This window comes from Miniopterus schreibersii (genome assembly GCF_964146895.1).
Source record: "Miniopterus schreibersii genome assembly, chromosome: Y".
In the NCBI taxonomy this organism is placed as follows: domain Eukaryota; kingdom Metazoa; phylum Chordata; class Mammalia; order Chiroptera; family Miniopteridae; genus Miniopterus; species Miniopterus schreibersii.
The window spans coordinates 2,517,076-2,659,667 of record NC_138120.1 but is presented as its reverse complement, the minus strand read 5'-3'; the positions used below and the strand labels follow the sequence as shown (position 1 = coordinate 2,659,667).

Sequence of the window (142,592 nt, the reverse complement as noted above, 5' to 3'; positions counted from 1 at the left end):
ATATTCTTTTGGTGTGTCTGGGTTAAGATCCAAAGGCAATTATCTCATCTGGTAGAAAAAGGCTCTACCAGAAAATTGTGCACTAAAATGTCCCCCCAAAGCATGTATATAAACACTTAGATACCACACACACACACTCCCACACACACTCCCTCCGTTTCTCTCTCCCGCGCTGTCTCACACTCAGTGAGCCAGAATCCGTGTCATAGCTCAGAAATTTTTATTGATTTTGGTTCATCAGACATGACTTTGGAATATGAAATTTAATAAGTCAACCACCAGTTTCACTATCCCAGAGAAGACAATCATCGATGGACCCTCAGAAGACTTTCCTTGCTACATACATTGCAACAGTTGTTTCTCTTTTGCTAACTTTGACCTGTGTGTTTGGCAGACATGGGTAGAGGTTGTAGAATTCAGCTGAGCTTATATATTCCTTAGAAAGTCCAAGTAAAACAAACCTTGGCCAGCTTATGCTAACAGTTGATATTTCAAATTCCAGGTGCAGAAGGCTTGACTCTGAGTTAGAAATGATTTTTGGAAACTCTTGCTAAAATGAGTATGTATATTATATATTACATTTTATGCCAGGAACATAATCAATGTGTTTGTGCAAAAAAAGAAAGGAAAAAAAGAGCTCCTGTGCCAGTTTTAAGATTCTGTTACAGGCTGTGATTTAGAGAGCTCAAAAGGCCATCCTTCTCAATAAACCTGAAATCCTTTAGCACGTGTTAGCTCGGTTTCAGGTCACAAGCATTCTTCCGGCGTGTAAGGAATTTGCTGTGGAATGAGCTGAGCAGTAATAGACCTTGCTGGGCCCTGAACGGTACCGACCATGCACATAGAGGGAAGCCAGTAAAATCGCCTTCTCCGTTATGCCTGCGTTTCAGAGAAGGGGTGTTTCTGCGGAACAGCGCGGGGGTGGGTGCAGAAACACGCTTTAAGGGGACCAGGGACGACAGCTCGTGGTTTCCTGTAGACTTGGATACTCCTGTATATGACCCATAGATACTGTTTCCTCAACTCAAAGATAAGGAAATATTTTTACTTTATTGTTTTCCCTGTCTGCATTTTTTTTTTTTTTTTCTGTTTCAAAAACCAGGACACATCTGTTTGATGTCATGGGATTTCTTCTCACTCTCCCATTTTTGCTGTAATTGACAGCTGGTGGCGTCTCAGGACGAAGGAACGTTGTGAACAACACTGAGAATTCTCTACGAGAGGCCTGTTGTTGCCGTAAAAACTGCTCACAAACTTAGCTGTTTAAAGATTTTATTTTTAAAATAAGTTTTTATTGATTTTAGAGAGAGAGGACGGGAGAGGGATAGAGAGACAGAAGCATCGATTAGAGAAACATCTATAGCCTGCCTCCTGCACGCCCCCTACTGGGGACTGAGCCCTCAACCCAGGCATGTGCCCTGACCAGGAGTCCAACCGGCGACCTCTGGGTTCAAGGGTCGACACTCAACCAGCTGAGCCACACCGGCCAGGGCTAAAGCAGGCCTCTTAATCTGGGCTCCGGAAGGGTCTTTGGGGGCCTGTGTCCCTCTCACCTGGCACTGTGTTCAGAATATACTAGAATTCAACCATGGTGTTGTTAAATTGTGGATGAAATTTGTAAAGCTGGGAATTATAAAAATAGGGTCCAAGTTCATAACTGAAAAGAGGATTATCTCATTAATTGAAAAAGAGATTTAGCACCAGATGAGGTCATTAGGGACTGTAGAATATGCAGGGAACCCAATAAAAACTAAAGCAAAAGGGCATTTTTAATAATGACGTTCTGCAAGTTTACCGCTTGGTGAATTTTCACTCCCATGAACTGGCGTTTGTGACCGCCAGTCAGGAAAGCCAGAGGATGACCCCACCCACTCAGACCCGCCCTCCTGCTCGCCCTGGTCCCTAACTGCTCCCTCCCCACCGCTGACCTTGAAATTGGCCTCTGATTCTCTCACAGGCTTTCGTCTGCTCTCAGCTTTACATGTACGGTGTCACCCACTCTCTGTGCCTGTCTTTCACTCCCTGCAGTTTGCAAGATCATATGGTGCTTGCCTTTCTCTGTCCGGCTTATTTCACAAAGCTAAATGTGCAACTTGAAAGTGGTTCACAAAGGGCAAGGACACATTGGTGCTGAGTGTCTAGAAGCTTCTCACTGATCTCAGTGGAAATTAGGTCATGAGACTTCTCCTGTGGGTCAGGTCTCGGGAAACTGTGAGGAGGAGAGTTTAAAGTAAAAAGAGACGGGATTCAGAGGGAAGGAAACTAGAAGCATAATGTGGTTAGGCGACTACAAGGCTAGATGCAAAGGACATAAAGTAGCCACTTGACAAGTTAATGAGCTAGAGTCAGGAAGAATAGTAACAATGTAAAGACAAAGGCATGCAGGTAACTTTTACTCACAGAGTGTGCACAGCATTCTTGGCAGTCATTTATGGGATATGTATGAATAAATCATGGTCCTTTCTCAAATGCATGTATAATTTTTATGACATCTACAAATGGCTACAAATAGTCACCTACCTATGACCAGTCATGTATACAAGTATATTAGGCTCAGGTAAAGTAACATGGATTGTTATTCAAAGGAAAAAAAAAACACTTTTAATTAGCCAAAATTTGCTGATATTTTATGCTAGCTTGGCAATTTTATTGAAAAAATTTTCCTGCCTTTTCCTATTCCCTCTGTCACTATTAGTATAAGTAATCTACGTTTGTACAGATGCTGCTTTGGTAAGCAAGAAAAAAATCATTGTGTGCCGCTTTTCAAATGAACTCTATGGGGACAGTGAGTCACGCATCTAAAGCATGGAGAGAACTTCCAGATGTAAACATCTGTACCTGCTGCAGATGCTGATTGTAAAGTCCCTGCTCCCGCTGCAGTGGTGTAGAAACGCCTGCCCTCCCTGCCAGCCTGAGTGGGAAGCAGAGGAGGGAAATGCTGCCACCTGGTGGTGCGTTCACTCAGCTGCCCTCGAGAAAAGGGGAGACAAACCTTCAGGTTTCCAGCCCTTGGGTGTCACTAACCAGGGAAACCTCTTAGTCTCAGACAAATGCCTTCCCTTCTTCAAAGGACGGGGGTTCTAAGTATATTTTAAATTCATGCAATGAATATTTAAATTAAACGTCCACAGAGCATCCGCGTGATCATTTCTCTTCACGCAGCTTTTTTTTTGCTGCTTCTCACTGTATTAGAATATTAGTTACCCCCACACTTAGGAAGTATTATTTAAAAGCTTTGAAGGTCATGAGCCACTCGTATATTCGGATTTGGAGAGCTGCTGTTCAAAACGGTTTGGGGCAGTAAGAGTGGAAAAGGCATGAGGACTTTGGATGAGAGGAGATTTCTCCCCACCGTCGGTCTGCAGTCCCCTGGGGTTTTAGGGAAGGGGATGGGCCTGAAGAACCACGGTCTTCAAACACTTTTCCACAAACACTCCCTTAAAGGAATCTGCCAGCCTGTGTCACATCTAGCTCACTTTCGTTACATTTAAATTTTGCACCATTGCCCTGGCCGGGTGCTTGGTTGGTTTGGAGCGTCCCCCTGTGCACCAGAAGGTTGCAGATTCAGTTTCCGATCAGGGCACATACCTAGGTTGTGGGTTCAATCCTGGTCCAAGCACATACAGGAGGCAATGATCAGTGTTTCTCTCTCACATTGATGCTTTTCTCGCTCTCTCCTTCCCCTCTCTCTAAAATTAATAAAAACATATCCTCGGGTGTGGATTAAAACATAAATAAAAATTTACATCATCATTTTACTAGATGAAAGGATGAAATCTCTGTCATAAATATAGACATGTAAACACAAAACTGTAACATCATTCTTTCAAACACATCCAATGTAATCTCATTAGCACGGCAGCCCTTATCTGTTATAATCCATTTAAAATCCTGAAGAAGCTCTTCTTTAGTAGAAGGACATTTTATATCACTTTTTTCCCTTCCTTGAATTTTGGTTTCCATTTCACTTTCTTTAGAGAATTTTATCTTAAAGTAATATTATCCGATGCTTGAACTCTCTGATTGGTTACTTATTTTACATACTGCTATGGTCTGAATGTTTGGGTTCCCCCCAAATTCATATGTTGAAACCTAACCCCTATGGGATGGTATTTGGAGGAGGGTCCTTTGGGACATGATGAGGTCGTGACCGTGGGGCCCTCAGAATGGGATTAGTGCCCTTTGGTGAGAGACCCCAGAGACTCCTTGTCCCTTCTGCCCTGTGAGGACAGCGAGAGGTTGGCTGCCGATGAATTGTGAAGGGGGCTCTCACCTGGCTATCCTGGTGCCTTGGTCTTGGGCTTCCAGCCTCCAGGACTGTGAAAAATAAATTTCTGTTGTTCATAAGCCACCCAGTTTTTGGCATTTTGTTATGGCAGCCCGAACAGGCTAAGACACTTGTCTAAAACGAAACTGTATATTACTCTAAACATCACTTTCAAAATATGCCCTTGTAACTGTACAACTCTAAGAATTTAAAAATTCCCTCAAGCTTGTGTTATTATTACATTGATTATTTTTACATAAAAATCAAAACAACACAAGCAGACCTTGTTTTATTAAAGCAGAATATTGAAAAGCGTTAAATAAGACTTATTTTTTAAAATCTCTTAATGATATAAGTGGACTTTTCCTCTTTAAAATGGATTATATGTTCATATATAAAGTTTCTCAGCTTCGACACTATTGGGATTTGGGGCTGGAAAATTCATAGGGGGTGGGGTGGGGAAAGGAGCTGTCCTGGGCCTTGTGGGGTTTTAGCTGCATCTCTGGCCTCTCCCACCAGGTGTCAGTAGTGTACCCCCAAATGTGACTTCCAAAAATGCCTCCAGATAGGGCCAGCTTCCCGGTGGGGAGGAAATTCCACCCCATCCCCCAAGACCCCCTGCTGAGTGTTGAATTAGCTCCCTCCACGCCTGTGAGAATAAATACTAGGAAATACTGATTTTCAGGAGGATTTATTACCTGCCACTATAGTCATTTATTTTCTCAAATTCTCATAATTACAGCAAAAATATTTATAACAGGACTTATAAAATGATTAATTTTACTTGTTATTTTTTTCCCTTAGAGGCATTGTTTTAACCCCATAAACACAAAGTTGAGAACACCCTATGTATTGTTAAATTACAATAAACCTTTCCCAATACCACATTTAAAAAAATTAATGTGCCTTACATATGTCCTTATCAAAACCTCGGACCTGTGTATAAGGCCACACGTGTAACGTACTGAGCAAATCAGTCCTCTCTTCAGAGTAATGAACCATATCAAACGCCCTTTCTTGTCAAGAGTCTGACAAAAACAGTCCACCTCAAATAAGTGCGTTACTGTGTGTTTCAAAGAACATCGCAAGACCTGCTGAGGAATCAGTTCCGGTAGGTGTTTGTAAGACTGACGACCAAAGCCAGTGAAGAGCTAATGTTATCGATTCACTCTTATTATAGGTTCTCTAAACGAGAATGCCGCTAGATTCCGATATTCATTATTTCATTTCTGCTAACGCACTGTGATGTGTTGTTAGTAATTGCAGGTTTTTATTAAGCAAGGGATATGATAAACGACATAAAATCGTTTCAGTAGATGTGCCTGCTGGTGTTCCGCTTTCAGGAATAATTAATTAAGAGCTGTCTGTAAAAATTCAGATGTAACTTTAATTCTGTTAGACGTCGCTACCTGACGTGTGCTCTTTACTTATTGAACAAGAAAGGACACAAAATGAAAAATGAGCCATCTCAGCAGCCTGTATGTGTTATGTCTTATTAATGGAAGTGGAATCTTGGGCATTTTAGAACATGGGAGAAGGTGGGATAGACTGTTATTTAAGTAAGTAAAGTATTATTTTGGTCAAGGAAGTTTCCATTGTTGTTGGTTAACATCACATTAGAAAGAAATCACATCAAATTCTTTTTCCGCAAGTTTTAATCCAAAGTGATGTGGAAAGTTGGTAGAGCCAGATGCCTGTCAATTGCATTTAGTAAAATCAGGATTTAGTAATTGATTCAGCTGCCTGAAGACTTTTTTTTTCTGGTAATCCTCACCCAAGGATATTTTTTCCATTGATTTTTAGAGAGAGTGGAATGAAGGGAGGTGGGGAAGGAAAAGAGAGAGAGAAACATCGATGTGAGGGAGACACACGATTGGTTGCCTCCCGCACGCTCCTCAATCAGGGCTGGGGATGGAACCTGCAACCCAGGTACATGCCCTTGACCGGGAATCGAACCCGAGACCTTTTGGTACACAGAGCGACCCCTAACCACTGGGCCACACTGGCCAGGGCTCATTCCACATCTTTAAACGATGCTCCTGACCCCCTGAAGGCCAGCTGAGGATGTGGAAAAGCAGGGATGGGAGATGGTCGGGGGACTGGCCCTCCGGGCTCCCTACGGCTCATGCCAGTTCCCAGCGCCTCAGGCAGCCCGGAGTCCTCACCTCCAGCCTCGCCTCTCTCTGGGAACCGGGCAGAGTGTACAAACAGCCCAGACTGTAATGTCACTTGCTTTTCTAATCCACGGACATTTTACACTCTCTTCCCAGTTTCCAGACGTGTTGAAGTCTGCTCAGCTTGGTCTGTCCTCATGGCTTAATACGTTGATGCCTAAGCTGTTATTGTGAGTTTTGGAAAAATGAGAGGTGATGCGTGAGGTTTATCCACGTGGCTACACAGAACTCTTCATCCTTCCGGCCCTCAAAAGCTAGATCTTATTTACAAGCTAGTTGATTTTATTAATAAGATAAAGAACTGTGCCCAGGCGCTGTTCCTCGGTGGTTGAGCGTCGGCCCATGAACCAGGAGGTCACAGTTCGATTCTCAGTCCGGGCACATGCCCGGGTTGTGGGCTCGATCCCCAGTGGGGGTGTGCAGGAGGCAGTCGATCGATATTTCTTTCATCGATGTTTCTATCTCTCTATCCCTCTCTCTCTAAAAAATTTTTTTTTTAAAGCATTAAATATTATCATCCCATTTGCAAAAATCAAAGGTCTCCATATTGGGGTGATCACTTTGTAAGTTATAAAAAAAGGGGAAAAAAAGATAATGAACTCCTCTTAACTGCATCTATAATATGGGGTTTGAGTTTCTAGAATATCACTCACCAAGCTAAGCCCTTTAATTTCCTGTGTAGAATACATCAACATCATTCAATACTTCGTGCAATTGCCTTTTCTTTCTCTGAGTAAAGAGCTTATTGAAGTTGGAAGGAGCTACCAACAAACCCCTTTCGCTTTAGGTCAGGAGCTGGTGCAGGAGAGCAGGCAGCTCAAATCCAGACAGCTTCCTGTTTTTGTAAATAAAGTTTTATTGGCACATAGTCACTCCCATTCCTTTATATCCAGGGCTGCCTCCGAGCTGTCCTGGCAGAGATGGGAAGTTGAGATTGCAAAGATAAAACTGTTGACTCTCTACCTCTTCACAGAAACCTTTGCATGCCACTGTGTGCAAATAGGATCCTGCTTGCTGGCCTTGACTTGGGCTGTGCCAAGCTGGGTAATTATTTATAGGTGATTTCAGATGCTACAGTTATGGCTTCAGAGGATCTTTCAGACTTGAATCTACTTATGGTGCTTTATTCTAGTCACACACATTGACACATGTGTGGCACACTTGAGCCAGTCCTTCATTTTGCAGCCCGTCAAAGATTGACTGATCAATGAGATTTTCCACCAATAGCATTGTTGACTTGTAACCTATTTGTGTCTTGCTATTTATATTATTCATGAATGGAAACAAATCTTTCCCCTCAAATGCATGCATTTTTATGGACAAGTACAGTGTTAATCTGTGGTTGGCCCTGCCAGATCCAGCCAATAAAAATATAGGATGGCCAGTTAAAGCTGAATTTCAGATAAATACCAGATTCCTGTTTAGTAGAAGTATGTCCTGTAAAAGTAGATTTAAAATTTAATAGGGTGCCTTGGGCTTTATCTGCCAACCCTATTTATGGTTTAATTTATGGTATGTATGTTATTTATAGTAGGACTTGAATTTTATAATTTTCTAGGGTTGTAGTGTTCACGGGACATACCCCAAAGATGATGAATAAACTTGATATAAAAAATTGAAAACCCCACTTTTATGAACTCATGCCATGGTATTGATTAATGTCAGTCATCAAAGAAATAGGCAGATAATAGTCAATTCCTTATTGAGAGGAATCGTACTGTAATATAGAATGATGAAATATCAAACATACTAAGGTAGACAAGGAAAGAACCCACACTCAGAGGCAGAAAATCAACAGAGTCCAGCAGAGATGCACTATAAGTATTTGTTGAATGGCGTCTGCAGGGTAGATGCCCATGAAAGTAAAACTGAGATTGAGTTGAGCGCAGAAATTTCCATAGCCTAAGAAACACTGCTGGGTCACAGCTACGATCATTTCACTCTACGATAATTTCATGCACAATTTTGGTGGCATAGTTTGGTTCTGTGTCTCGCTGAATTTTATGTATCCCCTTTCTGACTCTGAGTGTTCAACAGAGTTTCTTAGCAGGTCACTCTCCAAGAAATACTACTGGAAAAGACTCTCAGATTTTACCATGAAAGTATTTAAGAGGGACAACGGGTGAGTGAATGAATGAGTCAGTGAACGAATGAGTGAGTGAGTGAATGAGTGAGTGAATGAGTGAGTGAGTGAGTGAGAAAGCGAGTGAGTGAATGAGTGAGCGAGCGAGTGAATGAGCGAATGAGAGTGAATGAGTGAGTGAGCGAGTGAATGAGCGAATGAGAGTGAATGAGTGAGGGAGTGAATGAGCGAGCGAGTGAATGACTGAGTGAGTGAATGACTGAGTGAGTGAATGACTGAGTGAGTGAATGACTGAGTGAGTGAATAAATGAATGAGGCAGTGACATGCTGTGCATATTCTTCGTGGTCTCAGGTCAAGGAGGATTCCTGTTTTCAGAACAGCGTCTGGACTACTGTTCTTACCAGGTCTCACCTGACTCAGGAATTTGATGTACTGAGAACTTGGATTTCAACTTGAAGCTAGCAAAAGTGTTTTAAAATATATTTTATTTTTCATTCATTAACAGTACCATCTGTAATATCTCACTCATAAAAATTATCCTCTATTCTATGACTCCTACTCTGAAACATTTTGCACAGGGCTCTGCTTAGCGACTGGACTTGGCATTTACCTCTAAGGATGATCATGTGGTAAACACCTAATTCACCTTGCAAGTGCAAAGGACATAAGAGGGTTCTTCGCCTCCTAAGACATAGGTGGTCCCTGTTTTAATTTTTATTTATTTTTTGAAAATACGTTTTTTTTTATTTCAGAGAGAGGAAGGGAGAGATAGAAACCTCAATGATGAGAGAGTCATTGATTGGCTGCCTCCCGCCATCCCCCTACTGGGGATCGAGCCCGCAACCCGGGCCTGTGCCCTGACCCGGAATCGAACCCCGACCTCCTGGTTCATGGACCATGCTCAACCACTGAGCTACGCTGGCCGGGCAGAGGTGCCCTTGTTTTTAATCCTAATTCTGTTACTTTCACAAATTGTAAGTCGTGGTTCTATTATGTTGTGCTTAGAGGCAAAGTGGGTGATGGCGGGTATTTATAATTGCAGTTCATGGAGTTGGCTCGGTAATGGACACTGAGCTGGTTTCCCTGAGGCTCTGTTTTGTTTATGTTGGAATAATTTCACGCACACAGTAATATATCAGTCGGATGCTCTGGAGGGTCATTTTAGGCAAGCTGGACCAAAACCTCTCCCAAGGGTTGGCATGCAGCTCTAATAATATCCAGCCAAACAGAATCAGATGTTTCTCATATATTTTCAAGGTCCCCATATGGTTAGAAACTCCTGCCAGACTTCTCTGTTTTGATAAACAGAATGACATTTATTTAAACAGTTCTCAAAAATATCTTTTCTCTACTTTATACTCAAGACAGTGAGGCAACTAAATGCCCTAATGCCTGGACCTATCCTGTCGATGGTTCTGATTTTACCCCTCAGATGTCATACCAGAGAGACCCCCATGTCTCTCGCCTTCAAAGATTTATGAGTTTTAAAACGGGTGGATGATAGCAAGTGTCTCGCCTTAGGGACCTGGTCAGCATTGATTTTTTTAAAAGTGATTTATTATTCATTGCCCATGAAACTTGGCATTCTCTAAGTAGGTTGCTTGGCCCGGCTTGGGTTGAGCATCAGCCTAGGATCCGGTCCGGGCACAGGCCCGGGTTGTGGGCTCGATCCCCAGTTGGGGGCGTGCAGGAGGCAGCCGATCAGTGACTCTCATCACTGATGTTTCTCTCTCTCTCTCCCTCTCTCTGAAATCAATAAAAACATATTTAAAGAGGTTCATTTTCACGCATGATGTTCATGGTATGTATCATAAATTCCAGTTGATAGGAATTCAAACAGAACGGCTGAAACAAATTGAGCAAGAGAGTGACTAAAGCCTCTTGACATTATCACATGACATCCATGTCTTTCCCACCCTGGCCTTATGGGCCATTGTCTACACCCATTGTCTCCGTAGCAAGGAACTGTAATTGAACCCAAAGTCCCTGTCCTTGAAAGTGGGCTGTTTTTGTTTTGTTTCGCTTTTTCCCCATCAACCTTCCCCATCTCTCAAGTTTGCTTCGACAGCCCTGAAGTTTGGGTTGTACACAGCAATATACACAGAGGAAGGAAGTTATCAGGTTGTGTGATGGGTTTTGTCCTGAGAAGCACAGCTTTAAGCCATTCCTATTGCTTCCCTGCCCTTCCCTGCTCTCGGACAGCTGACAGGCCCGAGGGGCACCTGCTGGGCGCACAGCTCTGCTCCTTCCATGCCCCCACGGTAGGAACGGGCGTGTTCAGAGTAAGGACACCTGGCCAAAGTTACCGCTTCCCAGTGCTGTGCGTGCATCAGAAACGGGCTGCCATCCAGAGCCTGGGCAGCGAGAAGCATTGTGATTTTAAAAATACGTGTTTTTAATGATTTCAGAGAGAGGAAGGGAGAGGGAGAGAGAGAGAGAAACATCAGTGATGAGAGAGAGTCATCGATCAGTGGCCTCCTGCACGCCCCCGACTGGGGATCGAGCCTGCAACCTGGGCATGTGCCCTGACCGGGAATCGAACTGTGACCTCCAGCGTCATGGGTCGACACTCAGCTGCTGAGTGACACCGGCCGCGCCCTCTCTGATTGTGAAGGAAGTCTCCGCTTCTGCTTATTCCCCAAGAAACTGGGAAAGAAGTATCATGGTATCGGAACACCCAGGATTTGGGAAATGTGGGCTCATCCTGCTGAGAGGAGGGACAGTCTGGAGAGCTGGCTCAGGTGGGCGCTGCACCAGGTGTGTTTGCAGCCGGGCCTGCTCTGCTGGGCGCGCCCAAGCTTCTCAAATTCTGTCCTCTGTTCTCTTCGCGGCTTTACGTTTGTGAAACTGGGTTCCGGCGGCGTACTTCCAGGATTTGGCTTCCACATTTGCATTATCGTTGCCTGGATCATTTCTTTGGGTGATAGAATTTAAACAATGCTGCTGAGTTTTATAAGAAACTTCATTATCCTGTCAGTCCTTTATCAAGTAGGCTTATCCCAGCCCATCCCTCACCACCCTTTCTTGTAATTCTCAAAGAAGCAGCGGTGCTTTATTTTTCAATACTCAAAATACCTTTTCAGAAACGTTGAGGTGTGTTTGATACAAAGAGCCTTCGCTGGGAAGCTTTCGGTCATCACTAAAGTTAACACCCATCCCATCGGGACGATTCCCGCATTCGTACGATGAACCGCGGTTTGAAACTAGGCCAACAGTTATTTTCAGATAACCTCAGACAACTCCATCTAAGGATGAAGATTGAAAATTTCTATTTTTAAACTGCAGAAGAAATGCCTTTTCTTGTTTGAGATCATCTGGGGTGTTAAAAGGAGAGGGAAAAAAGTGTCGATGTTACTTGCATTGGAGGAACTGCGGATGTTGAGGTTAGAAGTCTGTGATGGGAAGATGTAATCTCTGACCCAACTGCCCCGCCAGCTGAGCCTCCGAGGTGCACATCTGGGGCCCGGCGGGAGGCGCTGAGTTTCCTGGAATGGACTCAATGAAGGCCTTTCAGGGGCCATCTCTTCGTCAGCCCTGCATGGGATGCGGCTTGCAACCCCATCTGCTGCTGAAAACTGTACTGCTCTTGGGGAGAAAGGAATAATTTAGCTTAAATATAAAGTAAGAATGTTGATTGTCTAGATGATAAAGAATTGAAAAACATTTTAGAGTAATTTCATAACAAGGGAAAACCAAATCTATCAAAAAGGGAGCCTTATGACCAAAACACAACTCAGAGCCCAGCCGGTCTGTGTCAGTGGTTGAGCATCAACCGATGAACCAAGAGGCCACCCGTTCGATTCCCATCAGGGCACAGGCCTGGGCTGTGGGCTGGATCCCCAGCAGGGGGCGTGCAAGAGGCAGCCCATGGGTGTTGATGTCTCTCTCTTACTGATGTTTCTCTCTCTCTCTCCCTCTCCCTTCCTCTCTCACTAAAAATCAGTAGAAACATATTAAAAAACACACACAACTTAGAAATAAATGAAAAAACACACCTGTGAAATAAATGTTAAAGAAAATGTAGGGAATGATTCAGATAATCTCCACATCGGAACACATTTTTTTAATAATAAAACATAGGACCACCTTCCTGAATTCAGAATATCAGAATATCCCACACAGAAAAATGTTTTGCAAGTCAAGAAAATGAGTAGCCCAATAGAATTTCCCACTTACAGTGATTTTTTTTTTTTTTTACTTATCTTTGCCAAGAATTTTTGTTTGGTAACACAAATAACACACTCATTGCTTTTCTTGTCAAAGGTAATCGACTTCTTTAAAATCTTCCCAGTACTGACTGGAAGTTACACGGACTTTGATGATTCTCCATCAAAAACTGGTTTTGCTTTGTGCCTGAAAATAATGAAATATAGCTCCAGCAGACACAATATGAAAGACACATGCCTAATGTTCCTTGTACATTCCAACAACTCCTTCTACACTAAAAATAAAATTATGAGCAGAATTGCACTTTAAAATGAGCAAGCACAAAGCAGAAATCAACAAAAATGCATGGGCATTTAATTACCTCTCCAAATAGCTTTCATTGTAAAGACCATCACTCCTGGTGAAGGGACCCCCTTGGCCCTGAAATAACCATGAGCTGAGTGCATCACCTTGCCACAAACAAGCCAACCTGAAGCCAACAAGAAAGAAGCCCCGGGTCTCCCATGGGACTCCAGTGGCCAGCTTGAGTGGAAGGACATCAAGGGAGCCAGTTGACTTCTTTTGAGAAGAAATGGCAGAGGTCTCCCAATTGGTACCTATCTGTCTTCCTTGCTTGGAAACAGCTCCCGATCATACACTTGTGTGTAGGAAAATAAATCTAGTGTGTGCTTTTAAATAACATTTTCATTGATTTCAGAGAGGGGGAGAGAGAGAGAGATAGAAACATTGATGAGAGAAACATGGATCGGCTGCCTCCTGCCCGCCCCCTACTGGAGATCGAGGGTATGTGCCCTGACCAGGACTCAGACCATCAAACCGGGGACCTCTTGGTTCACAGGTCGGTGCTCTGCCACTGAGCCGCAACGGCCCGGCCGCCCAGCCATTATTACTGATGAATACTAGCGTTGAGGTCTGAAGACACATTGGACTTCCTCGTAGTTAAAATAAGCATGCTATTCCAACTCACGGACTCCTTCTGCCTGTGAGATTCTCCTGTAACAGCCCCTTGAAGAGCAGGAACTTGAGAAAAACAGGAATCTAGTTTCTTTGCAGCTAAAAGGATTTTAATGGTATTTCTGGCCATTTTGTTGTCTCCCCAGCGGACCACGTCACGGAATGCAATGCGCCCGGGGACGTTTATTTGTCATAGCATCTCTGACGAGTGAAATTCCCACATGATACGATAAATAAAAACAGCTGTGCGATCTCGGACACGTTCCATAAACCGAGGACGGGTCGAATTCAAAAATGAAACAGTTACTGTGGGACTAAACTCCTCCAGCTTTTAAGTATCATTACGGACAAGTTAATGATGTGTTTTAGACTAACTGGGGCTTTTCAAAATTAGAGCCGGCGGCTTCCAACTTTAATCTAGAAAATTGTTTTCATTGTGGATCCTTTCCTATTATTGTTATGAAACAAAAGACAAAACCAAAAAGGAGAGATAAAAATTATCCTTCTACTAATGACAGTATTAAATAACAGAGTTGATTAGAGGTATTTTAAAGTAAGATTAGACATCAAATGAGATTGGAAATACTTTACTGAAAAGCCAAGTTTGAAACTGTCACGCACTCTATCCGCATTTGACAATGAGCTATTTATCATTCGAGCTCTTTAGAAGACACTGTAAATATTTTATAAGTGATGCAGCCTAACTCAGTCTCCTGGGAGCTCAGCAGCGCTCTCTTAAAAACACGAGTGAATTAAGTGCCACTCATTCCCATACAAAACAGAAATAAGAGATAATGCGTGAGATCAGCTCTGAAAATCATATGTGGTGGAGGAAGGAACAGGCTACAATCCTGGAACATATATACAGTTCCCGAATGCAGACTACAGGACTACAGTCCATGACCTCATAGCTCTGTGGGATGTTTAATGAAACTAGCCCATCTGGGCACTAGTCCGCCCATGGAGTAGAAACTCCAGGGCCTTCACTGTCTTTCTCAGGCTTTCGGAGCTGGTTAGCTGCAGACTCAGGGCTAGGCTCTCCCTTTGGTCCGTACCTGGTGGATTTTACTGTAATGTCAGAGTATATACATTTTAATCCAAACGTTTCCAGAGACTTCAGTTGATTTAGTTGAATTCCTGAAGATTGGAATGTTCTCTGGTTTTCATTCTAGGTATAATTTGTTTTGTTTTTTGTTTTGTCAACCCCCACCCAAGGATATTTTTTCCATTGATTTTTTTAGTGACTGGAAGGGAGAGAGGGTGGGGAGAGAGAGAGGGAGAGAAACATCGATGAGAGAGAGACACTGATTCGTTGTCTCCTGCACCAACCCTGACAGGGCCAGGGATCGAACCCCCAACCCAGGGACATGCCCTTGACCGGGAATTGAGCCTGAAACCCTTCAGTTCATGGGCCAGTGCCCCAACCACTGAGCCACACCAGCCATGGCTAGGTATATTTTGTTTGTCTAACTCGCCCCTTGTGCTGAGTCCTCACAGGTACTGTGGGGAATGGGGAGTAGGATGCTGGACATTCTGATAGGGAGGAGGTTACAGGAACTTGAGAGCAGGGACAGAACATGGGGCTCTCTCATTTCCCCCCAAGAGGCAGGTCCTGGTGCCGTCCATGCAAATACAGACCTTTGCTGTCAGAGGTGTCCTGAGGCAGCTGGTGGCGAGGCTGTGCCGAGTCCTTTTGTTCTCTGTCATTGACTTTGCAGGTCATAAAAGTAGATCTCAGTCCCCTGTGTGTTTACCCACCAGCAGTCCCTGTACCAGCCTCCCCCTGACTCAGCCGATTGATTGAACCCCACCCGCATCTCTACCTGAACGCCCTTCTATGAGAAGATTGACAGAGTGGCCCAAACCCACGCCTCACCTGGACCAGAGGCCCATTGTTGACTCAGATAATCAGCTATTCCCGAATTACAACTGTCTGCAGATTTGTACGCACAAAATTAAAAATAAATCCAGCCACGAAATTACACACATACTTTGACAAATTAAGCAAAAATGTTTTTTCCTTTTATTTCCATATAAAGGCTAAAGTCTAGAGGTAATTCTACTTATGGCACAAAGTAGAAACATTTAAGCCTGTGGATGTTTGAGACAGAGATTATACCAAAGGCAAGGATTAAGTACTCAAGCATTATTTCTCTTTGTAATTGTCTCATCAAGTATTACAGAAACAATTAGCAGCTTCTTTATTAGCAGGATTGATTTAAACCAAAGCCTCAGGTAGATCAAAGAGATGTCACTGTTTATTTCTTTCTTTAACATCATTTTTACTGAGGGCTGTGGTGGGCACTGAGGACATTCAGAGATGAAAGTCTTGCCCCTGTTTACTGAAACCCATTAAAATGTGGGATTTGATGTCTCGAAACCATCAAAAGGTAACAGTGTCAAGAACAACAAATAAAAGGTGACAAACACTCCCTTTGAATCCTCGTTTGATGTCCTGAGAGCTAACGGGATTGGCCTCTGCCAGTGAACTAGACAAAGCACTGGGTTTGGACAGAAGACTCACCAGGCATAATCAACCAGCACAGGCCCCACAAGGTAACGGGGATCATTAATAGGGTCTCAGGGACAGTGATGCTAGCTTTACCTAAAGCTCTGGATACTGGGTCTAGTGGAGAAAGCCTTCTTTTAAAAAAAATATATTTTTATTGACTTCAGAGAGAGGAAAGGAGAGGGGGTGAGAGATGGAAACATCAATGACAGAGAAATAGCAACATTATCAACATCGATCAGCTGCCCCTCGCACCCCCCTGCTGGGGATGGAGCCCGCAACCCGGGCATGTGCCCTGACCAGGAATTGAACTGCCATCTCCTGGATCCTAGGTCGACGCTCAACCTCTGAGCCACGCCAGCTGGGTAAGAACACCTTCTTTAGAGAGAAAATCTGCTCGGAAGGCAACACAGCACTCTCAGAGGGAGAAGAGAGTAGCAGGACCGCTCTAGCAACCGCCAGCCATGAAATCATCTTACGGGTCTCGGTTCAGACCAACTAGACTGCGGTGCCAGGACTGAGAAGAGATTGTGTTGAGAAGGAGATGTCAAGGATAACCATTCTCCTCTCTTTGTCTCCTCCTCTCTTACCCCAGGCTTTCCAGCAGCCATCGTGAGTAGAGAGACCTCACTTTGACCCAGCAGTGAGTTGGGGGTTCCAGCTTCAGCAGCAGGTAAGTACGAGTGGGACATGATCGGTCTCTGAAACACTTTAGGCCCAGTTGTTTCTCTCGTGTTGATATTGCCTCTTCCTCGAGCTGTGGGAACTGTGTTACCGATATGCCTTCGGGGCACCAGCCCTCAGCCTCCCAATGGGATGTATAACAAATGTTCAGAAAGCATTCTTTTGGCAACGGAGGGAATTTTGCCAGAGATTAAACCATACAAACGGTAGCTAGGTCACTCGCCTCGTCTGATTTCTTCCCATTTCCCAGTCCACCTTCCTTTCCCTGCCCAGTAACAATCAATACTGCTTGGGGATCAAGGTGTCCTTGCAGAATCTGGTGAGAGCTGTGGACCTTTGCAATATAAAATGTCCAGTGCACACAGAACTTGGCACATATCCTCAGAGTGCTCCTGACCCATTCCTGCCAGTGTGTAGGTCCCACCCACCACCCCCTGCTTCCCAGCCCAGCATGTGTTGGTGTGGCCTGAGGTACATGGGGCTCTCTTCTCTGGCTCACCACACCCCCGAGTTCTTAGGTCCAGTCAGTTTCACTGTTGTTGAATGCCATGGTCCCTTCTCACAGAGTTGTACTTCACATTATTATATTAAGGTTTATCTGAAATCAGATGGGGGAAAACTGTTAAATTTTGTTTCACTCGACATTTCTTCAATTAATAGACCCACCCAAGTCTGTTTTGAGTAATGTTTGCTAATATACAGATACGATGGCAGCATGTGGCCAAGGCCTCTTGGGGGAGGGAGCCACTTCCAGAATGTCTGGGTAGGAAGCTTAACAAATCCACCCCCCAAAAAGCCTTGGTAAAACGGAAAGGTTATCAAAAATAAGCACTTCAAGTCTCTGAAACCTGACCAAAGGACTTATAAGACAAGCCTTTTCTCACAATTTCCTTGCCAAAAATTCAAGATCTTGCATTGTCTTCCTGTTCTGCCCATTTTACCAAGCTGACCCTAGATCATGTCAGTTATCGGCTCTTTCTGATCCAGCATCTGACAATCATTGCCTGCTGAGAAAAAGAAACAACCAACCCACCAACCTGCCAAACCACCAACCTACTAACCAACCAACCCACCAAACAACCAGCCAACTTACCAAGCAAGCAAGCAAGCAACCAATCAACTAAACAAGCAACCCACCAAACTACTAACCAACCAACCCACCAAACAACCAGCCAACTTACCAAGCAAGCAAGCAAGCAATGATACAATCAACCAAAAAAAACCAAACAATCAACCCAGCAACCAAGCAAGTAACCAACCAACCAACCAACCAAACAACCCACCAATCTACCAACCTACTAACCAGCCAACGAAACAACCTGCCAACTTACCAAGCAAGCAAGCAACCAACCAATGAACCAACCAATGAACCAACTAGCCAAACACCCCAGCAACCCACCAACTTACCAGCTAAGCAACTTACCAAGCAACTAACGTACCAACCTGCCTACCAACCCGCCCCAAGACTGTGCTGTTGGGACAAAGCTGTAGATTCCAGGTTCACTTGGCCCATGGTAGCTCTTGCAGATGTCTTCACTTTCCCCTCCCAGCTCCCCCTGACATTACCAAGATGGTTATGCCACATTTTTACCCCTCACTTAAGCCTCCTTTCCCCTTCTTGCTTCCCTAGATTCTCAGGTAATGTTTCCTCTTTATCCTAGCGGGAAGAATGGCCAAGTCAGAGCTAACTTAAAAGTCCTTGCTTACTTAGCCAGTGATCCTGTCGCTTTTCCCTCTGCTCTTCTTACCTGTCAGATCAGCTCTCCACCAAAGCTCAGAGCCCTCCCCCCAGCACCTTCTCAGCTCTTTCTCCCCCATGTCCTCCACCTTCAGCTGTCTTCTCTACTGGTTCCTTTGCTTCCACTCTTGAAAACTTATAAAAATGCAGTTACCTCCTCTCCAGAAAAATGAAGGTCTTCCTGTCCCCACATCTCTCTGCCTATCTTATCCTTTCCTTTCATAGCCATATTTTGGTATATGGCAAAGTGCCTAAAACTCACCATCATAACCATTTGAAAATGGCACTTAACCATTTTAAAGTGCTCGACTCAGTGGCACTTAGTCTGTTCATAGTGTTTGGCGGCCGTGAGCACTGTCAACATTCCATTCTCAACAGTCCAAAAGGAAACCCTGTAACCACTAATCCCACAGCCCAGCCCCTGGCAACCACTAATCTGCTTTCTGTGTCTATGGATATTTTTATCCTGAGTATTTCATATGACTTCATAGGCATACTTCTTGCAGACTGTAAAAACCAACAGCGTCCACAGTCTTCACTTTCCATGCTCTTCTCAACCTGAGTTACACGAGAGGACTCTCCTACGCTCGTCTCCGCACCTAAACAGCTCTCTGTAGGCCCTCAAGTGGCAGCCTGGTTTGCTGTCCAGTGGGTGTCCTACCCCTCCTCCACACACTTCTGAAACCTCTGGAATGGATTAGTAGGGTTTCCTTGGGGCCTTTGCCATGGTCGGTGTTTCCTGCTCTCACCAGGAATAAGAGAATCAGCACCACTGTGAGCATCACTCGGTGTCCCGTCCAGTGCAGGAACCTGAAACGTAGTACAGCGCCTGCGCCAGGATTCACCTGATGTCTCACTCTGGCGCTCTTCGGGCGGCACACTGGAACAGGCCGTCCTGGGCTCCTTGGCATTTTCAGCTTTTATTGTGAATGTGGGTTTCCTGTGCTCGGCCAAAGTGGATTCTTCACATTCTGTCATCATTTCCTGGGTTTATCCTTTCCAGACACGTCAGTGGGGTTTGAAGCGTCCAGTGCTGATGTTGGGTTGGCCTAGACATTCAGTTTTTATCAAGGGTTGTGAGGTCTCGCCCTGGCCGGTGTGGCTCAGTAGTTAGAGCATCAGCCTGCGCACCAGAGGGTCTCGGGTTTGATTCCTGGTCAAGGGCACATACCTGGATTGCAGGTTCATCCCCAGCCCCAGTTGGGATGCATGTGGGAGGCAACCGATTGATGGGTCTCTCTCACATCGATGTTTCTTTCTCTTTCTCTCCCTCTCCCTCTCTCCCCTCCCCCTCCTCCTGCCCCTTCTCCTCCCCCTTCTCTTCTACTTTCTCTAAAAATCAGTGGAAAAAATACCCTCACTGCTCACTCCTCAGGTGAGGATAAAGAGGGGGAGAGAGAGGGAGGGAGGGAGGAAGAGAGGTTGCCGCTGCTGGTCTGAGGCTACGGCCGGGAGTCACCCACAGGCATCGGGGACTCCTTGGTTCCTGCTACAGGTTAACATTTCCAGACTCACAGAAGGTCATCTCTTCCCTGAGGCCAGAAGACAACACAGCATTAATTTTCCTGCTTAATGAAATCAACTCCAGAGGAACAAGTGATCTAGGACTGTTGCTTAAAAATGATGACCCTGTTTGGAAGAGAAATGGAGTAAACAAGAGAACATTAATTTTCATGTCAGCAAAGTAATAAGATTGTGATTTTGGCTCCCACAGGAAGTCATTACCTAACAACACACCGAGTCCCGGGTTTCCAGCATTGAGGTAAACAGCAAATACTAAAATCCATCGGCTAGACTAAAAACATTCCTTTTTTTAAAAAAAATATGTTTTTGTTGATTTCAGAAGGAGGAAGGGAGAGGGAGAGAGAGAGAGAAACATCAACGATGAGAGAGTCATTGATCAGCTACCTCCTGCTCGCCCCCTACTGGGGATCAAGCCCACAACCCGGGCATGGGCCTTGAATGGGAATCGAACCCGCGACCTCCTGGTTCATGGGTTGATGCTCAGTCACTGAACCACACGGGCAGGGCAGACTAGACTAAAAACATTTCTTAATGTTAATATGCCAGCTGCTGAAGTTGCAACTTTATTACAGCATTTTGGAAACGTACTTTATATGTGAAATGAAATTTACATGAAAACAAGCCTGTAGGCTGTATGGAATAAAGATTTGATTGTTTACGGGTTTTGAATTGTATCATTTTAAAACAATCAAGTGGAACAGGTGAAGACAGTGCAGCTAGTTTGTGCCTCTTCAGCTCCTATGTCAGGGACCGAGGTCTCCTAGCCGTTTGCCTACCTGTCCCAGGACGCTCACACCTGCATTGGTGTCTGCAATGCCCACTAAATCCCATCTCCTTCCCCTGCCTGCAAGTGAGCCTCTCCCAACAAGTCATTGTCATCTTCCACCCGGTCAAGATAAGATATGTGGCAGACAAGGCTGTCTTAGAGACGTCCCGGAGACGGACCAGTTCCACATAAACAAGTAAATTACCAGAGCAAGTGTGCTGCCTTTGAGAAGGAGAAGATTGGTTGTAGGTATTGAGGGAGAAAATCGATTCTGGTTGGGCTGAATAATGTCCTTCCTGCACAGTTCATGTCGCATTAGAGCACAGGTTGCTGTTTTTCTCGGTCTGTCTGCTACTTGTTTCCTGCAGGAGCTGCTGGGCTTTCTAAATCACACCCACTGCTCACTCTCCTAACGCTGGGCTGCTGGGCACACGTGGAATCAATCATCCCACGAGAAACAACACCTCGCATCGTCCCAGCCACGTGGTTCAGTGCAGCTGCAAATCCTAACGTGCCATAACGAAACGTCTGACAGTCCACTGACATGGCTACAGGCACCTCACACAGGACAGTGGGAGCTAAACTTCTCAATGTTAGCTCCACTTAGGAAAGTTCACGTTACAGGGAAAATTCCCAAAGCAAGGCCTGAAATTGTAATTGATGGTGACCGCTACTTACACACACAACTGGGTCGCCCCTCATATTCTGGAAACTGGCCCAGTGTTTTCAGAGTGGAAGGGAACCCGGCCGGTGTTGCTCAGTGGTTGAGCTTTGACCTATGAACCAGGAGGTCAGGGTTCGATTCCTGGTCAGGGCACATGCCTGGGTTATGGGCTCCATCCCCAGTAGGGGGCGTGCAGGATGCCTCTCTCTCATCATTGATGTTTCTCTCTCTCTCTCCCTCTCCCTCTCCCTTCCTCTCTCCCTAAAAATCAATGAAGACATGTTTAAATAAATTTAGAGTGGAAGGGAGAAGTCCCCAACAATAGAAGGGAAGGAATATCCAGGAAACACACCCACTCCTCCTATGCACCTGTTGCCCCGCCCTTGAGGGGGGCTCCTGGGTGGGAGCTGCCCAAACATACACTGCTGTGTGTAGAACTTGTCGGGGCTGCTTGTTTTGCGGACGCCGTGTCCTCAGGCCCAGCCCAATAGAAGGATATTAAACATTCATGAATGAAAGTATCTTCTTGCTGGTTCATCCTCTGCACGTCTGTCCTCTTGTCCCGTAACTGTCCTCAATACCCCTGCAGGGACTGTGCACACCGTTGCAGACAAAGGCTTCCTTCCAGGGTGCACTGTCTGAGCCTCCCTGGCAGCGTCCACAGGGAAATGCCTTTGCCTTGTCTTTGTTCTGCAACGTGCCCGTTGGAAACCCTGATGGACAGGCTGGGTGCCCGGCTTTGCAGTGTCTCCCGGCCTGTGTCTCCCATGCCCTGCTTGTTTGCATTCCCAGGGGCTGGCATGTAGCTTTGTTCTGTAAGGACAGAGTGACTAAGTGGGCAAATGACGGAATAAAGATACCATGTCCTTTATGCCGTTTCTTACGGATGTATGTCCTGTTCTATGCCTGCTCCACGAACAACAGGTGCAGTGAGCATAGGGTGCCAGATTTAGCAGAACGGAACAGTCTTACCATAGGACCCAGAAGTTGTGCTCCTTGGTCCTCACCTAAATGCACTGAAGCTGTAGCCACACAAAAACCTGGGTACAAATGTCTAAGGACCTTTCCTCGTCATTGCCAATACGGGGAAGCAACATATCCTTCTGTCCACGGGTAAGTGGACAACACTGAACCGCATGGCCGATGACATAGGCCACCAGCCGTGGGTGCTGAACCCAGGGAGACCGAGGACGAGTGACTGGCGGGGCTGGGGCAGGGCGCCCCAGCAGCTCCTCTCGGAGCTCATCACCCCCAGCTCCAGAAGGAGCCACAGGGCACTCCACCAGGACGTGGCCAGAAGCAGTCCAGCTGTGCCTGTGCGGCCCTGGGGGACACGCAAGGAACCAGGACGCCAGGGCGGACAGCTTTTCCGACAGACGATTGCTCAGTCAGAGGAGCGCATCTGTGCGTCCACAGCCCCCGCGTGACTCTAAGAGCTGACCATCTGCACAGGGAACTTCTGCAGCCCGCTCGGGGAGGCGCTCAGCGCCCACGCAGGTGTGCAGACGAGGCAGGAACCGCGCTCGCCCACTCTGTGCTCTCGGCTCCTCGGGGAGCCTGCGGACAGCACCCTGACAGTGGGCTGAAACAGTTCTTGTCTCCTGTCTCCCTCTATCCTGCTCTGCCCTTCTTCATCTCTGCCAGGGCTTGTCCATGAGACACCGGTGCCCTCAGCATGCCTGGACCTCAGGATGACCTCCGCATAGAGCGCTGAGTCACCCGACTTCTCTCTCTCAGCGCCAGCCAATCTCATGGCCTTCTCTCTCCCTCTGAGCGCCAGCTGATCGCGGTGCCCGTCTCTCTCCCTCCGAGCGCCAGCCGATCGCGGTGCCCGTCTCTCTCCCTCCGAGCGCCAGCCGATCGCGGTGCCCGTCTCTCTCCCTCCGAGCGCCAGCCGATCGCGGTGCCCGTCTCTCTCCCTCCGAGCGCCAGCCGATCGCGGTGCCCTTCTCTCTCCCTCCGAGCGCCAGCCGATCGCGGTGCCCGTCTCTCTCCCTCCGAGCGCCAGCCGATCGCGGTGCCCGTCTCTCTCCCTCCGAGCGCCAGCCGATCGCGGTGCCCTTCTCTCTCCCTCCGAGCGCCAGCCGATCGCGGTGCCCGTCTCTCTCCCTCTGAGCGCCAGCCGATCGCGGTGCCCGTCTCTCTCCCTCTGAGCGCCAGCCGATTGCGTGGCCTTCTCTCTCTCCTGAGCAGCCAGTCGCCCCGGCCTGTTCCAAGATACCCAAAGACGGTGAGGAAGACAAGACCAGAGCGGTGGTCGACCAGATGCCCCGGGATCCCCCTAGCAGGCCCCTCCTGTGGTGAGTCACACGGGTCCCCACAACACATCCGTCCTTAGCCTTTGTTGTTGCAAATTAGGGGCATTTTCTTCGTCCCTGAGTTCAGGATCCTTGCTGTGTCTTACACTGCGGGGTGGGGTGCAGAGAGCGGGTGCTTTTTAATATTTTCAGCTCGCTCATTTCATCCTGCACGAGCATCTGCCAAGCAGCTGTTCCATTCCAGGTGCTGAACAGTACGAGGAGGGCACAGATGAATTTAATGTGCCTCTTCATGTACTTAAAGCCTCGTGATGAATGGCTTTGCTGCACAGGCGCGCGTCCCTACCGTTCCCAGGCTTACAGCATTTGTCGCCCGTGGGTGATTTACGGTGCATCTCATGATGATGAAGGAAACCTACGAAACCAAAGCGCATCTGCTGAGCTGCCGAGCTGCTGCGGTATTTGGTTTAATTATGTGGTAGGTCATGAGCGCGTCTGTGTCCACCACCCTTCTTACTTTCTCGGGCCTGACATCTGAGACTTTTTTTTTTGCATGAAACTAGAAGAAATAGAATCGTATGTTGCAAGACCTACCAGAAAAACAGGAACTACTTTGAGGTTTATAACAGAGGAAATTTAATTTAGGAAGGTGTGGAAGGTGATGGAAAAACTAGGCAACATGGAAAGGCAGGACAAAGCATCAAGCAACCTCCAGAGGCCGCTCCTCCCACCACCAGGTGGGAACTGGAGGGAGGAGGCAGGGATTTCCACACCCAGGGACTTGGCCACCTGGAAGCTGGAATGCAGCCAGCATGTCCAGAGGTGCTGTAATCTTATAAAACACACAGCAACCTGGACGCACCTGCCAGTACCTGCCATTGGCCAGTTGTAGCAGGAACCCTGCTCATAGGACAGCCTGGGACCGCCTTGTGGGAATCAGCGCAGCAGCAGAGAGAGAGGGCAGGGCCATGGACTCAATGTTGGTGTCTTCCTCAAATTCATTTGTTGAAACCTAACCCCCAATGGGATGGTATTTGGAGGAGGAGCCTGTGGGCGGGCATGAGGTCAGGAGGGTGGAGCCCTGGGGAAGGGGATCAGGGCCCTTATAACAGAGACCCCATGGAGCTCCCTGATGTTTTCACAGGGAGAAGGTGCTACCAGTGAGCCAGGAATCAGGGCCCTGATCTTGGACTCCCAGCCTCCACCGTGAGACGTAAGTGTCTGTTGTTTAAGCTGCCCAGTGTGTGATACGTTTGCTGCAGCTCCAACAGAACAAGACAGGCAGGTCCCAGCAATGGAGCAAATGGAGAGAGGTTTGCCAGCCTGGAAAATTCACTCTATATTCTCCCAGTACTTGTGGACTTCTTGTTAGGCATCCGCCGTGGCAAATCTGACAGATAAAGCCTGCTCGCATGGAGATTATTTTTCATTGGAGAAATACAGGACAAACAAGCAAGTAAATAATTAGACACACGGATATAGAATACGGTTTCTGGCAGCGGGAAGTTGAGCGGAGAGACGTGAAGCAGCTAACAGGTGACAGTCACAAAAATCAGAATGTTTTAAGCCTTCTCCTGGCACCTCACAATAGACTTGAAGACAGATCTCACCCTGTGCAGCTATAATCACGCGCATTATACTAATCTCATAAACAGCACCGTGCGTTTTAATTTACACGCTCCTCGTGGGCCGTTAAAACCCAGCCGATAATGATCTACCAACATTTTTATGTCCCCGGTTTCATTATTTTGAACCAGCAATTTACTTTTCAGTTAAATTTCACATTTGCTAGACTAGCCATTTAGCATGAAAAATAAAAATCTATAGAGTCAGTCAATGTAATTGTAAAGCCTGGGATGATGGTCCTAAAATTGTTTTCAAAATACCTTCTAGAAATCATGTGAGATCGAAGAGAACTAATGGCCACACACATTTAGGATGTAGAGAGAAAAGTCAGTGGCTGTCACAGCAGGAGGCGGTCTCAGTCATTCTGAGTACAAAGTAGGGTGGAGGAGTCTTTGAGCACCGGATTAGAAATCACAGCCAAGAGAATGACTCTCTTAACACTGTTTTCTAGCTTTTGCTTTATTTTATAGGGTGAGTCATTCCATCTTCATCCTGACCAGGATTTTAACATCACAGGACAAATTCATCCCCTAGTCTCCAGTTTAATATTTTGTCAGTAGTGTGTATCCTGAAAACATTTCTCTCCCACTCTGTGATGAGTCTCTTTTTTTTTAAAAAAATATTTTTATTGATTTTTAGAGAGAGAAGGGAGCGGGAGAGAGAGAGGGAAACATCAATGATGAGAGTCACTGAGAGCCTCCTGCACGCCGCCCACTGGGGATCAAGCCCGACTAGGAATTGAACTGGCAACCTTTGGTGCACGGGGCTGCACCCAACCAATTCAGCCATACTGGCCAGGGCAACAAGTCTCTTCTTTTTTAAACTTTTTTTTTTTTTTTGACAAACAGTATGTCTTAATTTTAATATAGGAGTATATTATTTTATTTTTTAGTAAATGCATTCTGTGTTTGATGTAAGAAATGTTCCTCTAGTCCTGGATGCATCTGAGGTCTCACTCCTGATATGTTCTTGCATGTGAGATAATGCTTTGAGGACTTCCTCACTTCCTGGGGCCTCATTCAGGTTCTGTTGGACAGTTAATCATGTTGGCTTCTGAAGCTTTGAGCTGGGAACTATTTTACCTGGGACTGAGCTGTCAGGCCCCAGTTCCAGCTGTCTGACTCTGGAGGCAAATGTTGGTGCTGCCCCCAGCACTTTGCTGCCCCCTGCAGTCCACTGTAACCAGGGTTGCTGCTTTAAAGCAGCCAAATTGCATTCTGGGAAGCAGAGACAAGGCCTTGGATTAATTTCCATTCGTTTCAGGCCTCAATCATTTCAGTAACTCTTATGGTATCAGTAAACCCCACATCCTACTGTCCAGAACCTTGCAAGTGAGCTCCTGTTCTTGGCATCCATTCTCTGGAACTCAAAGTCAACATTTAGTGTGAAACAGAGTGTGAGTGTATGAATAAGGGCTGGGTATTAGGAGGTCCAGAAGCAATTGGATGGAAGAGAGAAGGGAAAGGAATGACCTTTGATCTTTAACTCTTTCAAACACCCAACATGGAATCAGAGAGCCAAATATTCTCCAGCCAGTTCCAGTTAGCTGCTACAGAAAATCCTGGAGGCCAACCAAAATTTTGGGTTTTGCTGTTGTCCTGTTTTGATCCTTGGACATGCTGTTTTATTTATTTATTTATTTTAATTTATTTAAAAATATATATATTTATTGATTTCAGAGAGAGGAAAGGCAAGGGAGAGAAAGAGATAGAAACATCAATGATGAGAGAGTCATTGATCGAGCCCGCAACCAGGGCATGTGCCCTGACTGGGAACTGAACCCCGATCGCCTGGATCCTAGGTCGACGCTCAACCGCTGAGCCACGCCCGGCTGGGCGGACATGCTTTTTTAAAAGCTCCTATTGGAGCCCAGCTGGAGTGGCTGAGGATCAACCCATGGATCAAGAGGTCACCCGTTCAATTCCTGGTCAGGGCACATGCCCGGGTTGCGGCTCGATTTCCAGTCGGGGGTGTGCAAAGGGCAGTGGATCAATGTTTCTCTTTTATCGACGTTTCTCTCTCTTTCCCTCTCCCCCTTCCCTCTCTCTAAAAAGCAATAACATTTTTTAAAAGTTCCTCGTCTGAGTGGCCAGTGAGGGTTGAAAGGCAATTTCTGGGTCTTTCTGTTCACTAACACAGTAGATAGAGCCCGTCAACTTTCTTTGCGTTGGTTTCCCCTGGTGTTCAATTTTTTTCATATACTCTCATGTCTTATGAAAACTTAAGAAGCAGGCAATGTGTGAGCTGAACAGAAGGTGTTCTGAATTATAATTCACACACAGATGCCTTTGTCATTTAATTCCATAGTGAACAGTTTGAGAAGCATTTAGAAGCTAGGAAAAATTCATTTGACAACTACAATGCTCATTTCTCTAATTTAGTTCAGAGTGACTGTATTGACACAGGAAAGCCTTAATCCAGTTGGCAGGAGTTGAGAATATCACATGATTATCTCACTCAAATCCATGCTGTAGAGTCGACAGTTTAGCCCTAAAAATAGGTTATCACAGATGGAGAACTGTTTCCTTCTCACTTTTATCTAAATGGCCAGTGTGTGGTGCTGTTTCCTGAAAAAAGCTGCCTTTTTTATTTTCAGCAGCTTCTCTCCAAATCTATGGCATTTACAGGGCTCCGTGTAAACGTCAGTGGGCTTGGAAACATCAAAGCAAACCCCACTTTACTTCTTTTAACAGAACCGAGCTTTAATAATCCTGAAGAGCACCTGTAGGTTTCTTTTCATGTTTAGGAATGAAAATCAGAGCGAAGGCACGACTGTTTACTTCAGATTCCTTTCAAAAAAACCTTTACAAGTTTCATTTTACAAAACATTAAATATACACCCTTAAGATATTGTTTGGTGCACAAAAAGTAACAAACATATTTCCCATGCTCCTTAGTAAAATCTTGGTAAGTGTGGAGGTGATTCATAAAAATACCTCTGAACCTGCGTACACTGCAGCTGAGTTTTTATAATCTTGCTAAAGAGGGAAGTCTGTTGTATGCTAAAGTTATCCCCAAATAGGATGACTATGTTGCAAGATAAAAGCAGATGATTGAAATGGATGTGAATGTTCTTTTCTGAAAAGTAGAGTATATTCAGTGCTCCTATGCAAAAAGCTAAATTTTTCATTTGTGAAGTGATCCAACTGGCCACCACGGACCAGCTCAGTACAGCACCATAGAGGTTGGCCCGTTCCTGCCTGAAATCATGTTACAGAAGATGGGGATCTGACATTCATCCGTTCGGTTAACTGCACCCCTCATTCCCATCTCTTTGTCTCTCTCGACAGCTCTCCCTGTGTTCCCTGGGTGGTGGGATCCAGAGCCGGGTGAGGCCTTGGAGTCTGGAGGGGGAGGAAAGCCAGGTTAGAGGGAAACCTGGAGCTGGCTGCCCAGCCCTGAGGCTGCCCAGTGAACCACGCGGAGGTGAGCCCGGGCGGGGCCTAGCAGGTCATACGTCTGCATTTTCTCACATTCTCTTTTCTGGAGGTTAGTTGTAGTTTCTGGGAGAAAGCTCAGCAATCGATTGTATCATCAAGTGAAGGCAAAGTGAGGAACCTGGACCTCCTCTGGGAGTGCCCTCCCCTCCTGCACTGTGCCCTGTAACCTAGGTCCAGTGATCCAGGACCACACTCGGTGAAAGATGCATAAACGCCGGAAGTGAAAGTATTGTTCCTCTGGTTTGAGAGTGAGTTCTCAGTTTGCTTTTCCAAGAGGGGCTTGTCACAGAGAGCTGAGGCTTGCTTCCTTCATATTAGATCCTTACCAAGTGTGGCTGGAAAGCCTTTCAAAGGACAAGCCATTAGCCTGAAAAAAAAATGAGTCCAGGCCTGTCTCAGGGAAATGTATTGGAAAAAAAGAGTCAGTGTGATTATTATTATTATTTTAAATTTATCTTTATTGTTGAAAGTATTATAGATGTCCCTGTTTTTTCACCATTGATCCCCTCCACCCCATATCCGCCCCACCCCCAGGCCTTCCCCACACTATTGTCTGTGTCCCTGGGTTGTGCATTTATGCGTCTGAGTTCTTTGACTAATCTTGCGCCACCCACTTCCCCATCCTCGCCTTCCCTCTGAGATTCCTTTCTGTCAATTCGATTATTAAGAAATAGATTGGGCCCTGGCCGGGTGGCTTAGTTGGTTGGACCACTGTCCTATACACAGGGAGGTTGTGGGTTCAATCCCCCGTCGGGGAGGGTGGGGGAGGCCGCCCATTGGTGTATCTCTCTCACATCAATGTTTCTCTCTCTCAAAAAAAAAGAAAAAAAAAAAAGATTGGTATGTCCAATCCATATCAACACACATACATAAAAAAGCACTTTCAACAAAACAAAGTCATAGATTCTATTGAAATCAAAGTTTCTGCTCCGTGTTTACTGGGGTAAGTGCTCTCTAATTCAGTCATTTCCCAAACCAGTCCCTGGTTCACTTGCTATTGAATCAGTCCCCTGGGGAGTGATTTAAAAGTTGAGATCCCAGGGTCCTACCCCAGACACACTGACCCAAGATCCGCAGATGGGCCGGTCCTGGAGTATGCCTTCAGCCAGCCTCCCAGGGGGCCTTATTCTCTGCAAAAAATGAAGATAAATGAACAGGAAAAAGAAGCTAACAGCCTAAGTTAATTTCAGGGAAGGACAGAGCTAACTTTCAGGAAACAGTGAACAAGAGCATTGTTTTGTGTTTCTTTTGTACCGTCACCAAGAAGCACCACCCATCGTGGTCTCTGTTTGATCATGTAGCTGGAAGTAAGAGCTTCTGCTCTCCCTGACTGCTGTGCGCTTTGTCTGTTTAAGTCAAACGGAAGTCCACGGAAGGTATGGGCCTCGAGGGGCCTTGGGGAGCAGCTCGCTCAGCTCTCTCTCCCTGACATACCTGGAGGAGCCTGTGCATTAATCCGTCATCCCCTCAACACACACTGGGGGCCCCCTGCCCACACCCTTGGTCTTGGGGAACTCAGGGTGTGGCGCTCTGCCCTGTCAAAGATACAGAGTGTCCACGTGCCGCTCGCAGGGCAAACTACGTCAGACATCCAGCATGTCTCAGCAGAATAAAAAACAATGTATCCACTGTTATTCTGACTTTACCAAAATGTTTTTTCAAAAGTTACTTTAAACTGCAATTAAAATAAATCCCTTGAAGAGGGCTGGCATAACCACAGAGGATGGCGGTGATAACTCTAAAAGAAACAATATTACCGCGGGTATTATTTTAACATGTGCATAATCAGGTGACCCTATATGCTTAATCCCAAGCTTTCTGTCCAACCCACTGGACGATTGCTTTTGTGTCTGTATGTGTGGTTGATTATAAAATGTATTTATTCATGGAAATCAATATGCTACGGAACTTATATAAGTAGCACACACATTGCTTTTTAAAAAAAACACAGGGATCCCTTTGAACATTGAAAAGCTGTCTTAACAGCTCAGCGCGTTGGTCCTTACGAGTTCGCTCTCCAGGATATAAACTTCATGCTGTGACATGCAGGTTATGAATCAAAAACGCCGTAAGAAGATGCCGGCATCGTAATACCCTTCCCGCACTGAGAGCAGGGAGTTGCTTAATGTGCATATTCAAACAAATGCCATGGGAGGATCTGCTGCAGATTCGGGGAATGTTTTTATTAATTCCCAGACCAAAGTGATAACATGAAAGTCCCTATATTCAGGCATCAGGCCTCCATTCATCGACAGGTGGCTTTATGTACCTTCCACATGGGGTCACTGTCTTTACTCTGTCAATATTAAGCATGCTTCATGTACATTTTTTAAAATTACTCACCCGAGGATATCTTTTTATTGATTTTAGAGAGAGAAGGGGGGAGAGAGAGAGGAAAAAAAACACGTCGATGTGGGAGAGAAACATCGGTCACCTCTTGTATGCACCCAGACCGGGCATCAAACCCGAAACCTAGGTTTGTGCCTTGACCAGGGATGTTTTGGTGTGCGGGACGCCACTCCAACCAACGTGCCCACTCGGCCAGGGCGGTTAATGTAGTTTTAAAAGATTTCCATTAGCAATTCTGAGCATCTCTGTAAACATACTATTGAGCTCAGGTGTGCTCCCGCCTGAATTTTTTATGTTTCTAACCTTTGTCAAAATGAAAGCTGTGATGGTGACTGAAGATCCGTGAACCAAGCGCGGGTCCTTCTCCGACGGGCTCTGTGTGATTGTGCAGCTCACACACTCCCTGCCTAGGGACCCTGGTGGACAAAACAACTCCGATTTTTAAATTCACTGAGGAGCACACTGAGTAGTTACTTCTAAGGCCTTGCTGCCTTGACCATGTGGAGGTGTCCACAGAAGGTGATGTGCTTGGAAAAGACACGGGTGTAACAGGATGACCGCAGGTGGTTCTCATTGCAGTTTAATAGGACAATCTCCAAATCCCACAGTGGAAAGTGTGGGGAACAGGAGGGAAAGGGGGTGGAGACTGCAAAACGCCACGACTGTGCAAAGAGGCCTGAGCTCGGTGGGGCATCCCTGAGCTGGCTGAGTGCAGGGGGACCCTGGGTGTGCCCCAGAGGGTGCTCAGGGAGACACTGGGCTTGGAAGGTGGAAGGCCGTCTGGATAAGAGTGTACAGACCTCAGCCAGTTGTTCCACCTCCCAGTATGGTGGGTGTGAGTCTTGTTGGGTGGATTGTGCTGTGTACACATCCCCACGCCCAAGCACAGCCCTCAGGGTCCCATCCCTGCTCCCTCTGGGCCTCCTGCCTGGCCTGCCAGGGGTGGAGCAGTGTCCCTGCCCAGGGAGCTCGGGGCAGGGTGAACTGTGTAACAGGCGGTGTTATACGTGCCCCAGCCCCCATCCTTGGCACCGCCTGGTCTGGGCAGGGAGAGCACGCGGGGAACAAGCTTTGGACAGGATCACAACAGGTGACGGGCAGCAGCTTCACTGCCAAAAAGGCAGGATCCAGAGGCCTGGGGCAGACCCAAGAGGGAGAGGGAGCTTAGCGGAGATGTCTGTGTGGAACAACTCACTCACCCTGGGAGTGCAGGGCTTGCTGGAAATGACAGCGAGGGAAACGGGTGCGGGTCTGTGTAACATGTGTCCCCGGCTATGTCCCCAGGCCATTTTCCAGGTCCCCAGAGGAAGGGAAGGAAGGGGGGGAAGGAGGGAGGAAAAGCGGGGTCGGGGGAGGGAAGAAAACGTCTGTCCGCACCTGCCCGCCCCCCGCCCCCCCCCCCAGCCCTGTCTCGGCCCCTTCCCCCTGCTCGGGAAAGGGAAACGGAGCTCGCGCGTGCCGAGTGCGAGCGCAGCGCGGCCTGGAGGGTCGAGGAAGAAGCCCCTCCTCCCTGAGGCAGCTCCGGACCCGGGGGGGGGCATTGTGTGTGTGCCCTAGGCCCTCCTTCCGAGGCAGCGCCTCACGCCCCGGCCCGGGGTGTCCTCCTGGCGGTGCCCTGGGCGCTGGGGCAGGAAGGAGCGAGTGCGGAAGGCGGGCGCCTGCGTGGGAGACCGGCCCCGACCCGAGCGCGGTGGGGCCGGGTCCCCGTCGCCCTCCTCTCGGCCCCTTGGACCTGTGGGCGGCCCTGCCCCGCCCCCCGTCACTCACTTTCCTCCCGGCCAATGGCGCGGCCGCCTGTCACCGTCGCCCCACCCCCCGAGGCAGGCCGGGAGGAGGTCCGCGGGGAGCGCGGGGCCGGAGTTGAATGATTGAACTTTCGGGCGGAGTTGCAGCGGCCGCGAGGTCCCCGGCAGTGCGGCCCCGGCTCGGAGCTGGGAGCCTCGGCCAGCGCCCGGCGCCCGCGCCCCGACCCGCAGCCATGGTGCCCGGGGCGCCCGGCGCGGCCCTGACCCTCTGCCTCTGGCTGGCGGCCTCCGGGGGCTGCCTGGCGGCCGGCGCGGCGGCGCGGCGGCTGGACGAGTCGCTGTCGGCCGGGAGCGTCCAGCGCGCCCGCTGCGCCTCCAGGTGCCTCAGCCTGCAGATCACGCGCATCTCCGCCTTCTTCCAGCACTTCCAGGTACGGGGACCGCGCGCCCGGCCTCCCCGAGCGGCGCGCGCCGGGGCGCGCCTCCAGCCTCGGCGCCCAAACTTCTCGCCCAGCGCGGCCGGCGGTCCGCTGCCCCTCGGCCGGACTTGGCAGTCCGTGCGCTCGTAACCTCCTTTCCAGCCTCCTCCGCGCTCCCGAAAGGAAAACGAAGGCAGCGGCCGTCTCCCCAGCGCCTTCTCCCGGCGGCACACTAAGGGGGATACTTTTCGGGAGGGAGCGCAGTTGCGTGGATTCCAGGGGTGGGTGTGTGGCCTCGTTGCTTTCCCGGGAACCCCCGGCGCTCGGGGCCCTCCGAGGCGGGGAGGCGCGCGCCGTGCGCAGCCCCGCAGGTGCCCGCGGGCGCATACTTGGAGCTGTCACACTCCGCCGGCTCCGAGTTGGCGGCCACCCTCCGAGCCCCAGGCGGGGCACCCGGGCTAAGTGGGGTGTTCCAGGGGGCGTGTTGGCGGCTTGCGCGCCCCAGTTCAGAGCCCCACGGCTTCAAGGTCTTACCAATACATAGTGTGGAAAGAGGAGATGGAGGGTACGGGACCAGAGGGGTGGTGGTTGGGTGCTCCCAGAAGAGCCCTGGGGCCAATACCAGCCCACCCCTCATAGTTCGGGGAGGGCAGCTTGGGCGAGGGTGTGCGTGGGCCAGGGCGTGTGTGGGAGGCTTAGGGAAAAGCCCGCTTGGCGCCTGTGGAGGGGGTGCACAGTGGCGGGGATCCCCGCGGGACCTGAGTAGGGACCTGGGTGCGGGGCGCGGGGCCCACTCCTGGCCTAGGCAGAGGCGCCTCGAGCAGCTGCGTTCCCCGGGGATCCCAGCGCGCACTCTGAGGTCCTTCTAGCCGACGCCTGATTTCTCTCCTCTGCCAGGTTCTCTCCCTGCGCTTCTCGCCTCCGCCCTCAGTGTTCACCTGTTGTAAGGTCCCAGCTTCTCACCGCAGGGACCACTGCGGAGGCCAGAAGGAAACGGGGTTTGGTGGGAGGGCCTCCTTGGGGGTTTCTAAGATGAGCCCTCTCTGTGCCCTTAAGAAATAAGCTGGACAGGGGAGAGGGACCTCCCCAGGGACCTGGGAATTAAGCATCAGAGGAGGCCCTTGTAGTGATCGTGGAGTTTGGGATGAATCTCCGGGGGGATGCTGCACATCCCGGGATTTTATGAGATTGAAGCTGCGAAGTTTGCGTGAGTGTGCGGTTCTGGTTCTGTTTCCTCTCAAAGTGTAGCGGTTTGAGGGACCTTGGCAGCTCCCGGGCCCTCCTGGGTGTTGGGGAAGGGAGAACCCAGGGCTCCTCTCCGCCTGACATTCCGCCGCCGCCCTGGAGGGGGCCCCTCCGCAGCCACCTGGCTCCAGCGCCCGCCTGCCCTCTGCCCCCCAGTCTCCCTCCTGAGAAGAGGCTACAATGTTGTTTCAACAACAGAAAGCGCAACAAAACAGCACAGCGGGTTCCCGGGGAGAAAGAGTATCTTTTTCTTTCTCGCTGTTTCTTTTTCTGGATCTGTCAGTTGGTGTAATTTATTTGTTTTACGGTTTGGGCGGCTAAAGGAGCAGTTTAAACCCAGCCAGCTCCCGTGAAAGGCTTTCCTTGTGGGCTGTTGGCACCGATTTCCCCTCGGAAGAAAAACTGCTGACAGAACACACATCGCCAGAGAATCCTGATTACATTTTAATTAGCTGGGGCGCAGTAAGCTGCAAATTACCCAGTTAGGACTTCATAACCTCCTTTCTCCAATCATCGGCAGAGCCACTGGGGAGGTTTAACCCTCACCTGTGAGGCCCATCTGCTTTATCTACATTGCAGGGATTAAGGCTCTGAGATTTGAAAAGGCAGCAGCACACTCTTCTTACAAATCCTTTCGCTTTCCTGTCCCCACCCCCCCTTTTAAATAATCATGAGGACGTGGAGGAATCTGGCTGCAGCAGACTCGTCCCACTGCACTGGCGTTTTTTCCTGGGCTACAGGATGCTTTTGGAAGATCCCCTTCTACCAGGGCCACCCACCCCACCCACTTGTGCAAAGAAGTCCCGTCAGAGGCTGTTCCTGGAGCAGCTGACCGGTGTAGACTCCCCTGGCACAGTTCTGGGCGTCTCTTTAAGGAGAAGGGTGTGTGTGCTCAGGTGTGAAAGCTGCGGGCCACGGCTAGTGAGAACCCAGCCTGTGCACTTGGTATAGACAGAGAGTCAGCCCCAGGGCCAGCGGCCTGGAGTAGCAGCCTGCACGGGAGGCGGGACTGGCTCTACCCCCTTGGGTGCAGTTTGCAAGGCCTGCCTCAGTGTCCAGGGCCTGCCTCGCAGCCCTGCCGCAGCTAGAGGCCCGTAGGTAGGTGGGCGCACCTGGTGCCTTCACATCTCTAAGGCTGGGTTGGCTGCACCTGTCAACCAGGTGGCTGTCAACCAGGCCCACAAGCTCAAGGGAGTCAGTACTGGTGCTCGCTGGTGGGAACCGTGACAGGAGAGTCCTGAGTTATTTGGTCCAGCCCAGCCCCTGGACCTGGAGGAGCTCAGAATTTCACACCCAGAGGGAGCCGGCCTCTGAGTGGCACCATTTCACTGCGGCCCGCTGCCCCGCATGTGTGACGAGAAACGTACACATTAGCACCTTATGGTTATTGGCATCCAGCCCCGTGACGCCGAGTCCAGGCGTTGGGCTGGCAGCCACATCAAGGTCTCACACATCGTGTGTGCCTGTGGTTAAAATCCTGCTCACAGGGAGGTGGGACTGGCACCCCTGCATTGGGAATTGGGGTGAGGGCTGCGCTGTGGGCTCGGAGCGGGGACATGGCTTTGGAGCCAGGCAGGTCTGCTCTGCACCAGACTCTGCTGCTTCCCAGATGGGGGCCTGGGCAGCCCGGACCCTCCAGGCTCTCCTGGGTCCAGTGAGAGGCCAGCAGCTGCCGGGACTCACAGTGGGGACATGGGTGTGGTGGTAGTAAAGGCGCTGACAGGGTTCTGCAGGGCCAGCCTCTGTTCTGGGGGTCACGAATCCCCTCTCATTCTCCAACAACTGTGCGAGGAAGGTCTCTGTGTTCCCCTGTCACTGATACAGAAAGGAGATGCTGAGAAGGCAGGCTGGCCATCAGCTAACAGGCAGTGCAGCAGGTTCCCAGCGAGGGCAGCTTCCGCTATCGGGGTGTTTGCTTTGATTTTTAGGATTTTATTGCTCAGTTGGTTAATTGACTGGCTGCTTGATTTGGGGGACCTGAAGCAAAATGAAAATGTCTGGTGCATTCCTCAAAGAGCCAGAAAAAAGTGCTAAAGGAACTGAAACATGCAGAAAGCCCCATCTCTTTTTAAGAGACTCTCGTTTCTCTAGAGAGTGGCTCCCTGCCTTGTGCTGGCTGGGACAGTCACATGGTGAAGCCCATGCAGGGGTGGCAGCAATGGCCCGAGCCTGGGAGCCTGTGGAGAGGGCCACTCCACTCAGATTAGCCCACCTGCAGATTGTCCTTTGAGACTCAAGAGCCTGGGGCTGGAGGGAAGGTAGCAAAGGAGGGAGACTGTGTCGGGTTCTCTGCCAGGATGGGGCCTGCAGCGGGTGGGATCTTGTGGGAAGATAAGCGGCTGGTTGCTGGCAGCCTCAGTTGGCCCTGGGGTCCTAGAATTTTATTAGTGTTAAGAGATTCTTGCTTCCTGGGGCATTAGTCACCCTATAAGGTCCTGCTGACGGGCTCCCTAGGTAGCTGCTCAGAGATCAGAGGCTGCTCCTGAGCAGTAATTGGAATCTGTTTGTTTTGGCAGAAGAGAGCTAAGCTGGTGATTAGCTCCTTCCACTTAGAGGAGCAGCCGGTCCTCCAGGAAAAAGTAAACAAACAATTAAGACTTCAGAAACCTTAGCAGCCACAACCAGCCCGGGGCTCCCAGGTTGGGAGGAGAGGGTTGTGGTGCAGGGATGCAGCCGGGGTGTGGCATTGAGTGTGCAGTTACCTGCCAGGGCGGGGCGGCCAGGTGTTGGGGAGCCACCTGGAAAAAGGCCATCTTCAGGCTGGGACTTTACAGCCCCTGGGTCCCTGAGTCCCTGGCCGGGCGGGGTCACTGCGCCTCAGCCTGTGTGTGTAAGAATTCCTGAATTTGACCCAAACTAAACACCCGGTGGCTCATGGCCAATTTCCGTGTTGTTAATACAGTGTTTCTCCGTGAACATGACTTAAAAGTCAGTTTTACTGTGACTGGTGTGGAACATTTTAAATGGATTAGAAAACACGTGCTGAGTTGTTGATTTCTTTCTTAGCCCCATATCATTAGAGGAGAAATACTGTATGTATATTTATATTTATATATTTTACATTGTAGATGTTTACATAGGGTGGCCCCAAAAATGTGCCCACACACTGAATAATTATAGAGGCAGTGCTTATTAACAAACAGTTCATTTTCAAAATGGAGCTATCAGCTGTTAAAGTGTGTAGACTTTTTTGGGGGACACCTGTGTATGAACATATATACACATTGACGTGTGTGTTTGGAGGCCTAAATTTAAAAGTTGATGTTGGTGCGAGTGCTCACACTTCAGAACACTGAATCATAAGTGAGGAGGGGATTCGTATTTCTTTGACGGGCTCACTCCACTTCGCCGCGTAACCCCCCGTGTGCGTTTCCGTGGGCGACTGTGGGCTGCAGGTTTGGGTGGAGAAACTACGAGCGTGTTAATGGGCGCCGCGGGAATTAACTCGGGAGCGGCGACGTTTCCGTGTGTACCTTGGCTTCGCTTCCCCGAAATCTGACTCTCACACGGTTTTGGGGGCGGGGGGCTTGGGACAGCAATCAGCGGAGCACGTCGCTGTTATCAAATGACTTTTTATAGATGAAAATGGGGGGGGAGTGGCACATGCCCCCCCGCCCTGCCTCGTGCAGTGACTGCCTGGCTCAGACTGTGGTGCTGAGGCCACAGCCCTTCAGGATTCTCCGAGTTCCTGGCTCCTGTCCTTGACCCGTAGTTTGAAAGCGTGATCTCTGCCACCATATGGCACTTGTTAAGAATGCCCTGGTTTTCTTCTTGACATCAGCCAGAGATGCCCATGTGTCTCCCGAGCCCAGCTCAGCCTGCGGCCGCCCGCCTCGCCACCATGGACCAGTCACGCTAACATTGTGCCAGTTCTGTTCCTCCGCACTGTCGTCTTAGGAAAACTGCAATTTCTTTCCGACTCTCTGAAATACTGAACATTGGTCCTGGCCACCAGTTCCTCCCCAGTGGATGCTTTTGGTGACCCTGTGTCCTCACCCGCCAGCCCCTGCTCCCTGTCAGTGGCTAATGGCTTACAGCTGCTCCCCCTGGAGGCGGATGAACCTTGGCCCTGGTGCCATCCTGCAGCCGAGCAAAGCATCTCTGCGATGAGGGCAGGTCAGGGGCAAGGGCTCCCTGCTGAGGAGGCGGATAGGCTGGCCCCCGCTGGGTCACCTCTGTGGGGCCATTGATGCCCCGGACCGCTGCTGGGGACCAGGCTCAGGCAGGTCTGCAGCTGAGGCCACAGCCCTGCCCAGCTCCCCTCTCCTCCCCCCCCCCCCCCCGAGCGAGTGTCACCCAATACATCACATACCCCGATGCCCTCTGCTGCTAGGAACCCATCCCAGCCGCCTCCTTCAGGGACACCTGCTCGATTCACACTTGTGTTTCAGATCAGACAGCTCGCTCTGTAGAGATGACTATTCCAAGCACATACTGGGAATAGGTGGGAGGAAAAGTGGACCCAGCTTCCACACCCCTCAGCTCAGACATTTCTCACCTACCCTTAAAAAAAGGCTTTGAGAGTGTTTACAAACTTTAAAAACTCCTAAGTGGACAAACAGAATGTTTTCTCTCATTTGTTGCTGTTTCTGCTCTCTACCTCCAAGCTGTGAATGGAATTTAGTTGCTACCTCCTGATGATTTCAGTAAAAAGATTTCAAACCTTGAGTCCGGTACATCAGCCTGTCATGCTCCGTCAGTGTCTGGAACTCAGTGAGCCCTGAGAAGTGGACACTCTTAGAGCAGGTTTGAGATGGTCGTAGGGAGGTGGCCGTAGATGGGGTGAGGGGACACCTGGCAGCCCTAGGAAGATGGCAAGGAAGTACCAGAGGGCTCAGGTAGTCCCTAACTTTGTATCTGCTCCTCAGGCAGTCGGAGCGCCATATGCCCCTGGAACTAGAGCCCCCCCCCCCCGTATCCTAAAATCATCTCACACTCGGTGGTTTCCCTGACGATGAAGGAGGTCCCATAAAACAGCATCCTTCTTAGCCAGTGAGTAAGACCGGGATGCCGGAGCCCTGTCTGCAGCTCATTTCCACGTAAATCACACACTGTGGACCGGGACCTCAGAAGCTGGGCGTGTCAAGCGTGGACCCACCGACCGGAGTAAAGGCAGAGTCTCCTACCAGTTCGCTGAGCCTGTAGGTGACTCCCCGTGGCTCCTGTTAGACACGATCCAGTAGCAGCCCCTCTGCCAGCACCAGGCTTGGGGACTCCCTGGTGGGAGCTGTCGCAGGGCTCAAGTCCCTTGTCCTGCAGGACAGGTTACTATGCAACCAGGTAGTCACATGTGCGGCTGTGTGGGCGGTTACCTTCTAGTTCCAGCTGATGGGGCTCACCTCGGGCTACATTCCCAGGAGCTCTGACGCTTTCTACGTGGAGCCCAGAGGAGCACATGCAGGTGACAAAGTGAGGCCGCCGCCTCAGCTGCCCCCGATGCTCCTCCTGCAGGGGCCCCGCCGTCTGAGTTAGTGGGGGTGGGCGACAGTGGGACCCTCCCTGAGCTCCTGAGGCGCAGCATTCAGCCCCTCGCGTCCTAAGGTCTTCTTGCCGATGGAAACGGCCTACTGACCTTCACAGCGACTCGGCGAGGTCAGGAGTTCCACTTTCCTTGAACCGATCGAGAACCGAAGGTCTGGAATGGAGGTAACGGAGGCGTCCTGGCGGAACCTCCAGCCCTAATTGTCCCAGTCCCACACTTTTAGGCCAGGCGGCCTTCCCTCTGGGATGCCGACAGGGAGAGCACAGAGTGCAGGTGCGGACTGAGGGGTAATGATCGCAGCCTGCTCTCAGGGCGGGGAGACACAGATGCTTGAGCAAGAGATTGCGGAGAGTTGTGAAGATAGAAGCTGTTAGAGCCGCGAGTCATCTTTTCACGCTTTGTATGTAATCAGTTCACATGTCCTCATATGTTTTCCGTGGACGTTTTGGAGACGGGTGGAGGTGGGGGAGGGGGAGAGAAACGGAGACAGAAACAGACAGAGACAGAGAGAGGGAGACATCTCTGTGAGAGAGACATCAACTGGATGCCCCCGACTCCCCCGACTGGGGCTGGGGATCTGACCCGCCAGCAGGTGCGCGCCCTGGGCCCGAATCCAACCCGAGACCCGTGCGGGCCGACGCTCTGACCACCGAGCACCCCACCAGGGCCCGTTATCATAAGGTCTTTTAAAAATTTTATCTTTTCCCTTTTAAAATTTATCTTTATTGTTGAAAGTATTACAGATGCCCCCCTTTTCCCCACTGACCCCCCCCCTCGCACCAGCACCCCCCTCATAAGTTCTTTATGAACACTTTTTTTCTTTTTCGCCTTATGAATCGATTTTGTTCGGGTCGCCGACGTTTCCCCGTGTCTAACAGCAGGGGCGAGTTCTGTTTTCCTGTGACCCTCGCAGGAACGTCCGGGAACGTCCTGGATGTCAGGGAGGATGAGTTTGTCGTCTGGGGATAAAAGCACTTCAACCGTGACCTTCATCCTTGGCCCCCGTGGCCGCTAACAGTGGTGCGCACGCCTGCGCCCTGCGTGCACCCTGCCCTTTCCGTCGGGGTTGGGAGTGTTCGTGTGTTTCCAGGTCACGATCCTTTCCAGCGTCCTGTGCGACATAAACGCGGGGCAGGGAGGAGTCCTGGGAAGAGGAGAGCTGAGGGAATTCTCAGGGCTGCGCGTGAAAGGAAAATGGTGTTGAATTGGGATCTTTAATCCGTAAAGCACTAGAGTCTATCCTCAGGGGCATCGGAGAAGCAATAGCCCAGCAAGAGCGGGAAAGGAAATCAAACTAAAACTCTTAATTCAAATTCTCTTTACCTTTTGTTTTCAATGGCAGCTTTTGCCATTTCATAAGCTTTTTTGCTCTTTGAGTTATTAATATCCTGCCAACTCGAGAAAATAACACTCCGTTAGAGCGACTGAAACACGCATAATTTATGTTTCATCTCACCTTTTTTTCTTTGAAATCGGAGGTGGTCACATTGTCACCACTGAAAAAGTGATACAGTGGGTGGTGGTCAGAAACTTTACATCAGGGACCGTGCCTTTTCCGAACCGGGGTGCCCGGGATCGAGGACAGTGGGGGCCAGGCAGGGGCTGGAGGCAGCGGGGGGAACTCTCTGTAAAGCTCATGATCTTCTAACACATTTGCTGCACATCTGAGGCTAATACAGAAGAATATTGACTGTAAACAATAATTGAAAAATTAAAAAAAAATACAAGTTTCTCCTCCTGGTCGTACCCAGTGACCGCTGATACCATTTTAAATTTCAGGGCTAATTTCCAAAGGAGTGACAACTTAGTAAGTCCAGAAATGAAAATACAGAACAGAGAGGGCGTTTAATCAGATGAGAAATGTTAATTTTGCACAGTAATTCATCAACGTCCCAAAGTGTCATTAGTCATCCCAGTTCCCCGGGACAAGAGAAATGTGGGGATTAATTTCCTTATGCAACTTAGACATGTTGCTCCAAGTTTTTTTTCTTCCAGTTTACACCCCCCCTTTTTTCTATTCCACTATCATATTCTAACGCGTTCATACTTTGTGTTTGGAACACACCCCACTATCTTGGCGTCTCTCCCGCTCTCCACCGCAAATGTTGCGCATATCTAAAGAGAAACAAGGCAGGCTGCGGGCTTAGTTGGATGGTAATGGACAACTTTTCTAAAGGAAAGGCTGAGAGTTGAGAAATCAAGCATCATTCAGATCAAGGTGGTGTCACCTCTCTGTGTGTCCCCACGGGGTTGACATGAACGGTTCTTCTGATGTAAGTCTATCAAGTCCTGTTTAGTTCAGTAACAACAGGTAACTGAGAGGGACACGGCCCCTCCTAGACTTAGGTACACGTCTCAGTTCCCTCCTGTCTTTATTTTTTAAAATATATCTTTATTGATTTCAGAGAGAGGAAAGGAGAGGGAGAGAGGGAGATAGAAACATCAATGATGAGAGAGTCATTGATCGGCTGCAGCCCACAACCCGGGCATGTGCCCTGACCGGGAATCGAACCCCGATCGCCTAGGATCCTAGGTCGATGCTCAACCGCTGAGCCACACCCGGCCGGGCTCCCTCCTTTCTTTAAAAAACCTATGACAGGGGAAGTCACAGTGCACTTTTCATACTATTGGTCATGCTTTGTGGCCTGGAGAGAAAATTAAGCAAGACTCGCAATCCTGAAATAGCGGGAGAGATGTTGAAGAGGGTCTGCACCTTAGGGAGACGTGCTCCCCCCGCCCCCTGGACAGGGCTCCAAGTGCTGTTGTAATAATCAGATGTGCGAGGGAGCCCTGCGTCTCAGGGCCATGAGCTTCCTCCCGACCGATGAGCGGAGCAATAGCAATAAGGTGATAGCTGTCATCACTGTCATCATCACCGCCATGTCCACATTTGGAAATGTGCAGATGTTTCCGGAGAAATCTCTGCAAACAGCTTCTGTTGAGCTCCCCAGGTGGCCGCGCCTCCCTTCGTGGCAAGGTGCTGATTTTGCCCTGCTTACCGATGTCTGGCCTGTCTCGCCGGATGGTCGGATCCCCCAGTGACCAGGGCTCTGTGCACTGCAGCTGAGGGACTTGCTCTGAAACAAGGAGCAGGGGGCCACCCGGCCGTGTGGACAGCACATGGTGTCCAGGCATCTGGGCGACCGGTTCCTGGTCGCGAGCCCTGCCCTACGGACGATTCGCACAGACACAGAACGACAGACTGCGTCCGAGCGTGAACTTGGGGCTTGCCTTCTGGAGGTGAAGTGACGCCTGTGACAGACAGCAAGGCCAAATTCACGCGGACGGTACTGGCTACCTTGAGAAACGTGCGCGGGAAGGAGGAGGCGGTTGCCTTGGCAATGCCATGGTGACAGGGACTCTTCAGTCTCTCCAGCGGCCAGGGAGAGCTGACTTCCCACCACTGAAAACCATCATTGTCTGAAGGTGGTCGTTTCCCGCTTTCTCTTCTGCACGTTGGGCTCTTACAACCCTTAAGAACTGGGCCTTTACCTCTACCCCAGGGTTTCTTGCTGCTTTAGACGTGGCACAGCCTCAGCAGATGTTCGGAGGACGGCCCCACACATCCACAGGGGGAAGGCGCTCTCTGTCCCCTTGTCTCACCCCTGCCTCCCCTCCCTCCCTCCCTCTTTTGACATTTGGCTGCCCCGTTTCGAGGGCACCGCAGCCAAACTCGCCGGCTGACTCTCCCCGAAACGGCCCACATCTGGGAACTGATTTTCCCTCGGGGCCACAGTCTAAACGAAGGAAGGGAACATCGTTTCGTTGTTGTTTCCACATTTTTGTATCCAGAATTAGGAGAGGATGTCCTCACAGCTGCAAGAGAATAAAAAAGAAAGCTGGACAGAATGTAGTCGCTGGTCAAGTGTCACTTTCCCGCAGAAGCGTGCAGTGAGAGGCGGGAGTGCCTTGGAGCAGACGCCTGCTTGTATTTCCTGTGCCTGTCGCTCAGGAGGCGTGGCCTCGGGCAGCACACAGCGCCCCCGAATGGGCACGCCCCGGAACAGCCGACGGCCCGGCGTTGGCACGGAATGCAGTTCCACCAACACTGCCTTCATCGTTATTCACAGCGCCTGTACACATTTTTGGGGGGACTCCCTATATTTAACGTATCTTGAGTGAGGCAAGATTTACATACTTCAGTACCATTTAAAAAACGTACCCTTTGAGGTTTCTTTAAACGTGCTTCATTCTGGAGGTAGAGAGTGAAATTCACCTGTCATCTGCTTTTGTCACTCAAAGACGTCTATTCCCATGTGACGCCTAGAAGTAGATGAAGTTGAATTTCTAATTGACATTTGAAATCCTGACTATTAGCCCGGTTGGCGTGGCTCAGTGGTTGAGCGTCAAGCAGGAGATGGTGGTTTTGATTCCTGGTCAGCGGGGCACATGGCTGGCTTGTGGGCTCAATCAATTAAAAAAAAAATAAAAATAAATATATAAAAGAAATCCTGGAGAGATTCTGTGTAGGGAGGGAAGTCCATCAGATTCTCAGTCATCTGTTCTGTCGTGAAACACACCTGACTCCCCGCGTGCTGGATGCTTATAATTCTGCAGGCGACACATTTTCCTTAGAATGGATTTTATTATTTTTTTGCACGGTCTTTTCCTGGGGTTGTTGCCCCTTTGCTGCCATAACCTTTGATTCATCACGCCTTCTGAGGCGACCCCTCGTTAGAACACGCTCTCTTCTGAAGTTCATATTAAAATAGCCGGGAATCGTGAATGGGCTGGACTAGCATCTGAGCTGGGGCGTGATGGACCCCCAGTCGCCCTCTTTCACTTTGATTAATTGTCCTGTGCTCTCTGACGAATCACACATAAATCAGCACAGTGAGAAAGTATGTGCCACCAGAAAACAATTTCCCCAAAATCCGGTGCCTCGTCAAGCCCATTAAAAGGGGAAAAACAGCAACCAGTTGATGCATCTATCTCTCATCGATGTCTCTCTCTGTCTCCGAAAAGCAGTGGAAAAAAAAATACCCTCGGGTGAAGATTTAAAAAAAAAAAAGGGAAAAACATTTCTAGTTATTGTTTTATCTGCTTAGATCCCCCCCCCCCCCCCCCCCCCCCGCAACACAAATAAAACTACTCAACTGGACTAAATCTTGACTCTCTGGCCTATCTGGGTCCATCAAGGTGGCGGATTTTGCTCCCACATAACATGGGATTTATTGAGTATATTTCAAAATGCTTTACTAAAAGATTCTGTAGAAATGCAATGGACTGGCTTATTTCAAGCACCGTAATGCTCTCCAGGTCCCTCCATGCTGCCTCGAAGGGTACGAGACCCTGCTTTTTCACAGCTGTGTAGTATTCCACGGTGTAAATGCACCACAGCTTCTTATCCACGCCTCTGCTGATGGGCACGTGGGCTGCTTCCAGGTCTGCAAGAGACTGACAGAGGGAACGGGGAGTGGGTGGCGAGAGATTAACAACCAGCTTACATGCATATCTGCGTAGCCATAGACACAGACCATAGCGTGGAGTGGAGGGGGCAATGGGGGAGAAAAGGAACATCTGTAATACTTTGAACAATAAAGATTAAAAAAACAAATGAAAAAAATGTTCTACACTAAAAACCAAAAAAAGAAATGCAATTGAAAATAATAGTTTTCATTTACTGGGCGTCGTATGTTTTTCAGGTACGAGGTTTTTAAATGATTGACAGTTGTAACAGCAGCAGAGTTCAGCTCTTGTTATCTGGAATCCCACTTTTTCCAGGCCCTGCCACTGCCTGTGAGCAATTAGCTTGGTAATTTAACGTTCGTCTGTAGCCCCTCTGGCCGGCGTGTCAGGGTGCGGGCCTCGGCGCGTCCTGGGGGAGCCGCTCATTATGAAGAACAGATCGCACCTGTCAGGGTCGGCAGCTCCCAGGCGTCGACGAAGTCACGGGGGATCTGAGGGCCTTTCAACTCCACGCTGCTTTTTTCCTCGCTGTCACCTGGAACAATAAATAACATCTCCCTCCAGTTGTTTTAAAATATGTTCTTATGGATTTTTTTTTTTTAGAGAGAGAGGAAGGGAGAGGGAGAGAGAGAGAGAGAAACATCAATGATGAAGAGAGTCATTGATGGGCTGCCTCCTGCAGGCCCCCGACTGGGGATGGAGCCCGAAACCCGGGCACGTGCCCTGACCGGGAATCGAACCGCGTCTCCTGGATCCTAGGCCGATGCTCAACCGCTGAGCCACACTGGCCAGGTGAGAGCGACTTTTGAAGCCAATGGGGAAAATATATAAAACTATTAAGGCAGAGGTCACCCGTCGTTCAGTTGGTGCAGGTCGGGGTGTGGAGGAAACAGCATTGCGTTTGTCCCATGGGTTTGATTTATTTTAGGCACTGTTGGGATGGGGTTGAACGATGTATCCATGTGTTGAAGTTATTAAAGAACCAAATTCAGCTGAGTAAATGTGAAGATCTCATTGGCTTTATTAAATGATTCATAGATCAGGGAACATCCCAGGTAGCAACTAAAAGGGGGGCCCCAGAGGTTGCACAAACAGAAGTTTTTGTAGGAAAAAGGGTGAGTCCAGGGATGTATAAGAAAGGACCATCCCGGGTTAACTTCAGACCAGGGTGTTACCTTTTGCGGGAGAGAATGGCCAGCATTTTTACCCTGCCAGGTCTCTACGGGGGGTGGAGAGGGCCATTGGACAGGTGACCTCATTGGTGTTGACGGGAAAACTCCAGACGGGCTGACGAATGTTATGTTTCTGGGCAGGCGTTGGGACAGCGGTTGGGTCGGGTGTTAAATCTCGGTTTGGTACCATGGGCTTTAGCACACAGGAGGCCGTTTCGGGGCCTGTGGTTTTCTCTCTAACCAGCATGTCCTAACGCTCCGTACCTCAGAAAACAATCTTGTTTGGAAATAGAGTCGTTGGAGGTACAGTGCGTTCAGATGAGGTCATACTTGAGTCGGGGAGTGACCCAGGGGTGTTACCGAGCAGAACGAGTTCTCCTGGCCGCCCCGCAGGGTTTTAGGGGTTAGGGGGCAGGTATGCAGAAGGGCTGCCAGGGCAAGTTGATTGGAGAGATCTGGAGCTTGGCCATGTGTGGGAAGGGGCTCAGCACCCATCTTCCTGGACAGCAGACCCGTCCCTTCTGCAAGGTCACGACTTTGATGCCGGGTGCAGCGGGCGGCCGGGTGGCACAGGCGCAGTCACCCAGCGGTTGTCCTCATCGCCAGCCCGCTCTGAGGGAGCAGAGCCAGTGCGCAGGGCAGCCGCGAGACTTGTGTGCTGTGTCGAGAGCCCCTGATGCGCTGGGACCGGTGTCCTAATGGGGAGTGTGGACTCAGACGCGCGTAGATGCCAGGACATGAGTGGAGAGCCAGCTGGAAACTGGATTTCCTGCCACGAAGCTAAGGGGCAGGGAACCGATCGTTCCCTGGAGCCCTCAGAGCACAACCGACTCTCACCGTGATCCCAGCCCCCAGAACTGAGACACCCAATTCTGGGTGCATCAGCCACCCAGTGTGGGCCCTTTGTTACCGCACCTGCCCTTCTCCCCAAACTCTCACCAGCATTTTCCCGAAAGCTCCCATTTCGAGTTCCCTTCCCAGACGTGGGTTGTTTTCATCATGACGCTGGTCCCACTGTTGCGTCTTCTGGGATTGAATAATACATCCTCTTAGTCCTAACATTCCCACCAGGTGGACTCTGTTTTGTTTCTCATTTGCTGTGGACCTTTGTGTTGGGCGTTGCAAAGATTTTGGAGGGACTTATTAGAGGATCTAGTAATAAGAGCATAAAATGTTAGCAGGCAGAACATCGAGACCTTAGTAACTCCTCACTACTTTGCTCTCCACTGACTTTGAGAGGTCTGGTCAGAAGTCAGGGCTGGAAACGCCAGGGAAACAGGATAGCATGTGACAGGGACACTGTGACCTCCTTCCCTTGGAAAGTTCCTTGTATCATAAGACAATGACATGTCATTAGCGAGTTACGTTTGTCTTGTTTTCAGCAGGAAGATGGATTAAATGGCCCTCAGAGGTCGTTTCTGACTTGTAATTACATGGTGTCATCGAGTCAGAATTCTGCAGTTTACAAACATCTTCAGTGGGGTTTGCAGTCTCGCCGTAGTTCCCCCGCTTGTCCTGGTTGCAGAGAACAGGCCTGACCTCATTCGAATACAGCTTACACTTTCCCAGGTCACGGCCCGGGGCCGGCAGAAGTGCGCCCTGATGCAAACAGTTTGCACAGAAGGTGGCTGAGGGTAATTTAGAAGAAGGTAGCGGAGGGATTTGGGGTCCCGCGTGGCTCCTGAGATTAACTGTGGAGAAGCGAGGATTCTAAGAGCCCTCAATACATTTTGATGTGATAAAGAAAATATTTTTAATTGCTTATGCCTAGGAGCAGCGTTAGTACATCACCCTTCGCAGGAAGGACAAGGTTGAATCTCTAGGTAGTAAAACATCTTGTGAAGTTTTTGTTGCACTGGCTGGCTCTATCTGCATTTAGTTGTTTTTTTTAAAACGTTTTTTAAAATTGATTTATCGGAGAGGTAGGGAGGGGGGAGAGAAAGAAACATCAATGATGAGAGAGAGTCATTGATAGTCTGCCCCCGACTGGGGATGGAGCCCGCAGCCCGGGCGTGAGCCCTGACGGGGACTCGAACCGCAACCTCCTGGTTCGAGGTCGACGCTCAACCACTGAGCCACGCCGGCCGGGCCTACACTTAGTTTTTGCTAAGGTTTCTCTGGATTGGTTTTTTCTTTTGTTCATGTATAAAACATCCTATACTGGAAACAAAATAGCAATGACAATAGTTACGGGAAGAGGAGATCTAAGGAGGCTCCTAAACCTCGCTGGCCATTAAACGTCACTTAAAGTGTACGTGGCGGGCTGTGAATCTGCGGTACTTGGGAGCGTTTCCAGAGAGTGACAGCCCAGGGTGCCGTTAAAACTAGTGTCGCGTTATGTTTCTAAGATTTTCCGTGTGGCGCATGCATTTTCCTCTGCTGTGATAACGGCTTTAATCCTTCACGGGAACTCTGGGATGGTGCTGACGTGGTTTTTTAAGAACATATTTCCACTGGTTGGTACACAGCCTCCCGCTGAAGTTGCCTCTAAAAGCCCAGATGGAAACAGCACCAAGACAAGTTGGAACCTATTGAAACAATGTGTTCTTTGGTGGGCAGCCTCCAGAGAAACAGCTCTTGCTTTCAGGGAAGATGTATCAGCCTGAAGTGATGTTGTAACACATCCCAGACGCCTCGGTCCAGGACAAGGGGCCTGCTGGGAACTGAGGATCCGCCTCACTCGCGAGTGAGGGGAGCTCCGAGGGGTGCCCGAGCACGCCTGCGCTTAGCATCGGCGCCCATCCACACTTTCTCTGGAGGCCTCTCTTCCTTTTCCAGATCCCCCGGGAACAATGCTTGAGTTGTTTGGTTCACAGCGGCCGCCCTATTGTTCATGCTTCCTTCACTTTGTAATCTGAGTCATGTGTGAAACTTCAGTTATTATGTTTAATGATCTAAGCCTACTTAAGGTGGGATTTCTCTGGGCACAAGCCATTGATTCTCTATGTGGCGAGGGCGTGATTTACTAGCGTTTTCTCCTGCTAATATAAATTTTAATACCAACGGTGACTGAGAGAATACATATCTGAACTCACAGCGGTGGCAGGAATGAATGAATAATTGGCATCCCCCCTTGGAGGAGACTAAAGTTGGAAGGCTATTCCTTGAGGTGTCCTAAGAGAAGCCAATATTTCCGATTCTGTGGTGGGTCCCCTCATTCTAACAGAGACAGCAGGTGGTAAAAATACTGTCCTTGTCTCATGCTTCTCCACAAATAGAACGTGTCAGAATATTCCTTGTCAAAATTCATAGTGAAATGCAATGTTTTCTCATATGCTGCAGGCTGACACGTTCTGTTCTGTAGATTTTATTTTGGCGACTTTTACGATATACATCTATAAAACATAATTAGCGTGGTTATTTCTGAAATAATTTGTATTCAGCTCAGAATGCACATTTTTGCTGTTTCAATATGGTCTCTTAGACATTTGCTCTGTAGGAAACAAAATAATGAACCGTAGCCCTGGCCAGTTTGGCTCAGTGGTTAGAGTCTCGGCCCCCAGGCTGAAGCGCCCCAGATTCGGTTCTGGCCAAGGGCACGTACCTCGGTTACAGGCTCGATCCCGGCGCCTCCTGTGGGAGGCAACCAACGTGACATCGATGTTTCCCTTTCCCTCCCTTCCACTCTCTGAAAAACAAGCATCCGCAGGTGAGGATTTAAAAAAAAAAAAAAAAATGAATCTGACTTCCAAGAAGCTCCACCTAGAGAAGGTGGAAAGTTTGGTCAGCTCAATCTATCTATTTCATTCTTTCCAGTTTCTCATGAGCTAATGATTAACGTTTAAATTCCTCTGTGTGAATCCCTATTCCATTTATCTATTTATTTTTAAATCAACAGGATTTGTTAAGTTCAAGGGGGAGCCAGTGTGGAGCAAGAGAAGTGCAGGTAGAATCTGTGTTAAAGGTGGTCCCGGGCTAGGAGACACAGGATCATGAAGTAAAAACAGCACAAATACGTTATTGCTTGTCAGCGGTGACAGGATGCTTTGGAAGAGAGGTCCATGGAGCTACAAGAGTGTGTGCAGCAGGGGGACTTGCTGTAGTCAGGGCGCGGCAGTCAGGGAGGGCTTCCTGGAGGAAGGGGCCTTTGCAATGGAGTTGAGTTGGTGGAGGGACAAGTGCTGGGTGCAAGGACAGCACTGGCCACGGTTCTCATTCCCACGCGAGCTGCCGGGTGTAGAGAACTGGAGCCCATGCAGGTGTCCGGGGCCTGCATCCCGGGGCTCGGGGGAAAGGTGGATTTGTGCCGGCTAAACTGTCTTCCTAGAGCATTCGGTCCGACCTGTTTGTGGAATTCAGAGGGTTTTTTGTGTTTTTTTTTTAAGGATAGGAATGAAAAGGCCATTTATTTGACTGAGAATGATTCATAACATGCAAAAGAAATCTTACTCATGAACAAAAAATATACACACATAACAGTTTCCCATTTTAAGTCAACTTTATGTTTCAGAGCAGTTTTAGGTTCGCAGCGGAACTGAGCAGATTTCCCATATACGCCCTGTCCCCCTGCTGCACAGCCTCCCCGCGTCAGCACCCCCACCGGACTGGCGCATTTCTCACAGTGGATGAACCTGCACGGGCCCAGCAGCATCGCCCGCAGCCCACGTCGCCCTTGTTGCCCAGCCTGTGGGTCTGGGAAAATGTGTCCTGACACGTATCCACCATGAGAGTGTCAGACGGAGTAGATCCACTGCCCTAAACATGCTCTGCGCTCCCCTCCTCACCCCTCCACCCCACCCTTGCCAACCACTGATCTTCTTACCACTGTCCCCATGCTTTTACCTTTCCCAGAATGTCATAGAGTTGGAATCATACAGCATGTGGCTCAGTGGTTGAGCATCGGCCTATGAACCAGGAGGTCAGGGTTCGATTCCCGGTCAGGGCACAGGCCCGGGTTGCGGGCTCGATCCCCAGTCGGGGGCCTGCAGGAGGCAGCCGATCCATGACCCTCTCCCATCATTGATGTTTCTCTTTCTCCCTCTCTGTTCCTCTCTCAAATCAATTTTTTAAAAAATCAAATATATGATTCCATGGTTCCAAGATAATAGGAAAATATTCTGGATTAAAGTGAATTAATTCAAATTTTAGTCCCTGCTCTTATTTTTAAATCCTCATGGGGGGATGTTTTTTCCATTGCTTTTCAGAGAGAATGGAGGGGAGGCAGAGAGAGGGAGAGAAACATCAGTGTGAGACAGATGGACACATCGATTGGTTGCCTCCCGCAGTTGCCCCAACCCGGGGTCAGGGAATCGAGCCTGCGACTGAGGAACGTGCCCTTTCCCGGAATTGAACCCAGGACCCTTCAGTCCGTGGGCCCAAGCTCTGACCATGGAGCCAAACTGGCTACGGCCCTGCTCTTATTTTTAAAAACTTACATGTAACATGAAAACAAACTGGTCAGCTGAGAGGAACGGCCGGTTATTTCTGGCTCCCCGGGGTGGATGGTAAAGTCGGTCTGTCGTAGGTGTCCCGGGCGGTGTCAGGCCCGGGTGCTCCGTCCTGCGCTGGGCGACCCTGGGTGTGTCCCCCGCACCTCCACCTGGTGAAGTTCAAACAGCGCGGTCGGATCTGCGGTAGTTCCCGTCTCCTTTCCAACGGTCGTGTCCACATCTCCAGTTTTCATTTCTCTGCATCCCCTCCCTGTGGCTTGTCTTTGACGGAATGAACTGTTTTCTTTACTTGAAGCTTTTGAAGAATTATTTTTGCTTTAAGGGGGAAAAAAAAATCAAAAGGCTCGGAATGGAGGAACGCTGAACATGTCACGGAAACGACGGCTGGGGGCAGGTGGTTGGCCCTCTGTAAACTCTTTGAAAGTTGGCTTGCCTGGAGTTGGCGTCTGATCTCGTGAAGCCGGTAAAACGCAGGATGTTGCCTGGCCGTGGGCATGTGCCTCGCGCAGTCCCCTGCCCGACCCTCCCGCAGGTCCTGCGCTAACTCCGGGGACCACCGTCTTTCTTTCCTGCCTTACGCCCCCGGCCTCTTTATTTCGCTGGCTCGAAGCCAGAACAAGACTTTACCGCAAATACTGTGTTTTATTTTCCTTGTCAAGCAGCTTAGCTGGTGAAGCTATTTGACTGAGAACTCGCCCGGGGCAGGTGTTGAAAGGCGGTGGTTTCTGTGTTTTCCCGTCGCTCACCTGCAGCGAGCGGCCGGGCGAGCGGCGCAGGTGCAGGTGCGGGGCGGGCGCACACCTGGCCGAGCACAGCGGCCGGTAATCGGGGCTTACCCGCATCCTTGCTGGCATTAAGCAGGCTCCTTAGAAGTGCTCTGTGGAGGTAAAGAGTTTGGGGGACGCTGAGTGATGAAGGAAAAGGCATGAAGAGCTGCCAGGGCTTGGCGGGGGCGGGGCTGTCGTAAGAGAAACAGGAGCCCTCAGACACAAAGAGGAAACAGGCAGATTTTGGGGGGAATGTGTGTGTATCTGTGTGTGTGCACGTAGAAAATTTGTGCATGGAAAACCACGAATACGTTTAAAGGACAAACGATGCACATGAGAAGCTTTACAGCATGTATGACAGACAGATTGTTAAATCTAACTGCTAGTCTCCACTGCCGTGGACGACAAAAGGTAAATCATCTAGAATAGAAACGGCGAAATTCCCAGACGGCCCGCAGAAAGGAAATGCAGCGGCCAATCGACGGAAATTCAAGTTAAACACTGCATTGCCCCCTGTCGTATCAGCAAACACGGGAAGATTGCCGCCACCCAGGGAGCAAAACACGAAGGGCCCCCTCCTGAGCGTCACTAACGTGATTAGTTAGAGTCCGATGAGCCTTACACATAAAAGCTGGGAGATTTCACGTCCAGGATTAGTCCCCACTGATAAAAGACGGCACTAACTGCAAACCAACAAAGGAACATCAGTAATATAACAATGGGCCCCCCAGCCCCCCGACATCTACCTCTGTATTGTGCTAAATACTTTACACAGATTATCTGTCAGTCTCCCCAGCGGCCCCTGACATGCTGTCTCCAGTAATAAGTAAAAACAGACCATTACAATCATAATCGCCTTTCGTGGTTCCTGTTGCCCCAAATATTTCTCTCTTAATGACAGAACTTTCTGTTTTATGATTAGTGGGACATTTTGCTGAAAACGAAAATGCTCTGCTTGAGGAAATGCCTCGATATTAATTCTCAGTAAAGCGTCAGCCCCTGTGGCTGCGGGTTCCCTGCTCGTGGTGGGAGGCCTCGAGCCAGGGAGAGGGAGCCCGCGCTTCTTTCCCCCTGGGACCGGTGGTCCGAGATCAGGTTTGCATTTCCAGGACCCTGAAGGCAGTCCTCACTGCTGGCTTCTTTCCCGTTTCTGTTGTGGGGTTTTGGCCATTTACCTGCACTCAGACGGGACAAAAGGAGTCAATCAGGGTGTGCCCTGCACCCAACTTCTCACAGCTGTAATCCTTTTTTTTTTTTTTTTTTTTAAACCCTGTGACATCCACTAAAAAAAATTATTTCCAGTGATAAGTCTAAATCCCCTGTAATCTGCATTCCATCTGTTTACCTAATCTCCTCTCCCATCCTCTGGGCCAGCCCATCAGTGTGATCCCTCCCTCCTGAACTGACGATATGCAGGGCTGCCCCCCAACTCTCACCTGTCCCCCAAGATTATCTCCAGGCCACTGAGAATATGCAGGGCTGTCCCCCAACTCTCACCTGTTCCCCCAAGACTGTCCCCTGCGGATGGTCTCCAGACCTCAGGGAATATGCAGAATTGTAATTGCAAACAAACATCAATACTGATGTTCTTAAAAATGAAAAGTTGAGAGGTTCAAACAGGAAACAGGCTCCTGGGTCTCATTGCCAACCTTGAACTTCAGAGACCTGGAGGTCACGGCATCTTAATTACTGGGTGACAGCTCCGTCTCTACCAACTACCCCAGCCTCGCATAACCTGATGTAAAGTGTCACAACCAAAGGGAAACTGTGGCCGAAATCTTAATCATGGGGCGCAAGAAGTATAGGCGGAAATTCTGCCGGGGATGAGGAGCCTTTGTTCTAATGCGGTTCGTGCGTTTGTTCTGCGTGCACCGCTCAGCGCCCCGCGGGAGGTGGCTCACGCTCCCCGCAGTGCTCGGAATTGCCACCGTTTCCAACATCTCTGCTTACGTCACAGAGTCCAGGGCACATTGGACTGACATTGACAACACAGTTTCTGTTTTAGGAAGAGAGGAACCTCTCAGGATGGGTGCACCGGCCTTTTGTTAATGCAGGTTTTAAAGAGTCTATTCGCACACATGGACGTGTTTGCAGTTTCCACTAGAACATCATTTAACTCGTCAACATTTCTTTTTCTCTTTGCAGAACAACGGTTCCCTGGTCTGGTGTCAGAATCACAAGCAATGCTCTAAGGTACGTGCCCTGTAACTGTGTCAGTGCTTCTTAAAGACTTTTAATTGTGGAATAATTATAGGGTCACAGGAAGTTGCAGAGGTCGCACAGAGAAATCCCAGGCGCGCTCAGCCCAGCTCCCACCAACGTTACACTTCGTGCTTTTGTAGAACAACATCAAAGCAGAAAATTGACGTTGGCATGCTACACAGCGTGTCCCCAAAATGTACACACACTGTAACAGCTGATGGCTCAGTTCTGAAAATTAAATGCATTTTAATAAACACTGACTTTATAATTATTCAAAGTGTGTGTGTACATTTTTTGGGACACTATATATATATATATAATTTTTGCCATAAAGCTGACTAAATTTCATAAGTAGTGTTTTTGTCCAGTTTTGTCTTAGTTGGGTATTACATAAATAATAATTTGTAGTATCAGTATCATTTCTCATTTAATCACCCCCTTCTTCTTATCCAATCAGTAAATTAATTCTTTTTTACACACTTGAAGTTTTAATGGAAGAGGTTCACGTGTACTAATTTTATTTATTTATTGTTAATACCTGCCTGGGTCTCTGTCTCTCCCATTACACCTTTAGCTCCTGATGAGCTACTTTTAAAATACCCCAATTAAGAAACATCGAAGCTCTCGGGCTGCAGCTTGTTAAACTCTATTTGTAATTGAATCATCAAGGCTGACACTTGAGACCGAATTTCACAAGAAAATAAGTCAGTTCCTTTGGCCTGTGAGCAACAATGAATCAATAACCCCAGCTCACTGCAACAGAAACTTGGGAACATGCTACAAGGCTGACATAATTTAAGGGTTGTTCTTAGTCTGAATGCTTGGGAAGGAATCTCACATGTTAATCAAAATGTATCTCCTTTGGATGTTACTGTCGCTGGATATCTTTGCAGGTGAGTACAATTTGTATCTCTTTCGAGGTTCATGAAGCCCAGTGTGCTTTTCGTCTTAATCTGTAGGCCGAGGGGGTGAGCAGTGGTGATGGTAACATTTACCGCTGGGAAAGTTCAGGCACAGACGTTGATAATGCTGTGGGATCTCTTGGCTAATTGGTAGAGGCTCCTAAAGGTTGAACGCTGTTCCCTACATGGTGTTGCACGGAAATCAACAACTTGAAAAACCGTTTTTGAACCAATATTGGGACAGAAGAGTAAGAAATAAGAAAGAAAAAAAAAAAAAGAACATGAATAAACCCCACAAAACCCCTAGAAATAATGTTGATATGACTTTCTGAATACATGTTAAAAAATAAGGTTCCTATACTATTTTACAGAAATCACATGCTTTCTAATCATTTCTGCTTGCTACCTGTGGAGCTGTCGCCTTCAGAATCCCCCCAGAGTATCTCTCTTTCCCATCTAACTGCCAGTCTGCCATCATCTCTTACCTGGATCAGTCCAGGAGTTTGCTGTTGGGTCTCCCAGCTTCTGCTCCCACCCACGTGGCTGATGGAACGACCCCTGAGTCACCTGAGTCATGCTGCTGAGTAATACACCTTTCTGTGCCCGCCCTGACTTGCCTCTGCAGATCACCTTCCTACCCATTTCCCTGCTCCCTGGCCCATCTCAGCCTGTGATGGGACATTGTATAGTGACTCCTTTATCTGCTGAGTCTGCCTCCTTCCCCAAAAGTAAGGTCCCTGGGGCCTCGGCTCTGTTCTCCCTGTTCCCTGAGGTGTCCTCAGAACCTGGAATGGTGTTGGGCACAGAGTAGTTGCTCAGTATAAACGTTTGTGATGGATGAACGAATGCAACCCAGACGTTACATTTCCTTCCTCCCCAAAGCACGTCATTACTGCATTACCTTTGGCGCATAGTTTTATATAATCGATTTAGTGTCTGTGTAACTCAGCGTGATCGTCTGCTATTCCCTGGGGAAATCTAAGCTTTTTTTTTTTTTCTGGTTATTTCTACATAATGAAAGCACAACGAACTCAAGGGCCTTTAGCATGATTCAACTCCCACGTAACACATGGTAGTGACTTACTGTCCAGCGAAGTTTTCGGCAAGAGGTTCTTTTTTTATTTAAAAAAAATATGTTTTGATTGATTTCCAAGAGAGGAAGGGCGAGAGAAAGAGAAACATCAGTGATAATAGAGAGTCATGGATTGACTGCCTCCTGTACGCCCCCTCCTGGGGATCGAACCCACAACCTGGGCATGTGCCCTGACCAGGAGTTGAACCCCGACCTCCTGGTTCATAGCTCAACACTCAACCGCTGAGCCACACCGGCCGGGCTAGACAAGAGGTTCTTTACCTGAGGGGCACTTGTTTGTGGCAGGGAAACTACTGGACGCTGACATTTGAGTTTCATATAGTTTTCACCTGTCATGAAATGTTGTTTCCCACCCATTTAAAAACGTAGGACCGATTCCGAGCTCACCGGCTGTACAAAATCAGGCCTCGGGCTGGCCTTGGCCGTTTGCCGCGGCTCGGCCGTCTCTCTCCTGTGCCTGTGTTCACACTTGCAAACCCCGCACTGAAGCCAAACAGCTGCATTCTTCTCTCACTACAGAGGCGTGTGTGGATGGACTCAGACTAAAAATGACGTCAGTAATTTTGGTCATCTGTTTTGGTCCTCTTGTGAGGATGTGCTGAATGAAGGAATGGTAAACAATAGTGAGACGAGGCCAAATATACCACAACATTTGAAAATCCAATGTTAAAATGTCACTTTCAGAGCCAGGAAAAGTTGTGGAAGGCTTGAAAATGGGCAAAATGAGATCACTGGAGGTTCTGTCACACGCTCTGGGTTATCTTCGCTGCTTGTTGTCTTTGAGCTGCTTTTTTGCTCTGTAAGTGGCAGGAAGCAGACAGTAACTAGGTGGCTCTTGTCTGTTATAGGGGAAACTGGGCTATCATCTTTCCCACTGGGTGCTGGGGTGGTGTCCTTACGATATGTTGAGAAAAATAATTTTCTGAGACTCGCACAGGAGGCCAAGTGATTTTTATTTCCGTGGAATTACATCCCTGGGATTCCAAAGTCCTGTTTCCCTTAATCCCAGCCTGGAAGACGTGCAGCTGGGGGTTCAGCAGAGCTAGAAGCAAAGCCCGTGCCCAGGGTCTCCGTTCCACGTTGCAGTCGGGTCCAGATCGGCATCAGGCTAGTTCCAGTCCACCAGTCTATTGTGTGTGGAGTCCCCACGGCCGTGGGCCACCTGGGTGAATGCAGGGAGCCGGAGCGTGAGAGCCCCGCCAGCCTGGAGTCAACCAAGAGACACCGAAGGAGCGAGCTCCTTTGTTCCGGGAGTTAAGTACCTCGAAGTTTGCTCCCTTGTAGTGGCCACGCCCATTTTGGCCCATGACCTGTTCGCAGGTGTGACCGACAGGCAAGCGCCTTCCCTAGTCCGTCCCCCCCCACAACTTTCCTGGGCATGCGTCTATCTCCCCCCGTCCAGTCCCTTCCTCCCGCAATCTGTGGAGAATAGACCCGTGGCTGCCCATATGACATGCCTATAAGGTCTGGCCTTCCCTTGGCTCCTTTCCTGTTAGTAATAACTAGCCAATTAGAACAGTATCACGTGGAAATGCACGTGAATTGGGTCCAGGGCAGGGCGATAGGTTCTGCTCCACAAATCGACCGTCTCACAGCCATGGGTCACCCATCCCGGGGAACGTCATTGCACGTGGCTGTGTTTATGTGTCTTGGATTTCTCCTTTGACCCAGGCAGGGCACATTACTGGTTTGTTCAGCATTTCATGAGTTAAATCAGATATTTGATACCCTCCCCTTTATATTTGAGGAGAGGCTCACATTTACTTTATAAAAGATTTATCCTTTGGCATGCGGTCACCTTCGCACCTTGCATCTGATGGTGGCAGGCTCGGTGACAGCCCGCCCACCTGTCGGGAGCGTGCACGCCCATCTTTCTTTGGGGGCTGGAACTCGCTCACTGACTTCCTTCCCATTTGGTTTGGAGGATACATGGCAAAAAGCAGTCACTCGGGGTGGACTTTCATCTCAGCGGGAGTTGGGTTCTATGAGGCTATAACCACAGAGTTAGTCATCTCCCAGGTTTGTTCAGGGCCAGACTCAGAGGCGAGGGGGTTGGGCGTTGCTTGTGTGAACATCTGGACGGCGTCACTGGACGTCTGGGAGATTTATGGAGAAGGGTCAGACCTCGGAGAGACAGCCGAGCGTGGCTCTTAGAGGTTTTTGTTTTGTTAAACGTTTTCTGATTTATGGGGTAACAATTACAAATCCAAAGACAGAGCCCAAGGAAAACATGTCTTGAGGCACATGAAAACCCAGGCACCCACCGAAATGCGTGTTGTTGGACACCCTTTATTTCTTCGCAATTCTAAGGAAAAAAACCCAAGCAGCTAGAAATGACAGGTGTTTTATAGATTTTAAGGCATTTAAAGCCTATTGTCATACTTACCGATAGCCATGCGATTTTCCCCAAGTTTCTATAGTCACTTCAAGGACAAACTTAGTGATTATGCAGCACCTCTTGCCCATAATGTCAACATCTTTCAGAAATCACCAAAAACGGCACAGGCAGGGCCACCACTGACGGCGACCGTCTGCAGCCCTGGGGGTTGCGCGAGCGGAAGAGAGTCTCTTGTAGAAAACTCGTCAGATGCCATATTGATGCCCTTTATTGTGGATACTGAAGCGATGATTTCCACAGCAAACATCATGACTGTTTCTCAGGAGACATTAAAGAGGGTGAGACGGTCTGGGAAGAGCAGAGAGAGAGTCTTTCGCCACCTGTAACCAGCGTCGGAATTAGATGCGTACGGATGCACGTGAGAGGACGTTGTTAGGTGCCTGGAGTTCGGCTGGTGTTCTCTTGAAAGGAATCTGCACGTATGAAAGCATATCAGCGCGCTTCATAAACGCAGCTTTGTCTGCTTGACTATAACATCACGCCCACAAACGGCACGGTTTCAAGTACCCCGCAGATCATCACCTTCCCGTGGGCCCTTTGTGCTTGCCGAGAGACGAAGCCCCTCTCTATCTCTGTTAAAGATTTTTAATTGACTTTTATTTTTTAAAAAAATGTATATTTAAATATGTTTTTATTGATTTCAGAGAGAGGAAGGGAGAGTGGGGAGAGAGAGAGAAACATCAATGATGAGAGAGAGTCATTGACCGGCTGCCTCCTGCACGCCCCTGCTGGGGATCGAGCCTGCACCCCGGGCCTGTGCCCTGACCGGGAATCGAACCATGACCTTCTGGTTCATAGGCTGACGCTCAACCACTGAGCAGTGCTGGCCTGGCTTTAATTTATTTTTAGAGAGAGGAAGGGAGAAGGGAGAGGGGGAGGGAGAGAGAGAGAGACCCCGTGCCTGGGATGAGCCTGTGTCCTGACCAGGAATCAAACCAGCGACCTTTCAGTGCACGGGGGACGACCCCAGCCAACTGCGCCCCACCTGCCAGGGCTGAGATGAAGCGTTTCTGAAGGGAGACCAGAGCTCTTGAATTTGACCGTGAATGTGCAATTGAAAATCAGTGACCAGCAAGCTGGAGTTAGGGCTTAGCTGTGCGGCCACCTTGTGAGGCTCCCCTCCCCCGTCTCTCAAGCGGACAGCCTCTCTGGTATGAAGGCAGGAATGGAGAAGGGGAGAGAGAAGTGAGGGAGTTTGAAATAGACACAGCGTAAAGCACGTGGAGCTGAGACAGCTAGGGGAGCGCCTCGTCCCCAGGCCTGGCTGTGAAGTGGTCGGAATGAGAGCCGAGGCCGCCAGCAGGGCCCCTTCTGGCGGCGATGCAGGCGGACGGGCGAGTTAATGATTTAATCAGCTAGGGCTTTGCCCTCCATCTGCCAGGGCCTCGGGATGCAGCCCCTGCTCTAACCGGAGCCGCCAGGAAGGCGGGAACTGCTGAAGGCTGGGCGCTCTGCCCTCACGCTGTGAACTTCTGTCAGACATATTAGTGCTTCTGGGCGATCGTTCCCTGTGGTAGCCGGAACGTTCTGGGGTGTTCTAGCCCAGAATCCTGCTCAGCTGCTGATGAATGTGCACAGCTGCCTGCAGGCTCCTCGCCCAGTCAGTATGGAAGGAAAAGGAGATTGTTATTCAGGCTTAAACCCAACCTGTGACACCGGAATCGCCCCACACATTTCTAATTTCACACAGTAATTTTGTTGTTGTTAACCCTCACCTGAGGATAATTTTTCCATTCATTTTTAGGGAGAGTGGAAGGGAGGGAAGGAGGGGGAGAGAAACATTGATGTGAGAGAGAGACACTGATTGGTTGCCTCTTGCACCACCGCAGTGGGGGCCGGGGAATGAACCTGCAACCCAGGTACGTGGTCTTGACCTGGAATCAAACCCCAGACCCTTTGGTCCACGGGCCGACGCCACACTGGCCAGGGCTCCACATTCATGTTTAGAGGCGTGAAGACTTCCACTTGCTGTAAATTTCAGAGCAGACACCTGTGGGAGGAAGAAGCACCCACCTCCCTCCCTAAAGGTCTCTACCTCGCTCTCTCCCATCTCTCACTATTCATGTATCTTTGCACCCGATGAAAGAACAGGCCGAGGAAACCTGTTCTTGGTTCACAGTTGAGCAAGGGCTCCTGAGACCTGGCTCTGGAAACGGAGCCCACTTTGCAGTGTGAAATACATCTCTGTCAGATGCGTGACTTGCTGATTATGTCTGACAGGTGTCGCAAAGTAGTTGTGTGTGCACAGGAAAGTGGGGCCACGGACGAGCGCCCACTGGGAGCGGTTATGCTGCAGAGGAGACTGCTGGGGTGTCCACAGCTGGGGGTGCAGAACTTTGGGGCATTGATCCTGTGGTTTTGCTGTGTTGCCCTCTCTTCCCCAAGGAAGGGCCCTGTCCAAATATTCTTTCCTGGGGCTAAGGCTCTCACTGGAACTTAAGGGTCCCCATTCGCTTCACTGTTTTTACCATTTCCACTCCATTCTGCAGGGAATCTTGACATGAGGGCCGAGCCTGCTTGTTGAACCTAATCCCACAGGAATTCCTCTGAGAAACTTGTGCCTCTGCATAGTTGGCCTTGGAAACATTGTTTCTCTGTGTTTTTAAGAGAGTGATCATGACAGGAAAAAAAACTAGGTTTTAATTCCAGGTCTAATTTCACTGGGCAAACAGGATACACTCTTGCTATGTAACTCTCCCCATAAAGGAACATAGATATCGCTAAGTTTCCTTTCTGAAGATTCCTACCTTTTTCCTATTTGATTCGGAAGAACTGCTCTCACCCTATAAATAATTGCATTCAGCTACCTTGGTAATCTTGCAAACAGTTTGGGTCAGAGAACTACCTTGTAACCCACTGCTCAAAGCATCATTTTCTTTGGGTGATTTGAAGTGCGAATGTGTGTGTTTAATGTCTAAGCTGGGCATTTGTTCAAACTCTTTTTTTTTTTTTTTTTTTTTTTTACCCTAAAAGTATTGTAGCTGTGTTGATGGTGTTGATGGGCTACACCACTGAGGTTACACTTGCTGTTTTCTTCTGTGATGGGAGAGAAAGTGACTTTTTAAAGGGGGACCTGCGTCAGGTACTCCCTTAGCCTTTGATGCATACCTAGGCCGAGGTCGTGGTCCCCTTTCTTCAGACAAACATCCTTGTTATGATTTGCCAGCGGACGTCAGAGCCAACACCAGTTCTGTTGGCTATGAGATGACAGTGATGTTTCCAAGAATTCATGGCCCATACTTGCCTGGGAGTTGAACACCAGACTCATTGTATCCCTGTGGAACCAAAGGCCCCGGAGAGAAACAGTATCCATGCACGACTGGTGGATACATAGTTCCCAGACCTCTAAAATGCGCTGCTGGTACTTGCCTGGGAGTTGAACGTCAGACTCATTGTATCCCTGTGGAACGGGAGGGCCCAGAGAGAAACAGTATCCATACATGCCTGGTGGATACATAGTTCCCAGACCCCTAAAATCTGCACCTCGATCACAAGACTCAGTTACGTTGCATCAGTAGCTGAACATTGCCCATTATGAGTGGCTTTTTTTTTTTTTTTAATTTATCTTTATTGTTGAGAGTATTACAGGTATACCATTCCCCCCCCCCAATTGATCCCCTCCACTTCCCACCCCCTTCCCAGGCCTTCACTCCGTTATTAATTGTGTCCATGGGTTATACATATAACTTCTTTGGTTAATCTCTTCCCACCCTCCACCCCCTTCCCTCTTTCCTCTGAAATATGATTGTCTGTTGCCTGCGTCAATGTCTCTGGATCTATTTAGTTCGTCAGATTCTTTTGTTCATTAGCTTCTTCTTAAAGAAGACCCTTCAACATTTCCTGTAGTGCTGGTCTGGTGGTGATGAACTCCTTTAGCTTTTCCTTGTCTGAGAAGCTCTTGATCTGACCTTCAATTCTAAATGATAGCTTTGCTGGGTAGAGCAATTGTGGTTGTAGTTCCATGTTTTTCATCACTGAATATTTCTCGCCACTCCCTTCTGGCCTGCAAAGTTTCTGTTGAGAAATCAGCTGATAGTCGTGTGGGTGCTCCCTTGTAGGTAACTAACTGCTTTTCTCTTGCTGCTTTTAAGATTCTCTCTTTGTCTTTAACCTTTGGCATTTTAATTACGATGTGTCCTGCTGTGGGCCTCTTTGGGTTCCTCTTGTTTGGGCCCCTCTGTGCTTCCTGGACTTGTAAGTCTCTTTCTTTCCCTAGGTAGGGGAAGTTTTCTGTAATTATTTTTTCAAATAGGTTTTCAATTCCTTGGTCCCCTTCTGGCACCCCAATAACACGAATGTTGGGCCTCTTGAAGTTGTCCCAGAGGCTCCTTATACTATTTTCATATTTCTGGATTCTTTTTCTTTTTGCTCTTCTGGTTGGGTGTTTTTTGTTTTCTCATATTCCAAATTGCTGATTTGATTCTCAGCGTCCTCTACTCTACTGTTGATTCCCTGTGAATTATTCTTCATTTCAGTTCCTGTAGCCTTCATTTCAAATTGGTACTTTGTTATCGATTTTCTCAGTTGTTTCCTTAAACATCCTTATAACCAAAATTCTGAACTCTCTATTTGTTAGCTTGCTTGGATCTATTTCATTTAGTTCCTCTTCTAGAGATTTCTTCTGTTCTTTCCTTTGTGACATGTTTCTTTGCCTCCACATTTTGGCTGCTTTCAGGTGTTTGTTTCTATGTATTAGGCAGAGCTGCTTTGTCTGTTGGAATTTGTAGAGTGGCTTTGTGTAGTAGGTGTCCTGTAGGGTCCAGTGGCTAAGCCTCCCCAGTCACCTGAGCTGGGCCTTCTAGGTGCTCCCCTGTGTGGGCTGTGTGCACTTTTCTGCTGTAGTTGAGCCTTGGTTGCTGTTGGCGTCACTGGGAGGAATTGACCCCCCCCCCCCGGCCAATCAGCTGTGAGGACCAGCTGCAGCTACAGCCAGAGAGCTGCTGTGCTGGAGACACCCCTATGGAGCAGGATTTACTTCAGTGGGGCTTTGGTGTTCACCAAGTGCGCCCCTTGAGTGTGTCACTCGTGGGTGTGGTAGGGTTGTAATCCAGCATGGTTCAGTCTGACCACCAGGTGCACTGTCTCTGGGGCCTCCCGGGAGGTGCAAAGTCAGCCTGTGCCAGTGCCTTGCCCAGGGCCACCCAGCATGAGCCACCCAGCAAACGTTAGTTGGCTGCTGCTTGTGCTGGGCTTGGAGGTGCCCAGGAGAGGCCCAGCTATGAGCCAATGCAGCTGCCACTAGTGCCAGGGCCTGGGCCACTTAGCAAGCCGCATGGGGCAGCTGCTGCTTGTTTGAGAGATTTTAGGAAAGTCCTAAGCATGAGGCTCGAGAGGCCACGTGCACAGAAAAGCCCCTGGAAATGGCCCGGATGAGCTGCATGTGGGGAGGGGCGGGGCCTCCGGGAATCACGGGGCGGGGCCAAAGGTGAGTCAGGTGCTGGCGATTCAAACATGGCGCCTGCCTGCGGGCTGTGCGGGGAGGACTCGCCACAGGAGCCATGGCCTCCGCCAGCCCTTCTGCCCGGGAGGAAGCCGCCCTCCGCCTGTCGCCGGGATCTCAGGCAGGTCAGTCCCTCCCCGAGTGTCCCAGGTCTTTTCAGGCTGCTGCCCGGTGCTGGGCTCAGAGGGAGCGTCCGAGTGAGTCCGCGCCGGGCCCTTGAGAGGAGCTGCTGGGGCTCCCACAGCCTCTGCGACCCTCAGCGACAGTCCCCGCTGGTTTCATAGCCCGGAGTTGTGGGGACGTCTCTTCCCGGCCTGGAGCCCTGGGCTGGGGCCTGCTGTGGGGCTGGGACCCCTCCCTCCTCCGGGAAACCCCCGCCGCCAAGATTCCCTCCCGGGTTTCCCCGAGGCACCGGGTGTGGGCCCGCGGCCATGTCTCCGATTCAGCCCCTACCCTCCCATGTCTCCCCCTCCTACCGTCTCGGTGCTGCTTCAGCTCCCTGGTTGTGGGGCTTCTGTGCAGCCGGATCTCCGGAGGCTCAGAGTGATGGTGGTTCTGTGTTTTAGTTGTGATTGTGATGTGGTTGCGGGAGGCGGTGGGGACAGCTGTGACCCGCGCTGCCAGCTTGTTGTTCCCCATTATGAGTGGCTTTTACTGCGTCACATGTTGCTGTGATGTGTGAAATATTCTCAGAAAGTCGAGTCACGAGGCCCTCTGAGGCATGTGCTGGGGACATCGCTCTCTCGTTCCAGGCCATATTTCGGAGGAAAAGGGGGAATGACATTCGTTCTGGCCGCAGTGTAAATACTAATTGTGATCCCCTAGAAGCTGGTGACATGTGTAGCCTATGGGTTCTGTGGCTGCCCCCTTAGGATGGGCTGGCAGAAAGGAGTAAACCTATTTTTTCCCTGGCCGCTGTGGCCCAGTGGTTAGAGCGCCGGCCCGCCACCAAAGGGTCTTGGGTTCGGTTCCCAGTCAAGGGCGCGCACCTGGGTTGCAGGTTCGATTCCCCCACCAGGTCCGGGCACGTGTGGGCGGCAGCCCGTCAATGTTTCTCTCTCACTTCGATGTTTCTCTCTCTCCCCTTCCTTCCCTCCTTTCTACTCTCTCACTAACTCAATGGAAAGAGTATTCTTGGGGAGGATTCACACACACGGCGTGTTTAACAGGGAAACTTCACCCTGAGCCCGCTCATCGGCCTACTGTCCCAGCTTGTATTTTGATTTCCCTTTCTCTCATTTTCTCACCCACGTTCCCATTTCCTTTCCACCTGCACCGTGTGGGTCTTTGTGAATGACCCTGACGCCCATAAGAGGGCGAAGGGCCCCAGGTGAATCCGTGAGATAACAGACGACCAGGAAGCTGCCCGGGCAGCTGTGGAGCTTCTTGAACCATTTTATTTATGCACATTTCGCGCTTAGTGACGAGACATCTATATTCATAGCACGGTCCCTCAGCATCCTCACATCACTGGGAAAGAGCCTTGGGGACCACTCCTCACTTAGGCAGTGGCCGTGATGGGCAGAGAAGCCAGAAAGTGCCATTTAAAACGATGAGACGGGGAACGTGGTGCAGACTCGTCCTGGTGGGAAATGAGGTGAGTGAACAAAGGTGAATGGCTTTTGTCCGTGTGCACCGGGTGGAGCCAAAGGGGTCTGGCCCGGGCTTCACAGATCTCAAGTCGTAAATAGCACAGGTCAGAGAATGGCCTCCAGCAGCAGACAATGAAGAAAGGCCGTCTCTCAACCGGCTCTTTTCAGAGTGGAACTGCCAATGGGGGCGAGTTCATTTTCCATTTGTGCAGGGGAGAAAGGGCTCAAAGGGTAAACTTTCTAAAGACCTCTGTCTCTGTCTGTGTCTGTCTCTTGAACTCTCTGTCTCTCTCTCCATCTCCCCATCTCTCTATCTCTCTGTCTCTCCCTTTTTGTCTCTCCCTCTCTGTCTCTGCCTCTCTGTCTCTCTGTCTCTGTCTGTTTTTCTGTCTCCCCCCCCCCATCTCTCTGTCTCATTCTTAGCAGTAAATGTGGATGTGGATTTCTATGAAGGACCTTTCCACTTGCCTTAGCTTATGGGCGTCTGAGTTGAAAATTTCAGCATAGAGAAAGAGACCTGTGAACGGCTTTTACCTCCTCTAACTGCCCACTCAAGCGACAGAGTGGGAGTCACAGTGTGATTTTCGGAACACCAGGAGCTCTGTTCCCATGGATGTGTGTCTCCACATTTGCAGGAGAGCTTTGCTGTGGCCTCATTAAGCAACATGCATTGCAAGTAATGACAAGGGACAGATTCTGGGTCTGGTCTCACACAGGGAGCCCTGTTTACAGGGGCCGTGGAGGCCATGGGCCAGGACCAGCCTGCATGGTGCAAGCAAATACTGGTTAGGAGTTGGGCTGCCCACAGGTGCGGCCTGTCGAGCCTGGATGGAGCGCAGTTGGGAGGAAAAGGGGGCGCTCTCAGGCTGGCTCATCCTCTGTGTGGCTGTCCCCTCACATTTGCTGAGGAAGCTGGGCCTTTGGGCAGCGGGGGGCTCAGTTCTCACAGGCAAAAGCCTGAACTTGGGTGGCTGCAGCTGAATAAGCTGTTTCCCAAGAGAAAGAGCACAAAGGCCGGGGCTGGGGCGCTGCGGAGGCTCCTGCTTCGGGAGGGTGCGCGGCGCAGTGTCTCCCTGGGGAGGGCCCGGGCCTGCGGGTGCCGGCTTTGCCCTCCGCTAGAGGCACATTGTCCCGTTTTGTGTGAGCACATAAAGCCTGCACTGAGGTTCACCCCCACCCCTGGAATCCCTCCACGGAAAGATGCTCACGGAGCCTGCGTTCCGGGGAGCACTAAATGCGTCTTTCACTCGCGTTTTCTGCCTCAGCGAGCACACTGTGCAGCGCCGGGGAATTCTCAGGGCGCCCGGCAGCCCGCCTGTTCCCCGGGGCGCTCCGGGCACACAAATAATCTTCCCGAGACAGTCTTTTGAGAAATCAGGCGAAGTCTGCGGCCTAATCAACTGTAAATCCCAGCCATCGCCACAGTGGTGCGCGAAGCTGCCCCGGACGGTGTTTCCGGGTCCCCAAGAAGATTGTGGCTCCGTCTAAAAATACTGACAGGAGCTCGAAGACCCGGAGCAGATTTGCAGCAAATTCACTCATCCGCTGGACTCGGGCGTGCTGCGCGCCTGCCTCCCTGCTTCCACTCTGTCCTGCGCACCCCAAGTCTGTCTCCTTATTTCAGTGTGTGTGGGGCGGGGGGAGAGAGAGAGGGAGAAATTGAGACAAAAAGACCATAAAAGGCCAGAACTTTTGATTTCCAGCTGGTCACGGAGACCATTGTAAAGAGGCGCAAACGCCGACGGAATCTTACGTCACACGGGGGCTCCTCTACCTTCTAAACCCTTCTCTGCCCAGTCCGGGTGCAGTATTTGGCAAGAAACAAGGATTGCCGTGGGGACAGTCACATGTCCACGGCCGAGAGCCAGGACACTGTGTGCTGAGCCGTCAGGACGGCGGTGGGAGTTTGCTGCCCTCTCCGTGGACGCGCATGGTCATGTCAAGAATGCATTTGTAGCAGCATAAATCCAGCCTTAAGACACTTAAAGCCTCTCTTTCTGAGTCGTCGGAATCTAACAGACGAGAGTGGCATTTGCCCTCTGTGTTTGGAAGGCCGACTGGGCCCCCATTTTCGGAGCCTCTCCTCCCATTTGTCTTCCCGATGCTCCCGTCTGTCCAGGCGCAGACGGCACTCACAGCTCATCTCGAGTCCCCAGTCAGCTCCCCACTGGTCATTTCCGACACAGGGCCCTGTGAGCCTCCTTAATGTGTCCTCACTTAAACACATGCCCTCGCCGTTGGTGGGAGAGGTGGGAGCCTGAGTGTGGGGGAGAGAACTTGCCCTTGGGGTCCTGTGCCGAGGGCGTGCCTTCCGAGCGCCCTCACCTGGACCACGTGGCTTGGTTCCCCGCCCCAAGCCCAGGCCTCTCCCTGGATGCTCAGCATGAATTAAAAACACAACCATTCCCTCCATCTCCCAGCTAAGAACCTCAGAATCCTTCCTCCTGGCTTTCTCCCCTGTTCCTTTATCAGGGCTGGGGAACCTTCTTTCTGCCAAGGGCCATTTGGATATTTATAACATCATTTGTGGGCCATACAAAATGATTGGCGTAAAAATTAGCTATGAAAAAAGCTCCTAGATTTATTGAATTTTGAGTCCCGCGTGTGGTTGCCTTGGCAGGGCCAGACCCAATGATTTCATGGGCCGTATACCTTCCCCGCCCGTTTTAGGTCCACCCTTCTGCCAAGTTCAGTGTCATGTCTGGGACGATTTTGGCATATTTTCGGCCATCACGCATATCCTGTCCTTGAAATCTACGTGTCCCATGGCCACTGTGTTTCTCCCTGTGCTTACTCTTCTGTGGCTCCCCGCTTCCTGGAGTAATTCTCCTCAGACATTAGCAGCCCAGGAGGGTCTTGCTGGGCACCATCGAAACCCGATTCCCGGGTCTCGCCTCTGAGAAGGTCTGGGCTGGGGCCCCAGGTTCTCATTTCTAAGAGGCTTCCAGAGAATCCTGCTGCTGCTGGTCCATGGAAGCTTCGAGGCCCATCACTAAGCATGAGGACAGCTGGAGGGTTTTTCTTCCTTGCTCTCACTCGAGGATATTGTTTCCATTGCTTCTCAGACAGTGGAAGGGAGAGGAGAGAGCGAGAAGGAAACATCGATGTGACAGAGACACATCGATTGGTTGTCTCCCACACTTGCCCTGACCAGGGCCCGGGGTCGACCCTGCAACCCAGGCACGTGACCTTGACCAGGAATCGAACCCGTGACCCGTCGGTGCTCAGGCCAATGCTCTAACTGCTGAGCAACACCGACCAGGACAGAAACACCATTTTTAATGCAATATTCGCTCTGAAGCTGGACTCATTCTGGGGGATTCTCAGTCATTCGGAGGATTCTCCAGCCTAACACAGGAACCCCGTTTTGATAGCAAGTTGTTCAGTTTTCCCTCCTCAAACAGAAGGGAGAGTTGCTCAACTTTTCACTGTGTCTGATGAACCACATGACTCACTTTAACGGCCGGTGTTGGCTCCCAGCCCCACGATGGGAGGGCGTGGTGACCGCCCAGGTTGGTGGGGAGCTCGGGGGTCAGGTCCCCTTGTGGCCTGGGGACAGTCGGACCTGCTCTGCCCGAGTGTACAGTGCACTGGGCCGAGGCGGGAGCAGCAGGCGCAGCTCGGGCTGGTCACGGCTGTTAATTGCTCTTTGCTTGTGGATCTTGCTGCTGAGAGACGTCTGTCTGTCTCATTACTGCCGCCCTGGGTGGCGGTCTGGGTAGAAAAGCCGTGGTGGCTTGCTGTCGGTCTCCTTATATTATTAACTGCGTGCCTTTTACCCATTGCCGGGCAAGCATTACACTCACCCCTCTGAGTTGCACACAGCAGGTAAATAATTACATGTAAGCAAAGCAGAAGTTTACATTGTCCAACCATCCTTCCCTTTCCGGAAGCTTGAACTTCCCGGCGTATTGATTAACTCTCAGTGTGACTTTTCCATGATAACCGCAGAGGTCCCAAGGCAACATTCTGCAACATAGTAGCCGCTCGCCACATTTGCTATTTAGATTTAAATTAGCTTAAATGGAACAGAATGAAAAATCCTGGGACGCTGCTACGTTTCTCAGGATGCACGGGACGGCTACCGAGGAGTGTTTACCTCGGGTGTCGGGGCGCTGAGGTTGGGGAGCTGCGCTCGCCCGTTCCAGGTGCTCAGGGTGCTCTCGGGGCCGCAGGCTGTGATTGGGCGGCAGCCTCGGGACAGCCCCTTCCTCCACCCCGCAATGTGCTGGCGCACAGGACCGGCTAGTGAACAAGAAGGCACAGTAGACCCAAAACAAAGAAAAGCGAGAGTAGAGACTAATATTATGTTTTTTTGTTTTTCAATATATTTTATTGATTTCAGAGAGAGGAAGGGAGAGGAGAGAGAGAGAGAAACATCGATGATGAGAGTCGTCATTGATCCACTCCCTCCTGCACGCCCCCAGCTGGGGATCGAGCCCGCAACCGGGGCGTGTGCCTTGACCGGGAATCGAACCTCGATCTCCTGGATCCTAGGTCGATGCTCGACCGCTGAGCCACGCCGGCTGGACCTAATATTCTTTTTTAAAATTAAATTTATTGGGGTGACATTGGTTAAAAACATTACATAGGTTCCAGGTGCACAACTCTATAATATGTATTGTGTGTGCACCACCCCAAGTCAGGTCTCCTTCCATCACCATGTACCCCCCTTCCCGTCTCCTACCTCCCGCCTTCCCTGTGGTCACCACCATAGTCTTGTCTGTGTCCGTGAGTGTGTTTTATTTGTTCATTTGTTGATGTTTTTGTTTCCTATCCCACCTGTGAGACTTGCTGAGTTTATTGCTACAGGATCATAGCAATGCTAACCGAACCACCAGACCCACAAGCGGCCGTTGTTTCTTATTTCTAAAAAAAAAAATCAACAAGAGTAATTTTTTGGAGGCATAACTCAGTCGAGACTCTGAGGAGGCACTTTCTGCTCTCCTGCAAACGGATCTGTGCGTCATCTAGGACTTGCTTTTCTAACCCATAAACCTGAAGGGGCCTTGTAGGATCCTCCCACGTTAAAAAAACAAAAAAGCTAGATCCTGTTCTTGTTTGAAGTGAAGCGATGAGCCGTTTGGCCCGGGGTCCTTCTTGGACGCTGGTCAGGTTGGTTTTGTGCATTTGGGACACAGCAGGCCGAGAGCAGGATGCTGCTGACCCTCGGGGCAGAGACCACAAGGCGCCTGGAGCGGGGGGCTTCGCGCGGGTGGGAAAGGGCTCCTGCTTCTGCTAGGCCTGCCTGTCAGTGTCCCCCTCATTACAGCTCCTCGCCTCCCACCCCGCTGTCCCCTCCTCCCGTCGCCTGCACATCTGGCCCTTGGATGGTCTCGGTTCCCCGCTCGCGGCGCTCAGCCGGGGAAGGAAATGAAGCATCGTCTCTGTAGCGGTTTGGGGAAACTCCCTAACACGGTCATTTAAGATACGCGCTAATGGACAGTTCAGGGCAGCGCGGAATTCACTGCCCAGCACACGAGGGCCTGTGGAGACAGGTGTGGGGACCTGTGCTGCCGGGTCCTTTGAGCTGACTTGGTGGCGCGTGTCATCGGGGATCTACAGGGCTGAGAGGCCACAGGCTGCCCTGGCTCCCTGTACGAACCAGGGGCAGTTTCCACAGCATCCGGACGAAACTCCCAGCTCCGTCCAACAGGGACTCTCCTTTCCCCTGAAGCTCGTGGTCCAACCCAGACGCGGAGCACGCTCGGGTCCAACGGCCAGGTTCCGCTGCTCCGAATGTTTTCATACCCCCACATGTCCCGTGAGATGTCTGTCTGTGAGAGACCCACACAAACGTCATTGCTGATGACACCGTGGGCAGGGAGATAGCCGGAGTGGCGTCCCACGCCCAGTTCAGACACACAGCAGGCCCGTGGGAGTGAGCCCTGCAGGACGCACTGGGGGCTGTTAGCCAGATTCACGCTGAAAGGAGGCACGGTGACCGTTTTAATCTATGGGTTGGCCACGGCCAGGGTGGCCCCGTTGGTTGGGCATCCCCTGTGCACTGAGAGGTCGGCAGTTCGACGCCCCGGCGTGGAAACTAGCTGCCTTCTGCGACTGCTGTGTTTGTGCCCTGATGTGTGGGAAGTCGGACAGCGCACGGGTCGGAACATTTATTTGACTGTGTGCTACCCAGACCAAGTTTTGTTTCGTCCATTCTCTTAATAGCTTTTATTTGCCCCAGAGCAGTGAGGAAAATGCCCTTTAACGCCTGGCTTCCCTCCCCGAGAGGAGAAACCTCTCGGTTCTGCTCTCCTGCTGAGACCGGCCGCCTCTACCTGACTAGTGTTCCTGTCACAGTCAGGATGCCCCCGGGGCTCGGGGGAGACCCCAGGCGAGGGAGTAACTGATGGGAGGGGCCGTGGTTGCTGGCTGAGGGGCAGGCTGGCATTCTCAGTTCTCCGTCCTTCTCCATCCGGGGGCAGGAGGCAAGCCCTGTGCCCCTGCTCCGGCCCTCAGACCGCTGCCGCTGGTGCGCGGTGAATGCCTCCCCCACGCCGGGAGGTCACAGGTCAGAGGTGACACGCTGACCGCCGCCCTGCACGGGAGCGCTCTGGCGGGCTGCTTCCCGCCGCTCCAGGCCCCAGGCCCCAGGCCCCAGGCCCCAGGCCCCAGGCCCAGCCTGAATGGCCCGCTCGGCCGGGCGAGGGATTAGGGATTTCCATGTGCAGACGGCCCGGCAGCCGGGCGGCCGCCCTGTGCAGCCCGCAGGCAGGTTCCATGCGGCGAGCGCCGAAAGCGGACACGCTCCTGGCACAAAAGGGGGCTTGTCAGCTCGGCCGCGTGGCCGGGTGGGCGCAAGTCTCAGTTCCCGCTGCCGTCAGTGGAGTGAAGAGGACTGTGTGAGGGGGTGTGTGTGTGACAGAGCGTGTGTGTCTGTGTGTGTGTGTGTGTGTGTTTGTGACAGACCATGTGTGTGAGTGTGTGTGAGAGAGCATGTGTGTGACTGTGTGTTTGTGACAGACCATGTGTGTGTGTGAGTGCGTGTGTGTGAGACTGTGTGTATGTGTGTGAGTGTGTGTGTGTGTGTATGTGTGTGTGAGTGTGTGTGAGTGTGAAGCAGTTGATGTCTGCTTCCTTTGCGGAGGTGATTTTTATTGCAATTTAAGAAAATAAACGCCCGTCATTGGGTATTTTTGTGAATGGTCGCCTAGGCACACAGCATGTGCAGCATCATGATATAAACCTACGAACGGTCACTGAGGACAGGGTCCGTCTTGACCGGGGCCCCTGGTGTGGGGTAGGGTTTTCAGGGGAACTTTTCCCAGCTCTGAGCACCCAGTGGGCTGGGGCGGGGTGAAAACAGACAGACAGAGCTTTCCGTTCCACACGCCTCACCCCCAGGCCGCGCTGACGGCTGGGCCTGTGCTCCTTTCACGGCCCCGGCCCGGCGCAGGGTGCCTTCTCCCCGCAGGCTGCTGTGCTGCCCGCGTGTTAGTTTGGGGTGTGGAGTGAGGGCGGATCGCTGGCGTGGGCGATGCCGTCAGCTGTCTGGCATCCCTGGACCTCACCCCAGGGCACGCGAGGTGAACTGGGCTGGTGAGAACTGAATTTCCAGTTATCACGAAGTCTGCAGACCGGGAGGAAATACAGACCTGAGGGTCACTTAGCGCAGGCAGTGTAAGTCTCTGCGGTTTGGATGGACGCCACTGTCCCATCCAGCTCAAGACCTGCTCGTCCCCCCAGCCTCTCGACCTTGGAGAATGTCGAGTGTCTCCTCTTCAGGTTCCCACCAAGGCGCAGACGCCGTTTCATGAGGGCGTCTCACTCAGCCTTAAATTCCTAAATCCTACGGTAGCCAACCATAGGGGTGCGTTAACACGTAGAGGTTAAAACGTTAAAACTTCACCGTTTTGCACATTTTTTTAGTCTCTGTGTGTGTGCAAATGTCCCCTCAGCTCCCACTAGCGCCATTACTTAATTGCTGGCTATAACATCCATGATATAGGTAAAATAACATGTAAGACTGTTTCGGGAATCACTGAATTGCAAATGGCAAAAAATACACATTTTCAGCCGTTTTCTATTTCCTTTGCTGCCTCATACCCACATTTCAATTTTTAAAATTTGTTAAATATGAAGAAGACTCTTCATAGTCGTCGTATGTGTGAGATGATACAGCGAGCTTGAAATCTGGGGTCTTTGTCTATGCTCTTTTTTTTTTTTTTTTTTGGGTGGTGTGTGAGTTGGAGTAAAGAAATGAGACTGTTTTCAGTTTTAAAGACCGTCATCACAGGTTGCTCACTTTGACTTGGGCGGTGTGGCTCGGTTGGCTGGGTGTTGATCTATGAACCAGAAGGTCGCTGGTTCGATTCCCGGTCAGGGCACTTGCCCGATTGCTGGCTCATCCCCAGTAGGGGGCGTGCCGGAGGCAGCCGATCCACGGTCTGCTCACATTGATGTTTCCTCTCTCCCTCTCCCTTCTCTCTGGAAATCAATAATAAATAAAAAAATTTAAAAAGATAAAATGGATTAAAAAAGACCAAAAAGCAACTCTATCTCTCTGCCCGAACGAGCACAGAGGATACTTGCTTTACTATTTTGAAGGTCAGATTAGGTCAGCTCTTCATTTTCCAATCCTAGTAGCTTACATGGGAGGGGAATTTTATTTTAAATGTTCACTTGTATTGGATCCCCCACATTTCACCCCTGAAGTCTACACATCCCTACTGAGCAGTCTAGGGAGGAAATAACTTGGTATTTTACACCCTACAGTTGCCTCAATGAGTGCACAGTATAAAACGCCCTGCCCCAGATAAAGGCAATACACGCCCGCCCAAAAGTATGTGTAGAGTGGGAATGGAAAGAAAAATGCGGCCCGTCGTTCCCCTTGGTGCTCAAATACGCACAGTTGGCGCATTTCCCTCCCATATATTTTCCTAGGACTCGGAGACTCAGGTGTGAGACCCTTTCCCACGGAGGGACTGTGAGTCGCTCACCTCTCAGCACAGCTCCGGTTCGGGCCCACCCGGCTCTCCTTCCCTTCTGCTCTTTCTTACCTGCGTTTTTTCTTAAAGAGCTTTATTATGTACTTCCGTTTGTGTTACCAGTGTGGTCCCATTTCCCTCATCAAAGGAAACCAGCGCCGGGCAATAGCGAAACCTGTAAACACAGATCTTCATCGGGAGCTATTGTTGGGAGATTACTGGTAACTACGCTTTAAAAAATCACAAGCATGCTACAGGCACACAGAATGTTTCCAGGGAAATTGCCCCCAAAATGCCAACGGGAGTCCAAGAAACACCTCCTAATACTATCCGTGTCCTAGTCCCCAAACCGGAACCCTACTTACTTGTCTCCCGTGTGACATCTCTCTGTAGTCAGTGTTCTCAGAGGGTGGTGGTCGCTGCGTGAAACGGGAATCCCACGGCTGCACTCGCCTGTTTATAGCCACAAACGCATACAAAGACTGACATTTAACTGCTTTTTTCTTTCTTAATTTGCATTTTTTTTAAAAAAAGAAATTCCCATTACCCTCCCCCGTTTGGCAACTGTCCACTTGTTATCTATATCTATGGGTCTGTTTCTGTTTTGTGTGTGTGTGTGTTTGTGTTTTCAGATTCCACATATAAGTGAGATTATATGGTACTTGTCTTTTTCTGTCTGACTTCTTTCACTGAGCATAATACACCCTAGGCCCATCCACGCTGGCGCAAAATTGTGAGATTTCATTCTTTTTTATGGCCGAGTAATACTCCACTGTGGGCAGGGGCCAGCCCTTCTGTATCCGCCCGCCCATTGGTGGACGCCGAGGTTGCCTCCATATCTGGGCTGTTGTAAACGATGCTGCAGAGAACACAGGGGCACGTACATCTTTTCAAAGTACTGTTTCTGTGTTTTGAGATAAAGATGTAAGTATTTGAATGCGTATACATACAAACTGCCAGTCGCAGCAGAGAATCCATCATCCAAAACCAGTAGCTCGGGTACAAATATGTGTGAGCTCAGCAAGTGTGTTTCTCGTTTCCCACCATGCTTTCCGTCAAGATGGGGATGCTGGATTATTTGTTTTTTTACCGCAAAGCGGCGAACCCTGCCCTTGGCGATTACAGCAGGACCAGTACGAAGCAACGAGGCGTTGGCCGTAGCTGCTCCCCCAGCTGCGTGGGAGCTTGTCCCTTGCGTTGATGAGGAAACTGAGGTAGAGATAAGCTCCCCACCTTGCCAAGTTCATGTGACATTTTGAGACAAGACAGTCTTACTCCCCAGCCCGAGACCTTCCCCCTCCTGCTGGGTCCCCGGTGTGGAGGTGGCAGGACCGACCTGGCTGTAACATGAGGAGGGTTTCCTCCAGGTGGAGGCGTTTTCGGGGATGCACCCAGGTGCCTCGTGAAGGTGCAGGAAGCGTGCGACCAGGGCTGGGCCTGGGGTCTCGGGCGGAACCCCCGGAGGCGGCCTCGGCTTCCTGTTCCCTTCGTTCTGATCCCTGCGCGTGGTTGCCAATCGCTGCCGCTGGCAAGAGCACGCCGGCGTCTGATAAGCGTGCTGGGCACTGATTCCAGGGCGCTGGGAATGAAAGGGCCCCTTTCACAGTCCACCCGCTCCCCCGATGGCTGGCGTATCCGACAGAAGGCGCCCCCCGATAACACTCCCTTCTGGGCTCCATCCGAGCCGCACACTTCCTGCAAGAGATAAACTTGCTGTGTCCCCCCCGGAGCCCTCTTTTGCTGATGGTGTTGAAAGAGCCTTGTGAGATAAAAGGAAACCATCGAGAGGTCTCAGACTTTCAAAGATCCGGGTTCTGCTGACCATCGCAGTTCCTTTTATAGACACTTGGTGGGCGCCCGTCTGTTCCAGGCCCTGCTGTATCCTGGGGAGGGGCTGACGGACTAGAGCAGGGTCGGCACATACTTTCTCCAGAGGGCCCGACTGCAAGGACTTGGGGCTTTGTGGGACAGCCTGTCCCTGGTGGTGGTTTTTTTTTTCTAAACTTTTAAAAAAATGTGTTTTTATTGATTTCAGAGAGAGGAAGGGAGAGAGAGATAGAAACATCAGTGATGAGAGTCACTGATCGGCTTCCTCCTGCACACCCCGTAGTGGGGATCAAGCCCACAACCCGGGCGTGTGCCCCGACCGGGAATTGAACCTTCTGGTTCAGAGGTCAGCACTCAGCCGCTGAGCCAGCCTGGCTGGGGCTCCCTGTTTTAATTCAACTCTGTCTTCCGTAGCCCGAAAGCAGCCACAGACAACATGTAAGTGGATGGTGTGTGTGCCAACGAAACCTTGTCTGTGGACATTGACATTTGAGTTTCGTATAATCATCACATGCTAGGACAATCTGTTGTTTCTTCTGAATGTTTTTCAACCGTTTTAAAATTTAAACTTGTGGTTAGATTATGGGCGGTGCAAAAACAGGTGTCCTGCTGGTCCCGCCCCCGGTGGCCTTAGCCTGCCGGAGTGTGAGTGACACGCACAGCCCCCGGCTCCAAGGAGCTCCTGGGCTGTTCTGGACGAGTAAACAGATGAGTCAGTGCCCTCAGCAGCCGTCCAGGGAGCTGCAGTCACGGGACGGAGGCCACAGAGTGGGCCTGGGGGCACCTTGCTCTCGGACAGGTGCTGAAGGCCTGTCATGCTTAATTCTTAAACTCTGCCACTCCTCCACCGGGTGCATCAAGTGCCCGTAAAAGCAGGAATCAAAGGACAGAAAATCTTGTTTGGTTGCTGAAAAGCACTTTTTTTTTTTTTTTTTTTTTGGTCTGCCTCATGCTGAGATTTTAGCAAAAGATCAGAAATATGTATGTTGTTAATTCTCACCTGAGGATATTTTTTCTGTAGACTTTTCAGAGAGTGGAAGGGAGGGAGGAGGGGACAGAGAGAGAGACACATGGACGTGAGAGAGACACATGGACGTGAGAGAGACACATCCATTGGTTGCCTTCAGCTCGCTCCCTGACCAGAGCTGGCGGTCAAACCTACAACCCCAGGTACTCACCTTTGACCAGGAATTGAACCCACAACCCTTCGTCGCACAGGCCGGCCCTCTAACCATTGAGCCACACTGGCCACGGCCAGAAATATTTTTTGGTACTGAGATAAACGTGTGTGTGAACGGGGTGGGCATAGACCTTCGGCGAGAGCGCGGTTGGTTTTTCACTTGCCGTGTTATGTTTTCTGGAAGCAGAGCTCAGCTTTGTCGGCTGGGGGGAGGGCTGTGTGTTTAACGTTATGCTCTCTGGACATAAATAGGGTCTGCGAACACTTTTCCAATACACTCTGACCTCCTGCTGCAGACCCACGGGGAGAGTCACAGGGTCAGCTTCAAGGATGGCGGGCGTGGGCCGGGCTGCAGGGCGGGGACAGGTGCCTTGGGGCAGAGCGGGCCCTGAGGGTGACCCCGAGGCCCAGGGCCCTGAATGTCATTCCCTTCACGGCGGAGGCCAGGGATTTAGCGGGATCATGGCCCGAGGGCAGCAGCCACGGCTATTTTGGTCAACACTGGAGCTCCGGCACCTGGCCCTGTGCTTCATACTTAGTATAATTTAGCTGGAGAACAAACAGAAGCCTAGCATCTCCACCCGCGTGGTACGGTTTTGCAGACGCGGGCTCCGCGCCCCGTTGAGCGCCTGAAGTCTTCCGCTGTTGGTTGCGGGTGGGAGCGGCCGCCTGCAGGGAGTTAGGGAGGGACGTTGGGAAGCGTCTCAAAGCCGGAGCCGAGGGGATCTGCCGCTGGGCAGAAATTGGGAGGTGACAGAACAGACATACGTGGTGCCTCCGAGGATGGAGGGACCTTCCCCTCCTGGGGTGGAAGGTTGGGACCCGTCTGGACCCTTCTCAACCCGGGAGAGCGTCCACGTGAAATCACCGTGGGCGGTGCAGACCCGTCCGTGGGTAGCCGTCAGGGCAGCGCTGCTGGTGACTCGCACCGAAAATCAGCAAACCCGAACCGGGTACAGTGCGGAGTCTAGGCCGTGACCACAGCGACTATGAAAGAGACACGGCCTAGCGTGTCTGCTGTGGGTGATCCCCGTTTCTAAGTGGAGTGAGGGCTGACTCCACCCAGTCGGACAGGAGACCAGCTCCGAACACAGTGCGTCCGACCCTGTGGAATGGGACATACAGCTTAGCTTTCGGGAGAGGCTACCCTGAGGTTACCCGGTAGGGGTAGGGTGGGGGAGGGCAGGGGAGGGTTACAGTAGGGGTGGGGGTAGGGGCAGGGTCAGAGAGTGAAGATTAGTGTTAAGGGTTAGGGTTAGGGTTAGGGCTAGGGGTGAGGGTTAGGGTTAGGGTTAGGGTTTGAGAAAGATCTCTAGGAACCCCTCGAAGACACTACTTGAAAATACCCTTGAGGATGTTCGGTTAAGGTAGGGTTAGGGTTAAGGTAGGGTTAGGGTTAGGGTTAGAATTGGGCTAAGGTAGGGTTAGGGTTAGGGTTAGGGTTAGAGTTAGGGTTAAGGTAGGGTTAGGGTTAGGGTTAGGGCTAGGGGTGAGGCTTAGGGTTAGGGTTAGGGTTTGAGAAAGACCTCTAGGAACCCCTCGAAGACACTACTTGAAAATACCCTTGAGGATGTTCGGTTAGGGTTAGGGTTAGGGTTAAGGTAGGGTTAGGGTTAGGGTTAGAATTGGGCTAAGGTAGGGTTAGGGTTAGGGTTAGAGTTAGGGTTAAGGTAGGGTTAGGGTTGGGGTTAGGGTTAAGGTAGGGTTAAGGTAGGGTTAGGGTTAGAGTTAGGGTTAAGGTAGGGTTAAGGTAGGGTTAGGGTTAGGGTTAAGGTAGGGTTAGGGTTGGGGTTAGGGTTAAGGTAGGGTTAAGGTAGGGTTAGGGTTAGAGTTAGGGTTAAGGTAGGGTTAAGGTAGGGTTAGGGTTAAGGTAGGGTTAGGGTTAGAGTTAGGGTTAGGGTTAGAGTTAGGGTTAAGGTAGGGTTAGGGTTAGGGTTAGAGTTAGGGTTAAGGTAGGGTTAAGGTAGGGTTAGGGTTAGGGTTAGAGTTAGGGTTAAGGTAGGGTTAGGGTTGGGGTTAGGGTTAAGGTAGGGTTAAGGTAGGGTTAGGGTTAGAGTTAGGGTTAAGGTAGGGTTAAGGTAGGGTTAGGGTTAGGGTTAAGGTAGGGTTAGGGTTGGGGTTAGGGTTAAGGTAGGGTTAAGGTAGGGTTAGGGTTAGAGTTAGGGTTAAGGTAGGGTTAAGGTAGGGTTAGGGTTAAGGTAGGGTTAGGGTTAGAGTTAGGGTTAGGGTTAGAGTTAGGGTTAAGGTAGGGTTAGGGTTAGAGTTAGAGTTAGGGTTAAGGTAGGGTTAAGGTAGGGTTAGGGTTAGGGTTAGAGTTAGGGTTAAGGTAGGGTTAGGGTTGGGGTTAGGGTTAAGGTAGGGTTAAAGTAGGGTTAGGGTTAGAGTTAGGGTTAAGGTAGGGTTAAGGTAGGGTTAGGGTTAAGGTAGGGTTAGGGTTGGGGTTAGGGTTAAGGTAGGGTTAAGGTAGGGTTAGGGTTAGAGTTAGGGTTAAGGTAGGGTTAAGGTAGGGTTAGGGTTAAGGTAGGGTTAGGGTTAGAGTTAGGGTTAGGGTTAGAGTTAGGGTTAAGGTAGGGTTAGGGTTAGGGTTAGGGTAGGGTTAAGGTAGGGTTAAGGTAGGGTTAGGGTTAAGGTAGGGTTAGGGTTAGAGTTAGAGTTAGGGTTAAGGTAGGGTTAGGGTTAGGGTAGGGTTAAGGTAGGGTTAAGGTAGGGTTAGGGTTAAGGTAGGGTTAGGGTTAAGGTAGGGTTAGGGTTAGAGTTAGAGTTAGGGTTAAGGTAGGGTTAGGGTTAAGGTAGGGTTAGGGTTGGGGTTAGGGTTAAGGTAGGGTTAAGGTAGGGTTAGGGTTAGAGTTAGGGTTAAGGTAGGGTTAAGGTAGGGTTAGGGTTAAGGTAGGGTTAGGGTTAGAGTTAGGGTTAGGGTTAGAGTTAGGGTTAAGGTAGGGTTAGGGTTAGGGTTAGGGTAGGGTTAAGGTAGGGTTAAGGTAGGGTTAGGGTTAAGGTAGGGTTAGGGTTAGAGTTAGAGTTAGGGTTAAGGTAGGGTTAGGGTTAGGGTAGGGTTAAGGTAGGGTTAAGGTAGGGTTAGGGTTAAGGTAGGGTTAGGGTTAAGGTAGGGTTAGGGTTAGAGTTAGAGTTAGGGTTAAGGTAGGGTTAGGGTTAGGGTTAAGGCAGGGTTAGGGTTAGGGTATGAGAAAGACCTCTGGAAACTCCTCGAACTCACTCCTTGAACATGCTCTGAGGATGTTCTATTAGGATCGGGTGTTTCTGAGCTTCAGGAGAAGGCTATTTTGTGGTGTGTCCCAGGAATAACCGTTCCCCAGCCCACCGGCGGCTTTAACTTGCTCACAGTTGAACTGTGTGGGCTGATCAGGTTCTTTCCCTGAGGCCAGTAAGACCTGAGGCCCGTCCTGTGGCCTCTGCTCAGTGCCTGCCGTGGCCTCTGTGGAGTGTATTTGGTGTCAGGCTCTACTGGTCCCATTTCATGTCCTCATTTCTTCCATTTCTTCTCGTTAAGTTCCAGTTTAGGTCATTTTTTTATCTTGCAGGTATGAGTGTCATTGGAAATGATTTGTGGGCACAAAACCACAGACTGAGTGTGCTCCTGCCGTGGCCACGTTCCTCATTTTCTGTGGCTGCTGCCCGACCCGAGCGCCCACGGGGGCCATTTCCACCCGAGACGGGACACCCGAGCCCCGTCATCCTCATGGTGCAAACTTCGGGAAAGTCGGTGACTCTTCAGGCGACATACTGGCTAGTTTACCTCACGCAGATAAAAAGGCAGGTCTGCCTGCTTTGGATGCATGATTTCCCTCGGGGAGGCCAGTGGAGGAATCTCAATTTCCAAAATTGTTTCTTGATTTCACATCATTTTGAATGTTTTTTAGTGCGCCCGACTCAGTATTCACAATCCAGAGGCCCGTCCCTCAAACACGGTCCTGTTCTAAGTCAGACAGACACAGATTCCATGACTCGGCGGCCGATGAGAGGCGATTTGTGTGGTTTTAAAGGAGGGCGTGGGGGGGCCGCCTGCTCCCGATCAGGCTCCGCGGTTTGGGGCTTGGGGTTTGGGAGGTGAGGGCCAGCCCTGGGAGGTGAGGGCCAGCCCTGGCCCCTCGGGCCGGTGGGTGGGCTGGCTGGAGGGAGCCTGCTCTCTGCTGCTTGCCCTCGGGCACCGGTTCCCAGGGTGTTAGCCCCGGGCTCCGTGTCCCACCCAGCCCAGTGTGTTCCCCCCCATCCTGTGTCCAGTCTGGAGACACTGGGGGCTTTCTTTCAGGTGTCAGTTCGATCAAAGCCACCCAGGGAGATTTGCATGAGAATCTGCGGAGCGGTTAATTAGCAGTGGGCATTCCTAACCTCTCCCTCCGGGCTCTGAAACACCCTCATTGATAAGCCAGTTCTGTTCCGCTCCGACTCCTTTCACAGGCCGCTCACCAGGCGCCCTCTCTGACTACAAATTGGACCCCTCATTGCTCTCCTGTTGCTGCGATTGGGCTCCGTGGCCAACAGGACGGTCTCCTCCAGGTGACACTCACCCCCCAGCCTCGGCCCATTTTTCGGACTCCGTTTAGAGTAGTAACCCTTCTGTCCTCTCTATTCTACTGTCTGTCTTAGTTTTTGACTCTTACTGATTTCAGAAGAGAAAGGGAGCGGGGAGAGAGAGAAACATCAAGGATGAGTCACTGATGGGCTGCCTCCTGCACGCCCCCTACTGGGGATCGAGCCCACACCCGGGCCTGTGCCCTCACCGGGAATGGAATCGGCGACCTCCTGGGGCACAGGTGGATGCTGAACCTCTGAGCCACGCTGCCTGCAAAACTGTCTCTGTTTCCTAATTCAACAGTTGCCCTGTTTGCCCCAGCCTATAGCACTCTCTAAATTCTCACAGCACCTTTCTCTCCTGTACAAATGGAGTAGGATTTGCAGCTCTCACTTCCACTGGACGCCTCCTCCAGGAAGCCTCTGGGGGTGTGTCACCCAGGGCCTGTGGTGGGTGCATCAGCAGATAGGCTTAGAGGCCGTGCTGTGCCCCTCGGCGACTACTGGGGGACACAGGGCACAGGCCCTGCAGGCCTGCAGCCTCTAGAGAAAGTCCCAGTCTCCGCAAGACAACTGGACTCCCCTCCAGCCGTGATTGTCTCCAGGCGGCCCTCGTGGGCAGCAGATAAAACTGACACTGGTGCCCTGGCTGGTGTGGCTCAGTTGGTCAGGCGTCGTCCTTGCACCAAAAGGTCGCCGGTTCGATTCCCAGTCAGGGCACATGCCCAGGTTGCAGGGCTGATCTCTCTCCCTCTTCTTTCCTCTCTTAAAAACAAAACAAAACAAAACATTTTTAAAAAACCTGACACTGGCTTCCTCTTCCTGGCACTGCCCTCTTCAGCCTAAATCTCCAACAGAACAGTCAAGCGGGTTAGAATCGGGGACCGGTCACTGCAGGTATGTTTAAGCTTAAAGTTGCTGTCACCACTCTCTCGAACGACACCTGCTTTTGCTAAATTGACTGATCAGAAAGGGGTCCACGTTTACAAGTTACAAGTACAGCTATTTTTTAATGTCAAGACCTTCCCTGGAGGACGTCTGAGCTAATGCATCGGGTGTGTGCGTCTGTGTGTGTCGTAAAATACTTCTTCTGATTGCCCTGTGCCTTGTGAAACCCCTTTCCTGCGGGCACCCCCTGTGCCTGACCCCCGGTGGGTGTCCCGGAGGCCTCTGCTTGGACAGGTTCGCCCAGCTCTGGGGGCAAATTCCAAACCTCGGAGAGAAATGTTGGGGGAGCAGCTGTAATCCGGTCCCACGGAGGGAGCTGCTGTGCCGACTCTAATTACACTGCAAGGCCCACTGTGCTTCTGAACTTCTCACTGGGGTCAGTTAGCGACCTCAGCGTTCAGGGGCCACCTGTCCCCACCGGTGTCTTTCTGGGGTAGAAATTATGGCTACACTCACAGAGACAATCGATATTAACCTTCTTTTCGGAGAGCCCGTCCCTCTGGGCTCTTTATCAGCCTCGAACCGCAAATCCTTGAGAAGGATTCCTTTCACAGTGCCGAGATTTCATTTCTTGCCGAAACAAAAACCCAGGAAATATACCTTCAATATTTACAATACTGCTTGTTTGCAGGGTTTTTTTTTTTTTTTTCCTTTGCTGATTGAAAAGTCTGACCAAAACCTATAAGGTTCCCCGCCCCCCCCCCCCCCCCCCATTTGAGCAACAAGTGAGACCTCAGCCTGCAAAAGAAGGAGAGGCTCTGATTCGGGCTTCAGGGCATTGACTCCGTGGGGTCCTCAGGGTGGTGGGGGCCCAGGCGGGGAAGTGCCCTGGAAGACCACCTGCTGAAACTGGCTGCTCTCCCTGTCCCCTTCCCTGCCCCCTCCGATCAGGAGACCACAGCTGAAGACAAACAGATGTGGGCTGCCAGGATTCAGGCCTTACCCCGACCTCCCCGGCTGACAAAGCAGGGCTGTGAAGTCCCCAGGGAAACGGCTGTGCCTGTTACCGCACCGTGAAATCACAGTGAAAGTCCCCGCCTCAGTCTCGGGGCTGCTGCGCCATGCGGGTGGGGGTGGCGGGGCCGGGGGCAGTGGGAGCCCGGGGACAGACTAAGTGAGGGGCGCAGAGGCTCCCTTCTCCCCGCCTGGATTGTTAGGTGGTCCACGAAACTCCCGGGAGCCCTCGGCCCGGGCGCAGGAGCTTTCTGGTGTGGGGCTCCCGGTCTCTGGGCGGGGACGCGCCAGAGGGGGGATTGGGCCGTCAGGCCTCTGTGCCCGCAGGGGCCACCCGCTGGGCCTGCGCCTTAAACAGGAGCTGCAGCAGCTCACCCCTTCACAGGAGGCTTGTCTGCTCCCAAGGAAGCGGCGGGAGGCTTGCGCCTGAAGGCGTGGACAGTAGCTCCCTGGAGGATCTGCCTGTTGTTCGCGCGTCTGACGGTGCAGGGGTTTCCTCTGACTGCACCTGCGTCACCTGTCGCCAGGTACATGACCTGCAGGAGCTGAACGCAGGGGCTTGGGGGCTCCTGAAAGGTTGGCTGTGGGGAAGGAATGGGCTCTGCGCGCGGCCTCCAGAAACGAGCCCAGTGAAGCCTCAAGTGACAGCAGAAAACCCTCACCCGTTACGAGCAGTGGTCCTGGACGGCGGACGTAGGGAAGGGGCCAGGCAAGGAAACGCCCCCTCCCCACGTCTGCCTCCGACCCCCGGAAGCATGAATCAGCCCCGCCCGTGAAGGCAGCGGCCAGGCCTCCTGGGAGATGCATTTCATCTCCTCTCCTGCTGGAGGGCGGCTGGGCGGGCGTTAGTGCCACCTGTGTGCTTCTCTCACTCTCAGTGCGTCCTCTCCATTATGGGGGCCACCAGCCACACGGGGGCTATGGGGGGCGCGTGGCACACGAGACCGTGTCCCTGTTGCCCGCAGTGTGAACAGGCGTGAGCGAGCGGGACCATGAAACGCACCTTCGCTCGGATCCAGGCTTGCCGAGCTCCCACGTGCTGCTGGTTTGATGGGCTCCCAGGCAGCTTTTTAAAAAAATTTTCATTCTTACTGGAGGAGTGCAGATATTTTTTCCATTGATTTTTTTAGAGAGGGGGGGAAGGGGAGAGGAGAGAGACAGAGAGAGAGAAACCTCGACGTCAGAAAGACACATCGATCGGTTGCCTCCAGCACGCACCCCGACCAGGGAGTGGGGAGCAAACCTGCAACCCAGGTGCGTTCCTAGTCAGGAATCGAACCCGAGATGCTCCAGTTCACAGACCAACGCTCTAACCACTGAGCCACACCGGCCAGGGCCCCGGGTAGCTTTGGTGGTTCATTATCATGGATTCCACTGGACACACGGACCTCGCGTCATCTTTTCAGGGTCAAAGGAGAGCAATTTGATATGAAATATCCAAATGAGATTGCGCAGCCCCGAGGTCGGGGTAAGGGCCCATGGGTGCTGTGCAAATAGGTCTCCCGCCCGTGACTAATGCGAAGCCTCCACCCAGCGCCTCCCGCCCAGTTTCTGGAGAGTTATGGATGCGACGCTCCCTCCACCCCCTGCCCCTGAGCGGACCCACCGCACAAGCCGTGCTGAATGGGTTTGCTCAAGGATGCGCTAATTCATGCCCGGAGGCTTTCATTGTGGACCGAGCTGGGGTGACAGCAGACACAAAAGGCCTCCGAGTCCCGGCTCCCATCCTGTCGAGAGCAGGCCGAGCCTCCCCGAGCTGCCTCAGACAGCGAACCACACAGACAGGCGTGAGTCTGAGCGTTACGGCCGCCGGCCCACGGCTTGGTGTTCACAGCTCACGGGGAGGACCGGCTTCGCTGGGGGCCTCCGCGCCGACAGCGTCGGACACACAGGCTTAATTTCAGGGAGTAATACGCCGGGGGCGCCCGTCCACCTGTCGTTCTTCGTGTTGACTCACAAACGCTTAATATGAAAACGACAGGCTCCGGGGCAGCTCCGTGGGACTCCACGCAGGGCCCATCTCAAGTCCCAGCGCCTCCCGTGGCGCGTGCTGACTTCGATGACCGGGACAGACCACCTGGCCACCAGCCTGCGGACACCATGGACAGGAGTCTCCACTGCCACCGGGTACAGGACTTCCCAGGGAGAGTGTGTGGCTGAGGAAATGTGCAGAAGAAATATGTTCAGAGACGAGGCTCAGCGCTGGGCTTGCCTGAGCTTCTAAACGCAGCGTGAAGGGAGGGAAACGCGCCTCCGCTCCGTGTTAGGGAGCCCAGGCGTCCTTCGACCTGGGCTCCGCCGTGTCGGGAGATGCCGTGCCGATCGAACTCCGCCTTTCCCTGGGGACAGGGGCCTGGCCCGCAGGCCCGCAGACCACGCATGACCAGCATCCCAGCCGAGCTGCGCAACATCGGGTCCCACGGACGCTTGGCGTCCTGGGCGCACGCGGTGATTTTCTCCTAAAATCCGCCTGGTGGCTGTGGCCGCTTTCTCGAGTTGTTTTGACGACCTAGGGGGTCTCCGAGTGGTTGATCTGATCATCTGGCAAAGGACACATATGCCTATAATCAAACTATAATAAAAAATGGTGCATGTGTCTGACTGTGTGTGTGTGTGTGTGTGTGTGTGTGTGACATGATCAGGGTTTGAGATGGCACAGAGAGAGAACATTTTTCTAGCCAAGGTTGATTTCTTTTTTTCTGAGCACTCTGCTTAAATATACATTTGCTTTTTAAGAAATATGTTCTTACTGATTTTTATTAGAGAGGAAGGAAGAGGGACAGAGAGAGAGAAACATCGACGTTGATGGGCTGCCTCCTGCACACCCCCTCCTGGGGACAGCCCTGTTAGGACACAAGCTTCCTCGTGGGAGGATGGGGAGCCCGCCTCCGTGACACCTCCCCTCGGCCAGACATCCGCTCTCCCTCCCTGGGCTGGTAATGCGGAGGGACGGGCTCTGTTGACTTCGGCGTTTACGTATGAACATTGGCAGGGTGGGCCGATCCTAGTGCAGGAACAAGGGAGGGGGCATGTTCAGGGACAAATGAGACCCCAGGGCTGGGTGAGCTCGTTTCCTGGGTGGTTTAATGAGAAACCAGGACAGGAGTCAGGAGGACTGGGGTCACGACACAACCGCGGTGGGACTGACCTGGGCCCTCCAGCCGACCGCAGCCGCCTGGCCCCGGATCACGGGCCCCTGAGCTGGGCCTGAGCCCCCTGCTCCTAGGACCTCCCCGGTGCAGCCCTACGCAGCCTCCAGACGCTCGCCCAGCTGCTTCGTGGGGAGACAACCACCCGCGCCGCAGGAGGCTTCCCATCCCAGGCACTGTCTCTAAACCTCCATTGCTTCTTGTCGGCCCCTCGATAGCCGCTCACTTAGCCACCTGTTATTTTTTTATTTAAAAAATGACTTTTTAAATTTCATTTTTAGAAAGTGGGAGAGAGAGAAACATCAGTGTAAGAGTGGAACATGGATCAGCTGCCTCCTGCACGCCCCCGACTGGGTATCGAACCTGCAACCCGGGCATTTGCCTTGACCAGGAATCGAACCGCGATCTCCTGGATCCTAGGTTGATGCTCAACTGCTGAGCTACGCCCACCGGGGCTGGACTTTTTAAATTTTTAACTTGGTTTAAAATACTTCAGGAAAGTTATGAGAAGAACACAGAGCACTTCGTGACACCTTTTGTGTAACCCCGGGGGCAGCAGGCCGTCTGCCAGAGGCTGGTCAGGAGGCCCTGGCTTCCTTCGCGGTAACAACGGCCACAAACAACTCTGCTGTCACGGCACAGAGGCGGCCACAGATGACGCGTGGATGCGAGGACGTGGCTGCATTCTAATAAGACGTATTCGCTAAAACATGGCATGTTGGATTTGCTCTGTGTCCCGTTGCTGACCCTAATCCAGCCTCTTTCTCTCTAGTCTATATAGATGTAATATGTGTATTTATTACATTTAATTATATATATTTAATTATATATAATTGATATAATTACAATATATTAAATACATTGATACTGAAACAATGATACAATAACAACATAACTACAATAACAATGATAAAAGTATATACTATGTATGCCTACATATAATTCTTATTAGATATTATCTTATATAATTGTTATATAATTACCATTGTCTTCCCCCCCCCATTTAAAAATAAGTGGCATGAATCATGGCTCATGACGTTAAACGTTTCCTCATGCGTCTCTTACTGTGGAATTAAATGTCGGTAAGATAATAGTGGAGTGATACTGTCCTCTCATCTCTGGTCTGTGTGACATGTGTCTAGTCGCCTCAGTGTCCTTAGGGCACCGCTTGGCCTGGCTTGGAGCTGCCCCCCATCCTGCCGTGCACTGGGCTGGGACGGGCCTGGTCTGCTTTGCTCGGGAAGCGTTCCTCAGCCTCGCCTCGCCTTTCGTGTCCTGGATGGCTTCTAGACTGCGGCTTCTTGTCCTGTAGGAGGCGCTCACTCTGGACTGGGTGCTGCTTCTCTTGATTCAGGTTCTCCCAGAGCTTCACCCCAGGGCCACAAAGGGTGGGTTTCCTTGTTTCTGAGATGTTGCCGTGATCACGTAGCAAAGGGGGTGCCTGCCAGGTTGCTCCCCTGCACAGCTGTCCACTTCTCTCTGTGGTGAATAAATAGGTCTTTAATTTGAGAAGTAACCATGAGAGCGTTATTAGACACTTCAGTGCTGTGCTGGAATGCCAGAGCAGGCGGTCTGCATACCAAGAATGCATGCTGGGCCCTGGCCGGTGTGGCTCTAGACTGTTCCCCCAAACACCTGAAAGGTTGCAGTCTCGATCCCTGGTCAAGGGCATGTATCTCGGTTGCAGGCTTGATCCCCAGCCCTGGTCGGGTGCGTGCGGGAGGCAACCAATTGATGTCTCTCTCACATCAATTCATCTCTCTCTCCACCCCCCCATCTTCCTCTGCCTCTAAAAATCCATGGGAAAAATAACCTCAGGTGACGATTAACAAAACAAGCAAACACCTGCCTGGCCTGGACCGAGACAGCGTTCCCTGACGGACGTATTTCAGGGCCTTAACGACACGCCCCATGGCGCCGATAACGTGAGAAGGAATCACAGCCGGAGCACGGTTTGCTGACAGCAGCTGCCTCGTGCACTCTTTCCGTTTCAGTTGCTTTCTGTTTATTTCTAACACTTTCACTGGCTCTCCAGGTCAGATACTCCGTTACCGTCAACAATAGTTGTGATAAAATGAGGCCTCGGTTTCTTGATACACACGCTGGCGGGACAGTGATTCCCCTTTGGACGCTGGGCGAGAGCAGGTTTGTGATGTGAAGTGTGCTGAGTCCGTGTGCTCGTCCCCGGGGGCCCAGGCTCCCGTGGTGGTTCAGCTGCATGTCTCCAGGCCGGCGGCCAAAAGAGCTCAGGACTTTGGCAGGGCCCCGTGCACTTTCTGACACACAGGATCGCAACAATTTTTATACCAATTTAGCACTGGACTCGGTCCATGAATATTTCCAAAGGCAGTAGGGTGCGCATATTTTAGGAACTATATTAAAGTGAAAAAAAAAAAACCACCCACTTCCATCTCAGAAAAATACAGATGTACAGTTTCCCAGAGAAACTTACCGCCATTAATTTAGAAAAGAGAGCTGGGGTTTGGACATTTCTGTTGACAGCGTTAGTATATGCTATAAATATATACCTACAGGAAATAAAAAGTTGGATTATCTTGTTGAACCCAAAGCTTATTCTTTACATCTAGGCAACAGCCCAGACTAAATTTAAATATAAACCAGTATTTGATTTTTTAAATTATTCAACCTCTCCTTATTCTGGGAAGATGTTAGTTCCCCGATCTTGGAGACGTAGGTTGGGTGAGAACCGTCAATGGTTGCCTAGCCATTGCTTCTAGGGAGATGTTAGTTCCCAGATCTTACAGATGTAGGTTGGGTGAGAACCATCAGTGATTCCCTAGCCGTTGCTTCTAGGGAGATGTTAGTACCCAGATCTTGGAGATGTAGGTTGGGTGAGAACCATCAGTGATTCCCCAGCCATTGCTTCTAGGGAGATGTTCCATTCCCTCATCTTGAAGATGTAGGTTGGGTGAGAACCATCAGTGATTCCCTAGCCATTGCTTCTAGGGAGATGTTTCATTCCCTCATCTTGGAGATGTAGGTTGGGTGAGAACCATCAATGATTCCCTAGCCATTGCTTCTAAGGAGATGTTAGTTCCCAGATCTTGGAGATGTAGGTTGGGTGAGAACCATCAGTGATTCTCTAGCCATTGCTTCTAGGGAGATGTTTTGTTCCCTCATCTTGAAGATGTAGGTTGGGTGAGGTGCCCTCAAAGATTCCTTCCCTCTCTTAAAATTCTCTGTTTCCACGTTGTAACCTTTCTCTCTGCCGATCAACATGTTCCAGTCTTCTCATTCTCACGTCTCCTCATGTTCCACTCTTCTCATCTGCAAACACACAAAGAGGGAGCAAAACAGACAAAACGTCACCCCGCTGAACTCAGAGATCTCTTTGGCCCTGCCATTCTGTGTCTCGTGTTTCCCACCTCCCCAGATTCCTGACACGCCAGTGTTTGCATTTTTCTACATTTCCTTTCTGGTACGGATTCTGGACATTTGCTTATACACAGACATGCCTTTTTCACCTTTCTAGACTCTAAGGAACTTGAGGGCAGGTTTTTTGTGTCGTTCATAGATGAACGGAACCCATGACTTGGCACGACACTGTGGTCATACAATTCAGCACATGGTTATAAAAGGAGTGAATGAGTGAATGAATGAATGAATGAATGAATGAATGAATGGATGATGTAGGGAGAAAGAAGAAACTGGGAAATGCTCATCATTGGCATTGGCCTTCCCCCAGAACTCCATACCCACAACTCCAGTAGCTCCCTGTAAATCCAGTAGACACATCAAACGCATCGCCTCAAACTCAGCCCCACGTCTTTGCCGTGCTTGTCTCTCCCACACCCTCATCTTATCAACACCATCAGCCCCCTCACATCTAGGTTAGAAACTGGAGTGTTGCCCATCCCCACGTCTCCCTCATTCCCACCGGTTGATGTGCACCAGTAACCACGTCCGTGAGCTCGCCCGTCCACATTGCCTGGCATGGGTTCGAGCTCCATTTTCCTTTCTCCCCGCGCCCTCCGCCATCCAAACAGCATGCCAGTGCTATGGTGGGCAGAAGATTTGGAAGACGCTGTAGAAACTTTAGCTCCGGTTTCACTTGCTGCAGAATCTCACCTCTCCAGTCCATCGCCTACTGTGACTCTCATGCCATCTTAAACACAAATGGGGCCAGCAGCTCTCTGTCTGAACAGTGTCCATGGCTCCTTGTTGAATTCCAAGTGCCATCTCCTAGCCTTGTGTTTTACTTCTCAGTTACTTTTAGAAATATGTTTTTATTGATTTCAGAGAGAAAAAGGGAGAGGGAGAGAGAGAGAGAAATGTCAATGATGAGAGAGTCATTGATTGGCTGCCTCCTGCACCCCCACCTTGGTGACTAAGTCAGTACTTGGCATGTCGGAAATACAAATTCATATTTGTTGATTTAGAATTTTGTACGAACCTTTTTTTTTTTTTTTTTGCTTCAGAATTTATTGTGGTTGCTATTTAGGTCATATAATTTTATTTATTTTTTGTTGCTCTTTTATAAAGTGTTTGGTTAAATGCAAGGTTTGGAATTTTGCCCAGGTGGTAGCTCACCAAAGCAATACCAGTAATTTCCCTCTTTGTGGGTACTTTGCCTCGTAGAGCTGTATCCCTTTGTCTGTGATACAAAATCTTCTTATTGGTTGTGATGACATACATACCTTGGAATCTATCGCACCCAGGGCATTCTGGAACCGAATCCTCTTTGGGATCATCGTAATTTAGTCATCTCCTAGATTCACAAAGTGCTTTTCAGTTTCCAAATCCTTTCCACACACATCATCTCGTTAAGCCCTTGCAGGCATGAGGCATAAACAGGGCAGTGTTGTTAATGGAAATGGCATTCCTTTGACTGGGCCAAGCACAGGCCCCAATTCCAATTCCAATTCCAATTCCAATTCCAATTCCAATTCCAATTCCAATTCCAATTCCTGCAGGCTCACCCACGGTTATGTGCTTTGTGTCCTCGGCTTCCCCAAGTGGCAGCTTCCTCTCTCTGAAAAGCAAGAAAACAGCACCCAGTTTTACATGCCCCATGGATTTGCTATGAGGGCCCATGCACACATAATTGTTTTAAATCCTCGCCTGAGGTTATTTTTCCATTGATGTTTAGAGAGTGTAGAAGGGAGGGAGGGAAGGGGGGAGAGAGAAACATCGATGTGAGAGGCACACTGATTGGTTGCCTCCCACACCGGCCCTCAAGGCTGGGGATAGAACCTGCAACCAGGGAAGGTGCCCTTGACTGGGAATCGAACCCTTCACCCTTTCGTCCGTGGGTTGATGCTCTAATTACTGGGCCAGAGCAGCCAGAGCAATGTACAAATAATTTTAAAAGTTCTCCATGAGCCCGCAAAGCTTCTAGCTCTATTTCACTCACGGTGATATTTTTGCATGTTACCCTGGACCATTGCCCTCTACTATTTGAATTAGCAAACAGGCTAAACCATCGACACGGTTTCCTCGCAGTTGTAGATGAGACGCGCGGCTGCCAGGGCGCCCACCAGGCTTCCTCTCCTGCCCTGCATGCGGGCTGCGCGCCCACGCCGCCCGTGGGCTGTCCCTCAGCGTCTGTCGTGTCCGCCGCGTGCTCAGTCCCGGTGCCTTGTGAAGGGCTCTGCGCGTGAGCAGACACGCTCCCTCCTACAGGGGACCCCAGTCGGTCTCGGAGGGTGTGACTTCAGTTCAGCTCGTGGGCTCCACGAATACGGCAGAAATAACATGAGACAACTCGGGGAAACTGAATGCTCATGGCTGCAGAGAGGAGAAGTCCGTGTGTGATGTGGGCGCAGCAATGGTCAGAAATAGGTGGTTTAAGCCACCGATTTGGGGAAGAAATATGGTAACAGAATAGAAGTAGAAGGATATTGTTTTGGGGGGAACAGAAAAGAACAGCTTCAAGCAAGCTATTTATGAGGTTGAGGGAGTTGGTTGGGCAGGCTTTACTCGTGGCCCCGATGTTTTCAACATAAACCCGTCTACTTCGGGCTTAATTAGATAAGCATTGACTAATTTTACCAGAGAACTCCCATTATCAAAACCCTGTATTAGAAGGATGAATGCTACCAAAATATAGGGTTTGCCCCTAAACATCTACACACGCTTTGAATAAAGATAAAGCCAGTGTTTATTAACATGCATTTCACTTTCAAAATTGAGCTGTCAGCTGTTACAGTGTGTATCCATTTTGGGGGGACACCTTATATAGAAAATCATTCCGTGGTTAGATGTCGCCATGAGAGTTGCTTCAGTTCTGTTACTGTGACTAACTCACTGCATCTCTGTTGCATTTTATTAAAAAATTCTCAACCTCGGCACTGTTAACACTTGGAACCAGGTACTTTTTTTTTTTTTTTTTTTTTTAAATCAAGGGGAGGAGGCTCCTGTGCGTTACGGGGTGTCTGAGCAGCATCCCTCGCCTCCACCTGCTGGAAGCCAGTGCCTCTCCCCTGCATTGTAACAGGTAAAAGCATCTCTAGGCACTGCCAGATTCCGCCCAGTAGGCATCACTCCCATTCAGAGCCTTTCGTTTAGAGCAATTAGAATATTTTTCCTGTATCTTATACTGTAAATACATTACAGTAACCCGAGGCCTGTCAGGGTGGTGTGATATGCCTGAAGTCGGAAACACTGCTGTAAAATCTCAGTTCTGGGCAGCAGCCAGGCGGCAGTAAGAGCGGTTGTTCCCTGGACGTTAGGAGGGTCTCCAGTTCACCACTCTTCCTATTTCTCTCACTTGTTCTTAATATAACGCCACCCTTCACGCTTTCTCGCATTTGCTTGGTTCCTGAAGTGTGTGTGTGTGCCAGCCCTAGATATTTGTTACAAAACAAGGTAAATGTATCTATAAATTTACTCAGCAAGTGTTTAATGAGTTGCTACTGTGTGCTACAAATGTTGCAGCAAATGTCACAAAGTCCCAGCGTCCGTATCTTACATTCAAGTGCAATGTTGTATCCTAGGAGGAAACGAGTTCACCGCTGATCATCTATAACCCCAAAGTCTCAAACACTTGCTAGTGTTAAGTTTCATTGCTGGCTTCTGTAGTTCGAGGCGGGACATGATCGGGACACTTACAGTCAGAATACGTAATAAATCCCGAAGCACTTGTGTCGCGTGGTATCATTTCTCTTACAGCCCCTTCTCTAATGGAAGAGAGATTTGGCGCTGTCTCCTTGGCAAGCCTTTTAAAAATTATCATCATTACTTGGAGGAACGGGAAGTGTTTTTTCTTGTCTGATGTGAGAGAGAAACCGCCGTCACCTTTCCCCTTCTTTGGCTGCTGTTGGAATGATTTACCTGGCTGAGAGCTCTGTGCAGAAACCGAGCTTGGCAAATGCATCCCGTGGAGGTTTCCTCAGACGGCTGCTGGTGGCTGTTCCCATCGGGTAGTTTTCACAGAGCAGAGCTGGAGGACAACGCTGCGCGCTCCTTAATAACATCTGGAGATGTTAATAACATCTGGAGATGTAGCGTTAGACGCGGCCGAAGAGCAGCGATTGGAAACGAGGCGGACACGCAGCTACGGTAGAGCTCGAAGTGAACGGCGCAGGCCAAGGCTGGGCTTGGCAGACAGGCTCGGGATTAGCGAGACGAGCGCCTTGTGTATGGCTTCCCTTAGCTCCGAAGTGCACCCCGTTTTCTAAGTGGTCCTTGTTCTGAGGAGCACATTTTGGTGTTCTCCGAGCTGTCAGGATGTGGCTGCCGGGACTGTGGACACCGCGAAGGACTGACACCTTCCAATCCGTGGATGTCTGTGGGTGGGAGAAGGCAGCCACGGACACGCGGGTAGCATGTTCTCATGATTCACACTTTGGGCAGCGCCGGAAGGCAAGAATTCCTTAGTTCCTCGGAGACAGTGTTAGCCACAGGGCACTGGCAGTTTTCACATGGGATAAATGCTTGTTGGCTGTTTCCTGAGCGAATGCCAACGTCAGAGTAGCCGACCCGGTCCAGGAGCCGCCCCCGATCCCGTGGAGTGGTCCTTCCTGCTACACCGTAGCCCACTCCTCCAGCCCAACAGAACCTCGAGGTGTTTTGAAAAGTGCCATTTGTCCACTTCCGATGGTCTGGAGGAGGAACTGGGTCAGGCACGCGGAGCTTTCTCTGGCTAGGAGCCAGTGTCTTAATGCTCAAGGGGAGCTCTGAGGGCCAGGCATTGACGTATCTTTAGGGAAGAAGAGGGGCTCTTTAAGGAACCCATAAAACATGTGCGGTAGACAGGTGTCTAAACTGTTTCACTGCTGTTAGAAAAATGGCATTCTTGTCTGGCCGGCGTGGCGCAGAGGTGAGCATCGACCTAGGATCCAGGAGATGGCAGTTCGATTCCCGGGGGCACGTGCCCGGGTTGCGGGCTCCATCCCCAGTCGGGGGCGTGCAGGAGGCGGCCGATCAGTGACTCTCTCATCACTGATGTTTCTATATCTCTCTCCCCCCTCTCCCTTCCTCTCTCTGAAATCAATAGACATATTTTAAAAAAAGAAAAAGCTGGCATTCTTTTAAAATCATTCTATCGCTGAAAAATCGTAATTTGATTTGGAACGTGCTTGAGAGGTGAACATTATAATGAATTTGAGACAGGCTCGGACAGGTCTTGGAAAACTGTGATTTTTTAAAATTCAAATGAAAATGAATCGTTCATATGCAGTATTAAAGAATCTAAAATATTCTCATAAGAAACAGACTGGTTCTCAGTGAAACTTATATGAACCAAAAAAGAGATGCTACTGACTTTGTTTTCATCCAACTCTTTCATCCCCCCCCCCCCCGCTTTATTGGGACGTAACTGACGTGTAACACTGTATAAGTTTAAGGTGCGCAGCTGGATGGTTCCATACACACGTACTGTAAGATGCTTCCCACCCTAAGGCCGTTCTTTTTAAGGTGTAATAATCACCAGAACTCCAGGGGAGTTGGTTAAGGGGCTTCCGGGCCTCGACCCTAGAGATTGTCTGTACGTCTGGGACGGCCAGGCACTGGCGTTTCTCAGAAACTCAGGGTCGCGCTCAGAGTGCTGGCCTTTGGCCACCCGTGGAGCAGCGCTGCTATAATGGATGCACAGCTGACACTCATGCAGTGGTTTGTGTCATATATATTTTTTAATTGAAAAAAAAAGGGCAATGGACATTTGAAAATTAAGTTTCGCCATAGATTTTCCAGTTTATCATTAAACTACATTTTTATTTTAAAACAGGGAGGTTATTAGAAAGTCGACTGAAAAACTAACATTAGTATTATATCCTGAATTCTACATTACATGTGTCAGAAATTTAACTGAGTATTTGGTCCTCACTGAAAAATTTATCCATAGTGAAATAAAAAGTGTATAGATTAGATAATCATGAGCTTATGGGTGCCAGGGCTGTGCCAGTATTTAGACGACTGACATTTAACTGTACATGCTGATTAATTTTTACCAACTAAAACTTGCATTATGATATAATTTTGAGGATCAAATCTCCAATCATATGAATGTAACATTTTAATTTCAACTATATTTACTTCTATGTATATAACATTATATAGAGTACAACATATAGGATTAAACTATATATTGTACATGCACCTATATTTATTTATTCAACAATATTATTTATTATAACTGCTATTGAATGATGGATCTTAGCTGCTATCTCTGATTTATTAAAATGCGTATGGTAATGCATATATATGTATATATTAAAACTTTATTCTGAAACTCATGTCAGGTTTATTCAGTATATTTAATAGAATAATTAAACTGGATGAGCGTTAATGCTGTTGGATTCACTGAGCTAAAGACAGAAGTTGACAGTGTGTGTGTGTATATAGTATCCTAAAAAATATCTACACACACTTTGAATAATTATAAAGGCGGTGTTTATTAAAATATATTTCATTTTCAAAACTGAGCTATCAGCTGTTACAGTGTGTATATGTTTTTTGGGACACACACACACATATTTACACAATGCAACTTCATTCCATCTCTTACAGGACAAAATACAAAAAATAGCTCTGTGCGGCCAGCAGAGGAGCAAGTTAGTATTACAGTGTATCAGAAACAAATCCGTCTGTAACGACAACGTTTAAAAAGTATTTGTTATTGAACAAAAACTGTTTCTTATCCAGACGGCTGTGCCTGAGAGCGACTGCGACCCTTGCCCCACACGTCCCCTCCACACCGTGCGACTTTCCAGTGGTGTGGAAATGGGCATTTGTGCCTTTCCCGCCCTGAGGCTGCTGCGCGGAATCGCATCCCGCACAGTTACACTGGGCCTCCGCCCCCTCCCCGGGAGAAGCAGGCTGGAGAAGCGAGGGGCACGGGGGGATTTTTTCTCCTTGGCTGTTTCTTACCCACCTTGTTGACCTCTTACTGCTCATCCCCCAGTGCCTGGAGCCCTGCAAGGAATCCTGGGACCTGCGGAAGGAGCGCTGCCAGAGCTTCTGCGAGGTAAGCAGGCCGGTGCCCAGGTACCTGTGGCCCGGCCGAGGCTGGGCCAGGACGCAGTGAGGTCCCCTTTCCTCTGCATCCTGAGAGTCAGTGTAGCCTGTGCGTGTGCGCGCGTGTGTGAATGCAGATTAAAAAGAAAAATACCATCGAACCTCCTTAAAACCTAGCCATACCTGCTTCCATGAGTGTTTCATCAAACAGAAGAAGGGAACTGTGCCTGGCTGCTGTGGCTCAGTGGTTGAGCGTGGGCCCACGCACCAGGACGTCACAGTTCGATTCCTGGTCAGGGCACATGCCTGGGTTGTGGGCTCGATCCCCAGTCAGGGGCGTGCAGGGGGCAGCCGATCGTTGTTTCTCTCTCATTGATGTTTCTCTCTCTCCCTCTTCTTTCCTCTCTAAAATCAATAAAAATGAATTTAAAAGAAAGAGAGAGAAATGTATTACCTCTGCTTGGAAGTTAGAAGCTTCCTACAATCGCAAACTTACATTACGGCTGATCTGTGGGTAATTCTCTGTAGGTTCGTGACATTTTCATGTGTTTGGGAGAAGTCACCCCCTTTATTTGTAGCAGGATTTCTCAAACATTTGCGTCTCATTAAGCTCCCCCTGTCCCGGGCAGAAGGCTCACCACTGAACTCGTGGGGGGAGGGGGCATGTAACTCCCCTGTGTGCTCAATTAGGTGACTAAGGGCGTTTCGTCCTGCACAACCCCTGTGTAACAGCATCCATCCTGCCAAATATGAGCTGAGCTGCCTGCTGCACTGTCCGCCTGGGGCAAACCGGGGCCCAGGGTCACCCAGCCTGGCAAATGCTGAGACAGCTGAGACAACTGGACCCAGCTGGCTGCACACTGGCCTCTCTAAGACATAGAATCAGAAAGCCCACAAGGGCTCCTGGGAGGAGCCCACCATGCCAGTCACGGGCGCTGCCCGAAGGGTCGTGGAGGGTGACGCCGAAGACATGCCCTGTGGCCTCAGAGTGAAGTGATGTTACAGCTTCTTGAGTGGACCCGGGTGAGAAGGAGCTGTCCCGAGTGCCCGCAGACGGACCCAGTGGTCCGGTGGTCTTTCTGAAGGAGGAGCTCCTGAGCTCGTGTGGCCTGCGACTGTGCAACCTCACGTTGCCCGATACATCCCCAGTCTCGATATCATTCGTCTTTCCCAGCAATCGTGGACGGGCGCAGGGCACAGACTGAGTCCCTGAGGCCTCACTAGTATGTTGGAATAAGGTGAATCCTGCCAAATGGGATCCCCGCTTGAGCATTTTCAAGGCTAGTCATTCACGGAGGCAGAGCTAAGACGATTGGTTATTACACTGTTTATTAAGAACGCACCCCGGGTCCATGGGGTCACGAACCTGAGCTTTCCCTTGGTAACGTGATTCCTGGACAACCACGGGCAGTGCAGGCTTTGTCCAACTTTCCTTTTCAGCTCAGGGCATATTGGAGAAACGGAATCGAGACGTTTCAAGGAATGCTTATGAATTGTTATAATTGTTATGAGATTTCTTTTACCGGTCATCTTCTGGAGAAAATTATCACTATATCAAAATTTATATCATTATATCAAATTTTAAAGTTTTAGAGAATATAGTTCCTAAGTAGATCAAGACTATCACATGACTTTTTAAGGTTTAGTAATTTATGGACCAGGTGAAACATTTTCTATGGACATAGGCCTTTTCTTTAATAGTGAGGCTCAATTTTCATTGAATTTTTATAGGATGCTGGGGGGTATAGACTTATATGAGACTCAATGGGAAGACAATGGATTAGTTTTCAAAATTTTTAAGAGGCTGAGATGGAATGATTAAACACCTGTCTTGTCTGGAAGGAGTTTGGGGAATATCCTGGAATTTCCAGAATCATGAAATTGGAGTAAAAATAAAGGTGACTGTAAACTTGATCAGTGTCTGAACCTGACACACATTTGGTACATATTAGCTGCTTTATTGTGCAGGTGGGGACAAGGTCCCCACAGTGGGGTTCTGTGATAGGTCAGTGAGACTCGGACTGAATTTTGTGGTTAGGAGGTGACCAGAGACCTGTGTCGGAGGGTTTCCGTGGACCAGAGTCTACACATAAAGTGCAGCAGGGCTTGCAAAGCAATTGCATACAACTCTTTCTACAAGTTGAACTCCCTCTCTCAGTGCCTGTGTGGGAGAGGAGACAGAGGCCTTCACTGTGAGGGAGTGATTTTTGGGAAGACCGGAACACATTGTACACAAAGGGCGCAGCAAATCTTGTCAGGGGCGTGGAGGTGGAGGTACACTGGGTGAAACGCCCACAGTTCTAGGATGGGTCTATTTCAGTGCAGAGATGAGAGACTCGGGCTTCTGCAGAGGCCAACACCAGCTTTTGGGATGATCCCGAGTGCCCCAGTCGAGCTCGTTGTGTGCAGATCAGCTGAGAACGTTGCTAAAATTCAGACTGTGACTCTGTAGGTGAAGGCGCGAGTCTGTATTCCCAACAGGGACATGCTGATCCTCCTGGACCAATGACCACCCTTCAGACAGCAGTATGTGGGTGTCCCTCTTGGATATTGGGGTTCCCCATAAGCACCCACTTTGAGTTGGTTAGTAACTCTATGAAGTCTTTCTGATTTCTCTTATGAGGCTCTATACTGAGAAAATATGCAGTTGCTGATAATGATTGAAAATAAAGAGACAAAAATGGATCTTAAAAGTGAGTGTTGGTACCCTGGCTGGCGTGGCTCGGTTGAGCGATATCCCCGGCACCAAAAGGTTGCTGGTTCAATTTCCGGTCAGCACTCATGCCCAGACTGTGGGCTCCATCCCCGGTAGGGGGCGTGCAGGAGGCAGCCGATCCATGTTGTGCTCTCACATCAGTGTTTCTCTCTCTCTCCCTCTCCCTTCCTCTCTGTAAAATTTTTTTTTTTTTAAATGAGTGTTGGTCCCCATGGAGAATCTGAGCATTGTTGCCCCCCCCACAAGGTGACTCATTTACCTTCTAAATAAATAGAAAGGCAAGGAATGGTGAGCTCAGATCACTGTAAGTAAAGAAGAGTAATTTAACAAAAGGGACATGTTCTCATGGGAAAGTGACTTCCCTATTACTCCTGTTTCTGATTTTCTTGTGCTTTTTATATTCTTCATGGCCAGTGTGTACAATTTCCTGGGAACCAAACTAACTGTAATCATGTCTAGTAAATTAGCATGTGTAATTGAGTTTCCGAGCAAATTATATAATTGCATTTCCAAGCACAAGTTGGAAACATTTGAATTGAGAATGCTTTGTCCTATTTCATGCACAGTTGGGATTTAGATGCCTTCTTTGAAAGATAAAACTGACACTATTGTTATTTTTTAAAACAGTATAATTTTTTAAAATAGAGATTATACATGCACAGTAAAAAAAATTAGTGTAACAAACTAAACAGGAGAGTAAAAGCAAACTGTTACCTCAAATTATGGATCCAGAATAGCCATAGTTATCTGTGTGTGTGAGAGCTACCATTGCAAACCTGACTGCTCTCCTTCAAAATCCTACTTCAGAGGCTGGTCCTGGGCTGGCATCTGGAGACTTAGATTTTGGGAGGACCCCCCATTCCCTAACTGATTGAATGACTCATGGTTCCTACAATGTGTTTTCCCACCAACACCTGTTTTTCTCCTGGGAGTCTGGTGTTTTGGGACCTGGGAGGCAGAAGGTGCTTATGTGAGCAGATCCCCATAAAACTCTAACTATTGCATCTCTAATGGACCCCCCCTGGCTCTCAGCATTCCTCCAGTGTCATCACAAGTCATGGCTTCAGGAATTAGCGCGTCTGTGCGCCTCCACTAGGAGAGGACTCTTGGAAGCCGCACCTGGTTTCCCCGGGCGTCTCCCCATCCACCTGTTCCATTCTGGTTCTCCTTTGCACCCTTTTGCTGTGGGAAAGCACAGCCTTGAGCACAGCCGTGGCTTCAGCGCTGAGTTCTAGGGCACGGTGTGGATGAAGCAGAGCCAGCTTTCTGTCTTTGGGTCCTATAAGGTTTTCTCAGAATGACAGAAGAATTCAGAAATGTTAAACAGTAAACTTGTAGCAGTGGGGAAAATATACACCACTCTTATTGAGAACCTATTGTGGGCCACCTCTACACAACAGGGTGTAGTTCTTTGTATGCTTGATCTCATTATGTAATATTCATAATGTGTTTTTTTGGTATTATTTCAAGCTCATGTGCCAATCTAGAAAGCTCTAGTGCAACGATAAACATTTCTTTGTTTCCATGGTCCTCAAAATAATGACCAAAAAAAAAAAAAAATCACATTTTTGAATCCATACCAAAAAGAAAACTGTTGAGTAAACACACAGAGCAACTCTCAGGTCAGCTGGAAGATGTAAGTTATTGTGCTAATTATGACCATTCTTGTGCACTTTTTGGGAACAAGTGTTGCAGGTCTGAGCCAGTTTCTGTTTGTTTGTTTGTTTTTAATTCAGCCCCATTAGCTTGGTAAGTAAGTTATTAAGATGACGAGATACCTTCTGTAGTTTCCTGTCTGTCAGTTCAAGGGTGTGGAGATTGGCACATAGATGTGTAATTAGAATAACGTGAACCGAGAACTCATACTGTTATCTGATTCTTGAGTCATCCTGTGGTCAGTGAAGACGTTTTGAACTGCATTGTGATTATACCGTGGTGCACACTAACTTACTGCAGTGTCCAAGTGAGCAAGAAGTAAACACCTGCCACATTTAATAACATAGTTTACTTGGAAATCTCAGCCGGGCTTCAGGGCCAATGATTTTGGTAACTGAGTATTTTCTTTCAGTGCTTGTAATGTATACATCTTATTGAAAGCTGGCAAACACTTGGTAACTGTTACAGACTCCTCCGCATACCTGTCTGATTACTAACTTAGGTTTCAAACTGGATTCAGAACTTCTACAGCCAGCAGAAAAATGAACTATGAAACAGCAAGAGAGGAATGCCTTGAGAACTGATGATGTTTCAGAGTTTATAAAGGTTTTTTCTTTCAATTAACTAGCTGCAAATTGGTGGTGATTCAATACCGAAACCATGGCCTTTCTATGTTTTACCTGGAAAGTTCTTGAATTGAGACACTATTTTAATCCAGTCAGTTCATTTTATTTTTGAATTTTATATATGATTCTTAACAATCCATTTTACGTGACATCCACAATTCTAAGTCAGACCTCAGGGCCATAGTGTTTCTAAGTAGCTGTTCTAGTGTTGCCCCTTGTGTTAATTAATGCCAGAGTGTAAAGTCTTTCTCTTGTGTTGAAATGTCATTAAGTATTGAATTTACGATATCAGAAGGACTATTTTGTCTATAAGAGAGCACTGTTTGATGCTGAACACATCCTCATGGGATATAGAAACTTCTCACTCTAGCATAGGTTTTTAAAATTTGTGCTCAAATCCATACAACATAACATTACCATCTTCACTCATGTGCAGATTTTAATTCAGCATTGTTTGGAGAAGGGAACCAGCAGAGGCCCGAGAGAACCATTTGTGCTGGTGTTGCAGTTATCTAGGGGATACTAGGATATATTAATTTTTTTAAATCTTCACCCAAAGATATTTTTTCCATCCATTTTCAGATTGAGTGGAAGGGAGGGGAGAAGGGGGAGAGAGAGCGAGAAAGAGAGAGGGAGGCACATGCATTTGTTCCCTTCTGCATGCACCTCGACTGGGGCTGGGGATTGAACCTGCAACCCAGGTACGTGCCCTTGACCAGCAATCAAACCTGCCACCCTGCAGTGTGCAGGCCGATGTTCTAACCCACTGAGCAGCACCAGCCAGGGTGTGTGTGTTTTGCAAATACATTTATTTTGTAAACCATTCGAGGGACGTTTGGGCGGAATAAGGACTTTGACCTTCCTTTGCGACATCCTGGGAACTGGACCTCACCTGTTGTCTTGAACAGAACTGTTCTGGTCTCCCACAGCCTCTGTTCCCCAAGAAGAACTACGAGTGCCTGACGAGCTGCGAGTTCCTCAAGTATGTGCTGGCTGTCAAGCAGGGCGACTGCCCCGCACCCGAGAGGGCCAGCGGCTTCGCGGCCGCCTGTGTGGAGAGCTGCGAGGTGGACAGCGAGTGTTCTGGCGTGAAGAAATGCTGTTCAAACGGGTGTGGGCACACCTGCCAGGTGCCCAAGACGTTGTACAAAGGTAAGAGCCTGGCAAGCATGTGAAGGCACCTTCACACTCCCAGGGTTCATCCGTGCTGGGGGAGGGCATCAACCAGAGAGGCGCTATTGCAGAAAAAGATAAAACATTAGAAAGTTTACTCAGGCCCTGGCCGGTGTGGCTCGGCCATTGGGCACCCTCAATGCACCTAGAGGTCGCTGGTTCAGTTCCGGGTCAGGGCGTATGCTGGGGTTGCCGGCTCGGTCCCCAGTAGGGGGTGCGTGCAGGAGGTAGCTGATCGATGTCTTGCTCTCACATCAGTGTTTCTCTCTCTTCCTCTCCCTTCCTCTTTCTCTAAAAATCAATTAAAAATCTTAAAAAAAAAAAGTTTGATGCCACATACAAACATCTTAAAATATTACCAGACCATAGAAATCAGGCACAACTAACTCATATCGGAGTAGAGAAAAGTCTTCATATAATGTTTTCTAGATTTAAGGTGGAGAAAGGACAGCATTAAATCAGGAGTATTTTAAGTGTTTTTCTCCAGTAAAAATGAATCCATTAAGTTCTACTGGTACATTGTAATAAATAGATTTAAATCCTGGAAAAATAGGCTGGGGGTGGGGCACCCTTGACTAAGGCGCGATAAATGCACAGTGTGGCCGTTTTCTTTTTGGCACAACCCAAGGACACAGGTGTCCTTGTGCGGACTCTAAATGTTTTGATTAGAATCCTGAGATGCTGGACACAGGAATCGCCCTCTTCCCGGAGACGGGGTCCAGTTTGTCCAACAGTTGAGCAGATGGAGCAGTTACACTCACAGGCAGTTTCCAGAGCCCTCCACTCCTCTCGACTCAGTGTTACTGGCTTCTTTCTGTAACATGGCTCCATTACTTTATGCCAAACTACTGTTGTTGTATTGTGTACAGTCTGATTGCTGTCAAAGTCTACCAGGAGATGCACAGTCTTGGCACTTTTGGAGGCTAATTTGCAGGGCGAAATAGAGGGATTCAATCACCAGCCATTTTTTTATTCGTCACAAATAGAAAGTAATCTCTCTCTGTGTCTCTATCTCTGCTCCCCTCTCTCTCTCACTTTCATTCACACACACCAATATATAGGGTGTCCCAAAAAAGTGTATACATGCTTTCAATGATTATCAGTTCCAGTGGCTTAAATCTGAAAAGAAAGAAACATCCATTGAGCTATCAAAAAAAAAAGTGCATATACATTTTTGGGGACACCTTGTATATTATTTCTAAATATAGGTAAGCTTAAGAAACAACTATGTATAGAACAGTACTGCCCAGCAATGCCCGTTTTGAATTCCGTGCTGATGAATGATTTTCAGGAGTCTGTTCCCACCCTCATAATAAGTTACGGCCTCAGAAGCACGGATCTTCCCCATTTTCCTCTTTCTCACTTGGACTCACGCTCACCTGCAATCTATGCGATCCACCCAGTTTCCCTCCCCTCCCTAGGATTCTTGGAAACCCGGCCTGAATATTATATATCAAATTCAGAATAATTGCTGCTTTCCCCTTCTTACCCAGACATTCCTCCAGTGGATTCAGTTTTATTGTTTTCCTGCCTCTTGTTACAAACGACCTAAAATCACTTTTGCAAAACGTAACAGCATTTGATGAAGTCTATTACTGTGGAAGCTCCTCTGCTATGACAGATAATTTGTTATTTAAGCATCAGCATTTCCCATAAAAATGCGACACTTTTACGATGATTGTGGAAACTGCACTTGTGAAACCTGTAGTGTTTTAAACGTGGGGCATTCTGAAGAGGGAACATAAATTAAAATATGCTTTTTATATAAAAGCGTCAAAGAGTCGGTATGAATTTCAGAGATGCCAGCGTCCTTGAGCATGAGGGACCTCAGCTACGAAGGGCAGCGCAAACGACTCATTCGAGAAAATACTGAGATTTAACCCTGTGCTTCACTCAGTGCAATGGGTGTTTTTGGAGGTGCTGACAGCAGAGTAGCTGTGACTTGGATTTTTGCAGAGAGGCAACTGATGGAGAGAGAGATAGCTACTAAGAGAGTAAACAGGGTGTGTTGACCTGACGGTGACTTTTGCACAGTGAGCACGAGGATAACATTGTTATTTTGAATATAAATGTAGCAAATATATATATGTGTGTATACATGTAGCCATTTTCTCTTTGCTACGTTCGGCAGTGTGTGATGGAAACAGTAGCCCCCAGTGAGGCGGGGTCCTGCCCTCTCCATGACTAAGTTAGTGTGTGCAACCAAGAAGGTCCTGGGCGGAGCACCTTTGCCCCCTCCCATTCCAAGTGGCTTTTCCTGATTCCAAATGTGGAAAGAAGCAGAGACTCAGAGAGAAACCTGACATCAGCTCATAGCTCCAGGCAACTGAGTCTTCCTCAGACTCAGTTCCTGACGCTCACACTGTAGCCACAGCGGGGATCAGGTGACACAGGATTATGGTAAACTGAGGGCACTAGGTAGGTATCACTCACCCACACCTGAAAACGGACCACGCTAAGGTGTAGCCAATGTGACCCCTAGAAATCGCTTCTAAAAATCAGCGACCTGCCCGGCCCTCATGGCTCAGTGGTTGAGGGTTGACCCATGAACCAGGAGGTCACTGGTTCAATTCCCCATCTGGGCACATGCCCGGGTTTCGGACTTGATCTCCAGCAGGGGACGTGCAGGAGGCAGCTGATCCATGACTCTCATCATTGATGTTGCTCTCTCTCTCTCTCTCCCTCTCCCTTCCTATCCCTGAAATCATTAAAAGCATTTAAAAACAAAACAGTGACCTTTTGAGCAGTTTTAAGCATGCCATGAAATGTCTCATGACTTTAGAGTTTCCTTAAGCAAGACTTAGGTTGACTTCACATAAAAAAGGAAAACGGGTTGAAATTCAGCCACATCACGACCATGCATTAGATCTTACCTCCAGGGTGTATTTGCACAGTTTTCCCATTTTCTCTGTTTCAACTTAAGAGAGAGCGCGTTCTGAGCTGACTGTTTCAGATGAGTTGTCAGTGCTCATTCTCAACAGAAGATGACTCACACGGCAGCTGTGTTCTTGGCTCTGACGGCGCCGACCATCGCGATGCCACAGGCTCCACCTGGTCCAGTTGCTTTTGCGCAGTGTATTAGTGTCATAAGTGTGCTTTGCATTTCCTCTCCACAGAGGCTCCTGTGTTGAACAGTGATTCTGAAATCTTTTACTCACCAGGCAGTGCACCCTGGGAGGAAAAATAAATCAGAATGATTCACTACATCACCGGGAGACACCTGTGAGGCACGTTTGGAGCAACACACTCCCCGTGCCACGTGCAAACATGATAAACTCATCGCTTTCCCATTTTAAGCCTAAGTGGCCGGGAGAGAGCCCCAGACGTCACTGGGGGAGCCCACAAGACTCACAGTTTGGAACTCGTTCCTGTAAGATGTGCCCAATGAGAGCACTGAGCTTTATCATGTTTCCGTAAAAGGAAAACTGCGATACTAACGAGAGCAGACTGGGGACCATGTTACAGTGACCTCAGAGCAGTCCATGAACACGGGGCCTGCCTAGTGGGGAAAGTGACTGGAAACTGTTTAGGCTGTTGCCTCGTGTGAATTCCATGTTCACCTCACATGATGCCACCTGGTAGCATGAAGAAAGCACAGAAAAAAACTGAACCGTGAACCAAGAGTCGCCGGTTCGCCTCCAGGTCAGGCCACATGTGGGCTCGATCCCCAGTAGGGGGCGTGCAGGAGGCAGCCGATGCATGGCTCTCAGCCACGTTTCTCTCTCTCCCTCTCCCTCTCTCTCTAAAAATCAATAACATATTTTTAAAAATTGCTCTTCAGATAATTGGGGGGGGGGGGCGCGTGTTCAGAGTCAGGGATGAATTTAGACCCTCTTAAGAAAATGAGAAAGCTGAAAGAACAGGGGCTGAGACTCCTTGAAATGTGATGGTCTGACCTCAGCCTGAGATTTCAGATGCGAACCCTCCGTGGGAACGGGGGGAGCTCCCCTTGTCATCAGATGAGCTTTGTCGGCAGTTGTTCTTCCTCCGCTTTTGCCCCAGTCTGAGCCCCCCCGGGCGGCTGTTGATTGACCTGGTCCCGTTGCAGGCGTCCCCCTGAAGCCCAGGAAGGAGCTACGATTTACCGAGCTGCAGTCCGGGCAGCTGGAGGTCAAGTGGTCGTCCAAGTTCAACATCTCCATCGAGCCGGTGCTGTACGTGGTGCAGAGACGGTGGAATTACGGCATCCACCCCAGCGAGGACCACGCCACACCCTGGCAGACGGTGGCGCAGGTGAGTGCTGGGCGCCGCTCTTCCTCCAGGCAGCAGGGCCCGCAGGCGCCGGCTCCCCAGCTCCGCTTCGGTCCCAGCGCCCGGAATGACCTCCACGTGGGCGTATCTAGCGTGTGTGCCGCACAGGGTCGCCAGCCCATCCGGAAACCGGCCTCTTTGGGGGCTCATGTTGCTGCAGATCCATGGGGAAGGGAGATAACTTTCTAATCCGCGTGTTCATATTTGTTTCCTCCAAGAACTACATTTCCTGAGCTAAGCTTACAGCCCCGAGAGTGAGGGAAACGCAGCCCAGCTAGGACTGTTAATAAATCCCAGCCTTTGTTCCACGCAGGGCCGTGGCGGCCCCGGGAGATCCCTATCGCAGACGGCCTGGCGGGAAGCAGCCAAGGGCACGTAAACCGCTGCCAGGCGCGCTCTCCTCCGTCTTGGTCCCCGACAAACGGACACGCCAGCTGGCGGGCAGCTCGCCCGCGTTTATCTCGGCACAGCCCCTTCCCCTCCGTCCTGTGCGGCAGAGAAGCCAGTATTTTCTTTCTTTTTAAGAGCTGCTAAGTGGACTGCCAGCTGCAAGACAGCGACACAGAGAGAGAGAATAAATTCTCCATAGAAAACTGCTTTTTGCATTTCAGCAACACAGTTTGCCCGCATGCACCTCCACCGGGAAAATCCTCACACCATTTTCCTCCAGTAACATGCCCAGTATTGTTTTTTTGGTAAATATAAAATAAATTTCAGTGTTTAGGTATTTGGGAGAGGAACTTGGGTCTTTTGTCAAGAGTAGTATCCCCCCAAAAGGGTAAACACTAAAATAATTTATTTAAAGACCCCCAAATAAATGAGACGTTTGATGTAAAAGAAATACCTTAAATTAGGGGTGAAAAAACCCTGGTTAAAAAAATCCAATAATTCTATTCTCTACCTATTTTGGGGGAAAATTTGCTTTAATAAAACATAGAGGTGTTCAGAATTTAGCCTAAAATTCTTTTTGATTTAAAATGTGTGCTCCCCACCATGGACACAAATCCAGCCGAGTTTTCAAATGACTCTCATCCCCATCAACACCTGAGTTCAGCCACACGACAGACACGGAGCAAAAACAGCCCCACCAAGTCCTTCCTGAACTTCATTCTTTCTTTTTAAAAAAATATATATTTTATTTTAGAGAGAGGAAGGGAGAGAGAGGAGAAAAACATCAATGATGAGAGTCATGGATCGGCTGCGTCCTGCGCGCCTCCGACTGGGGATGGAGCCCGCAACCTGGGCATGTGCTGTGACCGGGAATCGAACCCATGACCCTTCGGTTCTTGGGCTGACTCTCTAACCTCTGAGCAACACCAGCCAGGGCCTGACTTTAAATTCAAGACTAAAACTCTAAATGATGTAGTCAGACAAAGCGTTATCTTAAATTTTCCCAGATGAGGCAGAAAGCGACCACTAACGGTTCATATTCTTTCTTCGATCGTGGAGATGTTTAGCTTCGTTTAGATACCAGAGTGAATGCAACAGCCCTTTTCAGTAGGTTATTATAAACAGCGGCAGGGTTTGGTTCAATTCACCGCCCCGTCTTCAACCCCGAGCCGCATGTTGAGCCGGCACGAGGCATGGACGGGCGTTTGTTCCTGCGCTCAAGGCAAACGCTCTCCCACCTCCTGGGGAGCCCGGCTGAAGGCAGGTAGGGGTCCCCTTAGGTTGCGGGAGGAGGGACGTGGGAAGACTGTCCAAGTCACTCGATACGTTGGGGTGGTGGCGGCAGATAGAACAAACCCCGCGGACGGTCCCCAGTGTCTCTTTTTTTGACTTTGGCTTTTTATTGGACAAAGATATGTGAACACACCTCACCCCTCAGGAACCCGACAGGTCCTTGCCTTTCTTACGTGATTTACTCAAATTAAAAAAACAAAACCAGAAAGGCTCCGGTGGCGATGCACTAGGAAGTGTTGGCGTCATTCAAGTGTGTGCCCTCTCGTGCCTCCCTCCAAGATTATATAGGCGCAGAATTTAGGGGCACCTTCTCCTGTGATCTGAAGATGACCCGTTTTCTTGCGTATAATGGAATGATTAGCTCACATATATGTATTCGCGCGTATGAATAATTTATTGGTTTAATCCCTCAAATGCTGCATTTAGTCCCCAGATTTCAACACAGCCCAGGCATTTGTGAAAAGGCCTGACTCGCAGAGATCCTCAGCCCCTGGGGGGTGAGATGTCGGTGCAGAGAATTAGGCGATTGAAACTCTCCCTGGGAGCCCTTTGATCCCTGACAGCTCCCCTCACAGCTGCGCTGCCCTGGCCCATGAGTCAGTGTGTGTCCCAAGCGGCCCCCGTGGATGTGTCGGAGTAAAAGGGCTGTCTGTGCTCTGTGACATCCCCTCAGACCACGGATGAGCGGGCGCAGCTGACTGACATCCGGCCCAGCAGGTGGTACCAGTTCCGAGTGGCCGCCGTCAACGTGCACGGGACCCGGGGCTTCACGGCCCCCAGCAAGCACTTCTGCTCCTCTAGAGGTGAGTCCGCTCCCCACCCGCACCCCCGCCTTCCTCCTGGGGGACCCGGGAGACCCGGCCCCCAGCAGGCACATCCGCTCCTCCGGGGTCAGTGTCAGCCTCAGCCTCAGCCTCAGCCTCAGCCTCACCTTCCCCTTCCTCCCGGGCGCTCGCATCTGGAACCCAGATTCACCCGACGCCACAGCCACATGGGTGGTTGGCCGACAGGTGCCTTGCTGTTCCCAGGGGTGGGGCCGGATGTGTCTGACGGTACATGTGAGTTTATATCAAGGACATCTCTGGGTCATGCCTTCGAGACGTTGCAGAAGAGAACAGAATGGGGTTTTCTCGCTTTCACGTGGCAGTTTCCATGATCAGCTTTGCTGAGTCTGCCGTAGGTTGTCTGACCCAGCGCCGTCCGGTTAATTTGGGGAGACAGAGGTTTAGTTGGGGCACGTTAGACTCTGCAGCTTTTCTCAAAACGATGGTTCCATTGGGTATGCGTGAATCTCTCGTTTCCCGGCACCCAGGACGGAAACCCCCTGGAGTCGGTTCGTCACTGCTATCGCTGGGTTCAGTTCCGGTTCCATCGCTATTTTTTAATGTTTTTACTGATTTTAGGGAGAGGGACAGAGAGAGAAACATCGATGTGAGAGAGAAACATCGGTCGGTTGCCTCCCACACGCACTGGAACTGGAACCCACGACCTGAGTGTGTGCCCTGACCGGGAGTCGAACCCGAAACCTTTCAGTGCACAGGATGGCGCTCAACCCACTGAGCCACACCGGCCGGGGCAAATTTTATTGCTATTTTAGAACCTGCGTGGACTCCGGGGAATTCTAACCGCTTTCCGTTTCTAGCGCGTTTGGTCTGTGATAGTTGAATGTGATTTCGGTGGATCTGAGCGGCACCTCCAGGTTCCTTTCTCCACCGTGAGACGGCCGCGCGCCTTCTGAACAGTCACACATCGGCTCCGCTGACTGTTGGGACCGGGTTTCAGAGACGCAGATTAACCCTGTAGCTCACTTGCTAATTGGGAGCCAGCCTCTTACGTGGACGCTAATTTAGGTTTATTTTAAACAAAACGCATCGTGATCTTCATGAACAGTGTAGGACATAACATCAGTCACATGTCTCTCATTATGGGGAGGTGTGAACTGGCTGCTGTAAATTCCCGTTTTTATACCGTGACTGCGAAAATACACGTTTCCGCCAGTCTGTCCCTTTCTCACTACGTAATATCACCACCCCTTGCTCTGCACAGTCATAGGTCTCAAGGGGGAAACCTGCAATGAAAGTAATTTAATATTTGGGTCTGTTACAGGGTATGTTGTGTTGTGTGGTTTTTATAAAAAATCCTCACCCAAGGATATGTTTTTATTGATTTCAGAGAGAGAGGAAGGGAGAGAGAGGGAAAAACATTGATTGGCTCCCTCCCGCATGTGCCAACTATTTCCTCCCACTGAGGCCAACTCACTGAGCAAGCTTTAAAGTGAAATTACAAAGATATCAAACCTTGTCTTAAAATGATGTCTCCAGCCGGTCTGAGGACTTGGAGAGGCACATGAAAGAAATAATTCACAGTGGGCTCGGAGGCGAGGATCAGTAAAAGGCTCCCCCTCGAGCCTCACGGTTCACATGCGACCCTGGCGCACTGTGGTCAAGCGCGTTACCATCTGTCCGGTGGCCTGGAGCCTGTAGGCTCTGAGCTGAGCGTGCTTGCAGCTCAGGGCTGCAAACTCAGACCTCAGAGGAAAGTGGTTCCCAGCCTCTGCAGACAGACGGGAATTCAGGCAGGGTCTGGGCAGAGGTCCTTGGACGGTGCCCAGGGCTCATCACATGGCTGCTAACTGCCCACAGGGCATCGTTCTGGGGAGAGGCACTGCCCTGGTGGTTCACTCCGCCCTGTTACATCTGACCACCTCCACAGTCCAGAACGAGAGCTGCAGCCGCAAATTCAAACGGGCTTTTGTTGAATAACAGTGCCGTTTTCTGGAACATCTCGGTCACTGTCAAAGTGTTCTGTTTCCTGCCTTTACAAATCCGTCCAACACTGAGCTCCAGACTTTCATTCTTGCAAGTCTTGCCAACCACAAATGTCTGCACAGCCTTGGCCGGGTGGCCCAGTTGCTTAGGGCATCACCCCCATGCACCCAGGGTGCGGGTTTGATCCCTGGCCGGGGCACATACTAAAATCAGCCAATGATGCGTAAGCAGGTGGAGCAACAAGTCAGTGTTTCTCTCTCTCTCATTTAGCACATCTTTCCTAATTGCACTCAAGTCTCACCAAGTGTAGAAAAGCGCCTTACTGGGGGGCAAAAATGAACAGCTGTGTTGAAATATCATTTACACCCCATGAAACCCACTCACGTTGAGGCTGCAGTCGGGTGGTTTTTAGCATTTCCGAGTCCTGCAACTGTCGCCAGCACCCGGCTTTAGGATGGTGCCCCCCCCTCCAAGAGGGTCCTTCCGGCGGCCACCGGCTCCGTCACATCCCCGTTTCCCGAGACGCATCTTCACTGAACGCGGAGTAGCGTCTCCTGTGAATTCTGTGCCCACGTTTCGCTGTCGGAACGGCAGGGACGGGAGCCGGGCCTGCTCCTCCATCGCCACGGATAGGCTCTGGCTGCATTTGTAAAAGCAGAAGCAGACTAACCGCTTCCTAACCTTTTCATGTGACAATGTTTCCAAAGACGGTGCGTTTTTATTTAATAAAAGCCCATATATTCCGGCTGCCTCCAGAAGCGAAACTACACCGGTCATAAGATTGGAAATGTTGCTGTAAGAAAGAATGACTGCGCCCAAAATAATTCTCTGCCCAAACGGGGGCGATGACCTGGTGCGTCTGAGCTGGGTGCAGGGCCAGCTCTGATCAAGACCAGGTCAGGAGAGGGAAAGGGACTTTTTTCCACCCACCACAAACACCTCTGAAAATAAACGGAAAATTCGGTAGAGAAAGGAAAGGCACCGGGTACAAAGGTTTCGCTGAGTTTAGGCTCGCTGCCTGGTACTCATGGGCTGTAGCCCTGATTTTCACAGAAAAACCAAAATTCTTGTAATTCTCTTCTTTATGGTTGTATTTAAACACAAAATTAGTCTGTGGTTCACCAGAATGGATTGGCTACCGAGTATAGTCGTTTCCTTTTAATGGACTGATTTTCCCAAAACTTCGAATACTTATTTTTATAGAAACTTCTACGCTGTCGGTAGATGGGTAACTCAGGTTCATGCTTTTTTTTCCCCTATGAATACCATTTGTGGATATTTTTATTGTTAGCCCTACCTCTCCCCAGGGGGAAAAAAAAAAGCACGTTTATGGGTTGGGTAAAACCTGTAATTTTTGCCGGCAGTGGAAAGACCTTGGGGACAGTGACAGTTTGGCTGGTGACAGTGCTGTGGAGATGTCTAGGCGGATTCTTCGACGTTTCTCACTTGTCCCAATGCACTGATCTGATTGTTGGGAGCCTGTATATTGAGACTGAAAAGGGGGGATCTTACCGCTTGTTTCCAGCTAGTGTACATACAGGGTGTCCCCCCAAAATGCATGCACACTTTAACAGCCAATAGCTCAATTTTGCAAAGGAAGTGTATTTTAATAAACACTGCCTTAATAATTATTCTAAGTGTGCGAGTACATTTTTGGGGGACACCCTACAGGAAGGACAGCACCCCACGCGTTGACCCCGAGGTCAGCACACGCACAAAGATTCGTATTCTGTGTCCTCGGTACTCGAGTCACACGGTGCGTCTCTGTCCTGCGATTTCAGATCCATCCCCACCCCCAGCTCCCGCCAACCTCCGGCTCGCCAACTCCACCAGCAACAGCGACGGCAGCGTGACCGTCACCCTGGCCTGGGACGTCCCCGAGGAGCCGGACCTGCCTGTGCACCACTACAAAGTCTTCTGGAGCTGGGCGGCCAGCAGCACGGCCCTGGTCCCCACGAGGAAGAAGCGCAGGAAGACCACGGACGGGGTGAGTGGGCGCCACAGGGGGGTGTTCTTGCAGGGGGTGTGTTCCTGCAGGGAGGTGTGCTCCTGCAGGGGGGTGTGCTCTTGCAGGGAGGTGTGTTCCTGCAGGGGGTGTGTTCCTGCAGGGAGGTGTGCTCCTGCAGGGGGGTGTGCTCTTGCAGGGAGGTGTGTTCCTGCAGGGAGGTGTGCTCCTGCAGGGGGGTGTGCTCTTGCAGGAGGGTGTGCTCCTGCAGGGAGGTGTGCTCCTGCAGGGGGGTGTGCTCTTGCAGGGGGGTGTGCTCCTGCAGGGAGGTGTGCTCCTGCAGGGGGGTGTGCTCTTGCAGGGGGGTGTGCTCCTGCAGGGAGGTGTGCTCCTGCAGGGGGGTGTGCTCTTGCAGGAGGGTGTGCTCCTGCAGGGAGGTGTGCTCCTGCAGGGGGGTGTGCTCTTGCAGGGGGGTGTGCTCCTGCAGGGGGTGTGTTCCTGCAGGGAGGTGTGCTCCTGCAGGGGGGTGTGCTCCTGCAGGGGGGTGTGCTCTTGCAGGGAGGTGTGTTCCTGCAGGGAGGTGTGCTCCTGCAGGGGGGTGTGCTCTTGCAGGAGGGTGTGCTCCTGCAGGGAGGTGTGCTCCTGCAGGGGGGTGTGCTCTTGCAGGGAGGTGTGTTCCTGCAGGGGGGTGTGCTCTTGCAGGGAGGTGTGTTCCTGCAGGGGCTGTGCTCTTGCAGGAGGGTTACTCAGACTCCGGGTGGGAGGATGCGAACAGCCACCTCTGCTGAGCTGAGACAGGCTTGCACGGAGGAGGGTTCCCTCCCTTTCGTTTTCAGCCACGAAGGTCAGAGAGTGGGAGACCGTGCCTTTGATGACGCAGGTGAAACAACTGAATTTAGTCCATTGACCCCCTCATGTCCGAAAGGCAGTCTCAACTGCAGAAGTAAATGATAGTTTATTAAGTAAATGATAAAAAAATAAGCTAAATAAAGAACACGAATTCTCTTCACGCCGCCTTCTGGCCGTAGAGATCACCCACAGAACGTATGTGCTTATCTGCGCAGCCCAGGGCCACAGACACTAGGGTGTTGAAGGTGCCCATCTGAGCCTCGGTTGGTTCGTTGCAAACAGCTCCCTCTTCTCCGCGAGGCGGTACCTGCAGAGGGGCGGGGGCAGAATTACTCTTTTGTGTGCTGCTCCAGAAGCTTGGGGACACCATTTCAAACAAGGAATCGTGTTTTGACGTTTCTGTGAAACTTACTTGCCCCACCCTTCATCTGGGCTCAGATCTTAGAGGCAGAGACAAAGCTGAGCTTAGAAAGTTAAAGGGACCCGTGGGGAGAGGCCGGTCTGCCTCCTGGGGACACTGAGCGGGGCCCGAGCGGGCGCTGCTGACGCCGCGGTGTTGGCTGTCCCGCGCCCAGGCCCAGAGCGCCGTGGTCCTGGAGAGGCTGCCGCCCGACTGCGAGTACAGCGTGGAGCTGCAGGCCGTCGCCTACTGGGGGCAGACACGCCTCAAGAGTGCCAAGGTGGCCCTGCGTTTCTCCTCCACGCCCCCCGCCGGCAACAGTAAGTGTCCCCCAGCTTCGCCACACACTCCCCACCCGCCCGGCAGTCACGCGGAAGCGTGTGCAGGACCCAGCCGGCCATTGCTCAGTCTCGCAGCCCAGTCCTGCTGGACAACCTCGTAATCACAGGTGTGACTTCTGCCTGAGCACTGTGTTTTCCCATGAGCCAACCGGAAATAGAGTCATTACCAGTTTACGGTGTCAGCGAGGGAAATGGTATTTTACAGAAGAGTAAATGTCAGCATGTGAGTGAGGTTTTTTTTGAATGTTTTTATTGATTTTTTTAGAGGGACGGGTGAGAGAGAAACAGCAGTGATGAGAGAGTCATGGATCAGCTGCCTCCTGCGCACCCCCAACTGGGGATGGAGCCCGCAACCCGGGCCTGTGCCCTGACCGGGAACCGAACCTCTGAACTCCTGGTTCCTAGGCCGATGCTCCGCCACTGAGCCCCACCGGCCGGGCGTGAGTGCCTTTGGAATGATGGCGTCCCAGGTCTGCCGGCTGCGAGGTGCTTTAAGAGTAGATATTTCTACTCGGCAGAGGGGGAAAGTTTGCGCAGTTTAATGAAACGGTCCCTGGAAGGAGGAGACACAGTGTTTCCAGAACGTACCTTGCTTTTGGGACGGAAGAGGAGTGTGTCCAGGTTTGACCGATTCCAAGTGTTTTACTAACTGGAATATTCTTCTTTCTCTGCAAAATAAAAACGGGCTGCAGAGAAAATACTCCGAGTCTCTCCATCTGTAAACTTAATCAAAATGTTGACGTCTGAAAAAACAGCTGAGTGGCTCCATTCTCTGAACGTGGAGGATTGTCAAGGAGGACCAGTTAGGCTCATACCTCCGCAGGACACCACAGAAACGGTGTCATTCCGTTTTTGTTTACTACCGAACACTACCGGTCGGTGCATTTTTGTTTCGATAAAGCAAAAACGGTTTAATCTTGAGATATATAAAACTATACGCTTACACCTATAATGAAAATAGAAGTTGCGGGGGATAGAAAAGAGGGAGACAAAATCCATATAGAGATGGGGCGTGGTTTCTACGCGTCAGTCACTGTCCGAGGGTGAATTCTCAACATCACAGATTTTTGATGGAATCAGACGCCTAAGGGGGCTTGGGAAAACCTTATATCCCTGATTAGTTGTTTTAAGGAAAGCTGTGGGTGTGCCCAGGTAGACACTCTGACTCCACGGTGCTGCCGGGAGCTCAGCTCGTTTTCTGAGCCCCACCCAGCCTCCCCGCAGCGTCCCGGGCGCTGCGGGCTCTGCTGCTTCCCGGGTGGGCCGGCTGCCTCCCAGAGAGGACGGGCCTGTCATGGTCTGACTTACAGTGGAAATATGGACTTGGCCTTCCTCGAGATGTCTGGCACCCAGCTCCTACAGCACTTGGAATTTCCTAAGTGATACAGGGATAAAGGTACCTTTGTTGTGTTGATGAGGGGACTTTTGGAAGCCCCTGAAGATGGGGGCTGGTGACCCCCAACCCCCCGGGCAGAGCCTTGGGTCTTCCATCTGGCTTCTCCTGTTTAAAAATTAGTCACTAAAGATGAGTAAATAACCATGAAATTAAATACGCCGGGATTGACAGCAGGCTTCCTGGTTATTTTTGACCCGTGACTTAGACTGTTGTGCCTTGTTTGCAGAAGAACAGCTTGGGAAAACCAGGAAAGGCGTGATTCGAACACAGCCCCCTTTCCAGAGACGCCGACTCGGCCGCTTGCTGGAAATTGGCTCCCCCTTCTACCAAGACAACCAGCTGCAGGTCAAGGTGTACTGGAAAAAGACCGAAGGTACCCGGGGTCTCCTGCCTGTGCTCGTCGGTTTAAATCCCACAGGGATGTAAAAGGCCTCGTGAAAACTCAGTATTGATGTTCAGGAAAGCAGGTCCTCAAGAAAACACTGCCTTTCTGAAGGCCTTGTTTTTCCGGAGTCCCAGGGTTCCTCACACCCAGGGATCTACGTCACATTTTGAGATCAGTGGTAGTCAGCTGCTTAAATTCTCTCACCTCGGGGACATTGGCCTCTCTTCTTGCCTTTCCCCCGAAGGCTGATGTGTCCACAGCACCCAAAAACGGTTCATTGTTTCACACTGCAGTTTTTGGTTTTAGTTTTTTAAAAACACACACACAACAAAACAAGACCCATAACACAAATAATTTTGAAAATAGAAAAAAAAGTCACCTGTCCCATGGAAACAACATCCTCAGGGGATTCCTTTCAGAGGTGCCTGTGCCTCTGTTTGTCACTCTGTGAGCGTGTGTGTAACACATTTTCACGTAACGCTGTATGAGCCTTCTGCACTGTCCTGCATTTTCATGCTGTGTTAAATCTCTGCCTGACGGAGATACCGTGATAGATTATGTGTCCTTACCCACGGCACAAGCACATTAGGCGCCTTCAGGTGCCCCTTCACGGTGAGCGCCGAGGTGACGTTAGAGCGAAGCCTTCCCGTCTGCTCAAATCTTTAGGGCAAACTCTGCTGCGCCTGCTCTGTCGACTCGGGATATTTGTTTGCATTCTTTTCATCCCTCCTGTGCATTTTATAAACATAAGCAAATTATTTTGGTTCAAGAGCCCAGTTGTAAAATCCCTCTCATCCTTCTAAAGTGCTGTTTTACTCAGGGGGTCAGCCGAGGTGCCGGGAGGAATATGGACCTTTGCCCCATTTCCTTCCAGCATTTTCCTCCAAGCTGCTGACACCGATTGTGTAGCTGACATAGCATTTCCAGTCCCAGTCACGGTTTATCCCTCTCATACGTCAAATTTCATTTCTATATTATTAAATTAAAAATTATATCAATATATTCCCATTACAAGGTTTAATAACAGGTTTATAATCCATATCGAATTATAAAATTTATTTGCTCTATGGTATTTACTGGTTTTAAATTAGAATTATATTAGTACATTGTGTTACTATCAATAAACCGTAGCATTATATTTAATTAGTGTGGTACTGGAAATGTGAACATCGATGGGAGAGTGTGTGTGTGCATGTCTGTATACGTACGTGTGTACACACACACACGGCTCCCAGCGATCCTGGAGCGCAGCCATCGCCTTGTGGTGGAAACTCTGATCTGAGTGCCGATTTACTGCAATAATTTACGTTGCTGTCAGTCGCCAACATTGGGGATTTCCCCTAGATCACAGGGCCTCTTCCTTGCACAGTGTATTACGAATAAGTCATATCTAGAATTCTGTACTTTCCCCAAAAGCCCTTCTCCTTAAATTATACCCATCCCATCTCCCTCTTTATCTTAAATTTGAAAGTCAAATGAACACATGAAACACCGCCGGGCTTGTGAGGCCAGACTCTTGGCAGGTGGCTGAGCTGGAGGAAGCCCTGGGGAGCCCAAAGCAGAGCCAGCTGGAGAGCATGGGCTCCCAGTTCCACCCACATTCGCCGTCCTCCCAGAAGCCTGTGGGCAGTCACTGTGTGACCCACGAGCAAAGCTCCCCGACATTATGAGATGTGCCCGTTCGTAATTATCACAGATGTAGGAGAGGAGACACCTTTTATGGCGATGCCCAGTCCTGCTGTGACATGAATTCCTAGTTATCCGTAGCCTCACCAGCCTCTCAGCTCACCTGGATCTTACTGTGCCCTTTGGCCGCGATGAGTCTCCCCATTCCTAATCTGATATTTTTTCCATTGATTTTTAGAAAGAGTGAAAGGAGGTGCGGGGAGAGAGAGAGAGAAACATCAATGTGAGAGAGACACATCCACTGGTTGCCTCCCACATGTGCCAGACTGGGGCCAGGGATCAAACCTGCAACCTAGGTACCTGCCTTTGACCAGGAATTGAACCCAGGACCCTTCAGTGCTCAGGCCAACACTAACCACTGAGCCACACCAGCTGGGCTCCCAACTTTAGTCTTAATAACGGAACAACAATCAGGACTTTGCGAGACCTGCGTGCCTCCTTTGGTTCACATATGCGTTTGGGGACCACCTGTGAGTTTTATTTCCTTCCCCCCTGTTCTGTCACATTTCAAGGACATGGGACTGTGTTGGATGTGACTCCAGACTGTTCTCTCTGTGCCCTCGTTCTGACCCTACAGATCCCAGCGTGAGTCGCTACCATGTGCAGTGGTCTCCAGAAGCCTGTGCCCACAATGACACCTCCAGGCCAGAGGCATCATCAGGCACAACCCAGGTGAGTCCATGGTCCTACGGATTGATTCTGAATGGTCATTAGACTCTTTCCTCGGGTGTATAAAATTGGACTGGAAGATGTCACATTGTATGTCTCACGGATACATTGTTCTCACACATGTGCTATTGAGCAAATGCCTGGGTGAAGACTGAACAGGTGACAGTCCCTGTGTTCACTTCTCCTCTCGTGAAGTCAGTGTCACATGAGAGCTCACTGTGGTATCATACATGGCAAGTCCTGAGGCAGACAGGAGGGACCAGTACTTCAGGAGCCCAGACCACAGGGAAAGGCTCTGGGCTCTGTGTTTCATTGAACTGGACAAAAGCTATGAATTGCCCTCTGAATTTTGCCTTTGCAGCATGATCTAAAGGTATTAATTTCCCAGTGAGATGCTACACAATCCTATGATTTAGCGTCTCACTGTGCCACATCCCCAAGTGCCACCGAGTCACCCAGCAATAACAGACACTCCCTGTCCCATATACCACAGACCCATGTCTCGACTCTTAACTTTAAGAGGAATCATGAGTTAGTGAGTAGACTCAACAAACCACAGGACATGTTTAAGAAAGAGGACACTGCACCATGCATGGTATGTGACAGAGCAGGACAGTCTGAAGTCCCCATGGCGAGGCCCCACACGTCTAATACACTGATTTATGGTCTTGAACTAGAACATTCGTCTGCTGAATATTTTCTAAAGCAACACTGAAGTATTTTTTAAATCCCGTCTGACACATAACTTGAAGATCGAGAGAGAGAGCACATTGCTTACTTTGCAAAAACACTCGATTTTTTTTTAAAAAAAAGGATTTCCGAGAGAGGAAGGGAGAGGGAGAGAGAAACATCGAGAGAGTAATTGATCAGCTGCTTCCTGCACGCCCGCTACTGGGGATGGAGCCCACAACCCAGGCATGTGCCCTGACTGGGAATTGAACCGCAATCTCCTGGATCCTAGGTCAACGCTCAACCACTGAGCCTCGCCAGCCAGGCACTCATTTGACTTTTTTTTTTTTTTTACTGGATTTGACCTGTGCTACCAGCATTGTTTTCATTTATCCTTGACCTCTTCCTAAAATGTGTGACCTGAGTCTGGGCTTTGTGGGGCCACAGAGGAGCCCGAGTCACCACTAACGACTGTGCTTTGTAGACGCCTCCAGCCTGCTTTCAGGTGGCGTGACAGGAGGAAAGAAAGAAAGAAAGAAACGGATGTTTTAAAAAAAGGAACTGGTTGGAGGAAAGCAGAGAAAGAAATAGAAGCAGGGTTCCCTAAGTCTTTTGGGGTTGGGGTGGGGGGATTTTGCTTGTTTACTTGCATGTGCCTTGGATTCCTGTGGCACCCGGCTGATTTTCAGGGGGTGGCCCCCCTAGGCTGAGCGTCTGTAGCAGCTCAGAGGGTGCTCCTAACTCTTTGCTGGGCGTGTATACATACATATCTGGCAGAAATACGAATCGCACATCTCCAACAAGTGCTTTGCTAAGGGCTTAGGACTTGTCTGTCTCCATCTTTAATGACGTGCAGAGCTTCTTAATTCCTTTCCTGCTGGGAATGCACATCCGCTCACTTACCTGTGGTGGCTCCTGCCACCTCCTGTCACGCCACCTGAAAGCAGGCTGCAGGCGTCTGCAAAGCACAGTCGTTAGTGGTGACTCGGGCTCCTCTGTGGCCCCACAAAGCCCAGACTCAGTCCTGGGGAACAGCCGTTCAGCCTCCCAGAGAGACAGCGGGCTGGCCCGGCGTCCCGGGCACCCTGCCGTGTTAACTGTGCTCGGGGTCTACGCACCGCCCGTCTGGGGAAAGGGCCAGGCCCTGCCCTGTGCGTCTCAGCCGTGGCTGCTCCTGCTGACTCATGCCCGGCGGTTTTATTTGAATTCTTGTGGCACCCTTGTCACCAACCCACGCCGCTGTGTGGCAGCGACCCCTGCCCTTCCCCAGAGGGCAGCCGGCCGAGGCCCCTCACCTGCCTCTGACACGAAGCCCTGGTGACCGCCAACCTGCGCGGGCGAGTGCAACGGGGACAGTTACACCCGGAGTGTCCTCTTTCCCGTTACAGCCGGTTACACCCCGAGCCGCCTCACGCTCAGCGATGGAGCCTGTTCCTCGTGTTTCCATTTCGTGGCGCTGTTATGGGGGGAAGCAGCACCCCGGAAAGGGGGAAATACCGTGGCAGAGACGAGCTTCATTTTTTTCATTTTGTCTTTGTTAATTCTCACCAGAGAATGTTTTTTCCATTGAATTTTTAAAGAAAGGGGGAGGGGGGAGAGAGAAACCTCAGTGTGAGGGACACACATCGATGGGTTGCCTCCCGCACGCACCCCACTGGGGGCAGGGAGCGAACCTGAAACCCAGGGGTCTGCCCTTGACCCGGAATCGAATCCCCGACCCTTGGGTTCACGGGCCGATGCTCTGACCACTGAGCCACGGCGGCCAGGGCAAATATCTTAATTTTTTTTTTTTAAACTTGTCTATAAGCCAAGCCTGTGTCTCAGAGGAGCCCGAGTGGGCGTTTTCCCACTTGAAATAAGCAGAGTTGTTTGGCGGCCTCAGGCCAGCGCCCATGCGGGCTGCGAGGTGCAAGCTGGCTGCTTTCTCGTGATTCCTAGGCTCTGAACTCCAGAGGACGTGGCCACGCCAGGGAGGGCTCAGCTGGCGCTCACTGAAACGTGGACAGGGTCTGACATACTCGTTACAGAAGCCACATGGCACCTCCCCACTATGTCAGAACACACCGTGGCGGGAGTGCCATCCCGCCTCCGGCCAATGTTTTCATCCCCAGTGAGATTTACTGCCACTGTCTTCCTCTCTCTCCCCCTAGGAAAATTACATGATTCTTCAAGATCTATCTTTTTCCTGCAAATATAAGGTGACCGTGCAACCCACACGGCCCAAGGGCCGCCCGAAGGCCGAGACGGTTTTCTTCAGGACCCCGCCTTGCTCCGCCCTGCAGGGGAAAAGCCGCACGCACGTCAGCTGCCCCGGGGAAGCAGGTGCGTGTCACCCGAACGCCGTGAGGTCGGCCCGCTTGCAGACATCTCCAAACCACCCCTCACAGCCCCCTAAAAACAGGCGGCACCCCTCTGTCTGCATTGCAATGGGACAGGCCAACTTGGAGGTAACATACACAGGGTGTCCCCCCCCCCCAAATGTATCCGCATTTCGAATGATTATAACGTCAGTGTTTGTGAACACACAGTTCATTTTCAACGTTTAAAAGCATCTCCAGAAACGAATAATTTTTTTGGTCAACACCTGTTTTGAAAAGGAGAACTGTTCTGGTCCAGGCCCTGCTGATAACGGGAAGCAACGGAATCGCAAACATCGGGAGTCATTCCCTGCGGTATTTGTGCTCCTTCCGTGTGTTGACGGTTGCTGATTTTGTACCATAAACTTTATCTTTTATGTGTCCCCATAAAAAAAAAGTCTAGGGGCACTTTGAGGTAAATATTCTCTGTTCAAAGCTTAGTCTGGCTTCACCCATTATTTCAAATCCGTTAAACCTGAAAAGGAGCGAAAATGAAGTGAGTTATCAGCTGTTAAAGTGTGCATACGTTTATTTGGGACACTCAGAGGATCAGTGGCACTTGGCACAAGGTTGCCGTGATGGGGGCCTGGTCCGGCGCGGTCCCCGTCTGTCACGGAGCTGGTTGTCCGAGACCACACTTAAGACTCGGGTCACCCTGCTCGGAGGCTGCCCAGCCCCCCGCCCCAAACGTCAAACAGGCGCCACCTCAGCTCATTTTCTGCAGCTAACCCAGGTCCCACTCCCCACCGCCGCAGGTCCCGCTCTGTCCAAAGTGCTGGCCAAGCCCGAGAACCTGTCTGCCTCCTTCGCGGTCCAGGACGGCAACATCACCGGCCACTTTGCCTGGAAGATGGCCAAGGCCAACCTCTACCAGCCCATGACCGGCTTCCAGGTGACATGGGCGGAGGTGACCACGGAGAGCAGACAGAACAGCCTGCCCAACAGCATCATCTCGCAGTCCCAGATCCTGCCCGCAGTAGGTGTCCCCGTGTCACGTGGCCGGTACCCACTGCTCGCGTCTCATGACACCAGGGTCGGCATCGCCGCCACGCTCCGCCCTGGCTCGCTCAGGCTCAGTCCCACCGTTTCCTCTCCCGAATGTTTCATTTATTTATTGTTGGTTGTTGAGCCTCACCCTTTAGAGAGTGGAAGGGGGGGGGGAGAGAGAGGAAAGAAACTTCGATGTGAGAGAAACACATCCGTTGGTTGCCTCCCGCACGTGCCCCAGCCAGGGCTGGGGGTTGAACCTGAGACCCAGGTTTGTGCCCTTGGCTGGGAATCGAACCCGAGCCCCTTCGGTGCGTAGACTGACACTAACCACTGAGCAACACCGGCCAGGGCATGACTATTTTATTTTGCGAGAAAAGACACGCCCAAGCATCACTGTAAGTAGAGGAAACGGTCCTCTAGATAAATTCTGGTGACCAGAGGCAGCCCCTCAGCAGACCTTTCCCATCTCCACTGTGTCCAAGTCATTTCCCCGTTTTCCGCCACCTTTGTTCGCTCGTGTCCCTGTACCCCAAGTGCACAGGCCCAGTTAGAAGTGTTAATTGGGGAGAAAAGCGCTAAAAGAAACCTGTTATTTCCCTCCCCCTGCCCCCCTCAGGCTCGGCTGCAGCCGTAAGGAGCTGGCCTGTCTTCCATGCCACCTAATTCCTTGGCTTGAAAAAACCCACCCATGCCTGGGCTTTTACCGTCTTTAAAAATGCCCTCAGAGTAGCCGAGTGCTGCTTCAAAAAGAAAACAACAACACCCTAAATCCTGGAAGGAAAGGTTACATGGAATTAGAAAGTAGTTATTTTCTAAATATATTAGGTTTACTGAGTTTTGAGAAGCATATGTTGGCAAAAAATTAAACACTTTGGGCCACGGGCACTGACAGACATTGTGTATTTTAAGGAAGAGAGTTAGCTTGCTCACGGAAATAGGGATTATCGAGAATTCGCATCGCAGGATGTGCCCGGGAAACCCGCAGACCGTGGGAAAGTCTTCGGTTGAGGAATAAACCATGTGATCCCAAGGGTGGGCCCTGAGAACTGGCCCCGGCCCCTGTGAGCTCTGCCAGGGGTCTCAGGCTGCCAGGAACTGAGCTGGATGCGGGGACCATGCAGCAGAGGACTCTAGAAACCAGAGCCATAGACTCCAAATCACCCTGCAGTGCCAGAGGCCACAGAATGTGGCACGGGGGGGGGGGGAGCAGTGGCCACAGAACGTGGCACCTGGGAGGCAACGTCCACAGAAACGTGGCACCTGGGGGGAGCAGCAGCCACAGAACATGCGTCCACTGTGTGTCTTCCCTCCCAAAGGCCTTGACGAGCGTGTCGCTTTGTGTGCCCCCCTCAGGATCACTCCATCCTCGCCGTGCCCAGCCTGAGGCCGTCCACCCTGTACCGACTGGAGGTCCAGGTGCTGACCACAGGGGGCGAGGGGCCAGCCACCATCAGAACCTTCCGGACGCCCGACCTCCCGCCCCCAGCGCACAGTAAGAGCCCCACTGTGTCCCCCCCCAGAGAACAGTCCTGGTGCAAAACTAGAATGAATCGTGACCGACTCCTGTGGAACAGGGTGTTCCCTGTATCTGAGGCCCTTCCTCCCATCTGTGTCTACTCACTGGCTCTTGTTTTAGCATAAATTGTATGGTTGAAGTTTAATCAAAACTTCCCCCTCCCTTCTTTCCTTGTCTCTCTCCTTCAAATCCTTCCTTTACCTTAAAAAAATGTTTTTATTGATTTTACAGAGAGGAAAAGGGGGAGAGAGAGACATGGATTTGTTGTTCCATTATCGGCGCGTCATTGGTCGGTTCTTGTCTGTGCTCAAACCCGCAACCTTGGCCTATGGGGACCATGCTCTAACCAGCTGAGCTACCCACCCAGGGCCAAGTATTTGTGAATTTTTAAACTTCTCAAGGGAGAAAGAGAATTTGCAGTTGCTGATATAACTGTGAGCTCTCTTGTGACTTACAGTTGTTTCCCAAACCAAGGAGGGAAAGGGGCCAACTGGGCAGGGGAGAGGCAGAGAGAGGGCGTGAGCTCAGGTGAGTACACTCAGGCTCAGGGACGGAAGAAGGAAATGACCAAGGCGTGTCTCTGTCTCCCCTCAGGACCCCACCTGAAACATCGCCACCCCCATCACTACAGCTCCTCTCCGGAAAGGTACTGAGCCGCTCTGGACTCGCCCTGGGCTCGCGGGAGGAAGCGTGGGTGCTCCCACGGGACCCCTCCCGGGTAACCCCTCTCCATCCCCGCTGCCTCTGGAAACGGCGACAGACACGAGTGAAGGACACTGGCCACCCGTCTCCTGCGAGAGCAGAGGAAACGCAGACTCGGCTGTGAACTGCGGATCCCGTTCCACGTGTGGTTTTGCTGATTAATCTCCACTGAATTATCACAGGACTGAGACCCGGAGTGGGAGCTGCAAACTCAGATCAAACCCCTGCAGCCAGCACGCAGGTTCATGCACAAACCAAGCGTAACATTAATCAGTGGAACTTGAGATTAAATGACTGGTTTCATTTACAAAGCCGGCTAAGAGGATGCTGTTTTTAGGCCCTGTTTGTTCACATCTTGCATAAGGTGATTTTTATTACATGCGACTTTTAACTGGAAATTTTAACTCGAAATAGACAAAATTGACATACAGCTTTATGTAATGTAAGCTTCATTTTATACAAAGACAAGCGAGGGTTCAGTCTGTAAATTATGATTTATAGAGACACCCAAAGCAGGAAGGGTTCAGTGAATTAAGCTGCCATCCAAGGTCACCATGGAGAAATTAAAATGCCTTTCTGGGCTGATTTTTACTATTTTACCCTATAATATAAATAAGATATCAGGAAAGTCTCTCATATTTTCCCCTCACAAAACCCACGGCTGCTACAGTTTACCGCTTCGATGTGTCTAAAAATTTACAAAACCTCTTGTTTAAAATGAAAGCATCCCAACTATTGAATATTTTCACATCTTTAGTAAGATTGGCCTTTTCTTAATCAAAATAACCTATTTGTATGCTAGAATGTTCTCAGGAAGATAAAAGGGGGGCTTTGAGTTTCACTTTTGCAAATCTGTCGTATGTTACTGTTTGGAAAACTTCCCAGGCCCCAAACTGCCACCTTGTAGCATAAACTCAAGTCCAAACATGTTATCAGTATATAGTGTTCCCGTGTCTGTGGGCAGCTTGAGACACGGGGATGCTTAGCTGAGTAGGTCTTTCCTAAGGGAATACCCACAAACGGGGTTAGAAACATTTATTGATGTGCGTGTCTGTGTATTATATAGGCTGTCCCCCAAAACTGTATACGCACTTTGAATAATTATAACGGCAGTGTTTATTGACCTACAGCTCATTTTCAAAATGTAATAGACTCTACAGACATTGTGTGTATACATTTTTGGGGACACCCTGTATATACAGACACACACACACACACATATATGTGGATAGAGACACGCATGTACCCTGAGAATGAATCGCCGATGACAGGGTTTTCATGGCTCTTAACGGCGGATACAGACATAGTCCTCATAGAAGCCCCACAGGTAGAATGAACACGGACGGGGAAAATACAGGATCAGAAAAGAGCCATCAACAGTTGGGGGGAAAGGCTTCCTTGTCTCACGATCTACGCGTGTAAAGTGGGGACGTTTTTGGTGACGTTACTGTTGGGTGTGGCCAGTAGGACTTGGTCCCAGGTGCTCTGTCCCCTGAGCACGTGCAGAGGTGTGACCTCTCCTGGGCTGGGTGCCCAGCTCAGAGGGCCTTCGCTCCGGGCGGCGTCACTGCCGTTTCCCAGCAGCGGCAATGACGGGGGGAGGGGGGAGACCGACCGGGTCTCTCACATCCACGCCCGGCTCCAGGAGGCCCGCCCAGGAGCCCGGTGCCTGTTCTCAGCTACTCGGGGCTGTTTCCTGCGCTTCCGACAGAGTTGGTGACGCCGCATTGGGACGCTCTATACAAGGGACACGACTGAAAACCTCAGAATGGGGGTCCGGGTGGTTCTGAATGGTTTTCTGTGGCCCCTGACCTGGGACAGAACAGGAAACTGCCTTCATTTAACCCCGACCCCCACCCCACCCCCGCCTCGATCAACACCTTAGAGCGCGTCTCTGGGACCACAAGTCATTCTAGGGTCCTCACCAGCGTCAGAATTTCAAATTCCTAAAATTGAGACTTGTAATCGTCAGCTAGAGGTTTCTCTCACCTTAATTGGTCCTGAAGAAATCCCAGCGTTGGGCCAGCAAATGTTTGTACCGTCCCGTAGTTTCAAAGGCGGGATATATCCACAGGCACAAAATGTTATTCTAGGTTTAACTGTATAAAATTTAATTATGTTTCTTTTGTCTGGGTAATGGGCATGGAGCAAGTATGTTTTTAGTTCTAACGCAGGTCTGAGCTTACAGCTTCCCTTACAGTCTCTCACGCAGCTCTAACGAGCACCTAATTTCGCAATAATAGTCAGTGGCTTCAATTTCATTAATATTGGGAAAAAATTCTATTAATTAGGAAAAGAAACACAAGCTTCTTTTATGAATTTCAATAGTAATATTCAAGTGACAAAAAACAATTACAACTTTTTGAATTATAAACATTTGAGTGCCCTAACAAAGGGATAAAAACCTGTTTTTTTAAAAAAACAACCCATATTTTTAGTAGCTAAATCTCTAATACGTTTCATTGAAATTAGATGTGTTTCTCATGTGACGAAAAATACAGGGAGGGGCAAACGTAGGTTTACAGTTGTTCATGTGGATGGTAATACAGGAACGAACAAAGAATAACCTAAGAACCGGCGGTTTCGGGTTCTCACAGCTGTAAACCCACGTTTGCCCGCCCGGCCACCGCAGCGGGGACCCCTGCCCGCAGGCGGGTCTCTGCTGACGGGACGAGAACTGGCCCCGATGCGGGCCCGGGAGGGAACAGCCCGGAGGTTCTCACGCTCCCGTCTTGGACGCCGCTGAAAAGCCTGCACCGTGTGTCGGTGTCGTTGGCGAAAATGACTTGCAGCCTAACGCCCTTTGTCACGCCGGGTGCCGGGCGCCGGGCTTCCCCCGCGACGGCAGGTGTCTCACGTTTCTCGCACGCGCTTCACCTGGAAGCACAGCCCCACGCTAAGGATCTGCTGCACGGACATGACAGTCCCTCTAAAACGCAAGGACACAGAGACGGCGACTGTGCGCTTTCCTGTCCTCACTATGGCGGCGAGTTTCCCGGGGGCAGAGCGGTGACAGGCTTATGTGCAGTCGTTGTGTCTTTACCTGATGGTGTCGTCGTGTGCAGGTAACAGACTGACCCCGCCGGCCTGTGGGATTCACGTCCCTTCCCAGTGGCCCCGTGAAGCCCGTATTTATTTATGTGTGTAATTAAGTCCGATTTGTGTGCGCGTCTGTCACGTCAGAGACATAATCTTGTAAAAAAAAAAAGTTGTAAAAAACAAAAATGTATTGTAAATACCCGGTGTCCTGCGATGCGTTATTTCCACGTTAGAGTCTGTACAGACCGATTCCGCAATAAAGCATCCTGAAACCCGCCCGGCGGACTAGACCCATTTCTTTATTGCCTGAAATGAAAAATAGTTTTCATTTCAGAAGAAAAACGAACAGTTTCCTAGGCTGCCAGGGAGATTCCGGCGTAACCGTCGGCGTCAGGATGAGTGGAACGCGAGGTCTGGTCGCCGCGAGGGGACAGCGCCCCACCCTCCGGAGGCATTTCGGAGTTTGCCAACCCTCGCCCCGGACCGCTTTGATCACGCCTCAACTGTTCATCCTGGTCGTCTCAGTGTCATTTTGTACCAACACTCTACAGCTTTAAGCTGATGTGTCCGTGAAATGCTACATCTTTGCCCTGATGGCTGTAGGGACATTTTGTATCAATAGTCGGCAACTTCAAATTGCCCCCCCCCCCGGATGTATCCATAAAATGCTACGTCTAAGTAGCCTTAACAAGCATTTCTCTGGGTCCCTGTGTTTTTCAAACACTATTACACTCTGTTGAAATCTCCAGTATCCAAGACACGGACTGCGGTGCCCTCCGGAGTTTATTCAGGTTTCACTGGGTTGACACCCGAACCCTTGGCGCGTGTGCGTGTTTATCTCTGTGCAGTTCGATCGCGTGGGCCTGCCGCTGTTTAAGTGGAACATCTAAAAGACACACAGCTGCTTACGTTCATTTTTTGGAACGACTGCATATTTTTGCACATTTCCCGACAGCCGGACGCGTTCGTTTCCCGCTGATTTTAACCGTCAGGCTGTATAGAAACGGTCCGCTCAGTATGCGCTTGACACCGTCCTGCGCTTCACTCGGGGAGCTGTTTTCCTGCGCCGGCTGCGCGCCCAGCGAGCCCGCCTCCCCAAGTCTGTCCTGTCCGCTGAAACGGAATTTACATGCCTGTGAAAGCTGTAGATTTGAAAGTCACTCCGCAAACGGAGAGAAATTCAAACGCAGTTTATGCTCTAGACATGGGTGGGAGGAAGGAAATAAAAAAAAGTAAATTCATCGCCGTTTAGAAAGTTAAACATTGCCCGGAGCAGGCACGCGGTCTGGTTTCAGATGCACGTGACGCTATGAGATTGACTGGAAGCGTCGCCTGATTACCAGCCTGACCCCGGGTCAGAGGCCCGAGGACCACAGCCTGCCCATGCCCCCGGGAGCTTTTAGGAAGAGCCGTGATTTCAGGCTCCTTCAGATGCGAGTCTCGGAGGGTGGGCATCGGGCCGTTTTAAAGGGTCCCCGGGGAATTCGAGTCTCGCCCAGTGTCGCCAAGCCGCCCTCCAGACCGTGACGAGATATGGATGGTAAATCCCATAAACATTCCTGCCTGCAGACCTGAGGAGGCAGAATGTCCCACGGAACCGGCCGGTTTAATTGCACCGCAGTAAACAAGGGGTCCCTCCCCCGCCATGCGCGCGACTAAATGACAAAGATACAGGGCGGGTGTGAGCATCCTGCAAATGCACACGGGACAGGCACCCACAGCCAGGCGGACACACAGGGGTCTCCACCCAATGTTCTTTTTTTTTTTTAATCACCCAAAAATATTTTTTCCATTGCTTTTCAGAGAGAGTGGAGAGGGGGAGAGAGAGAGAAAAAATTGGTGTGAGAGACACACATCGACTGGTTGCCTCCCGCACACACCCCAACCGGGGCCCGGGATCTAACCTGCAACCGAGGCAGGTGCCCTTGGCCAGAATCGAACCCAGGACCCTTCATTCCGAGCGCAGATGCTCTAATCACCGAGCCAAACCGGCCAGGGTCACGCCACCTTCCTCTGGGGGGAATTAACTTACTGTGGGGATTATGGCGAGAACGCGGGGCTAGCCCAGCCCGTGTTAGACATTCGGGTTTGCTGTCAGAATGCGTCGCCTCTCTTCCCTGCCCTGGAGCAGCTGGTCTCAGAGGGGCGGCGTGTAAGTACCAACTATAATCAGACACAACCCATCCGAACCGACCAGTGGGCCCACTCCCAGCGCCAGGATGTGCAACCCGATGCCCAGTCCCACCGACCTTTACACCCCAGGCGTCTCCGACCTCATCTCCAGCAGATGCCCATCAAGTGCAGTCGGGGTCATCAGGAGTCACGGAAACCAGCCCTCACCCCTCGGGTGAGTGGACCGCGTGGCGCTGCACCGGGTCCATCACAAGACCCCCTTTGTGTTTCGCTAGAGCGACGGCCAACGGCACTAACCTCGAGAGCTAACACTTGCCGAGGGCCCGCGAGCTGGGAAGCACTTGGCTCCCCGCGCTGTTCACATGGTCATTCATTTGCACCAGCTCCTGGGGGGCCGCTGACGCCTCAACGCTGCGCACGGTCAGAAACAGATGCTAAGTCAACGCTCAAGGTCAGGCGGCTGGCGAGGGCCGAGTCTGAACGTGCGCGTCGGGCGGCATCTCTGCCGCGCGTTAGCCACTGACCTCTGCCCCCCGCCAGGCGCCTCGGAAAGCGCCAGTTCCCAAGGGCACCATGTAGCCTCGAGTGAGGCAGGGGGCCTGTGTGGGTGTAACTACGTATCTCTGTGTTAGATACAATGTATCTGCACAGAGCACTGTGTGCTGGACACATGTGATACTAAGTATATGGGGTGTCTCAAAAAGGGGATACACTTTGAATAATTATTAAGGCAGTGTTTATTAAAATACACATCATTTTCAACATTGAGCTATCAGCTGTTACAGTGTAATACACGTTTTTGGGACACCCTGTGTTTACGTATACAGAGAGCAACTTAAACATCACTGTGACTTGATCTGTTTTTTTTTACTTTATATTTTATTTTATAATATATAAATTATTTTTATAATAAATGAATTTATTATAAATTAATTTTTATATTTATTTATTATAAAAATAATTTATAAATTATAAAAATTTATTATATAAAATTTATTTATAATAAATAATTTGTCATAAATAAATATTTTATAATATTTTATAATATTTTAGTTGTACCTGACTGATACCATCAGAATCTTGAAGCTGGGATGTTTTTACAGCTTCTGGGTCATTCTTTGCTGTGAATTCTCACCTGAGGGTTTTTTCCATTGCTTTTCAGAGAGAGTGGGAGGGAGAGACAGAGAGAGAAACATGGATGTGAGAGAGACACATCGACTGGGTTGTCTCCAGCACAGGCCCCAACCAGGGGCGGGGAGCGAACCCAACCCCAGGTACGTGCCCTTGACCGGCAATGGAACCCCAGATCCTCGGGCGCTCGGGCCGACGCTCTAACCACTGAACCACACCGGCCAGGGCCGGGCTGATTCTTTATGCAGCCCAGAGAGCCCCTGCCTCCCGGGGTTTCCCCTCTCTCTGCAGCCTGTGGCCTCAGTTTCCCCCACTGCGACTTGGGTTTGGCAACTGGCCCGTGCGCTAAGCGCATGGGAAACCCTTACATTGTTTTACAAGATCTTTCCCAGTTTTCTCTCCTCCTTCCCCGATCCAGGCAGCAGCGGAGAGGTCATAGTATTTTACACAGAAAATCACACCCACTTTCCACTGTCTGAGTAAATGTGGGAAACTTGGGGAGACGTACTTCAAAGACCCAGTCGAAGACCCGGAGGAAACCGCTCTGTTTACAGGCAGCGGTTTGCGGGCAGCGGCTCCCCACCCGGGGCCGGCAAATATTTACAGCGGTTCCTCGCGTCACTCACTCCCTGTCCAATGATCTTGGTGCTTTGTTTGACGGAAAGACTCAAAATTTTTCATTTATCACTGGAACGCCGTGGCCAGTTTGTAACTTCTCTGTCCACGTAGAACACTCCCTCCTAAATCGAAATAAATGCTGGTGAGTTTTCGCCTGCAAGGGCCTCCCTGTTTAAACACAGTCACTTTATTTTCGAGGCAATGATGAGACCCCAGCGATCCGACCAAACACAACTGAAATGCCGAGCGGAGTGAATGCAGATTCGGAGAAGGGACTGTCAGCGTTGACCCTTTGCTCCCACAGGGTGTAGTTGAATTTCTCAGCACAAGTGGGGTGGCCGGTGACACCCCCCAGACCCCGGCTCACGTCACCCCCGTTTCTCGGGAACCGCTGCAGCGGAAGGATGGCTGTAGGGCCGCGCGGGTCGCCGGCCCCACCGATGGCGCGGTGATGGGGGCGAGCCCAGACTCCGGCCAGGAGACGTGCCCCGAGGGCTGTCGTCTGAGATGCACCGGTGCCCAGCCTTGGGAAAGCTTCTGTGGATCCCAGCGCTTCTATTTTAAGCAGCCGTTCCCAGTCCAGCCGGTCTTACTAACCCCCATTGGGTGGGTGTAGGGACACCAGGGACCCGGGAAACCGCCCAGTGCTCTGTGGGTGGAGCCCCTTGGGGTCCCCGTGACTGCAGGAAATTTCATCCTGTCTCCAAATCCTCGGTCACCCGTCCATCAAGCACACGAAACGGGGTTGGTCCGAGGTCAGCTCCAGCCCACAACGCAGAGCGAGGCGTCCTCCTTGGGGTCCCTCAGATTCTCACCTGGACACACTTAACGTCCAGCTCCGCACGACTGCACATAGAGCCGTTTCTCGTGCTGAGAACACGGACCCGGGTGCAGAGCAGCTCAGCTCGGCGCGAACCCAGGCGGCCCGTCCGCGGAAACCGGCGAGCAGTGGCCAGGCCGTGGCGGGCGGTCAGGGCACGTCCGTCAGGCCGGCCGGGCCTGTCCCAGGCGACAACGCGCAGCAGCGATCGGTCAACTGCACATCTCTGTTCACAAGAGACGTGGCAAGCCGAAGCCTATATTGTACGGCTGGTCACTTTATTTTTTTTCTTAAGAAATAGAATTACAAATGTCATCCTATGTGGCAAGAAATAGGTATCGATTGTTTACCGGAAATCATTCGCGCATCTTGGTTTTTGTAGGAAACAGAGGCGTTTACAGGTTTCGCTTTATTGGGGAGTTTTTATGCACCATTAGATCGTGTTTCATCTCAAAGTGTGGAAATCTGTCTTCTCAAGCTTTAAGCAACTTGGGGCTTTTAGTGAAAATCAACAAGAGGGACTCAAGTGGCCCCGTTAGGGAGCGGCCCAGGTAGGTTAAGAGGGGCGTTGGCCAACTTTGGGAAACGCCCGTGTCTTGGGCGTTCACTCCCTTCTCACGTTGATGCCCCGAGAAGCCTCCTTCCGCAGACGATCCGCGGCCGGGCTCGGGGTCCCCTGTGAACATCTCTGTTCGCGTTAAACCTCAGAACGAGACGTAAGTGTTATCCGTCTTCCTGTGGCTGAAATAAAAACACGGGGGCCATCCATTGAATAGAGTTTATTACAGGAGAAGGAAAACCCCAAAACAAAACAGGAACGTACAATATTTTTTAAAAGGAGGCCTATTGCCAGGGCCAGTGTGGCTCAGTGGGTTGGGCACTGAAAGGTTGCGGGTTCGATTCCCGGTCAGGGCACGTGCCGGGGGTTGGGGGCTGGAGGCAGCCGATCCACGACTCTCATATCAACCTTTCTCCCTCTCTCTCTACATTTCCCTTCCCCGCTCTCTAAAAATCAATTAAAAATCTAAAAAATAAAAAATAAAGTATAACATCATAAAGCTGGCAAGCTGAACGCCAAACATAGAGTTAAAATAAATGTAAAAGTGATGCCATCAAGTATTTTTAAAACTCTCAGGCTCTATTTAAGTGTCTGTTTATAAAGAGACTTAATCTTTTGTAGCCTCATGCCAATCGCTTCATACTGTTTCGCTCCAAGTGCCTTTCCCCGGGGCAGCAGGAGAGTAGTCTGCCAAAAAAATAAATAAAAATAAATAAAATTGCAAGAGGTGGACACGTTCGGATCAGAATCAGAATTTTTGTTCGGCGGGTAGATCCATAAATGCATCATAGGTGCAAGCGCAGAGGTGCAGACGCTCGGGGACGTCGGTGCCGACGGAGACGCAGCTGCGGGCACAGGCCGCCCGCCACAGGCCCCCGGGCCTTGTTCCCAGGCGCTCGCACTCGGCACCCGCCTGCCCCAGGCCTGCAGCCCCAGCACCTGTGCCCTGTCGGCTCGGGGCCTGCGGGCCACCACGCCTGCCCGCGGAAGTGCCAGGGCGTTAAGCCTCCCCGGAGGCCTCCAGGGCAGGACCACTAGCAGCTGTGGCTCCTCCGAGCCGACCCCCGGCCTCCGCTCTCTGCTGCCTCCTCCAGGCCGTCCTTGGAACTAGACTCCCGCTGCCCACGGGGCCAACTTGCCGGAAAAACCACCTCTCGTCGGCTCCTCCCGTCTTCCTCCCCCTTGGTCTCACCGATGCTTTCCCCCCCCATATTTTATTATTATTTTCAATTACAGTTGACGTCCAATATTATTTTGTATTAGTGTCAGGGGCGCAGCGTCGTGGTTAGACAATCAGATGCTTTGTAAAGTGTCCCCCACGATCGTTCCACTTACGCTCCCGGCACCATAGGTACTTAGGACAATATTTTTGGCTCTATTCCCGGGTGTGGCTGGAGCTCTGGAAACAGCCCCGGGGTCCCGATGTGAACGGGCGGCCTCCTGGGGCGTCACCCTTCCCAGCGTTCGTATTTCAATAGGAATTTGGGGCTCCCCCAGCGGCACGCTCGGCTCCAAATATTCTGTCTCACAGAAGGAGCAACGTCCGGTGGAATCCGAAAGAACCTTCCCCCAGCTTAGCTGCCAGCGACGCATCCAGCTCGAATCACAGGCACACACTGGCTCAAACTGGCCGTGGAACTCGGCGCCCGCGCCGGTTTCCAGAAACGGGATCGACGTGACTTTCGCGCTGAGGAATTTAGGCCCCAAACCCTTGGTGCCAGCAATCTTCCTCCGTCGGGGGAAAAAATACATCTTCTAGTCAGAAAGTTTTCATTTCAGACCATCCCGTGTGGCTGCTTCGGGCCTCGGAGCTGGCAAGGCCCCGGCAGGCCTCCCGCCCCCTGCCCAGGGTGGCCCTTTCCCGGCTATTTCACTCTTACTCCACGGCAGGGACATGACTAAAACGGGGGAGCCCAGAGTGTTTTACCCCCAAGGCAACACCCCCGAGGAGACACGCCGGCCGGGAGTGGGACCCGTTTTCCTGCTGCAGACAGAACTGAAAGAGCCCTGGAGGGGATATTGTCCCCCCACATCTGCCGATGCCAGTGGGAGGCCTCCTTCGGGGACCACGGGGGGGACGGGGGCCCCTGAGTGATTTTCCACATCTGCCCGACGATGCAAAGGTGAGCGCCTTACACCCCAGATGCAGCAGCCTGGCGCCCGCCCCAGGAGGCCGGCCTGGTGTTTTCCTGCACAAGGCCCGGGAGCGATAAGACCTGGGCTCCTGCCCTTGGGTCCAGGAGCCATAAATCTGAGCAGGTTAGAGACGCCGGTGCGGGGATTTCACGAGGCCTGGGAAGCCGGGCCCCCTGCTCCCCCGACACCTGCAGGCAGTGGCTCAAGGGGACGTTCTCGGAGGTGACGAGCCCCACGGCTCCCATCGCCTCCCAGACGGCCCCGCGCACGGCCTCCCACAGACGTGTCGGCAGGAACTCAGGCCACGTGCAATTGCCCTCCCGCGGCGGCAGCTCCCTCTGTTTTCTATCACTTACAACTTAGGTTAAATATGCCTTTTTGGGGGGGAAAAAAAAAAAAAAAAAAAAAAGAATTGTCAATGCTTCTGCTGTTCCTATAAATTAAATCCGTTTCCTTAGCTCGGGGCGGTAAGAACGTCTAGAGACACTTTCCTTAAAAACAAAACCCGACTTCTCTGGTGGGGGCGGGGGGGTTGGGGGCTGGCGGGGTTCAGCATATAAGACAAAAGAGGGGGGCCAGGGACTTGGACAACAGTGTGACTATGGGGCGGGGGAGGTGGGAGAGCGCAGAGAGCGGATACGACGTGATGGGGAAAGAAATGAAAACCAAAAAAAGTAAACTGCTTGAAAAAAAAAAAATCTTTCCTTTTGCAGAAATTCGCAGACAGGACAAAAGGGCTTCATGCTTAACTTGGGAGATGACATCCGAATAGGAAAATTGTCCTAAAAGACAACTGCAAACAGGAACAAACAAAACGAAATGTTGATCTGTCGCGCCGGTGCTGCCAAAGCTGTTTCTTGAGGCACGTGCGGGATGTCTGGCCTCGGATGCACCCCCTCCCGCCCTGAGCTCGGGTAACATTAGGGAGATGAAAATATTTCCAACACGGCCCGCGTCTCAGGCAGCACCCAGGCGGCGGCTGCTCATTCCCCATAATCGCGCCCAAATTTTGCACTGAAATGTCACGAGGCAAACCCCAGAGAACACGAACATTCAGGCCGCATCTCTAGCCCCAGAGGGAGAGATGCTCAATGAGACAAACGCGCCCCCACCCGGGCTCCGGGGGGACAGTTTTATCAGAAAGAAGCAGATGAAGGGACGTCACTGCACCTCACCGGCTGGGGGGCCCGTGAGCGTCCTGATCAGGAGGCCGGTGAGACTTTAAGACGCACCAGGCGTCCCCCCCAAACGTAGGTGCGCTTAAGGGGAGTATAAAGTCAGTGTTTATGGACCGGCAGCTCATTTCCAAAATTTAAAAGAATCTACCGAAATGAAGAATATTTTTTGGGTCAAACGGACGACCGTTCTGGTCCGGGCCCTGCTGATAAGAGGACGCAGCGGAATCGCCACCATCAAGACTCATTTCGTGCGGTATCTGTGCCGGTTTTGTACCATAAACTCATCTCTTCTGTGTCCCCATAAAAAATAAAAAAGCCTACGGGCCCTTTGGGATGAATTTTCTTTGTTCAAAGCTTAGCCTGGCTTCACCCGTTATTTCCAATCCGTTCAATCTGAGAAGGAGCGAACGTTAAGTGAGTGATCAGCTGTTACAGTGCGTGTGCATTTTTTGGGGGGACACGTGTAAAAGGAAACCCAATTGTGGGCAATGTCAGCAGGAGAGCAGAAATTAGGGGGGGCCGAGGGAGGGGCACCGTCTCCTGACTCTCGGAGGCCCCGCCAAGGTCGGGAGCTTTTGAACAGGGGGGTGTGCGGATGACCCGGGTCCAGGGGTCCCTCGCGAGTCAGCTGGAAGGAGCCGCGGGGGTCGCCCCCGGAAATGCAGGCTCCCCGAGACACAGGAGGGGAGATGGAAAGGCACCGGCGGGCCTGCCTCCGTCACACTAAAGCACAACACCGAATCCAAACCTCCCAGCCGTGTCCGCGGACGAGCTTCACCTTATTTACTGAGGTTTCGGGAACGTTTCCTCGGGGGTATTTTTTTCCGTTGATTTTTAGAGAGAGTGGGAGGGAGCGGGAGAGACACGCCGATGGGTTGCCTCCCACAGACGCCCCGACTGGGGCCGGGGCAGAGCCTGCAAACCCAGCTACGGGCCCTGGACCGGGAGTCGAACCCGTGACCCTCGGGTCCGCGCCGGCCCGGGCGAGGCTGACTGCAGAGACGCGTCTGTGACGCAGCCCGAAGGTCACCCCAAGGCCCTCCAAGCCGCCCCCGGGTTCCCAGCGTCCCATCGCCCCCGTCCCGCTGGGGGGACGACAGCCGCAGCCTCGGCCGGTGTGGCTCAGTGGGCTGGGCACAGCGGGGCCCCAGGAGTCACCAGGTCAATGCCCAGGCAGGGCCTACGCCTGGGTTTCGGGCTGGATGTCCCGCGGGGCGCGAGGGATGCGGCCCATCCATGTTCCTCGCACTCTCTCTCCCTAGAAATCACTAAAAACATACATTTTTTAAAAAACCACCAGCGCCCACAGTTTCTGCTTCACGGTCCTTCGGGGGCCCCAGGCCGGGCACGTGCGGGGCAAGTGGGGCCCGAGGGAAAGACAGAGACACCGGCAGATTCTTCGTTCCACGGGAATGATAACCGGGCGCCTTTTCCAGACCACCGGCGGACTTCCCGAGGTTTCCCGGGCTTGCACGGGGCGCCCCAGCCCAGGGCCCCTTTCCCGCCGAGAGCGACAGGCCTCCGCGCTCCAGCGCCTCCCCCGGCTGCATTTGGGCTCCTACTGAGCATCTGCTTCCCTCCCCCTTTTTCCGACCCCTCCCCCCAGGGAGCTGCGGGACCCGGGACCAGCGGCGGAGACGGTTGAGACAAAGCGACCCGATGGCCGGGTCTCCGTCCCCTTTGTCAGGTGAGGCCCCAGAACCAGCTCCGCCGCCTCCCCGGGGGACTGAGAGGCACCAGGGCCCCAGGCCCCAGCCCCGCTGCCGGGTGAGCGCCCGCACCTCGGCAGACCCGGGGGGTCCAGGGACCCATCCGAGGGCAGGACGTGCTGGCTTTGGCCAACGTCCACGTTAAAAGTCCAGCATTTGGCCCCTGCCCGTGTGGCTCAGTGGTCAGAGCATCAGCTTGTGCACCAGAGACTCTCGGGTTCGATTCCAGGTCCAGGGCACGGGCCTGGGCTGCAGGTTCGATCCCGGCCCAGGTCAGGGTGCACGTGGGAGGCAACCCACCCGTGTGTCTCTCTCACATCCACGTCTCTCTCTATGTCTCTCCGGCCTCCGTCCCTTCCACTCTAAAAATTCAATGCAAAAAAAAAAATACCCCGGGCTGAAGATTAACAAAAATAAAAAATAAAAAGAACAGCATCTGCATCACACAAGGCGGGAGGAAGAACCCAGAGCAGGGCCGTCCATGCAGCTCGCGTCCACGGCGCACAACACGGGCCCGTTCATTATATCAGCGCACCCGTGGGCTCCGTGGGCTCTGTGGGCTCCGTGGGCTCCGTGGGCTCCGTGGGCTCCGTGGCACGAGGAACGGATGATTTATAAAGAGCCAAACGCGTCCATAAAACCCCGTGAAAAACCCTGTTCCCGTCGCACACAAGTCAGATTTATGCTCCCTGAACATTTGCTTTCGTTCGAAACCATGACCCTGCTTCAGAAAATCCATAAAATCACGGCCCCTGCGCCAAGAACCCGGCGTCTGTCCCGGGTTCTGCCGTCGCTTATTTTTTTTGCATGTTTCTGCCCCTCGGCCGCCCAGCTGAGCTCGCCCCCTCCTGAAACTCTCCGGGCCCAGGAACGAGAGGAATGAGACGGCCACAGCGTCTCCTCCAGCGGGGACCCGGGCACCTTGCGGCCAAGAGCTCCTCAGTCTCGAGGGCCGAGGGCCGCAGAGCCACGGCCGAGGCCTGGGGTGGCCTCCCCGACGACTCCTTTCTAACCAGGGCTTCATCGGGGTAAAGCAAACGCAAAGCAAACGTCAGACGGACTGACGTCCAGTGGAGACGCTCTGCACCAACCTGGCCGGTGCTGCTCGGCCGTTAGCGCGTCGGCCCCTCGCTGCCAGGTCACGGGTTCGATTCCCGCGCTCCTCCCACCCCCGCCCAGGCCTCTCCGCTCCCCCCGTCTGGTTTCCCTGTTTTCCCACTGACGCCCCTTCCGGTCGCAGGCCCCCCCCCCCCACGGAGCCGCTTTCTCCCGTTTCCTCGTAGGTCACGACCTTGACCCTTCGGGCGAGTGCTGCTTAGGTAGGCCTTTTGTAGAGCGTCCGGCCGGCCGGCCCTCCGTCAGGGTGGGACGGATGCTTCACGGGCCGCAGCGTGGGCTCGGGGTTGGGGGAGCAACGCACAGAGGGGCCGCGGGGGACACCGCGCCGGGGGAGTCACAGGGACGCCGGGCGGGGCCTGGAAGCAGTAACTCGGGAATCGGGAGCCGCTCCTTCTGAATCTCGGCGGGTGTGGGAGCCACGGTCTCTTATTTATTTATTATTTTATTCCCACGCTCCGCCGACTGGGGCCGAGGCTCAAACCTGCAGCCAGGGTTCGTGCCCTTGACCCCGAATGGCACCTGTGGCCCTTCAGGGCCTGTGGGCGCTCTGTGCACCCAGCGCCCCAGCCGGGGCCCCGTCTCCTTCAGGCGCCTTGGCCCCGAGCGCCTTGCAGCTCGTGCCAGTCTCGGGGTTCTCGGGGCGCGGACGTCACCCGCTTCCAACAAGACTCGGGAGGACCGAGCTCCCGGGAAACAGGCGAAGGAACGAAAGAGCCACCGGCCGCCTCCCCTCCGTCCCCCCCCTTCTGCTCCAAACAGCTGCGCCCTCTGCGGACGGTGCCGCCTCGTGTGCACAGAGGATGCACCTCCCGGGCGCCGGGGCTCCGTGGGTGGCCCGGCGCGGCCTGGGCCCCAGGCCTGCAAAATGCCACTTCCCACGCGGCCGGAGTGAGCGCCGCTGAAACGCGAGCTCGGCTGAGAGGCCGGGCGCAGGGCACAGACTTCCTGCCTGGGAAACGCAGCCAGCAGACGCCGGGC

At 50.7% G+C, this 142,592-nt stretch overlaps 1 protein-coding gene and 1 long non-coding RNA gene across 3 annotated transcripts; one reads left to right on the top strand and one right to left on the bottom strand.

The window, feature by feature from the left end:
- Positions 1-33,060: 33,060 nt before the first annotated feature.
- LOC308551946 (anosmin-1-like) lies at positions 33,061-130,487 on the top strand. 2 transcript variants are annotated; one of them, XM_081126858.1, is made up of 15 exons: positions 33,084-33,380; positions 54,979-55,026; positions 98,342-98,404; positions 104,322-104,544; positions 108,614-108,798; positions 111,173-111,302; positions 115,049-115,254; positions 116,637-116,781; positions 118,425-118,571; positions 120,847-120,941; positions 123,758-123,929; positions 124,720-124,940; positions 126,308-126,446; positions 127,065-127,116; positions 127,231-130,487. In XM_081126858.1, exons 1-15 carry the CDS (start codon positions 33,183-33,185, stop codon positions 127,238-127,240), a joined length of 2,034 nt encoding a protein of 677 aa, XP_080982984.1. In that variant the 5' UTR covers positions 33,084-33,182; the 3' UTR covers positions 127,241-130,487. The 2 variants fall into 2 exon arrangements, with proteins under 2 accessions (XP_080982983.1, XP_080982984.1); XM_081126857.1 differs by having other exon boundaries at positions 33,061-33,380; positions 127,065-130,487.
- Positions 116,150-119,232, bottom strand: LOC308551947. Its single transcript, XR_013998074.1, has 3 exons — positions 119,153-119,232; positions 117,391-118,177; positions 116,150-116,368 (listed from the first exon to the last, which is right to left on the bottom strand). It is a non-coding gene; the product is annotated as an uncharacterized lncRNA (long non-coding RNA).
- Positions 130,488-142,592: the final 12,105 nt, after the last annotated feature.

Bases quoted from the DNA above. Each gene is read 5' to 3' on its own strand.
- LOC308551946 (XM_081126857.1), top strand. From the start codon at position 33,069: ATGATTGAACTTTCGGGCGGAGTTGCAGCGGCCGCGAGGTCCCCGGCA. The intron at 116,782-118,424 runs GTAAGTGTCCCC...CCTTGTTTGCAG, and splicing joins CACGCCCCCCGCCGGCAACA to AAGAACAGCTTGGGAAAACC. The intron at 126,447-127,064 runs GTAAGAGCCCCA...GTCTCCCCTCAG, and splicing joins CCTCCCGCCCCCAGCGCACA to GACCCCACCTGAAACATCGC.